We start from the raw sequence: 144,179 nt of genomic DNA on the forward strand, positions 1-144,179 counted from the left end.
TGGACGAACAAAGCATGTTCTTGCCTATAGCGACAGTGGTAATTGAGGGCCCTTTCGGTACGCTTACAACCGAAGCTGCAGTTTCAGGAAAGCTACCTAAATGCTATCCGTATTTGTTTTCCAACAAATCTGATATGTTACTAAGGGAGAAGGGGATCCTTTTTGGAGACCGAGTTGTGCAGGCATTAACACGTTCGAAGGCGCGAGAACTTGCAACACAGCTTACTCAGGAGAATTCCCCTACGGAGAAAACGGCAGTGAAACTAGTGGAGGAAACGGATGAACAGGGTTCAGGTAATCGCGCTAGTGAGGCCCCCGAGACCGGTCAACCTGGTGGTGAGCTTAACGAACCACAGAACGAGGAAATCATCGATAGTGCCCTTTTGCCGCCAGTGTCAAGTAATTTCACGACGCTCCTGAGCGGGAACCGAGAGGAGCTGGCTATGGAGCAAGCCAATGAACAGACAATACAGGAGATCAGAGAGCTCCACAGAACAAATAAGAGAGCAAAGGGGAATATTGCTTTCCGAATGAGAGGCGGTGTGCTTTATCGTTTATACACGGATAAGCGGGGAGAGGAGCGAGACCAATTAGTCGTTCCGCAGAAGTACCGACAAGACTTACTTCGAATTTCTCACGGCAATTCGTGGTCATGCCACCTGGGAATCAAGAAGACGAAGCAGAGGCTTTTGCAAGAGTACTACTGGCCTGGATGTTTTAAAGATATGGAGCGTTTTGTGGGGTCGTGCGACACGTGCCAGCGGGTCGGAAAGGCGCAAGATAAATGGAAAGCACCGATGGTGTTAGTCCCAATCATTACTGAGCCGTTTCACCGGTTGGTGATAGACGTAGTTGGGCCACTTCCCGTGACAGAGAGTGGGTGTCGTTATATCCTCACCATGTTATGCCCTGCCACGAAGTGTCCAGAGGCTGTCGCGCTGCGCGAGGTGACGTCAGAGAGCGTCGTGGATTCACTGTTATCAGTCTTTGCTCGAGTCGGATTTCCTTCCGAGATCCAAAGTGATCAGGGTAGTGTATTCACAAGTGCCCTCACTACCTCATTTCTAGAGCGGTGCGGCATTAAGATAGTGCATAGCTCAATCCATCATCCTCAGAGCAACAGCGTAGAAAGGTGGCATTCTGTTCTAAAGCGTGTGCTTAGGGGACTATGCTACGAAAACAAACGCGACTGGGACGCATGCCTACCTGCAGCGCTTTTCGCTTTGCGGTCAGTGCCGCATGAATCCACAGGATTTAGCCCCGCCGAGTTGGTGTACGGAAGGTCACTGCACTCACCTTTGCGAATGGTATGCGAAGCCTGGAAAGGGTGCGGGGAAGACCCGACAGTAGTAGAGTTCGTCTTGACTCTGCTGGATCGTCTACATAACTGTAAAGAACTCGTGGAGGCCAGCATGAAGTCAGCCCAGGCTCGTTCGAAGGTCTATTATGATCGGACAGCTCGTCAACGGATGTTTTGCATCGGTGACAAAGTAATGTTGCTGAGAGCTTCAAGGCAAAATAGGCTCGAAGTGCAGTGGGAAGGGCCTGCAGAAGTAGTTGCCAAGCTCTCTAACACCAGTTACGAGGTGAAAACCCCAGGAAAGCGCAAAGAAGTGCGCATTTACCATTGCAACCTAATGAAGCCTTACGTACAGAGAGAAGCAGCGGTAAATCTAACGCTTAACCTTCCTGAGGAGATGGAAGACAACCTTATCTGTCTAAGCGGAGAGGAAAGCAGCGCGCAGGGACTGCTCAAGAGGACTAAGCAGAGAGGTGAACTAAAAGAAAATCAGTTTTGGCGTACTTACATTCGCAGCACCAGCATTAGTGTGGAGACAAACGAAAGCATTTCGTTAATAAATTCAGCTTGTTCAGAGCGGAGATGGTAGCATCTACTTACATGCCTAACTTAATTAGCCTCATTGGTACTATTGGGAGCAAAACCCTCAAAGAGTGCAAATCGCTATCAAGGCGCATCAATGCAATGCCTGCCAATGACGACGTCCTTCGGATATGGCCATTTACTTTCACAAGGGGTTCATGAGCCACTGACTATTATAGCAGACCTGTCAGCTTTCGTTGGCACTCAAGTGTCCTGGAGACTTTTGTCCCTGATTATGCGTATTAACTACTTGAACTATTACTCGCACAGAAAGACAACGAGGGCAAACAGAGAGAAAGGCGTAGATAATGAGCTGCGTTGGAAAGAAGGTTTATTGGGAACGATCAAATGTTAATTGAAGGTTTCCGCAAATTCCATAAAATACCGAAGAACGAATACAATAGCGCAGAAATAAAAAAAATTATCACGATAGTCCAGGTCAGGTAAAAGTTGCTTCACGTGGTAAGCAGTCATCCAAAGACCCGGTACACGGCATCTACGGTCACCACAGTCCCTGCCTTCGAGAACAGATCCCGGAACTCAGGCCTGACCACGTGCGAAGAGCTTGCCTGGACGTAGCCCGGCAGTATCGCATCTTGCGGCGGCTTTACCGCACCCTACGGATGCTCGGTGGTTTGGCACCATTTTAGGGTACGAAAGGCGCCAGCGTGCCTGGCGTCGTCTCATCCATGATGGCCATAACCACTTCGCTGTTCGAGCAGGCCACGACGCCCATACGTTCCTGATGTTCCTCGGACTGTGTCACAAATAGCAGCGGCGATTGAACGTCGGAGCCCGCTCCGCCCAGGATGCCACTCGAAAGCATTACACAGTTGACCGTGGGTTCCCACGGCAAGGCACATCTCAGCTCCGGGACGATTACCGAGGACATCAGCGAGCGCCGAGAGCATCGTCGCGGAACACTAAAGAAGCAAGCCTTGTCAGAAGGTAACTCCCCGTTTTCCAGAAGATCTGGCGTGCGCAGTCTGTGGGGAGGCTGTCGATGCTGGCACTCACATGGAGATCCCCGAGCGTTGTCTTGCAACATGGCTACGGACAACTTGCTGGAATTGGTAGGGGCCATGGCGTCAAAATCCCTCCTTGCTAGCAGATAACTGACGGCGTACATCTCGATGGGACAGGTTTCAGTGAAACTGGAATACAGGCTGTGCAAGCCGCACTGGAATGGGCTCCAACTTCGCAGAACCGACGACGTTCCAGAAGCTTCCACGTCAACGGACCTCGATGGCAATTGCGCTACTGGAAACATTTCCGAGGACACCATGCCGTGACGACTTTCGTTGAATGTGACGTTCACCCTTCGAGAATTTTAAGTGTTAATTACACTTAATTATACATTTTTCTATCTAATCTGATGTAAATCCGACGTTTTTCCGACCATTCTGTGACAATTTTCACTATGCCGTGTCGACTTTCACTGGATGTGACGTCACACTGTCCTCATGGCTATATCGCCGTTGGCTCAATTTCGACGGAATTTCGATATTTTTGCCTATAATTAATTCATAAACTACAGTCATCAAACTTTGCTTCTAGGTTCATTTTTTCCTCCTCTATCTGCAGCAACCATTAGTTTTCTTCTTTTTTAGTTCCCAAGTTAACGTGTGTGACATGCTTTGTTAACGGACAGCAGCAATGAAAGGCTTTCGCCTTAAAAATTGTGGGTACCTAGGCATCCTCTCCAATGCCTTAAATGTCACAAAGTACATGAAAACTGATGGAGGCAATGTTAGTTTTAACAGCGACGCTGTTTAAGCCAGAGGCTGTTCCGTTAGTCGTGCGCAGCGGTCGCTGTGTTTGCAGTAATGAGAACACAAATTCGGACGACGTGTTCTTTTTAAGTCTTAGGGAACCCCATAACATTGCCGGCAAGCATAATTATGCTGGGTGTTTATCTGGACTGAAATGGTTTTGGTGTTCTTCGCACGCCATAGCATTTCAGGCACCCGATTTTAAGCAGCAAGGTTCAGAAACTCAAGGTGTGCAGGTCTCTCATTCGCACGTAATAGTGGTGATGACTGGAAACACAAAACTTTTCTCTTAAATTTTATAAGGCGGTTCACGTTAGCATATAGCGATGACAGCGCTGCTACCAGCAAAGAATCTTTTGGTACATTGACATCCTCCGGGATGCTAACAATAAGAATCAAATGTGTAGGATATGATGCAGAATAGTGCATTCCGCTGGTGTTTTATCAGTAACACATGACTTCAATGATATGTTATCATCCTGTCGACTTGCTGCAAAAAAACAAGACAAGATGACTTTCTAGTCACCATAGGCAGTTCTCTGCTTTGTGTCTCAATGTCTGCACCAGCTTTTTAGATTCAACTATCTGAAGAGTGTGGCGGGTCATTCATCACGCTAGAAGATGTCCTTTATGTGCCCGAGTTGAACGGTAACCTCCCAAGCAACCACCGATATCCTTCGGACGGCCGACAGAGGTCTGTTTCGGATGTTCTGTACGTCCGCTGAATATCCGCAAACAGCCGGTAGACGTCCGTCGGCCGTCCGAAAGGTGTCCAAAGGTATACGGTTCGCCCGCCGACGGACGTCCAGTTGAGTACGTCCATTGGCGGATCTTCCTCGAATATTCGCATATATGGTGCATGCGTGCTTTTTTCACTCCGCGCGATGCAATAAAACCAAAAACAATTTGATGCATAGCACGGATATTTTATTGTGGCTGATGATACATCAGCAAAGCAATGGGTTGTATTCGACAAATTTCTTAAATGTGACTCTTCAAATGTGGCAAGCTTGGGACACACATCCGTAATCTTCCCACCCACAGGATTTCTGAAATAAAAAGAACGCGGCAAACATCAGTCATGTGAAATAAATGGCACAATGCAGCAGCCGAAGTAAAAACATATTGGAACCAATTAATAGAAGTGTTTAATGCTGCAAGTATAAAAGACAATGCACTTTAACAAACACCTCAATAAGTATAAGGCAGTAACAGCTCTCACTTTTCCACACCATATTTGACAATGTATCTGTTCTTTATTTATTCTCATGGGCCTTAGGGCACTAACCTGCGCAGCACTGTACGCGACTGTGCACAGAAAGCCGCAAAGCTTCCGTTGCGAACCACTGCGAACTACACGTGCTTCCTATGGTCTGCCTTTCGCGCGTTGTCACTCTTTATATAGGCACAGTGAACCTAGCGATGCCCTAAAAATTAACAAGATGCTAAAATACTCCGTCCCGCAACTTTGAAAAGGAGTGGGAATTAGCCGCGCGAGTTGAGGGCTCCCGCAGCTGTGTGATGTAGGCTCCCGAAAGTGTGAGAACAGCACACACTTGTGGAAGCCATCTCCTCGCGCTTACTGCTCCCACTGTCCTGTGAACGAATGTTATATGAGCATGCATTGTCCTAGAAGCAAGTTCCAAGAAGTGTACTGGATACATACCTTGGTAGGCAATCCCATGTGCACTAAGCCTTCTTTAAACCAAGGTCGACGCAGTACGGGATTCCGGTGTTCCACAAAAGCTTCAGGCGCTTCCCGTATCTTTCGAATTGCTTAAGTTACATGCTACTTTCGTCCACAGACCGAACAAAGCCACACATTATAATAACAGAGCTATAAAGCTCTGCGCGACAGCACTACGCAGCAAATCAACAACAGCGCAGCATAGCGCAGCGCTACGGAGCCGTACTGATGGATTGGATTGGACTGACCGCGAACTGACATCTATGATGATGGTGATAGCAGAATGCACGGGAGTTTTGATACTTACGAATGGTTTCAATGGCAAGCTTAGCTAGCAAAACGGTGGACATGTCGCACAACTCCACTAATTTGGAGAAGTTTTATAAATTTAAAACTAGTCATTAGTTCTTGCAAAATTCTGCAGCACCTGCTTCTAATCTTAGATAAATTTAGCTCGTTGGCGGCTCTTGCACTGCAGGTAGGAGTGGAATCGTACCAATTTACAAACATCTTCGCGTCAAACCCTCCAACTGATGTAAATAAAACAGTATACATACACGAAGGACGCGAATTTTCTGTGAAATAAAAAACGTCCATACTCATGGCCTGGGAAAATACTCAGCCTTACATCCTTCGGACGTACACCTCGTCTCTCATGCGGATATACAAAAGTGGACACTGTCCGTACGTCCGGCTGATGTACGAATACGGATATCCGAAATCGGATTGCGTTCGTACGTCCGATGGACGTCCGATCTCGGCAAAGGACGTTCGGATCTAGCTCGCACGTCCGACGGACATCTGTGGTTGCTTGGGCTACTATCAGTCGGAAGAATTGAAGAGTGAGGTTTGCACGTGACGTTCACCGGGGGCAAAGCCGAAGTTACAAAGGACACCGGTGAGCCGATTCTTACTGCAACTCGAGAAGGAAGACTGTACTCTGTTAAAGAAGAAATAATGTCAACGAAGATGGCAAAGACAAAAGGCACAGCTTTGTGGCACAGATGACTCGGTCACCTTCACCAGGATACTGTTCAATGCCTCTGCGGAGCTAGTAAAGACCCTGTGAAGGACAAATGTGACACATGTTGTCTGGGAAAGCTAAGGCGAAGCAGTTTCCCAAAGGTCGAGGCAACACGGGCTAATGTTCCACTGGAGCTGGTGCATTCAGATGTGGTTGGAAAGATCAAACCAACGACCAAAGGGGGCTCCAGTTACTTTGTTACCCTCACAGACGACTACTCACAATATATTGTGGTGTACCCCATGAAGGCCAAAAGCAAAGTGCTTGAGAAGTTTGACCAGTATAGACGCATGGCGGAAAATCTGCACAACACGAAGATGAAGACCTTGGGCCGTGACAATAGAGGAGAGTACACAAGCAAAGAGTTCAATGAGTACCTGGCCAAGCATAGCATAAGGCAAAAACTGACCATTCCAGGCATGCCTGAGCAGAATAGAGTCACAGAGAAAAGGAACCAACCATTGCTTGACACGATGAGGTGTTTTGTCATCGAATCAGGTGTCACCAAAAGGCTCTGGGCTGATGCCGTTGTCACAGCATGTCACATCAGAAACAAGTGCCCATCGAAGGCGATTGGAGGAGAGTCACCAGAAGCTCTGTGGACAGGGGGAGAAGTTAAACTGGACCACCTATGAGTGTTTGGGTGTAGAGCATGGAGTGTGCGAAACAGACGGTGCAAAGGGAGCAAGTTGGACCCGAAAGCAGAAGAGTGCATATTGGTCGGCTACCCAGAAGGAGGGAAGGGGTACAAGCTGTGGAATGAGAAGGAAGATCGCTGCTTTGTAAGTCGGGATGTTACCTTTAAAGAAGAGTCCTTCCCATGCAAGCTTACCCATGTTGCAAGTAGCAAGACTGAAGCACATAGCGACACTGATTGCACTGTCATGTTACAAGCTGAAGACAGCTTGAGCAAGCCACATGATGATGGTAGTTCAGATCAAAATGATACTGATTACAACTATGCTGAAGAAGTTGGCTCATCAGGTGATGAAGACGAGGCAACTACACAGGACAAAGGAGCTACGCAGCGACTGTCCAGCGTGGCAGATTGTGGTACACAGGCACTAAGACGGTCGGAAAGACTTGCAAACAAGAAACCACGTCAAAATTAATGTCACGGCTGCTGTGTAGCCAGGCAAAACAGCCCAAGAGACCCAGAAACTCTACACGTAGCCTTATCTGCGCCAGACAAGGAGGAATGGAAAGCAGCTATACAGAGTGAACTGTACAGTCTTGAAGCTTCCAATACATGGGAGCTAGTGCCATGACCAAAAGACAGACTAGTCATAAAATGCAAGTGCGTCTTCCGCAAGAAGTACAATGAAAATGGTGACCTAAAGCGGTACAAAGCACGGTTGGTTGCATGCGGATACTCACAAGTGAAAGGTACCGATTACAAGGAAACCTTCTCTCCTGTTGTGAAGCTGAAGTCCATCAGGAAACTGCTGGCCATAGCAGTTGAGAGAAATTGGATCGACCAGATGGTCATCACGGCAGCATACTTAAATGGTATTCTGAAGGAGACCGTCTACATGGAACAACCGCAACCTTTGAATGACTGTAAGAAGGATGAAGTCTGCCTTCTGAAGAAGAGCCTTTATGGGCTATGGCAGTCTGGAATGGAATGGAACCTTGCTTTGGACAAAATGCTCAAGTCAGAAGGGATGACAAGGTCAAAAGCAGAACCCTGTCTTTATGTCAACAAGAAGAGCCTCATCGTAGGAGTCTACGTTGATGACTTGCTGATCATCGCAGAAGATGAGAAAGAGATTGCCGACTTCAAGAGCTGCTTGGGTCAACTATTTGATGCAAAAGACTTGGGTGAGGCTAGCCACATTCTTTCCATACGACTGAAGAAAGAAAGTGATGGAAAACAAACACTGGACCAGACGGCCTACGCTAACGACATACTGGAGACGTTTGGCATGTCAGACGCAAAGGCAGCATAGTCCCCTTTGGATCCTGGAAGCGAGTACAAAAAAGGAGACAACAATAATCCATCAAGTGGGGACCTACCTCGCAAGCACAGACAAGCAATTGGTGCATTGCTTTACCTCGTCGGAGGCTCAAGGCCGGAGCTGGCTTTTGCGACTACTTACATGAGCCAGTTCAATGAACATCCCACAGAAGAACATTGTAATGGCATAAAGCATATTCTTCGCTATGTGAAACACACAAAGAATAATGCACTAGTCTACCAGAGAACTGAGAATTGCATACAAGGCTTTTTGCGACGCAGACTGGGCTAGTGACAAGGCTGACAGGAAGTCATTCAGCGGGTACGTGCTCACGCTAGCTGGTGCTGCGATTTCCTGGAGTCACAAGAAGCAGCAAAGCACTGTATTGTCAGCAGTCGAAGCGGAATATGTTACAATGTGTCACGCTACAAAGGAAGTAATGTCGTTCCAAAATTTCATGAAGAAACTTAATGCGCACGAATTCATGCACGAACTACAGATTTTAATGGCTGACAACCAGGGTGCAATTGCGCTTGCGAAAAGCCATGTTACTTCAGACAGAAGCAGACACGTTGACCTCAACTATTATTTCCTGAGAGCAAAGGTCGAAGAGGGAAAGTTACGACTCCAGTACATCGAGTCGTCGAACTGTGCTGACCTCTTCACTAAGGCCTTAAATGGAAGGATGACCCTCAAGCACTGTGAATGTTTGGGCATCAAAAGTGTGGGCGCAATGACAGTCCATTAAGGGCTAGTGTTAGTAGTGTAATGGCCAGTCAAGAGATGGCGCCATGTATCCATTGGTGCACAGTCGCCGTTTCACCTTTTTTTTTGCTTTGCTCTCTGTTAATAAAAAATGGCAGCTTGACAGTGTGTGTCGTTTTGTTGGCTTCGTGCCAAATCCACTCAATCCACGACTCAAGATCTGGTCACCCTGCGTACTCAACAAAACAAACAGTTTTAGTATTGAGAGCGGTACAGAATATGGTCCCTGGAATGAAGTGGTTTTGGCGTACTTCGCACGTCAGAGCTTTTCAGTCGCCATATTTTAAGCAGCAAGGTTCAGAAACTCAAGGTCTGCAGGTCTCTGATTCGCACGTAATAGTGGTGATGATTGGAAACACAAAAGTTGTCTCTTAAATTCTATATGCCGGTTCATGTTAGTATATAGCGATGACAGTGCTGCTACAGGCAAAGAATCTTGTGGTACATTGACATCCTCTAGGATGCTAAAAATAAGCATCAAATATCTGGTATATGATGCAGAATAGTGCGTTTCGCTAGTGTGCCATCAGTAACACATGATTTTGATGATATGTTACATCTTCTCGACTTGCATCAAGAAACACGACAAGACGACTTTCTGATCACCATAAGCAGTTCTCCTCTCTGTGTCAAAATGTCTGCACCAGCTTGTTTTTGTCACTGCGCAGTAGCCCTCAAAGATGCGTAGACAAGTGACATCGACCATCTTGGCAAAGCCTGACCGCCCACAGATTTCTTAAATTGTGTCTGTAGGCACTCCCCGTTCCCGGTGTCTACGTGCGGCGACAAGTATAATAAAAAAATTTGAATAATTGTACATGAAAGAATGTTTGACTACTATCAACATTTATTAAAATGAGAAAATCTTCAGTCTTCAAGCCATGATAAGTCATGACAAATGCGATAGGCCGCTTGCAACAACACTCGGACGACCAGTTGGCACCATATACCATTGCCTCTTCATGCCTAACTTAATTAGACTCATTGGTACTATTGGGAGCAAAACTCTCAAAGAAACGCCACCGCTATCTAGGCACATCAATATGTGATGCCTGCCAATGACCACGTCCTTCGGCTATCATACATTAAAGCACGTTAGTTGGTCATTCACTTTCACAAGGGGTTCATGAGCCACTGACTATTATAGCAGACCTGTCGGCTTTCGTTGGCGCTCAAGAGTCCTGGAGACTTTTGTCCCTAATTATGTATATTAACTACCTGAATTATTACTCGCACACAAAGACAACGAGGGCAAACAGAGAGAAAGGCGTACAGGATGAGCTGCGTTGAAAATAGGATTTATTGGGAACGATCAAATGTGAATTCTCAATTTTCCCAAATTCCACAAAATACCGAACAACGAAACAATAGCGCAGAAATCAAAAAATTATCATGATAGTCCAGGGCAGGTGAAAGTTGCTTCACGTCGTAAGCAGTCATCCAAGGACCTCATACACGGCATCTGCGGTCACCACAGTCCCTGCCTTCGAGAAGAGATCCCGGAACTCAGGCCTGACCACGTGAGAAGAGCTTGCCTGGACGTAGCCCGGCAGTAACGCTTCTTGCGGCGGCTGTAGCAGACGCTACAGATGCTCGGTGGTTTGGCACCATTTTAGGGGACGAAATGCGCCAGCGTGCCCGGCGTCGTCTCATCCATGATGGCCATAACCACTTCGCTGTTCGAGCATACGTTCCAGATGTTCCTCGGTCTTCATCACAAATAGCAGCGGCGGTTGAACGTCGGAGCCCGCTCCGCCCAGGATGCCCGTCGAAAGCATTACACAGTTGACCGTGGGTTCCTACCGCAAGGCACATCTCAGCTCCGGACGATTACCGAGGACATGAGCGGGCGTAGAGATCATCGCCACGGAACACTAAAGAAGCAGGCCCCTGAGAAGATACCTCCCCGTTTTCCAGAATATCTGGCGTGCGCAGTCTATGGGGAGGCTGTCGATGCTGCCACTCACATGGAGTTCCCTCAGCGCTGTCTTGCACCATGGCTACGGCCAACGTGCTGGAAGTGGTATGGCCCTGGCGTCAAAGTCCCTTCTTGCCAGCAGATAACTGACGGCGTACACCTCGATGGCACTGGTTTCAGTGTAACTGGCACCCCAATGATTTTCGGTAGCAGGTCCCAAAGGCACACAGTTCATGAATACAGGCTGTGCGGAAGCATACGTATGTCGCACTGGAAAGGGCTCCTACTTCGCAGAATCGACGACGTGGTTTTTGTTGTTGCTAGTGGCTTGGCGCATACCCACGACGGGGGATGACCAAGGTTGAGTGAGGAGAGCCCAAAGAAGGTAAATTGGTGCCAAGCTAATGGATTGGACGCTCCAGAAGCTTCCACTTCAATGGACTTCGATGGCAATAGTGCTACTGGCAAAAAATTTACGAGGACACTACCGTGACGACTTTCGGAGGATGTGACGTCACATCGTTTTCATAGCTATATTGATACTCAAATCATTCATATTTCGGGAATTATAAGTGTTACTTACACTTAATTATGCATTTTTCTATCTGCTCTGGTACAAATCCGATGTTTTTCCGACCATTCTGGGACAATTTTCACTATGCCGTCACGACTTTCGGTGGATGGGCGTCACAGTGTTCCCGTGGCTATATCGACGTCAACGCTATTTCGACGCAATTTTGGTATTTTTTCCTATAATTAAGTAATTAATCTATAGTCATCAATCTTTACTCCTAGGTTCATTTTTTTCTCCTTTATCTGAAGCATCCATTAGTTTTCTTCTATCTTTTTTAGTTCCCGAGTTAAACGCGTGTGACATGCTTTGTTAACGGACAGCAGTATGAGCCATTAAAGGCTTTCGCCTTAAAAATTGTTTGCACCTAGGCATCCTCTCCAATGCCTTAAATGCGACAAAGTACATGAAAACTGATGCAGGCAATGTTAGTTTTAACAGCGACGCTGTTTAAGCCAGAGGCTGTTCCATTAGTCGTGCGCAGCGGTGGCTGTGTTCGCAGTAATGAGAGCACAAAATCGGACGACGTGTTCTTTTTAGTCTTAGGGAACCCCATAACATTGCCGTCAAGCATGATTATGCTGGGTGTTTATCTGGACTGAAATGGTTTTGGTGTTTCATATTTCATATAAATCCAACTTCACAAAGAAAACATAGCTGAACTCAACAAATTTACAGTAATTCTGGTGTGCTTCTGCTTACGAAATTACGCGGAAATTGTGTAGCAATAAAGAAATGCTTAAATGTCATAATTCCGGAAAAATATATTTGCGCTCATAAACATTTTTTTTTTACTTGAACCTGCATGACTATCGCAAAAATGAGTGTTTACGTCAAGGTGTTCAAGGTCATCTTCGCTCGCTTAGGAACTCAATAACCAGAAACGTAGCCACAGTTGCAGGTAGAAACTGCCGGTTGATTGCAATCCCCTTTTCTGTGCTGTACCATTGCCCTCTTTCGACGGCTCTCTTAGGGCCATCTTGAAGTAAACTGGAGACATTCCTGAGTTTGCCCAGAAGAGGGAACTGCTTTCACAAAGAATGCGAGAGTGTCTCCTGGGAACGAGACCTTTTGGTTGGAAAACAAGCTTACGGAGAAACTGGCTTACAGATTTCTGCAAATTGTCCATTGGTGGCTCGGCATGCGTCCACTAGTAGCTCTTTAGAGAGTTGTCTGTGTGAGTGGTTTGGGGATGCTGACTGCGTGTTCATGCTTTTTTTTTAGTTGATTGCGTCGTCACGGGCAGGTGTTTTTTGGCATGCATGCTAGCCACAACAAGGGTCGTCGAGAACACCGGTAGATTTTGGTTATTTCCAACATCATTTTTGGTGCTTTTTTTTTCAAAAAGAGGCAGAGGGGGACAATTGAAATAAAAAAGTAACTAGTAACGTAACACCTCACGTTACCGAAAAATGTTAACGTAAGTACGTTACCCGTTACAGTTCCGAAATGGTAACGAGTACGTTACTAAGTTACCAAAAAAAGTAACGCGTTACCGGTAACGCCGTTACTTGTAAAGCGTTACCGACAGCACTGATTATCAGCAGCAGCAGCAGCCGGAAAGAGAGAGAAGTAATTTAATGAAAGGAAAGGAGGAGAGGTCCGCCGGCTGTAAGGTGACCCTGGTCTGCAACTCCACACTGGGGAAAGGCGGCTTCCGATTATCCCTGTCTTGCTCTAGACGCGGCCCCCTTATCCCATCAAACTCCTCAATCTCGTCTCTCCTCCTGAATTTCGGTCGTCCCTGCAAAGGATTCGAATCCGCTTTGTTGCCGCAAAAGATATATCTGATCACCGCATTTCATGTCCCATCCAGGTCCATTTTTCTTTTTTGTTGCGATTTATATTTCATATATATTAGTTGCGTGAAGTGGACCGTCGTTGAAAGCACTTTACTCCATAGGAGAGATGCAATACAGGTCAGAAAGTAGACTACAAAAGCAAAGTGACAAGCAAAGAAACGTAAATTGACTCTGGTTCTGACAAAATGGCTTGTGGTCACTAAAAAGATGGTTCAGTGCGTACTATACGATTAGACAGGACACTGAGACCAAGTAATTGCTAGGTTAAATCACAATAAAGAACTCGGGGGATATATCCCAAATGACTGAGAATACCACTGGGAATATCAAAGTACGTTAACTCATACCACGCTGCCATCACTGAAAGTGAGCGCTGCGTATAAGATGGTAATTCTGATATGTGGATTCGAAGGAGGGCATTCATTGGTGCGTGCTCGCAGACGACGTGGGTGAATGGCCTCGTTCTCATTTTTGGGTTCACCCGTCTGGACACTTATTGAAAAGCTCTGCCTGTGCCAGCTTCTGGAAAACAGACTTTATGCCGTAATGAGTTTATTTTGGGCGGCGAGTATTTATGCAAAAAAGGTCAACTGGCTCCTGTACGCACATTAAGTGTCGCGGTCTTTCGACGCAGCACGTGACAGGAATTGCGGCTAGGTAGCAAGCATGTGGAAAAACGCTGCAACCAAAAGCAAAGGAAAGCTTTCAAAATAATTGCGCAAGGATGAATAAACCGCGCACCTCGCACAAGGCAATAAATCCACAGAGTAAAACGTGTCGCCGTCAATAAAACATACAATGTATGTACCGTTATTGCTCTGTCTGACTGCTGTTGAATAATCAGCCGCGCTTAGAAAAGTTCCCACTTTTGCTTTTGACGTCATTTTTTTGGCAGAAGAAATGCGAGTGCAAGCTCTCAAGAAACCAGGCGCACCCGCTCGCCACTTGGTTACTAAAACCCGGATGTTCTGACTGCTAAAGGACGGAGAAGCCTGCCAGTCACTGAACAATGCTGAGGAAATCTTCGTCATTCGATATTGGTAGAAAACCAAATATCGAACTTTTTTCCCCCCATTTTAGCCTATCGATAGCCTGCATATACTGCACAAGGGTAAGCACCGTACCTTCAAGTCGTAAGAATCAATCAAGGTGCGCTTTAACTGACAATCTAAAATAAATTTCACATGCGCAAGTACATCGACGGTGTTTTCTTTTTTTTTCCCCCGTCCTTGGCGCACAAGTTTCAGATTATCGACCGAGCTTCGCCTCTATTCGCAAGTAGTTTTGCGCCACACATTTCCTCTGTGCTTGCAGGTCTCACAGTCATTTTACGTAGGTGATATCGCGACGACATCAAAATCTCGCACTGCCATTCGTGGTCAGGTAAATGTTCGTTTCCTCAGCGTTCACATCAGTACGCTCTGAATTACATTCTAAATGAGTGTAAAGTGAATGTTACCGCTGGCTTAATTTATGGCTTTTTCGACTATTCGCGCTAAAATAGCATGTACAGCCTCCCTGATTTTTAATAATATAGCGCGAGCGTCGACCAAACTGCTGGTCAGCGCCTTATAACGGCGATAAGCGTGCAACAAGGCGAGAGTTCGCGCACGCGCACGAAGGCAGAGCGTCGTCTGCTACGCTGTTCCGAGCACGAGGACACACTCCCTGCCACAATATCGGTTCGCTAAATCCCTCCACGTCGTAGAGCGCATGCGCATGATTAATATGTGATACTTTCTTTCCTTTTATTTTTTCTTATCGTAACTTTGCATCGCCAGGCTGGCCTCCCGTAGTAGGCGAAAAAAAAAAAAGAGGGAAAGAAATCATGTCTCATGCAGACTCACATATTAATCATGCGCATGCGCTCCACGGCTTGGCGGGATCTAGCGAACTGATATTGTGGCAGGGCGTGTGCCCTCGTGCTCGGAACAGCGTAGCAGACGACACTCTGCCTTCGTGCGCGTGCGCGAACTCTCGCCTTGTTACACGCTTATCACCGTTATAAGGCGCTGACCAGCAGTTCGGTCGACGCTCGCGCTATATTATTAAAAATCAGGGAGGCTGTACACTGCGAACTTGCACTCCGGGACAACTTCCTGCGCCTAAGGAGCAGAAAGTGCGAGCGCTAGGAAAGGGCTCCTACAAGTGCTCTTTGTTCGCTTGTTCATGAGTCATGACCCATCTACACAGGTCTGGAATCTAACTGATAACGCTCCGCAGCTGCTTAGAGCCACAGAAAATTGCCTCCTATCATACCTTTGTGCGAATACGTGTCCGAGCACATTTTGCATCCCAGAAATTTGTTTCCGAGCACATATTTGCATCCCAGAAATTTGTTTCCGAGCACATATTTGCAAATTTTCTTCGCCGGTCAAGAACAATACAATTGCAAGGCCTAATCTCGCCTATTTCCTTGATGAAAATTCTAGCCTCCCAGAGTGCATGTATGGGTTCATAGCAGCTAGCCGTAATGCTTCCCCATGGGACAGGCACTTTTAGAAAATACGTTCCTCCTTGGAACACCTAAAATATTAAGGTAGGATGAATAAGGTTAGTATTGTGGATTCATTACGTCTGTGCCCGAAACTGTTTCGTTCAAGCTCTGACATTAAAAGTGTATGGGAAGGGCGAAACAACGCGTTGACCATACAGCTGTAGAGACGTGTCCTACCTGTAATACATTTCTCCAAACAAGTTAAGCTGCTGCTAATCGGTTTGATACTCAAGCAGGCAGAAGCCATACTAGGCGAACAGAAAACTACTGGGGGAACGAAAGGGATATAGAAAAATGGGTGTCGCAGGAAGTGTTTCGCTGGTGAATGTTATCCGTATCGTAAGAATATTACGTCCTTCTACGCATGATGGCATTGCTTCTTATTGTCTTGCCTATGGGCGGTCTTACGTCGTAAAGCCTTGTCACTGCAATCTTTCGCCATGCGGTCTTCAGATTCAGACCCTGATGTGGATAGCACAGAATTAGATACTGGCAACCGAGTCTTAGAAGTGGGGTGTACAGGCGCAGAAAGAAGGAAACGGAGCAAGCTTAGGCGTTCTAACTCTGCAGGCGGGTGTCCCAGCGTGCATTTACCGCAGTATCAATGATGGGAGTAGCCCATGAACGCATTTTACCGCATACTGCGGTAAATGTATACAAGGCACATGTTAAAACATTCAGAACAGTGTTATTGGCGCCGGTCACTTCTCCGTGAACCTGAACGTTCAGGCTAGATAGCACACTCTGTCTCATCGACTCTTCGTCACCAAAGAAGGGCAACGACGAGGGAACTGAAAATCGGAAACAAAGCTCTGACTTGGACATAAATCTTGTGGGGTTTAAAATAGGGGAGATAAATCCGTTCTCCCCGTTTAAGCGCGGCTGACATAGTTCAAAACCGCGCAGACCCCACCCCGTGGTCGCGTACGCTACCGAGCGCACGCCGACCACGGCGGGCCTCGCTCTGAGGGAACAAAGGAACGACACACTGGCTGACACAAACAAGGCATTTATTGCTATAACAACAATAACGCCAGCTAGCAACAAAATACACTGAGGAATCTAGGATGTCCGACTCACCAGCACGGCTACGAGCGAACGTTCGCCCACGCTAGGGCAAAGGGAATATCTCCGAGGCCGGACGGGACGAGCTGAGGGGAAGACGTTTCCACACGAGGACGCCCGCGGCCAAGAGCGGAGCTTTGCGCGTGAACGTCCAACACGCTTCCCTGTCCCAGGGAGAAGAGAGCTAGCCTTCCCCCGCGCGCGAGTGGCAAAACACGCCATCCGTGGCGCTGCTGTCGCTGCGACGCGAGCGCCCTCCCCTGTTAGCTAGAGTAACCAAACTAAAGGGAGTGCTTTTCGGGGGCAGCTAACAACAGTGGGGTGCAATGCGGGAAAGTGAACGCAGGGGACGAAGGCGTCCCCACAATCTTTAATGAGCGTAAGCACCTGTATGTCCACATTCTAACACAGTTTTGAAAAAAAAATAGCAAACATAAGAACGCGGTAAATCGTTATTTCACAGTCTTAAAAGGCTGTACAGGAGTCTTTTAGCCTTAGTAACGATGCGTTGCGCATGCTGTGCAACCCAAACTGCGCACACACCCGTAGATCATGATGGGGTGTTGTGGATGTCGTCGGGTGTCGAAAGGTGTATTAAAGGGGCTCTGAAACACCTTCCGAGGACAGCAAATCAACTCGCTCAATCACTTCACTCTGTTGTCATGAACGCCTGTGCCAAAAATAAACTTTTACGCGAAGCAGGAAGCCCACATTCACGCACGAAAGTTGGCGAGCCACCACGGCGGATTCGGGCTGGAGAGAAATACGAGTCGTCTGTTCAAAAGAGCGTTTCCTGCTCCCGAGCAAGTGCACACAGCAACAACAGAGCATTTTGCCACTGCCGTAAGGTAAACACAGTAACTACGGTAACTGCTACCGTACGGCAAATCTGGCTAGGCAAGCCTGGCAACGCTTTACCGTGTTTGCAGCACGTATGGCTGCCTAATACAAACTAAGCTGTCTAATACGAACAACCACCGTAGCGAGGGAGCGTTCCTCCCTCTTACGGGATGAAAAACTACAGAAAAGGGGAGGAACGCACGCGGAAGGGCAGAAGCGTTCAGGTCACCTCGCGTGGCTAAAGCGTGGCTCCGCGCTCACGGCCCGCGGCGGTCTGTCGAGCGAGCTGACTTGGGGCTATGGTGACTGCAGCGGTCGCGTTGGCAGATGTGCGATCTGTGCGCGTGCACGGCTCCCGGTCAAAAGACAAGCGAGCCTCGGTAACAGGCACTAAGCGAGGAAAGAGGGAAGGCCTTCCCAGCGGCGCCGCCGCGAGGGCGCGACAGGAAGCGGGGGTGGAGGGCGTGCCCTCCAGGGGATTCACGTGTATCCCCAAAATGTTTGTTATTGATTTGAATATTTCACCACTCTTTAGCAGTACGATTCCTATCCAAACGCCGGGAGCCAAAAGGTAGAATAAAATGGGCTGCTGCTGTATCTTTTCGGGATTTTCAAAATATTGCCTTGTGCATCAAGGCATTTCCGTTAAAACCACATTGGGGTCGGCAGCATTTCCTTCAGCAGGATTTTCATCACTGAACTATTGGGCGCACAAAAAAAAATGATAAGGCGAAAAGAGAAGAAGGGCACAGAAAGTGTCATGTTGCGGCAGTGTTTATTAGGCGAAACCTGATGTTACGTGCACAATTTAACCAAATTCTACAGAATTTGAATGTAGAAGCACGGAAATTATTATTGTAGTAAAAACTAGTGTAATAATGTCCAAGGAGCTTGCGGTCTTCCCAAGGGTTGGGACACAACCCGTGCAGTCCACACTGTCCACATCTTTTCGAATAAATCGCAGACCTCACACCTGATCACAAATGGAGATCCTTAATCGACCACCGCGGCATCACCGCTCCCTAAGACGTGCTCTGCTGACAGCTAAGCAGCTTAGCTTCGGGCTATAGCCGCAGAGGCCAGTCCAATACATGCTGGGTAGCTTAAAGTTCCTTTAGAAGGAGAAAGGCGCCAGCATGCTAGCCGCCGTCTCCTCCGTGATGGCCACGAACACGTTGGCTTCCTGATGCTTCAGACGCTCCTCGAACTGTGTCACATAAAACGGTGGCTGCAGCATGTCTGAGTCGGCTCCACCCAATATGTACATCAAAAGTATCACGTAGTTTGGCATGGACCCCCGAGGCAGCATAGTAATCACCTTCTAGACTTTTCCTGGAAACATCAGCGGACGTCGACTGCCTTGCAGAGGCGCAATCAGATGTAGTACCTGGTACCTCACGCTTAAATCGGGGGCCATGCCCAGCAGCGGATCGTCTTTGCCAAGAGCCGAGAAGCACGCTTCCTCAGACGATGCCTTCTTCTTTCCCACAAAGTCCTTTATCCGGGACGTGGTGTCCATGAGCATGTGCAATTCCCGACGAAGTTGCTGACGTTGGTTCTCGCGCGGAGTCCCAGGAGCGCTCTCTCTCGCCAGCCTCTGCAGAATCGTAAGCATTAACAAAGGTGACCTGCCGCGACTAGCCTGGGCACTAGAGACGAGATCCCATGCCGACAAGCATGATCTTCACGACATACTTCTTGACGGCAGACTTCTTGGCGTACTCTGCCGCACCGGATATTTTCGTGTAGCTGGTGCCAGAGGTGGAATTCATGGCGAGCGTAGACAGCCGAGTCGCTCTGAAAAGTTATAGTGCTTGGAAGTACTGAAGCTTGCAAAGGCGTTCGGGTGGTGTACACGTCAAAAGCCAGCGATGACAATTGTGCTGCTGGCGTAAAGTCCTTGAATACCTCGAAATTCTTCGGAATATCTCAAATGGGGATAAAGTCAGTTCAGGTTAAAGCAAATAACAGATTTTTTGCTGGCGTAGGGTGGATTAAATGTGCTTTTGATGGCCTTCGTATCATCTTGCCGCGTTAAATATCAGCATGCGTGGCTCTCCAGCCTTCATCTTCTTCTACCTTTCTCTCGTCTGTTGGTTGGTTGGTAACAACTTTATTCATAGTCCTGCAGAGCTTTCGCCGACGGGGCCTTAGGTCTCCCACGTGGGGACGTCGAGGCGCTGCCTCGCCGTCGCCTCGCGGGCCTGCTGGACGGCCCAGAGTTGGCTCTCGTCTGTCATTTCTTTAATTTCGCCAGTGCGTGCCCAACGTTCAGTGAATTTCATAGGCGCGCACATAGGGTCAGCACAGGCGCCAGCTAGTGCCTCCACCTGCTTCCTTCAATACATGAACAGAAAGCGAGCCTGCACTCGTCTTGTGCTCTAGAGCAATGCTTGCGTGAGCAACTTTGGGGAGCTCACAGGTGAACTTCGCGATAAAACGCGGTGCGGTTCCTGAACATTCAGAATATTCCGAGCACACAATGAGCTTCCAAGAAACTGAAAGCAACCACTGAAAGAGATTCCTCAGAGTGAAAGTTTGGTTTGGTTTATGGGGTTTGACGTCCCAAAGCGACTAAGGCTATGAGAGACGCCGTAGTGGAGGGCTCCGGAAATTGCGACCACCTGGGGTTCTTTAACGTGCACTGACATCGCACAGTACACGGGCCTCTAGAATTTCTCCTCCAAAGAAATTCCAGCCGCCGCGGCCGGGATCGAACCCGCGTCTTTTGGGTCAGCAGCCGAGCACCATAACCGCTGAGCCACCGCGGCGGCTCAGAGTGAAAGTAGCACATCCAAAGCGCACGACAGTGAGCTTTGGGTGTGCTACTTTCGCTTACTCTTGAAAAAAAAAATTCGCTGTGGCTTAGCTTGGTTAAGCCCGGTAATTGCGAAAGCAATATCCGTGCGTATGCCATGGTTCAGCTGGTAGTATAGCTGGTGGTGGTGCTTGTGGTTAGACTTGTGGCGATGCATCTGTTATACAATCCAATCCAATCCAATGCAATCCAATCCAATGTAATCTAATCTTATCTAATCTATTCTAATCCAATCCAATCCAGTCCAGTCAGGCCGCCGTTCATGTGCACCGCTGTCGCACACGGACGGCGCGAGATCGTGAAGCAATGCTAAGCCGCTGGTGGTTGGCACAGCTACTGCTTTCTAGCGACGTGAGTCGAGCCTAATCTCTTCAGCGTAACGCCACAATCGCGCTCCTAGCGGAGAGCGCAGGAGTTAGGCGCCGGTGGTGGCACCGCCGCGGCTTGCGACGGCGCGAGTCGGTCGCCCTTCTCTTCGGCGTGACGTCACAAAGCACCTGTTGCGCTCCTAGCGGAGAGCGCAGGAGTTAGGCGCCGTTGGTGGCACCGCCGCGGCTTGCGACGGCGCGAGTCGGTCGCCCTTCTCTTCGGCGTGATGTCACACATGACGTCACACAGAGGTCAACTAAAGGTCAATGGTGGCACCGCCGCGCCACGGCAAAGGCTGAAAGTGCAAGTAGTAAAGCTTTCGCTTTAAAAGTAAGCGCCCGCCAAACAGTAAGCGTGAACTTGACCACACATCATGTTTCAGCTTATGGCACGCAGTGGCTCGAGCGTCAAAGACACTCTCAGCGATCGGCGAATGGCCGATCACGGCTTCAAGGCTAAAAGAGCCTCAATGTCCTACTGGTTTGCTGGCTAGAACGTGAAAAAACTACTCCCGTAAGATTACACATCTACATGTCCAGAGCCTTTAATAATTCAACTATTTGCAACGTACCCAGGGCTTAAAGTCTGGCTCCATCGGAAGGGGGTCACTTGTGGTTCGAGCGCAGGTGGAGAGGGTAATATAGGTAGAGAGAGACAGCGGCTGGCAGCCTGTTTTATGCAGTTTTATACAAAGGGGAGAAATAAATTTAAGGGGTTTTTTTTTGCTCAGTTTGTAAGTTTCATACAAAGTGCAAGGAGAAATCATCAGTTTAAACAAGCGATCCCTACGCCCTGCCATTGTGCTCGATGGTATCTAAAGTAAAACATCTTGCACAAACGCCTGCAAAAAAAAAACGACCGCTATGTGCAGATTCCGATTCGCCAATACCCAAAGACAATGAAGGCGAGGGGGGTCTCGACCCTTCGTTAATATTGGAGGGTGGTTTGAGACCCCCTTGTCTTTAAAGGGGTTGCGAAATGTTTTCCTAAAATTTTGAACGACGTGTGCATTTGGAATTCTGACCCTTCATTCTATAGTATACTTTGGTTCGTTTCATCATCTGGGTTGATTGAATAGCGAAAAAAAAACTAAGTTTTGGTTTCTCAGCGCGCGTCCCCCTCAACTCACAGCAAACGTCATCTTAAGAAGCCAATCAGAGGCTTCGGTTGTCAACACAACATGGCGGCTTAGCGAGGCCTGTTGAGCCATAGTTGGCCGAGGTCACAGCACCATATTGACTCGAATGTGGCGTCAAAATGACGTCACGCCAGGTAATTGAAAAAATGACCGATCTTCGCGAGCTGCGTCGTCGTCTGCTCAGAACGGAGTCTGCTAGCTGTTATGCTGACACATGTGCGAAAACTTGGCCGGCGCGCAGCACCAGTCGCCGCTTGCGAACTGCCGCCTACTGCAAGCAGGGACACACGAAGCGGCAAGCATCTTTGCCAGCGCACACCAGCGCCTTAGCGCTGCTTGGCTACTGAAGCAGCGGAGCTAGCAGGTGTACGCGAAAAAGTAAGGGACGCGACGAGACGATGCGGCGACGACGGCTGGCTGTCGCTCCGTCGCCCACCGGCCAAGCTCCATGCGTTACGGCAACGCGAAACAGACGCGAACGCGAAATGGAGACGACGATCAGTGCTGCTGGCATAATACATCGCAACGCTGTTCGCGCCTATAACAAGAGTCACATTATTTGCAAGGATTCAAATTTTGGGCAGGAAAATGCGAAATGAAATGTGTGTACAGCTTTGTGATTGAATACAGACTCTATAACTGAACGCTTACGTAAACTTTAGGTACTTAATTGGTTGTGGAGTTTTGGTTTTGGCGGTTTTCCCCACGCGCTTTTCCCTGTCCCAAAGAACCCGCTCGCGCTCCACGGCGTCGATGAGCCTCTCATTGAAGCCTTAGGCTTGGGCGTGTGCCATGGTAGTGCAAGTGCAGTACCTACGGGCACTCGAAAAAACTTGCCAACGCAAAATGCGGCACTTTCGAGAAAGCGCGCGAAATTACCGGCAGTGACGTACGTTGCCAGGTTAGCTGCTATTGGCTAATCGCGTAAGCCACGGGCATTTCACTTCGCGCGACAGCGTCGCTCGTCGCTTGCCTCCGTCGCCTTCGCTTTCGCGTGAGTTTTTGCGTACGTGGAGTTTTTAAAGCGGCCATGGGATGAAATTTGCTTGTATCGCAGTACTCAATACTGCCAGCAACTCGGCATTGGCCAATGATCCTCGAAAATGATTCATTTTTGGCATTAGTCTATCCCAGGGCTTGACTAGCGTGTTTTTCTGACGCGTGCGGCCTGTCGCGCGCCCGGCAAGTAGCAGTCATGCCGAGAGCCCGTGACACTTCCGCCTGCGGAAGCCCCGACCGTGAACCTACCGAACCCGGTCGTGGACTCGAGTCCTCATCTCCATCGCAAGGGTTGGGTTGACTCGCAGCCCCCTCCGCAAATTATGTCTAATCCTCTTTCACGCTTGGGGAAAGCATTTTTCTGCAGCGACGAACAGAAGCGCGGAGCCGATGCGCGCCACGATAGCCGATTCGTTCGTATCGAGTTCATGTAAACAGAGAGTCGTCGAGATGGGCTGACCTTGCTCAGCTTGATTCTCTAACTCAAACCACCGCTGTCAAGAAACACCACCCAGGTAGCTTCACGTAAGCAAGTCTATATCGAGCCGCTGATACTGGATCCACGGAGGATGGAGAAGCAGAACCGAAACCGAATGCGGTCCCAAGTCAGTGATCGACCTAAACATCAACGGAAAAATCGTCTGCCAGCTACTTCCGGTTCCAAATTTCTCCCACGCAATGCCTTCTTCGCTAATCTGTTTGTGCCGCGACATTGTGTATTGCACAGTATCACTGTAAGATTAGCGCGTTCTGCGTATGAACGCGTCCTGAGCGCAGAAATTAACAATAACGAAAGGTATGTGTGTTTTCTCGCGGTTATAATATTGCCAGCGTAGGCTCAAAGCGTGTAAAAGCTGTCAGTGGGCTAGCAGACTATCCATACATGCAACCGCGCGCACAGCGCGTCTCAACACATCGCACTGCATACGCATAGAAAGCCTCCTATCGTTTGCACTATTTTTGTTGTACTTCATGCGAAGACACGCTACGAAGCAGAACAGAGTAGACGTCTAGTTGGCCTTGCGACGATGCAATACAATCAGCGGTGTTGCAGTGAACATAAATTAGTGCAAGAGCGAATTAACACAGCGACTGCCGTGAAGCAAGCGAGTAGGGGGAGAAATTTGGAACCGGAAGTAACGGTAGCAGACGACTTTCCTATGAGCCTCTGCGCTGAATCTGGAAACGCACTTCACCTATTGCGTGTGCAAATAATTAAAAAAACTTTGTTTCATTTTTTGAATTTTTATAAAGCTATTATATTAGGGCAAACGAAAGTTAAAGATATCTCTACGTTTCTATTAAGATGACGTAAACGAGTAATGCGTGTGCCGGCCGACAGTGTCGCATGGTCGTTTCTTGAGCGCAAAGAGGCAGTGATTTCGAACGGGCTTTATTAAAGGGTCCCTGAAACGGTGTCCATGCAGGCAAAGAGAAGTCGAAGTATTGATAGACATTGAACGATCCATCATCCTACCGCAAAAATTTTTGATCTACCTTGTGTGGAACCAGAGATAATGGCTATTAAAAATGACCACCAGCCTTTTCCCTCTCAACTCGTACACCGGCCGGGACCATGCTCCGCCCACAAATACGTCATCGACGAGATCGGTTTGTTTACTTCCGGTTGACGCGCTCTTTCGCTCGCTCGCTCGCTTTCCCGCTGTCTGCTGTGTTCACCTGTCTCGCAACCGTCGCTGCGGCTTCTCTCGTACTATGGACCCAGAGCTGAAGGAACGACTTTTGCGGATGAGTGCCGAAATGGGATTTCAGCCTTAAGGCGGGGACATATGTGCGAAAAGTGTGTGCGATTCGCTGCGGCGCGCCGTTGTGAACGACGTCGTAACGACCGATCGCAGCTCGTCTCCTGCGTCCAACCTGCTGGTCAACGACGAGCCGCGCGCTGAAAACGCAACGACGGGAAGCGGGAGCCAATACGAGCGCGGAGAGCGGTAGCGTCATGGTGCCGTACAGCGCGCTGCTCAGGGCGCTCGGGGCCGAGCCACGCCGGACCGGCCTGCAAGCCTTGATGCCGGCCGCCGGCGACTGAAAAACGCGCTAGTATTGTTTGTTCTCGTCCATAGCAAGCCCTTGGATAGATGCATGTCAAAAATGCATAATTTCTGACAATCGTTGGCCAATACCGAGTTGCTGGTAAAAGTGATGACTGCGATACAAGCAAATTTCATCCCACAGCCGCTTTGGTGCTGCTGCTACTTGGTGCGGTTCGCCTACCGTCTGCTAGCTCCGTTGCTGAAGGCATTGTGGAAATCGAACATATCTTTTATTATGGGACGAGTTCGCAGTAAAGCGATGTGAATAGTAGGCCTTTTATTATAGCGCAGGCGACTTCCGAAGCGCCGTCAGCTGCGGTTTCAATGCGAAACCAGATAGGCCTAGCGACGACTAGGGCAGCCTGGGACCAGCGCGCAGTTCGTCGCGCGGCGTTGCCGCAGGCGGTGTCGTTGCCGAAAGATCCACTTTTGCACAGACATATTTTCGTTGCTCGAATCTAGGAAGCATCCTCTCTGGTATCATGGCTGTTTTGCATTTTCTTGTGCGAACGTGATGTACGCCGAGCATGCCGGCCGGCCGGCCAGCCTGGATCCCGTCTGCCGGCGTCATAAAAACGAGCTAAAGTGTGTTTTTGACGTAAATAATAAACCCTGGGATAAGAAATGTGAAAAATGTGTCATTTTTGAGGATCGCTGACCAATACTGAGCTGCTGGTAAAGGTAACGACTGTGATACGAGCAAATTTCTTGCCACAACCGTCTCGCAGCTGCCGCTGGCCCGACGTGGGGTCCGGCTCGCCTGGCGCCCGCTCGCTTCGCTGCTGAAGGAGTCGCGGAAAGTGACCATACTATTATTTTATTGTGAGATGATGCTGTTGACTGCAAAGCGATGTGTAGAGTAAGCCTTTTATTATAGCTCAGGCGACTTCCGAAGCGCCGGCCGCTGCAGCTTCGATGCCAAAGAGGCAATAGGCCTAGCGACGACCACGGCAGCCAGGCAGCAGCAGAGCTCGTCCCCCGGAGCGCCCGCGAGCGGTGCCGTTGCCGAAAGCTCGCAACATAAGCAGGCATGCTTTGTCGCTGCTCGAGAAGTATTTCTGATAACAAGGCGATCTTGCCTTGTGATATTTGTACACCATCCCAAGCAGCGCTCAGGCATTGCTGCACGGCGGCGAAGTGCGACTGCGACACCGGTTGTGAGCGAAGCTTGGGTAGAGTGGCCCAGCGATGCTCACCGCTCCGTGTGTCCCTGCTTGTAGTGGGGCGGCAGTTCGCAAGCGACGATCGGTGCGGCGCGTTGGCCAAGTTTTTAAGGACACGCCGTTCAGAAATCGGGCGCTGAATCCTGACGACGACGACAGCTCGCTCACTTCCATCTTTCGGCAGACAGTGCCGAAGGGCAATATCTTGCCGGTCCCTGGCTTTGCAATCAATGACACAGCACGGCCGATTCATTTCGATTGAGCATGCGACGGAGGTCACGAAAGAAATCAGTAGCGCGGTGACAGAACCGCACCTCGATATTCGATTCGACGGCGACGCCGGCGGAGTGACACAAGCGGTACGAGCAGACGACAACAATGTAAACCGGAAGTGCAGTACTAATTTCTGACACCGAACACACAATAACTGCGTAAACATGCATATAAACGACAACTCTGCTTGCTGAAATGCGAAATGTTTCCGAAAAGAGTAAGAGTGTGAAGTGTCTAGAGCTTCTAGTTTGTTAAATGCGTGATTTCACGTTGGCACCGCGAACCAATCATAGCCCAGCACTTGTGACGTAAAGAGTACAAACTGACGTAATGAGTACGGATTCGGGCGGAAGTTCACCGCCGCTGGTCGCCGCGAGGCTCGGGAGAGGTAGTTTTTGAAAATGTATTATAAATTATCTACTCGCCTTTGATGTATTGTACGCGGCATGAACGTTCAGTGGCCTACGCTCTACATAATGCAAGTATTTGTTTGCAAACCTCAGACACCCCTTTCAGGGACCCTTTAAATGCAGACTCAATAATGAGCCGAAATATTTCGGAATCAGCATGTCTAATGTTTATGGAAGCAGTAGAAATTAAAACCGGGCAGCTTCATTTTCTTTTCACATGCCCTTTAAAAGCCTTGAACGTACCTGTGCCTTGAAGACCAAGAAAAAGGGCTAAATTTTGTTCTCTTTGTTCTGTTTCATACATTGATTTAAAATGCTGACATTGTTATTTGATAAGTCATATTCCTAATATCGCTTCTAATATATTTGGCTACAAATTTGACGCTAAGATTGAATGCTACTTTTGGCTACTTTCAGATCAAGTTTTGGCGCCTTTTAAATTGCTCCCAGCGGCAACCCTGGGCGCATCACGCTGGCTGTTTGCAGTTTTCCCGCGATGTCTTTTACTACCACTACCAGGACTACAGTGCTCTGTACCAGGACTGCGCTGAAATGTGAACCTCGTTTTCCGCAAAAGTCAACATCCTCAGTGAGCTGCTTTCTTACGAAGGCCGTCAATAAATTGAAACCCTGGAAAAAATCAAGTGTCATAGCTTGACATAGCTTCAAAGCGACCAGATTTCTTAAACACAGGTAGGAAAGGCGCAAATTTTTTCTACACATTGAAGTCTGCTCGATTGCATCCTGGCAGGATTTTATTCTTGCCAACTACTCTCTTCTGTCCTCGCGAGTGTTCCAATTCAACTTAATTTGATTACCTGCAGTAACGCTCGCGTTTAGAAGGGTTTGGTTATGCTTATAATGGTGGAATGGAATGTGCAATATCTGTTGTCATGAAATGATCGTGAAACCCGTCATGGTGGCTGCGGGGCTTTGCGTTCGGCTGCCGATACCAAAATCGCTGTTATTTGACGCTGGCCGCGGCGGCCGTAGGTCGATAGAGTTGATTAAGTCAGCGCACGTTAAAGAACCCCTAGTCGTCCAAATTAATCCGGAGACCTCCACTACGGCGTCCCTCGTTGCCCATGTGTCGCTTCTGGACGTTGAACCGCGCGATAATTATGTAGCGAAGTTGTATTGGTTTCTGAAATTCAGTGACTGCATGCATAAGCCAAGCAAACCAATGTCGGTGGCTTGTTTTGTTCCAGGTCTTGATGAAAATATGGAAGAATACTTTGTCAGTTAACTATGATTGCCTGATTTATGTTTATTTGAGCAGGGCTACCCTGAGCTATATGCCTAGTTGCTAAAGATTATGGAAGTGTTGTGTTTTGTCTTAGGTCTGCAGTTGCTTATGAACCCGACGAAAAAAATAAAGGAGCTGAGGGAACCGTGAAAATCCGAATCCATTACTGCATGGACTTGTTGGACTTGTCAAGCTTTTGTTTCATTACAATTGATAGCTACGACACAGGAAATCTACTTAGTGGCACTGCTCTGCATGTGTGCTGGCTGTTTGACAATTTGCCCCTTGGCAAGCAGGCCTCCTTGAATTTTTTGGTAATATATCGAAGTGTGCACAGCTGGTGTTGTCAGTGAATTGACCATTTGCAGAAAAGTTTCTGCGCATGCGCAGCGAAGGCGCAGCCAGCGCCCTCTGTAGGCGATTTGGTTTTGGTTGGAAAACATGAGCCGGCTGTGCATTCCCTCGCTGTAGTGCGGCGAATGATGTGAGCTCCTTGCCTCGCTTTTGCAGCGTGAATGAAAATGCCAGCTCATTGCTTGGCCTACGGCTGCACAAATTACTTCATTCACCAAGGAAGCACAAAGCTCATGTTCCCACCCAGCTCGTTTCAAAATGGATGTTCCTGCTATATTTCGCGCTTTCTGCCAAGTGCACGCAGCTTGGTCGTTCTAGAAGAGTTTTGCCATCGACGCACGTGCATATTTGGTGGAAACCGAATAATGTATACTAGTATGAACACTCACCATAAATGCAACAACGTCAAGCCGTGCTATCTGAACAGCGGGAGCACGACAGAGCGCAACCTCGCGTATATCCTGCGGTCCGTCAGCACGCAAAGCAACGCTCTGCCATATCAGCATGAGCCATTATTGAGATAGTACAACGGGTCGGTCACTAATCAGTTAAGTGTGCCCAGCAGCAAAATATGCTGTACGAAGTTAGCAGAAACTTGCCCTATCAAGAAAGCGTACCAATGACGAGAAACCAACGACAAGGAAGGCCGTTACTAACGACGAACCATGCTGTTGTCACATAAACACCGGTATTCACCAACCACGCGCACGCGCCACTCTCATGAAATCTAGTTCGTTAGTTGCTTGAAGATTCGTCATCAAGTTTTTGACGTAACCTTCCTCCTTGAAGGACCAGCCGCGATGAGCCTGGCCAACAGCTGAGGTGTTGGAGTGGAGGTTTTTGCCACACATTTCAGGCTGCCACGCGAAAAATCTTCGCTCCACCTCGTTTCTAAAAACGCAAATGGGAGGTTCTCCTCCTCTGTCATCCTTTTTCGTTAGGAAGCGCACATTTCCGGCAAATAAACAACACTAAAACAACACAACAAGTTCACGAGAACTGCTGATTGCTGCTTTGCACATGTCTGCTCGGGAACAACTTTCCAACCAAAAGTTCCGGTGGAGCTTCCCTCTTTGCACGACTGGTGGCGGTCGCTTTTTCGCAAATGGTCAATTCACTCTGTACATTTCTTTTTAGGTGCAGGCTGTTCAACAGTCGTTTTCAGATAACCTCCTAGCCTGCTCAACTACTAAAGTTTTTGTAAGCACTCGTCACTGCTGACACTGTTTTTCTTTCACTTCATGCTTTCTTGTATAGGGGCAAGCAGTTTGCTAAAATTTATTTCACAAATTCTGTTGTTTGCTTGACCTCACCTTTTGGTTTTGTTAGACGTGCTACAGTTGGCCAAAAGAGTAAGGGCTTTGGTTAGTTTCAAGGAAGCAATGAAAAAGAGAGGGTGCTAATTGCCTCCCCCCCCCCGCAGACAGATTGAAAACTCTTAATATGTGGACCTGTCTGAATGATCATTACTGCACGAGCACAGGTATGCATGCCACCAGATTACGAACACTGGAAACCTAACATCACATTGTTTGAATTTTGAAGGAAGTAATAACTGGAATACTGAAGGAAAAATAGCAGTGGCTTTACAATGGCTCAACATATAGAATGCAAATACGTAAGCCTTTCAGAAATAACAGTGGTTTATAAAGTGAGGTAAATTGGACTAATCTCATCCAGGTTTCAAAACTAAAGCAAGGTTTCCATTATTTTATTCTTTCACTCTGCTTACAGCAGCATGCATAAGAATCATGAATGGAACATGCTTTGCAGTTATTAGTTGCTGGCTGTCTTGTGTATTTTGTGTGTGTTGACATGCACACAGTCAGACATAAATATTGAGTACTGAAAATTGCCCACAAGCGCTTGCGCTTCTGGAGGCACACGCTATGTACTGCATATATATATCTTGCAATAAAATTACTGTATGTATGTATGTATGTATGTATGTATGCATGTTTGACTAATTTTCCTGTTCGCCCAGTAAGCATGGCCTATTCATGCCTGCTCTGGAGTGTGACTGTAAACATCTGCATTGGAGTCTTCATGGGAGGCATGGGCCTGGTGCCTGTCATATATATAGCAGACTGCTGTCAATGGCTGTCAGCTGTTCCTTCCAAGAGGCACTTTTTGTTCTCTTGAGGGTATTTGTCATATGTTTTGATTCAACATTTTACTTTTTTTAATCTTAAGCATCAGGTATGTTGTATTGAAGTAATAAAATGTTTCATTCTTTAATTGAAGCCATTTCTTGCTCTTTTTTTGCACTGAGAACCAACCACATTGGTTCTTTTTATTTCTTTAGTCTGAATTTTACTTGTAGTTCTACTATGATTGCATTTAATTAACACAGTTTGCCTTCCCAAAGCTTTCATCTTGTAGCAGACATTGCAAGAATATGTCACGTTTGCACAATTCACTTACAGTTACACAGCAGCCAAAGTGAAAGGTACTTTATGAAGAGCTCATCTTTCTGCTTTATGCCCAATAAGAGCTCAGTTTGGAGAAAATACGGATGTCTTGCACGCTTGAGAGAAAAAAAATGTGTCTATTGAGGGTGTGTGAGCAAACTTGTTGCTGTGCTCTCTTGTACGTCTTGCTTGGCATTTGGGCAGTTGTCTACAGATTAAAGCAGTGTTTGCACTTAGCAGAGGTCTAGGTACCAGGCAGTCAATACATAAAATGACACAGCAGTTTCTTTTGCACTCTTGATTATGCAAAATTTTGTTGCAAAAGAAACTACTGCATTATTTCATGAACTAATTACCTGGTACCTAGACTTCCACTGAAGCAAATACACCTTTAATCTGCAGACAACAGGCCAAGCGTCAGACAAGAGGGGCAAGAGACAGCACAGCAACAAGTTTTCTCTCACACCCTCAATGCACGCATTTGGTCTGCCATGCATTCAAGGCATTTGTATTTTCTTCACAGTTCTTATTGCTTGTGAGACATCAAGGATGGCTCATCGTAAATTGCCTTTCATTTAACAGCATTAAATTGCCACAGATACAAAACGGCTGAAATGCATCTATACAGCTAGGTAAGATCTTCAATAGCCAACTACTAGCATTGGATACCACAGCTAAAAATGTGCTAAAACGCTTCTTTACAGCTGAACAAGGTATCACCTGGAAGTCTACAAGATGTCAAGGACAACCTTTTGTAGCCAACAGATTGCATTGGATTAGCCTAGGCTGTCTTCAAGACTTTGAACGGCCATATGAAATCTTGGCGATACTTCTTTCTTTAAGACGTCTTAGTGTAGATGATTTATTGATATCTGAGAAAGGGGTGGGGAGGGTTGTGGGTGGGATGCTGCCGGGTGGTGTTGTGCAGGCCCAAACGGAATGATACAGTAGGTCGGTGTCCCTGGCAGCTCGGGCATTTGTCCAGGTAGAGGGTTGGGAAGAACAAGTGTTTGTGATATAGGTTAGGATACGTGTGAGTCTGAAGTTTACACCATGACACAGCTTTGGTCTTGGTCAATGTTGGGTGTAGTGGTGGCAGTGTAAGTGCAGATCTCTAGCAGTTACGATCGTGTCCACCATCTTAAGAGGCATATTTTGTTGGAAGTTCAGTAGTCCAGCATCCGGCAGCCATTGACACCTGACCAAATGCACGACTTGAGACTATGTGTCTGCTTTGTTGATGTTGAGGAGGGGTCCTGGATGTCGGCGACCTTCCTCTCCTATATGACGGCCACCAATCCGTTCCTATGCACTTCTCAGGATAAGCATAAACTTCCTGCGCTGCCCACCGAAAGTATCACTGAGTTTTTCATCAGTTTCATCGCCCCTATTCAAGTCGCCTGTGACAGGGGCCAAGAGCATCATTGGTAGCACAGCCATATTCAGATGCTGTGCCTGTTGTATGTTTCCTGGGGTGATGCCTTCCTTATTTCTGCAGACTCCTTGATGTAAGCCGGAGTGGCTGTTCAGATGTGCAATAACACATGTGGTTAAGTAAGTTGGCTATCATGAAGAACCCCAACAGCATTGTCTCTGAGCTCTGGTTGCAATATCAGCAGCGCAAAATCGGACGACGTGTTCTTCTTAGTCTTAGGGAACCACATAACATTGCTATTAAGCATGATTTTGCTGGTGTTTATTTGGACCGTAAATGGCTTTGGTGTACTTTGCACACCAGAGCTCTTCAGGCACCAGATTTTAAGCAGCAACGTTCAGAAACTCGAGGTGTGCAGGTCGCTCTTTCACACACAATACTGGTGATTATTGGCAATACAAAAGTTTTCTGTTAAATTCTATAGGACGGTCAAAGTTAGCATAAAGCGATGACAATGCTTCTACCGGCAAAGAATCTTGTCGTACATTGACATCCTCCAGGATGCTGAAACTAATCAAATATGTGGAATATGATCCAGAATAGTGCGTTTTGCTGGTGTCCCATCAGTAGCACATGATTTTGATAAATCATCTTGTCTATTTGCCGCAAAAAACACGACAAGACGACTTTCTAGTCACCATAACCAGTTCTTTTTGTGTCTCAATGTATGCTCCAGCTCTTCTTTTGTCACTGTGCAGTGGCGCTCAAAGATGGGTAGACAAGATGAAATCGACCACCCAGAGATTTCTTAAATTGTGTCTGTAGGCACACCCTGTTCCGGTGTCTACGTGCAGCGACGAGTGTAATAATAAATTTTGCATCGGTGCACATAAAAGAATGTTTGACTACTATCAGCATTTAATAAAATGAGCAAATCTTCTGTCTTCAAGCGAGATAAGTCATGACAAATGCGATAGGTCGCTTTCAACAACACTCAGACAACTGGTTGGCACCGTATAGCATTGCCTCTTCATGCGCCCCATGATCATTGCCTGTGCATGGGTCCCTGTAAGCAATCGTTAAAGTCACTGATGCTAATCTTGCTAATAACTAATAACTGATGCTAAAATAACAGTAGAGAGGTATTCATTAAAAGAACTGAGTTTACCGTCACTTTGCCATGCTACGCCAGGGATTCAGCATTGACACCCCAGTCGTAAAGGCAAGAGTTATGAACGTGGAACTCAACAAGAGAAGCAATCTTCAGCGTTCTGCTTCTAATCATGCACATTTCGGCGTACTTACATTCGCAGCACCAGTTCTAGTGTATAGGCGAACGAAAGCATTTCGTTAATAAATTCAGCTTATGCAAAGCCGGAGATGGTAGCATGTACATGCATGCACAACTTAATGGTTAGGCTCATTGGTACTATTGGGAGCAAAACTCTGAAAGAGACGCCAACCGCTATCTAGGTGCATCAATGCAATGCCTGCTAATGACCACATCCTTCGACTATCATGCTTTAGAGCATATTATTTGGTCATTCAGTTCCACAAGGGTTTCATGAGCCACTGATTACTATAGAAGACCTGTCGGCATTGGTTGGCACTCAAGCGTACTGGAGACTTTTGTCCCTCATTATGCATATTAACTACCTGAACTATTACTCGCACACAAAGACAACGAAGGCAAACAAAGAAAAAGGCATAGGGAATGAGCTGCGTTGGAAAGAAGATTTATTGGGAACGATCAAATGTTAACTGAAGGTTTCCGCAAATTCCATAAAATACCGAACAACGAATACAGTAGCGCAGAAATACAAAAATTATCTTAATCCAGGGCTGGTGAAATTTGCTTCTGGTGGTAAGCAGTCATCCAAGAACTTCATACACGACCACTGCAGTCACCTCAGTCCCTGCCTTCGAGAACAGACCCCGGCCCTCACGCCTGACCACGTGCGATGAGCTTGCCAGGACGTAGCCCAATAGTAACGCTAAAAGGCACATCTTGGCTCCGGGACCATTACCGAGGATATCAGCGGGCGCCGAGAGCATCACCGCGGAACACTCAAGAAACAGGCCTTCTCAGAAGATACCTCCCCGTTTTCCAGAAGATCTGGCGTGCGCAGTCTATGGGGAGGTTGTCGATGCTAGCACTCAAATGGAGTTCCCCTAGCTCTCCTTCCGGACCCTACGGATGCTCGGTGGTCTGACACCATTTTAGGGGACGAAAGGCGCCAGCGTACCCGGCGTCGTCTCATCCATGATGGCCATGACCACTTCGCTGTTCGAGCAGGCCACGACGCCCATACTTTCCAGATGTTCCTCGGACTGCGTCACAAATAGCAACGGTGGTTGAACGTCGGAGCCCCCTCCGCCCAGGATGCCCGTCGGAAGCATTACACAGTTGACCGTGGGTTCCCACGGCAAGGCACATCTCAGCTCCGGGACGATTACCGTGGACATCAGCGGGCGCCGAGAGCATCGCCGTGGAACACTAAAGAAGCAGGCCTTCTCAGAAGATACCTCCCCGTTTTCCAGAAGAGCTGGCGTGCGCAGTCTCTGGGGAGGCTGTCGATGCTGGCACTCCCGTGCAGTTCCCCGAGCGCTGTCTTGCACCATGGCTACGGACAACTTGCTGGAACTGGTATGAGGCCTTGCGTCAAAGTTCCTCCTTGCCAGCTCGATGGGACTGGTTTCGGTGTAACTGGCACACCAGTGATCTTCGGTAGCAGGTCCCAAAGGCACACAGTTCATGAATACAGGCTGTGCGGAAGCCTGTGTCGCTTAGTCGCACTGGAAAAGTCTACTTCGCAGAACGGACAACGTTCCAGAAGCTTCCACCAACGTTGCTTCCACGTCATGGAGGTTTCTCGCCAATGGACCTCGATGGCAATAGTGCTACTGGCAAAAAATTGGCGAGGACACTACGCTGTGACGACTTTCGGTGAATGTGACGTCACATCATTTTCGTGGCTATATTGACACTTAAATTATTCATCTTTCGGGTATTTTAAGTGTTGATTACACTTAATTATACATTTTTCCATCTAATCTGATACAAATCCGACGTTTTTCCGACCATTCTGTGATAATTTTCACTATGCCGTCACGACTTTCGATAGATGTGACGTCACACTGTTCCCGTGGCTATATCGACGTCCGCGCTATTTCGACGCAATTTCGGTATTTTTGCCTGTAATTAATTAATCTACAGTATCAAAATTTGCTTATAGATACATTTTTTCCTCCTCTGTCTGAAGCAACCATTAGTTGTCTTCTTTTTCAGTTCCCGAGTTAAACGCGTGTGACAAGCTTGGTTAACGGACGACAGTATGAGCCATTAAATGCTTTCGCCTTAGAAATTTTGGATACCTAGGCATCCTCTGAAATGCCTCAAATGCGACAAAGTACATTAAAAGTGATGCAGGCAATGCTAGTTTTTAACAGCGATGCTGTTTAAGACGGAGGTTGTTTCATTAGTCGTGCGCAGCGGTGACTGTGTTCGCAGTAATGAGAGCCCAAATTCGGACGACGTGTACTTTTTAGCCTTAGGGAACCCTATAACATTGCCGTCAAGCATGATTATGCTGGGTGTTTATCTGGACTGAAATGGTTTTGGCGCACTTCGCAGGCCAGAGCATTTCAGGCACCAGAGTTTAAGCAGCGAGGTTCAGAAACTCAAGGTGTGCAGGTCGCTTATTCGCACCTAGTACTGGTGATGATTGGAAATACAAAAGTTTTCTGTTAAGTTCTATAAGACGGTTCACGTTAGCATATAGCGATGACAGTGCTGCTACCGGCAAAGAATCTTGTGGTATGTACATTGACATCTTTCAGGATGCTAAAAATAAGAATCAAATTAGTGGAATATGATGCAGAATAGTGCGTTTCGCTGGTGTGCCATCAGTAACACATTATTTTATTATCTGTTATCATCTTGTCGGCTTGCGGCAAGAAACACGACAAGACGACTTTCTAGTCACCATTAGCAGTTCTCTTTGTGTCTCAATGTCTGCACCAGCTTTTTTCTTTCACTGCGTAGGCAAGTGAAATCGACCATCTTTGACAATGCTCGACCGCCCACAGATTTCTTAAATTGTGTCTGTAGGCACTCCCCGTTACCGGTGACTATACGTGCGGCGACGAGTGTAATAAATTTTGCATCACTGTACATAAAAGAATGTTTGACTACTATCAGCATATAATAAAATGAGCAAATCTTCAGTCTTCAAGCGAGATAAGTCATGACAAATGCGATAGGCCGCTTTCAACACTCGGACGACCGGTTCGCAACGTATAGCATTGGCTTTTCATGCGCCCCATGATCATTGCCTGTGCATGGGGCCCTGTAAGTAATTGTTAATTAAAGTCACTGCTGCTAGAATAACACTAAAGAGGTATTCATTAAAAGAACTGATTTTACCGTCACCTTGGCATGCTACGCCAGGGATTCAGCATTGGCACCCCAGTCGTAAAGGCAAGAGTTACGAACGCGGAATTCAACAAGAGAAGCAATCTTCGGCGTTCTGCTTCCAATCACGCACGTTTCGCCGTACTTACATTCGCAGCACCAGTTCAAGTGTACAGGCGAACGAAAGCATTTCGTTAATAAATTCAGCTTATGCAAAGCCGGAGATGGTAGCATGTACTTGCATGCCCAACTTAATGGTTAGGCTCATTGGTACTATTGGGAGCAAAACTCTGAAAGAGACGCCAACCGCTATCTAGGTGCATCAATGCAAAGCCTGCCAATGGCCACGTCCTTCGACTATCATACTTTAGGGCACATTATTTCGTCATTCACTTCCGCAAGGGTTTCATGAGCCACTGATTATTATAGCAGACCTCTCGGCTTTGGTTGTCACTCAGGCGTCCTTGGAGAGTTTTGTTCCTGATTATGCGTATTAACTACTTGAACTATTACTCGCACACAAAGACAACGAGGGCAAACAGAGAGAAAGGCGTAGAGAATGAGCTGCGTTGGAAAGAAGGTTTATTGGGAACGATCAAATGTTAATTGAAGGTTTCCGCAAATTCCATAAAATACCGATGAACGAATACAGTAGCGCAGAAATCAAAAAATTATTATCTTAATTCAGGACTGGTGAAATTTCCTTCAGGTGGTAAGCAGTCATCCAAGGACTTCATACACGGCCACTGAAATCGCCACAGACCCTGCCTTCGAGAACAGACCCCGGCCCTCACGCCTGACCACGTGCGATGAGCTTGCCTGGACGTGGCCCAATAGTAACGCTTCTTGCGGCGGCTGTACCGGACCCTACGGATGCTTGGTGGTCTGACACCATTCTAGGGGATGAAAGGCGCCAGCATACCCGGCGTCGTCTCATCCATGATGGCCATGACCACTTCGCTGTTCGAGCAGGCCACGACGCCCATACGTTCCTGATGTTCCTCGGACTGCGTCACAAATAGCAGCGGCGTTTGAACGTCGGAGCCCGCTCCGCCCAGGATGCCCGTTGAAAGCATTACACAGTTGACCGTGGGTTCCCACGGCAAGGCACATCTCAGCTCCGGGACGATTACCGAGGACATCAGCGGGCGCCGAGAGAATCGCCGCGGAACACTAAAGAAGCAGGCCTTCTCAGAAGATACCTCCCCGTATTCCAGGAGATCTGGCGTGCGCAGTCTATGGGGAGGCTGTCGATGCTGGCACACCCATGGAGCTCCCGGACCGCGGTATTGCACCATGGCTACGGCCAACTTGCTGGAACTGGTATAGGCCCTGGCATCAAAGTCCCTCCTTGCCAGCAGATAACTGACGGCGCACATCTTGATGGAACTGGTTTCAGTGTAACTGTCACCCCAGTGATCTTCGGTAGCAGGTCCCAAAGCACACAGTTCATGTATACAGACTGTGCGGAAGCCTGTGTCGCTTAGTCGCACTGGAAAGGGCTTCTAGTTCGCAGAACTGACGACGTTCCAGAAGCTTCCACGTCAATGGATCTCGATGGCAATAGTGCTACTGGCAAAAAAATTGGCGAGGACACTATGCCGTGACGACTTTCGGTGAATGTGACGTCACGTCATTTTCGTATCTTTATTGATACTCAAATTATTCATCTTTTGGGTATTTTAAGTGTTAATTACACTTAATTACATATCATCAACGCCGATGGTTGCAGTACAAGATCAAGCTCGGAAACAGGGTGCTATATTCCCCCCACCCCTCCCCTTCAACATGGCGCTGGTCTACCTATATCAAGCATCTGAGAAGGATATAAGGTATAACGGACGTAATATGCACAGACGACATAACAATTTGGGTAAAAGAAGTAGACTCTGAAGACACTGCACGAAGGCCCGAAGGAGACGGGGTCCAATTGGGCACACGGAAAGTTGTGAACTCAAATGTGCCCCTCAAGGATCGGAAGACGAAGGAGGCGAAGATAACGCTCCACGGTCAGGAGATAAAGTCTGTAGATGGCGTCAGAAGAATAGGCATCGACATACTGAGAAGTGAAGGGAAAAGAACCACGATCGAAAAGCTCAAGAAAGTCACTAAGCGAGTCACCGGAACGATCAGCAGAATTACCAACAAGAAGCACGGCATGAAAGAGGACGCGGCCAGACTCGCATAAGCCATCATCTCTAGGATCACATATGCAGCCCCATACCTGGCGCTCAACAAAAAAGATACTCTGGATACAATCATACGAAAAGCCTACAACTACAAGCGGGCGCTATGACTCCCTATGCACACCTCGATGGAGAAGCTACTTAAGCTTGGCGTACACAACCGGCCGACGAGTTAATCGATGCACACCACAAGACGCAGATGCTGAGATTGTCAGGCACTCGGGCTGACCGCAAATTGCTACACAGATTCGCAATCCCATACCCCCAGGCTACGCAGAGAAGCGAGGACCTCTCCCTCAAAATTCGAAAGATCCTCATCAGCCCCAACCGAAGGAATATGCACCCCGTGCATATCAATGGCAGAAGAGGATTGGTTTGGTTTATGGGGTTTTAACGTTCCAAAGCGACTAAGGCTATGAGAGACGCCGTAGTGGAGGGCTCCGGAAATTTCGACCACCTGGGGTTCTTTAACGTGCACTGACATCGCACAGTACACGGGCCTCGAATTTCTCCTCCAAAGAAATTCAGCCGCCGCGGCCGGGATCGAACCCGCGTCTTTCAGGCCAGCAGCCGAGCACCATAGCCACTGAGCCACCGCGGCGGCCCGGCAGAAGAGGAGCCAGGGCAAGAAGGATAAAAGAAGTCGGGGGTAAATCATCCCAGGCTCTCTACGTTGACGAAGAAAGCCCAGTCGACGACACCATGCTGGTAACAGCGGCGAACATTACAGGAGCCATGGTCAGCTGCGTGTCAGTAAAGACCAAAGACAGGTTCATCGTGGAAGAAGCAACGATCACACTCGCTATTCAAGCCAACCCGCAGGCTGCCATCATTTCAGACTCGCAAGCGACCTGTAGGAAGGCAGACTACGTAGGATCAGCTGCAGCTTGCACATACACAGAAACGCTTTTCCGGACACCATCCGGATATTAGTGGCACTTTCGCACCAAGGCATCGAGGGCAACGGATCTTTCCACCTCTAGCTCGCGATCTCCTTCCTCGAGCTCCGGCGCATATAGGGACCCACGCTATACGACATTACCACCAATCTATGCAGAAACCTGTCCCACTACAAGCTAGAAAGACTACAGCATCCAGCCCCTGACAGAAGCTTAGAGAAGGAGGAAGAAATCGCACTTTGGAGAGCGCAGACAGCTTTGTTATCCTCAAGAAACTGCAAGCTTAGTACACAGGGACACACAGTCCAGATCTTGCCAACACTTCGGTAAGGAGTCCGACCTCTACCACATGGTCTGGACCTGCCAACACAACCACGAGACACTCAGTATTACAGACCCAACCCCATTTAGTGGAAGTCCGCCCTACTCAGGCCCTCCCCACCAGAAATGGCTAACAGGCAGGATCAAGCGAGCAGCTGACGCCAGTGGGATCCTGAAATTGGGCTCCCAACCCCGAACCCTTCCCTTTTACTGGAAATAAAAGATTTAAACAGCAACAACCAGGTTTTTGCTCCTCCTCTTCATGCTCCTTCGCGTTGCAAGCTGATTCTGCTAAACAAAGGGAAGCAAGAATGGCAGCTGGATAGATTCCCGAAGAAAACGCTTTTTTCTGTGGAGAACTTGTCTCGCTTTTGGCGAATGTTCAGGCGGTGAGCTTAGGTTGTGAAACGGGGTGTAATACTACGTGCACGTATAACTACCCAGGTAGCACCGAACATTAGAATAGTGTTAGAAAAATGTTATGTAAGTTGGAGTAATGTTACATCTTGCATAGTTACTTTACATTAACATTAAAAATTGACATATAACGTTATAAGTTGCATAGGAAACGTTACTTTCACATTCTAAACAAACGTTGTTTTAATATAATCTTCTAAATTGTATTATAATGTTAGAGTCGCAACTATAAAACAACATTGCAAATATATTTCGAGCAAGGATTTCCAGACATTTTCTCACTGTTCTTAGAGTAAAGACGTTTTTTCAACTAACAGTACCTTGTAACCACATCTCTTAGATAGTATTCGCCATAGATTACATGAAGAGCCCCATTATTTTGTCACAAAACTTCAGTTATTACCCATTCCCCACTGTCACTCATGGGACATGCCGCAGTAGCGAGAAGAGGTGGGTGAATACGAGTTGCTGTGTTGTAGTGTAGTGGAGAAGGTGTCACTCTTGTTGTTGGTTCTTGCAAAGTGTTGTAAGTTGTGTGCCGTCACCACTGGCAGGCCTGCATGCTTGTGCGGGGCTGCTTCACCATTTTCGAGAATGTTGCATTTATGTTGTTTACATGTTTCATGAATGTTTGGGGAAGGTTATTCGAACATTTATATGTAACATTACAAAAACATTAGAAAAAAGGGACATGAAGGACATTGAAATAACATTTGAGCGTAACAAAAATGTAACATTATCGCAATGTTTCGGTGCTACCTGGGTACTGCTTTTGGTCTATTGCCCTGGAAAATGAAGGACGTCTACTACAAAAGGTAGCCACAGCTGTTGCTTTCCTGCATGCTTGAGGCCTCCGTTTTTCTAATCTTTGTGCAAAGGTGCTGGAGATTTAAGAAAATGATATTGTTGCCTCGCCATGCTTGTAGGTTCGTGTCGCTGTGTGTGTGTGTGTGTGTGTGTGTGTGTGTGTGTGTGTGTGTGTGTGTGTGTGTGTGTGTGTGTGTGTGTGTGTGTGTGTGTGTGTGTGTGCGTGCGTGCGTGCGTGCGTGCGTGTGCGTGCGTGTGTGTGTGTGGGGGGAGGGAGAGGATTGCTTTTGTTTTGATTGTCGCGGGAACCATCGCGACGGTTGTTCCTGTGACAACCACTCTCCGGTCGCACCTTCTTGGGCTGTCGACATACCCTCCATCTTCAGCGTCTACCACCCGAAGGGGGGTTCCCTTGGCAATCCCCCTTCGGTTGCCAACCTCCCTCCTCTTTCCACAGTAACCGGTGGTAACCATCCTCCAGTTACGCATTCCTCCGCCCTTGTCATGCCCTCCTCCTTCCACGATGGCCATCTCAAAGGTGGTTACGGTGGTCACCATCCTCTGGTTACGCATTCCTTCCCTATCGCCATATTATCCTCCTTCCTTCCATGGTAACCGTCTTCCGGAAGGTTCCGGTCGTAACAACCCTTTAGTTACGCATTCTTCCGCTCACGTCATGCCCTCTTCCTTCCACGGTAACCATCCTCTCGGTGGTCCCCGTGGCAACCACCCACCGGTTATGCCGACTACTACTATACTACTACTACTACAACTACTACTATACTACTACTACTACTGCAACAACTGCTACTACTACTACTACTACTGCTGCTGCTGCTGCTACTACTACTGCTACTACTACTACTACACTCATGCGCAACCCAGAAACGGCTACTTAGCAGCTGTCGCTGTAAAAGTAAATAAAGACGAAGACAGCAGAGCCGTTCATGTTGGCGCTCAACACGGAAAGATAGCAGGGTCGCCAAACGCACATTTTTTTCACCTATCTGCACAAAAAAAAACATTGTTAGCGTCAACCCTCAATTATGTTATTCCCATTTAAGGCATTCTGGCATCCTTGGAAATGTCAAGATACCCAACTCTGTCAGCGGCACTATTGCCATCGCTGCCTGTTGACGTGCGCAGCTTTATTACTGCCAAGCGCGATCCCTGTCCAGCACGACTTAGGACCCCAGATTTTCGCACACACCAATCTCGTGACCTTTCCACTTGTCCGACCTGCTACTGCAAAACTTCGAAGTGCCAAGTAAATCGGCATCCATATCTATATTGTCAGTAAGGTGCTGGCTAGCAGGAACTTCTTCACTCGCGCCCCGACTGATCTCGGCAAGTCGGCCATGTTCACGCACCCGATGCGGCAGGTGCTGACGCGAGGCAGCGTTCCTGGAATTCACCGCGAGCACCAGCATCAGCAATTGTGACAGGTATTGCACATGGAAAAGCTGAAGGTATCGTTTGATGAAGAGTGCTTTTTGGTGCTTGACAAAGACAAGCCGCTGCTGGACATCATTTCTGATTCAAGCCTGTCGTTCCAGGTGGGTCCGCTGGAAGGCTGTAGACGCATTGACGTTCTCAGGAACCGTTCATAAGGTGATACCTAAGCTGCCTCAGGTGATAATGCCTAATTCCATGATGCTTCTAGCGGGCATCCCGGGCGGAGCCGACTCCGACGGGCTGCCGCCTCTGTTAACGCAGTTTGAGGAGCGTCTGAACCGTCTAGACATTCTGGCCCATCGGGGCGGCGACGCGCTCGTGGCCACCATGGAGGAGACTGCGGGCGGCGAGCATGTTGTCTTCTTTGTTCTCCTGAATCTACTTCAAGGCACCCAGCATTCGCGGCGCCCGGTACCAGCGGTAGCCCGAAGCAATTAATGCTGCTGAACTCCAAGCAAAACGCGCCTTCAGAGATCGCTGATACCTCGAAGGATGATACGTCAAGGATCTCCCCTCATGGTCAGGCATGAGGTCCGCGGTCCAATCGCGTGCACTGCGTGGATCACACAAGTCGTGTCTGCTGACCATGCAATACAAGCAGCCTCCATCAATAAATGACACTAATTTTGTTGCGACAGCAACACTACGCGAGTCGCCGAGCCATTTCGCGGAGCCGAGGAAAGGCCATACTGCGCATGCGCGAGGAGCAGTGGCTGGCGCGCCGCCGTCGTCGCTGCGCGGGACTCAGTCGCCGCGCTCGCCAGTTGCGCATGCACAGTAGCGGCGCGTAGCTAACGTGCCGGGGCCGCCGCCGCCGCTGCCGCGCGCACTCCATCGCCTCTCTCTCTCCTCGTTGCTTTCGCAATCCCCCAGGTTTAACCAGAGCTAAACACTGCCAATTTTTTCGCTAAAATAAAGTTGTCACGTGTTATATTCGTAACTAGGTGTACTTGGTGGAGTTTCGTAAAATTATGCCCAAACTGCATGTTTCTCAAGGTAATGTATGTTTCGCTAAAGCATTTTCTTTGCGCTTTTCCATCTCTTCATTACCATCATTTTTTTTTTGCGAGCTTTAGTACACCAGGTGTTTCAGAGAGGACTAATTTTCAAAAATAGGATTTTTGGGGTAGAAATATGGCTTTTGCGGCATAGTATTGCCAGTGTTGGCGGACACTGCAAAGCCGGTGAATTTTCTTAAGTATTAATCTGGTTAACTAATTTCTGATAATTAACTTTTTAACTATCGCAGCTCGGCAACCAGTTGCATTTCGAGATTTGTTGCCGGTCGCTAGTAATAGCCATATCAACCTTTCCAGTGATCAAAAAAGCCAAATTTTGTCGAGCCATAAAGCCAAGGGTAATCGCATTTTAGAAATTCTGAAAACTTATATTGCTATTACTAACGACCGGCTGCAAATATATAATTGCAACTAGGCGCCTAACTCTACTAGTTAAAAACTTAATTATTAAAAATTAGTCAACCAGCTTACTGTTTAAGATGAATCACCGGTTTTCTGGTGCCCGCCAACACTGATAGTACTATGCTGAAAAAGCCACATTATTACCTCAAAATATCTATTTTTGAGAATTACTTAGACTTCCCAACAACACATGATATGTCCAGGCACACACAACGATGACGCCAACCGTTTAGTTTCGCATGAATAAATGGCGCAAACCCCGCCAATGCGAATTAGGTGCGCCAGCACTTCGGTTTCGGTTTTGAGGCTCCCTTTTCAAGGTCATATGGGCTTCAGACAAAGATAGGCGAAATCGGAATTAAGGGGGATTCACACTAGCGAGACGCAAACGTCGCGCGTCCGATTTCGGACAATTAGTTACGGTTTCCGAAGCACCAGGAAAGCAGGGGAACAAATCTATTTAAAACTGTCGCGCGGCCTCCGCGACTCGCCAGTGTGAATTCGCCTTTAAGCTCCGCCTTATGGGTATCAAATGATAGCGTGAATGGGTTAATGCCCATAGATGCGGAATTGGTCATTCTCTACTCTACATTCGTAGATCCCTGGCAGTCCTCATATCACTCCTGGCGCAGTTGTGCAGCGGTTAAGAGGTGCGCCACTGCCCTGCGCTGCCACGGGGGGAGCTGGTAAGACCCAGCTATTTGACCACAAATATACTATTTGATATTTTGAGACTCAGCTTGTGAGACCCACACAAGAGAAGCCATAAGTCACTGACACCGAGAAGAGTACACAATGTTGCATTTTTATTGTGATGTCGATTGAAGTATAAAAGTAGCCGTTTAATCACTTTACACAGGAGATAATTCTACAGCAAGTAACCGAAAAGACAGCCTCTTGCCGCCGGCGGGATCCGAGCCGATTACTTCCGCGTGTCCGTGCAATGCTCTACAAGTGAGCGACGGCGGCAGCTGCCTCGCCTTCCTATTTAGAATGTATTTGTGTTGCGTGTGTATATCCTGTCCTTGAGATTATTCGCTAGCGCCACACCTGGCGTAGCCGCGTGCATGCCACGTCCTGTCATAACGCAGATGGCGTGCAGAAAGTGATAGAAAGTGGAAGACGGCAGTCGTACGAACACTCTATCTTGCGGCGTCCACCGCATGGCACACAAACACACAAAAAAGTATCTTAACTACGCTCTCAGCCCACGAATAACCGCGCCAAGGGTATAAAATAAGGTGCAGTATGACCACGAGAAGAAGCCGGGAATATTTTGAAACTGCAGAAATAATTCAGCAGTAGCATATACCTTTTATTTCTTTACTGTTCATCATGTGGCATTCACAGTAATCGATTGTATTAGTGCTGCTAAAGATTGGTGAAATATTCAAAACGTACAGCGAAACTTAGACGGGTTTGGACTAAAATACTGACTGGGAGTTCTCTTCACCCAAGCTGGCGTAGGGGCACGACGTGTGGTTGTAAGAAGGGGGGGGGGGGGGGGGGGGCTAGGAAAAGAGCTCCTAGCCTGCAGCGCCGCGCTCGTGCCAAGTACCGGCTCTGACGTCACAGCTGCGGCTTTAGAAATGACACCAGGGGAGCGCTGTCTATGGAGCCTCCTGCTCACCTGGCGACACAATGGAAAGTGGGCCTGTGGCATGAGTGACAAAAGCCCAATGGCAGTGCCAAAGAAAAGCCGCTGCTGAATGCCGAAAAGAGCGCGAAAACTGATCTTAGTTTGCTGTCGTGTCAATAATTTGACTGCAAACAACTTCTATTACAGATTATTTAGAAATAATTTGACTCTTATCTCATCTACAACTTCCTTACGGTATACTCGACGTCAGCCGAACCACGACAACACGAATATATAGTCCACACCGAATACATCAAACCAGGATATATCGAATTATTGTTTATATCGGACAGTCAAAGCATCCTCAAGAAAATTCCATGCAAAAGTGTTCGTGCTTATCGAACTCCCGTTGAGCATAAAATTCGATATATCGAACGATGCGCCACGCCTCTGCAAGTGGCTCTTCTTCGATCACTCTTCGTCCACAGAGCCGGATCGGATGCGCAGCCACGTGCACCTGCTGGCAGCACTACTCACAGGAAGGCGCTATATAACCATGCAACGATGGAAACATGGGGTGTCGTTGAGGGAAACCTTCGGTCTGAGGTGTGCATCATTTTCCACAAGACACCGCTGTCATGTGGTGAAGCAAACGTAGCTGACCGAAGGCTAGTGGCAGCGATCTCCTGGCCTACTTCGCTCGCGACATTTGCTGTACTTTAATTTTAATGAGAGACTATTCGATTTATGGTGTACTGATAATTGGGTTAGACCTCTCATGATAGACGGTGGCTAGTTGCATAGCACCGTTCGCATTGGCTTAGATGCGGGGCAGGTGCGCTGGCAATCCACACTGCGGGCGGCGCGTCGTGTGTGCACAGTATTCTTGCTTCTACGCTAGAGATAAGCTTATTTATTGCCACCTATTATATTAAGATTATCGATACATCTATTTCGTGACCGCCTTATTTATTTCGGGATTTGACGACACGGGCGCTCGCCATTATGGAGAGCGGAGCATATATTTCACAATGCAGGCTGGAGTAGGTGGGGATAAGAAAAAAACTGACAGGTTTTCGCGGCACTTCTGGTCTCAAACATGGCTTATTTTACCCATTATTCGACGAGAGAACGACAGGACATACATGGTAGCCACTATTATGGCGTCGGTGCAGCCACAGGTGCATACAGCTAGGACGCCGACTGCAATTGACCCTACCATGATTCACCTATTGACTGCTCACCAACCCGTGAGTAATTTAGGACTTCTATGGCACGCACAGATATGAGTTCAAATGCCAGCGTGTCCTTGTTTCTGAGGAGGTCGGCATTCGCTGCAGACATATGCGCGCACACACGCGCAATAAGACACACACGATCGGCTACCCTACACTGAACACCGCAGATAAAACCTTTTTTCACGCCTGTCTTTCGACAGCGTCTGCTGTGTTTACCTCTCTCTCTCTCTGTGCCCACGCTGACGCCCGCCTGTAAGCATCATATTCGTCCTCTACGTCCCAGAGGACGCAGGGGACAATAGTTCGGAGCAAGCTGATCCACATGTCCGCGGCATCGCGTCAGGACTCCGGAGTGTGCTATGATATCCGCAGCGTGAATTCGCCGCCGCCGGAGTACGCTACTGATCCCCGCGCCGTTTATAGCAAGCGCTGCTCCGTGCCGGCGTTGTCCGTGCATGGACACCTTGGTGGAAAGGGCGAAACGTCCCGAAGCGCGGCGTAGGAGGTAGAGGTCAGAGCAAACGGCGCCACTGCGGCGTTGAGTTGCGGGGCAGGCATGCGCGTGATTCAACGCGCCGGATCCCATTGCAGTACGGCTCGTGAGAGCGCTCTGGAGCAATTCATCTGCACGTCACCGCGCGTGCTTCAATCCGCTTTTGGCACAGCTGTCAAATTTTCATTTTCCGGCCATCATCCACTGAAGCGACCCTGGGCAGCCGCTTACGGCACGCGCTGCAATACGCGGCTTATGTTTACCCGAGTTCGCTATAATACTGAACGTAATATATATATATATATATATATATATATATATATATATATATATATATATATATATATATATATATATATATATATATATAATGTAACCAAGCTTTTTTGGTTTCAGACGGCTAGACACCTCGTGTTTTTTAAAAGCTTGGTTACATTATATATATATATATATATATATATATATATATATATATATAATGTAACCAAGCTTTTAAAAAACACGAGGTGTCTAGCCGTCTGAAACCAAATGAGGGTTGTTTAGAGTCGCGTGAGCTAGTCTGCAGTATTTTTTTCGCTCTTCAAGGTTGACTAATTAGTCAAGCTTAATTAACAAACTTTTTAATTATTAACTTCAGGAACAAAGTGTCAATGGAAAAGCTGTAGATCGCTTTGAGAAACAGCTTACTGAGACATTTGCAGCAAAGTAATATTTATACGTAAAGTAGTTTTTTTACCGGCCTTTAACCATAACCCGCACAATAAGAAAAAGCTTCCACATGACAACTGTGCCACTTCAACGTCCGAAGACGCGCCTTAAAGAATAAAATCCGTTTTTTCTGAAGTCCTCTCCTCGATGAGACTTTGGGTGCACATTGGGGCAGAGAAGTGAGCGAGCAGCTGGTCACGTGACAACTTTCTTTTAAGGCCAATAAATGAAGCTACGTAACTCGACGGAAACAGCACTGTTACCGTTTTTTCGACGTGATCTAAAACTTTTGCATTGACACTTTCTTCCTGAAGTTAACTATTTAAACTTAACTAATTAATGAACTTTGAAGAGCGAAAAAAATACTCAAGATTAGGCCACACGTCTATGAACAACCCTGAGTTGGTTTCACTGGACTAGGACACTTCGCCTTTTTTAAAAGTTTGGTTACATTTAGCTGGGACACCCGGTATATACAGGGTGTTTCACCTAAGGCTTTCTGCAATTTTTAAAAATAAGCTATTTGAATTAGACGCGCGCTTTTTCTGGCATAGCATTGTCAGTGGTGTAGTACATCATAATGCAGCTAAGACGTGCTAACTAGCAGGCTTGTTAACCAATATTTAATAGTTAACTTTTAAACTATTACCGTAGGGCTCCTTAATTATTGAGAGGCATGTAGCCCACCGTAAGTAATGTCCATATCCGTTTTTAGAATTTCGAGAACGCGATTATCCTCGGCGCTGTGGCCCAACAAATTTTGGCTATTTCGACGAGTTAGGTTCACTGGAGAGGTTGCTTTGCCTGCAAGCTTCTCAAACTGCATGTATTTTGGCGCGATGTAGGCGAAATTTGTTGGGCCACAGCGCCGAGGATAATCGCGTTCTCGAAATTCTAAAAACGGATACGGACATTAATTTCGATGGGCTGCATGCCTCTCAATAATTAAGGAGCCCTACGGTAATAGTTTAAAAGTTAACTATTAAATATTGGTTAACAAGCCTGCTAGTTAGCACGTCTTAGCTGCATTATGATGTACTACCACTGACAATGCTATGCCAGAAAAAGTGCGCATCTAATTCAAATAGCTTATTTTTAAAAATTGCCGAAAGTCTTAGGTGAAACACCCGGTATATACGTCATCCAACCCGTGCAGGCTGTCCCGCACATTCTAAGCTTACTGTATCGATTTAATGGGAAGCTTAGCAGTTGGCTCGAGGGCAGATGTGCCCAGAGTGCCAAGAACAAGATCAGTGGTCACTGGTCAGCGCAGGCTAATTGATAACGTACAATTATAAATGAGGCTTAATAGTTGCAAGGGGCCATCTTCGTATTTGTCCGGCTTCAGTAATGAGAGTAAATTGCAGAGAACATGCCGTATTTCGGTTTAACTATGCACGTGGCCCATCAGCAGACAGCAATAAGCACTACGCGAAGAAGGGGCTCATCCCCACTTTCAAGACAGAAACTACCGAAGAGACAATGGTTTCTCTTTCATGCAGTCGATGGTTTGACGGCATACCGTATGATCAAGAATCATGGTTGCTCAAGTTGTCACCCTCGGTCGGTTAACCGAGGATGACATATCTGTTTTTCTTTAATAATAATAAAGATGAGAGGCCTTATTGATTTACAAGAATAAAAACATTCTTGCTTGCAGATACAATTTATATATTATCGTCGTTGCAGGTCAGGTGTTCTGTTTGGTTTATTGGGGTTTAACGTCCCAAAGCGACTCAGGCTATGAGGGACGCCGTAGTGGAGGGCTCCGGAGATTTCGACCACCTGGTGTTCTTTAACGGGCACTGACATCGCACAGTATATGGGCCTCTAGAATTTCGCCTCCACCGAAATTTGGCCGCCGCGGCCGCGATCGAACCCGCGTCTTTCGGGTCAGCAGCCGAGCACCATAACCACCGAGCCACCGCGGCGGGGCTCAGATGTTCTGTAATTAACCATTAGATAATAATGCATGTACACTGAACTAGAGCATAGCTGGTACCAAATCATGTTGTAAAGAAGCGCGAAAACAAACACGCAAGGATTTTCAGCGTCCATATCCGCGCGCGCCCCTTTCTCCTTTGGCACAGAATGTTGAATCTATTCAACATAGCCAGCGTACCTAGCCAGGGCAAACCTTTCATTATTATTATTATTATTATTATTATTATTATTATTATTATTATTATTATTATTATTATTATTATTATTATTATTATTATTAGTAGTAGTAGTAGTAGTAGTAAGGAAAGGCGCAGGGAGTGTCTCACTCAGGGTAAACGCCCGAACCGCGCCAACCGAGCGTTGAAAGACGGGATGAAAGAAGGAAGAGAGAAAGAAGGACGAGAGGGATAGTTGCTGTAAGGTTCTAAGATACATTTCGATCTCCTGAGGCCCTTTAATGTGCACTGACATCGCGCAGCGCTTCGGCTAGTTTTCTGCATTTCATTTATTTCATTTCCATCGAAATACGGCCGCCGAAAACGCAGTGTGGAGTCTTGGAGGTGTGAAGATGGGGAGTCTGTTATAGGTGGCGCTAGCTACTACACCGAGCCACTAAATAAAGTAAGTGTATTGCTCCACGTCTACGCATGCCTTTCTGTCACGTGATCACTGCTGCTACTCGAAATAAAATGGCGACTGTCGTTGGTCGTCATTGTTGTCCAAAGATGAGAACGAGATTGAAGGCTATGTTGTGGCTGCTACCTTGCGTTTCACTTGCCCTGCTGGTTGCAGAAGGTAAGTGAAGGTGTTCATGTATATTATGCTGCTTGATATTTATTGTATTCTCTCTAGTCAGGGCTTTTTGAAGTTAAGATTTGACTGTTTTGAGCGGCAGTATTTGTTTTTCTTTTGTGCTTCACTGTCCTGACCGCTGTTTGCTTCGCGTTACGTCTGTATTTTTGTAAATGGGCTGGGTGTTTCTATGTGGCATTACTGTTCATTTCCTGGGTGTTTTGATCTTGATCTTAGAGAGGTCATTTCACATGGTGGATACTTTAGCCTGGTAGCTGCGCGGTGGAGGAGGAGGTGCCTGTTTGTGTAGTAAACCGTTTTGGTCAGAGCGGAGGCACACTAGCTGCCCTGTCAAATGTAGGAGCATTTCTTAAACTGTTGTGCTTCAGAGTACTGTCTCTAAGGCTGCCACCGATTTGTGCGAAACAATTTGTGTGCCGCCATTGCGAAGTTCATCAATTATATCAAACAGGGTGTGGAACCACGTAGCGTGCTTCAAAGTTGTTAAGTGAGGTTGACAAAACGTTTTTGAGTCTTCTACTTATTTTTCTTCAGTCGAGTTTCACAAGTAGCGACAAAAATGCTGTGAACTCGTTCGTGATCGCGCTCACGGCACGTCTTGCTGCACAGCTGTATGACTTGCTTGTGACCAGTAGGGTGCTGGATGCGCGCGGTCTTGTTGTCTCAGTACTGTAAACTGTGCTGGTAACTTTATCTCTGACATTGTCACAGATAGAGTTACGACGCAGTGCAATTGCAGTAAGGCATCCGTTGCTGCAAACTGCGCCTATATTGAACGTAGTGAGGTCTGCTTTTGCTGGCCTGTGAAACGCAGCGGCCGCCGCAGCTCTAGCCAGGAAGGTATTAAACATTTTCGTGCATGTCGACCCCATTGAGTGCTGAGATATTTGAACATTTGAAAATTTACTAATTTGCACAACTTTAGGAGCTTTTGTGAAGATTGGTTGATTCTTGTTTTCCCTTTAGGTCAGCTCCTATGATGCAAAAACTGAAGTAGCCTGGTCCTTGGTTAAAGTAGGAATAAAATTTCCCTGGTAATATTGAGAAGACGAGGGAAGGGGAATGAGGGTCTCGTTATGACATATATATGAAGGAAGCTAACGGTCGCTGAAACCAAATAGCATAGGGGAATATTTTTAAAATATAATTTTTGGGTTTAATCAATGGGATATTAATAGTGTAATTGTTTTATCGCTGAAAGATGATTGGAAAGCAGAGGAAAAAACAGCCACCAGTGGGATCCGAACCCATGACCTCCAAATTTCACGCCTGGTGCTCTACCAACTGAGCTACAGCGGCAGCTGTCCAATTTTCTTCAGCTTTCAGTGGCATTTATGTTGCGTGTAGCCAGCACCACCCTCGTCCATCGTGGTGGACTTAGTATGTCCTGCAACACTGCATGTCACATGGAACCTAATCGAACGGAAAGGGTAGAAGCTGTGAAGAGCCCTCTTGTGCTACTTGTGGCGTCAAGACTGCCAGAACCAAGGCCCTCATTAAGTTATTTAGCAGACAAGGGAAGGGAATGAGAGGCTCGTTATTACATGTATGAAGGAAGCTAACAGTACTAGTGTGTACTAAGTGACTGGTTTGCAGTAACATCGCTCAGCAATAGTCTCATTGCCTATTGCCGGGAAACACACATCTCTCTCAATGTTGTTCATGGCAGGAAGCAAGCTTTTCTAAATTTTGGGGAGTCATGCAAAATTAAGGCAAGGGATTCCACGCTGGCGGCGGCCACCGGCGATTTTTCACAATGTTTGTGCAATCACTATGGCCCTCCCACTTACGATAGAGAAACAGGTTTTAGCTTAGACTTGAAGCTGTAGGGCCTCTAATATGTGTCATTAGCTGCCGCAGTGGCCCAGTGGTTATGACGCTCAGCTGCTGACCCAAAATATGCGGGCTCGATCCCGGCCACAGTGGTCGAATTTCGATGAAGGCGAAATTCTAGAGGCCCTTGTACTGTGTGATGTCAGTGCGCGTTAAAGAGCCCCAGGTGGTCTAAATTTCTGGAGACCTTCACTACAGCGTCCCTCATAGCCCAAGTCGCTTTGGGATGTTAGACCCCCGTAAACCATAAACCAATATGCGTCATTATTACTCATTTCCAGCCTTCTTTTAGGGTGCTAGTTCTAAATAACTGGCCACTGGAGCTGAAAACTCACCCGAGATCACAAGAGTAGCCTTTCTTCTAAATGCTGCACTAGCAGCTCTTTTCGCCCCAGTCATTTCTTGTTTTAAACTTGACAAATTCAGACAAATTAAACAGAAATACCATTTTAGGCACTCCGTATTCTTACACCGCACATACCAGCATTGTTATTAACAACACAACCATTAAAAAGTAAATACATTGCTTTTTCTTGGCAGACAAAACTTGTTTCTCGATTGCAAGTGGGTGGGCCACAGCGATCGTGCTAACATTGTGAAAAACAGCTAGTGGTGGCCACCAGCATAGGACCACAGTCTTAAAGGAGTATAGACACCAAATTTTGGTTATTTTTTTGCTTTGTAATGATGCATAAGACATTGGTATACATGGATCACCATGGGATATTCAGCTAAGACAACCTAGTAATTTATGATCGGATTTCTTCTCTTGCCTTTTTTCGGTTTCGATTTCAACAGCTGATCTGTGGCTGTGTCTGTGACGTCAAAGGTTGGTATAGGTCTCGTGAGGCATGAAGTAAACTGCGACGTAATCGCTGCTTCATCATTTTAATTTTTTGTTTCTCTACAATGCTAAAGCCAGCCTGCTTCAAGAGCTGGAATTGTAGTGAGTGAAGAAGCATCAATTATATATCAGTTAACAGGCAAGAAAAGTTAATGGAGGATTAAAATCTTCAGATGACCGCACTGCTTCAGATTAAGCCCAAGGTATCTGCTAGTTTCAGTGTGATAATTTCAGTTGTTTGCATTTTCAAGCTTTATTTTCTTGAGAAAGTGCTTTTTCGAGTAGAAATAAAATTTGTTCTTGACTTTTATGGAACCTATTTGAGGCAACAAAATTGGGTGCAGTTGTTTTTTTTTTTTTATCTGAAATTGAAGAGAGATATATTTAACACGTTAGCTACGAAGTGCTGGGGGTGAGGTATGGTGTAGTTCTCATGAATATCTCTGATGCTTGTGTCCGAACTAGATGTTGCTTCCTGCCCTAGATTGCAGCTCAGCCTTCAAAAGCACTTTCGCTGTAAGCAGCTGCACCCCTCAATGTTCCTAGATTATTTGGTTTTTCCAGTGTCGAGAATGCTGCAGAAACCAATGTTCTTTTAAAAGGTTGGTGGCTTACGTCCAAATTCAAGTTCTAATTAAGTCCATGATGCAGTGTTCAAGCATCTTTTTGAGCTGGGGCAGTGCCGCTTTAATGCTTTTTCAGTGGTGTCAAGTTGAGGCAGATCACAATAGGTAACCACCATTGGCACTAGTACAGTGGTCTGCCACTAGGCTGTGCCATGCAGATACCTGGCCACTAATGCGTACTTGCACATACCTTGCTTACATAGTAGTGGCTTGCAGCCCTGATAGTTTTAGGTGGCGCAGAATGTGAAGGCTTTGAGTGCCTTGACAGTGCCTGACAGTTGAAGGTAAACAAGCGCATCCATTGTCATGATTCTCATCACTCTCCTCAAACAAAGTCCAAGGAATCTTCATGCCTAATGATTGTAGGAACATAAAGTATTAAAAAAAGTGTCATGAAGCTTTTGAGCTGTACATATGTATAGGGTAGCGAGTGTACTATCGCACGCCATAGTACTTGCAACGCGCCACCTTCTTCGTAGCGCTCTAGCGGCTGATCTCGCAGCAAGGCAAAAAAGGCGAGGGTTTGCCATTCCAGAGATGTGTGTCGCCCCTGAGCCCTCCCTTATCCTCCTCCTCCTCTCGCAAACTAGCATTGAAGCGATAAACGGGTACGCCGATGAGTGCTCTTGGAATGCCCTAGCTCAGGGGCAACGCGCATCTTAGGAATGGCCAAACCCTCGCCTTTATTTTTTCACACACGTCACATGCTTCGCTGTGAGCTCGCCCCCCAGTGCTCTGCGGCATACTCGGGAGCGTTGCAAGTCATACTGCGTGCGATGGTACACTTGCCGTGAAAAGTAAATGTAATGCAACTTTGTCAAAAATTTTAATTTCTTTAAATTCGAAGCAAAATGGTCCATGTTGGTTGGTGCGCAGCGCAATTCGCACAGTCACAATTAGGCTGCACATATGTATTCAAGGATGCATGAATTTGGGGGGAGTGATTAAATTTTTTCGTTAATATTGCCTTCCATTTACTTTTGACGGCACCTGTACATGATCTCTGCTATCCACTTGTGTACTTCAGTCGCATGTGTTTTTCAGTGCAAAGAATTCGCGAACTTATGCAGTTCTGCCTGTGCAGTAATGTTTGCTATCGTGTCTATGTGGTGGTCTTCTTCCATTAGTGAGTGCATGCAGTGGTGGCAGTGCTTCAAGCGTGTAGATTGTGACTAGACTGCATATGACATAGGTCTGTCTGAAGCGCATGTTTGTTATGCTGTGTTTGCAGTGCTGGTGTTTTTTCTCAGTATTGGCTGCAGGTGCAATGGATAGTCTTAAAAGACTCTGTCCTTTTCCTTTCCCACAAATATTTCTTGAATACTCTTTCTATTTCATAACTTCGTGTAGCAGGACGTAGTGGTGGGTGTCCAGTTGTCATGAAGACTGATGTCAACAGGAATTTCGTAAAATGCCTACCTGTCCCACTAACTTCTTTTTTTGCCTGATTTGTGTTGGGGCTTATTAGAGTAAGATGTTCTAATGCGTGGTCACTAATTCATAAAACATACCAGTAGATGAACTCAAATAGCACATCAGGTATTTCTGTCTATTACTAAAGTAACAAAAGTCCATGATCTTTGAAGGGCACTGCAAACTTATCACTAGTGCAACATGGGGAAGCAGCTCTTGGTGACTTACCCTACATCAATTCTGGAGAGTATGCAAGCTGTGTGAAGGTTCTTCACCTTTGAAGAATGCCACCAATTTATTGCCAGTACAACTTAGGAAGTGGTTTTGGTTCAGGCTACACACATCATATCGATTTCTGAAGGCTACTGGATTCCACCCTTTTATTAATTTAAAAATTGGTTTGAGGAAAGGAAGAGTGCAGCTACTGTGGCAATCCTCGGTGGACACCTCAACTCGCCGTAAGGGAAGGGATGAAGGAGGAAGTGAAAAGCGGAAGAGGGAAAAGGGGAGCTCTATAGGGCGGCTCCTGAATAATTTCTACCACCTGGGAATCTTTAATGCACTGACATCGTACAACACAATGGCCCCTTATGCGTTTCACCTCCATGGAAACATGGCTGCCACAGCTGGGATTGAACCAACATCCTTAGGCTGAGCAACCAAGAGCCCTAACCACTGAGCCACCGTGGCAGGTCACACACTTTGTGCTAAGGAACAGCATGACTCGGCAGCCACAGCATACCAATAGGCTGTTATTTCCGAACCCACATCCTTAGGCTCAGCAACCAAGAGCCCTAACCACTGAGCCACCATGGCAGGTCGGGCACTTTGTACTAAGGAGCAGCATGACTCGGCAGCCACAGCATACCAGTAGACTTATTTCCTTGTGTTAACAAAGGATATGTGGGGACTTGGGTATTGTTAAGAATAGATGTTGAGCAAACAGACATGCACTTAGGGCCTTTCAATTTTGGATAAAATCTGGTTTGACCTAATTTTTGCACTTCGAACGGATTCCTTAAATATCGGGTAGGACCAGGTAGGACCAATATCGGGTAGGACCAAAGGTGCCCCTCCTAGCGAACCAGGTTTTTTAATGCATAAACCTAAAGGCCTCGCAAGATAGTTAGTGGATATCGTGTACTTATTCCAGTTGGGTGTTTTCAGTTAACTTATAATGTTAAACCTCTTTCAGCGCTTGTTATGACCTGGCTTAATTTGAGGATAAGTTGGAAGCGTGTGTTTTAGAAATGAGAGGCCAAAAATAGCTACCGACCAGATGTCTTATTGGCATCATTGTATCAAGCACTACTCGTGCATGTGTCGCTGCAGTGTTAAATGAAGGCAGGAGATGGTAACGTATGCGGCAATATAATTGAAATAAATGAGGAAAAAAATCTGCTTTTTTAGTCGCTTTTCTGAATACACCTTCCACTTATAGTCTTCATGAATATAATGAGGGCAAAGTTCAGAGTCTTCTGTCCCACGTTAAAACAGACGCTAATAGTACAATTTTTTTGCTGCAAAAGATGTCCAGAAAAACTTGAATTATAGAGCTTTTTGATGAATAACCTGAATTGTACCCATGTTAGAGCGGAAAATTTTTCACCCAGTTTTTACCTCCGAACTCTAGAAATAAATAAAACCCCTGAAATTCCTATGTGGGCTGCAGGTGTGTCATCATAGAGGTTTTGATGCAAGCTTTCAAACTGCCAAGGCACCCTAGCTTGGCTTATTGACAGGAAATTGGTGAGCGTATTTCATGTAGTGCATCAAAAAAAGCGTGGGCACAGAAAAACATGTGACGCTTGTATGATTGCTCTTCTTCCTCTGTGTCCCTTTCATATGTGTTTAGTTGTTGTATACTCATTATTTGGGTACAGCTCTCCGAGCAAGTGTTATTTAAAACGCACATCAATTAGTACATCGGTCTCCTCTTTGCCTGGCACCATTGCTGTGGACAGTGCAAGAGGGAAGTAGTGACGCTGTAGAGGCATGTTTTTGTTGGCACGTTTTTGTAGGAACTGGAAAGTATTGAAGGGGCAATGGCTGTGGTCAGCTGGTCATGTTACATGCTTGATATGTGGTTTTGCATTTTTCTCTTAGCATGTGAATACATGTGCGTTTAAATCATTGTGCTGAAACTACGCCCTGCGTATATCCCATGTGCATGGGATAAGCTCGTCAGAAATGGCACTAGTTTTACTTAGCTGAAACATTTTGTGAAACATTCTTGCAGACAATGATTGTCCCTGCAGGATTTGTGGGCATCCTTTAAACAGCTTATCATCTTGATGCTAGTGTAACATAAGGGCTACTGCCGGAGTGTTTTGGCTGCGTTTAGGCAAAAAAGGCTTCCTGCTCTGGCGTCTGGATTTTCGCTTATCACATAAGGGTTGCTTTTGAGTGCCGACATCATACTTAGACAAAAACTAGTTGGATTTTTTTTTTATTTTTTCAGCGGTGTTCTGCATAAAGTTGGTTAGATTTGACGGAGGAATCCTTGCTTCAGCTGCATCAGTTTTACAGAATGTATTACTGCGTTATCGGGTTTTGTTTAGCTCTTTTCAAGCATGAGAACCCTTCCATTTCATTTTAACGTGTATGTGTTTTCTCACTCCTGCTCATGCTGCACCAACTACTTATCATGCTCTTAGTTTGCACCTTACTGCGGTGATGCAAAGCTGCGTACACACTGTCATGGAAATATCTTTGGTGCCAGGGCAACTTTGTTGCTCACCTACAGGTTAGCCTCTTATAGTCATCACACCAGGAGCATATATTAGACAGGCTCGTCACAGACTACTACTCTATCAAGAACGTTCACTGACCCCTTCATTAATGGCATTTACTTGGCGTTGAACACGTGCAGTAAAAGTGCTCTTAATGCCAGCACATCTTAGACAAGTATGTAATTGCTTGGCGCCAACTTGATATGCCACTCACTTGAAGCACCATTAACTTCTGTGATTTCTTTGCAGGGAATGCTTTGGAATGCTACTGCCTCGGGAGCTGCCCTGATGGCTCCTACAATGGTACATGTGCTGCTCCACCAGACAGTGACTGTTTCAGTGCTGTTGAGGAGGTTCTCAATCCAGAAACTGGGCAACTAGAACCTGAACGAACATATGGCTGCTTACCATCTGAAGAAGGCAGCATTATGTGGGTATGTGGCTTGGCACTTAAGCCAGGAAGCTACCGCTGCTCCTCGTTTTTTTCGTTCACACCTTTTGCTCTTTTTTTTTTACTGCGTTGGCGGCGGCCATGTTTCAACGGAGGCAAAACGCAAAAGGTGCCCATGTGCTGTGCTGTGTGAGGTCAGCGCACATTAAAGATCCCCAGGTGGTCGAAATTATTCCGGAGCCCTCCACTAAGGCATCTCTTTCTTTCTTCTTTCACTTCCACCTTCCTCCCTTCCCTTACGGCGCAGTTCGGGTGTCCCCTGATATGCAAGACAATTACTGCGCCATTTCCTTTCCTCAAAATGCAAGTTTTTCACTAGGACGCCTATTATCGGGAAACAGGCCTGCCACCTTTGTTGGCAGAGTAAAAATGGAGAGGGGGATGTGATGGGTGGCAAGGGGACACCAGGGTTGCCAATCAGTCGAGGGTGGGGAGAAAGGAGGGGGTACAGCGTGTCGCACTGTAATTGCTAGATTGGATCAGTAGAGAAGAGTGGCGGTACGGCATATCACACAATTCTCACGGTGTGAACCCGTCAGCTGCAGTGGCTGCTCCGTCGGAGGAGAGCCCCAATGCTGATGCATGCTCTGCCATGTGCATCGAAAGGATCATCTAAGGTTTTTTGTTGTGTTATGAAAGAGAAAATGACAGTTTACATTACAGGCAAATGGTCCTGTTTGACTCTGTGGCACCAGTCTTGGGTTGTCTTCTGCAGAGTCCATTTCTGTGGTACTTTGGCATCGCACAGTGTCCACTGCAGGCTGCCATCTGCTCTTCTGCAAAGAACATTCCAGACATCACCACTTTCTGCTAGCACATTCCGTCATAGGCAGTGAAGCAGTTTGTGGAATTGAGCGCTCTCGGTTCAGATTTTGTCATCAATATTGACAATGGAATGCTCTTTATATTTGTCAGGCTAGCTGCACTAACAATGAGGTCATGGTTCTTGGGAACAGCTTCAATTTGAGAGCAGTTTCAGTGCACGGAAAAGTGGCTATTTAACTATTTGAAGACAAACTTGTGCGATTTGTGTCAAGTTCAGCCAGTGAGCACAGCATAAACTCATTAATATGTTCTGCCTCATGATGTTGCAGTCTAAACATAGGCCTGACGAATCCCTGACTGTGCCGTTGTTGATTATAAGGCAATTTTCACTGGTCTATTTGGAGTGGCGTGCTGAATCTGCACCAGAGCTTGTGAGATGCGCCGTGTTTTGCTATGGCCAGTGGGCAACGACAACTAGGGCTGAACACGAGGAATGAGCCTCCCTGCTTACGTGTGCATACTGCTTTTTCTGATTTGTTGCGCTCTGTGGCATAGATGTATCTGGTTATTTTAGAGCATTTGTGAGGAGATTCAGGAAACATTTTTTTAATAAAAACCTCTGAGGGGACATAATTTCGCCATAGTCGCTGGCTCTGATCTCTGAGCTCCTTCAACTTCTTTCGGAATTAATTGGGGAAAGAAGCGTAACTCCTCGATTTGACGACACCATCAGAAATGCTAACAGATACCAATAGTTAACCATACACGTCTCGAATTGCAATAAAAATGGGCAAACATGGCCTGGCCACTCCGGAAGTGATGGCACCGCACCCTCATAGTTCCAGATCAACTACAGCAGATTAGGAGAGAGAGCTTAGCTGTGTAGCTAGTTGCTCCGAATGACTAGTGAAACTCCTGAATCCTATCAAGATAGGCCAATGGAACATGCATTCGCCGCCATGGAGCAAAAAAGGCTGCTGCATATCTACCAGCGGAATTCAGCATAATGTGTTCATTCGCTGCATAATCCAAGATGGCTTACCACATACTTACTGGTTAGTGTGTACCATTTTTCATTCTTCACCATGTACAGGGTCAGAGCAACTACTTGATTTGCAGTGTCACTGGTGCTGTGCTGAAGCTACGAAATGTTTTTCAATTTTTCACAAAGTAGTCAGTGTAGCGGACGATGATTTCGCCACCACTTCTCACGGCACAAACGATATGACAAAAAAAATGCATGGAAGCCACTGCACTGGCCAGATTCTTCACTGTGAAGTAGCGGCCTCTTGCTGCAAAACCATTGACAGATTACATCCTGCAACCCTGCTCAGCGTGCAGCTCATGATTCACGGGACGTTTTCCTGCTGTCCAGTGTTATAGCTGTATTATAACTGTGAGTGAGGCATTGTCTGTAAGAAAGGCATATTGAGGTTGGCTTTTAGTGTGAAATGTGTTACTATCTCTTTCGCACTGCCTTATACTCACTTCAAACCTAAAGCATTCAGATGTAGGGCCAAATGCACCTGTGCTGCATGCTACTTAATGCAAAATGTATTTGTTGCATGATTTGGAAAAAACGCCTGCATTGAGCACAATTTCGTTTATTTTTAATTACTATTATCAGTTTTTTTTTGACAACTGCTAACAGCACTAACAAAGAGCCACTATTCCAAAGAGGCATCTTGGGATTTCTGGTACATCGTGTGGGGCACTTCTGACTGTTTGCAATGTGTTTCAAATGAATTGGAGAGCGCCAAAACTTGTTAGCGAGGCAGTGTGTAAATTCAAAGTTACAGTTGTTTTTGCTACTATAAATGCGAGCACACAAGTTCACTGCCTGGTAGAGAAGCTTTCTCCAAGCCTGACTGACCTATGCTTTATTTGGTTATTGCTACAAGGCTGTGGCAGCAGCTAATGAACAAAAGGTTTTCTGCCCCTCGGTCAGATCATACTCGCTCTTTTTTTTCTTTAATGATAACTGTCATGTAATTTTTTTATATATATACACGGTACTGTCGGGGACAAAATTCCCCAGGACACACAATTGGCGACCAATGTGTGTAGCTTTGTTATCAGCCGGTGGTTGCAGGCCTCACTTGCAGAGGTGAAAGTTGCTCCTGTGTTCTATAATGTGTGCTCGTGAAATCAGCGGAACATTGGCGTGCTTTGCACCTCTGCGCCAAGATAGGTGGTTGCACTTCCTGGAGACTTTTGTCCCCAGTAGTACATGGATGAGTGAAGCCGACAGCCAAGTGCATCCTTTTCACATGTTCCCAACAGCTACCAAGCAGCCTTATGCTGTGCACCTTTGTGTAACGAACAGCTCAGTAACAACACCTACATCCTTTTTAGTGCCCCCAACAGCTATATGACCTCAAAGGGTTCTTGAAAGAAAGTATGCGGAGCCACAAATTTATTCCTGTCATGTAGCTCTGCTGCTTCGGCTAAGTGGGGCTCTCTGAAAGTGATGTCTCCAAGTGTTCCCTAACCAGGCTCATTTTGGAAAAGGAAGAGCGGGCAAAAGTATTAGCCAGCTTTTCTGTTCTATTCTACTTTTTTTTTTCCTTTGTTTTCCATCAGTTCATTGCAGTTTTTTTATTACTGTAGTTATTTTTGCCGTTCTTTGTTTCGCATTCATTTCTGTCATTTGTGGCCTTGCCACTAGCACTGAAACTTGTGAAAAGGTAGCTTTAGCAGGCTTTTTTTTTTATCAAATTTCTTTTTCTGTTTTGCTTTCAAATAGCTTAATGCCTGAATCTTTTCGTCAACAAGTTTGTTTTTGCCACTATTAAGGTCACTCGAGAAGCATCCATACAAGGACAGTCTGTTTTAATGCTTGTTTGTCAGTTGCACACTAGATTTTTAAGCAGTTGAATGATGTAAAGGGGACTCTCATGTGCTGTATATTTATGTGACCTCAGTTTTGTGCTTTGAAGGTGCTGCTCCATGCGATACTGAATTCAGCTTGACTGCAGCATGACACAGGACATGATGGATTAGTGCCTGTGGCATTGTGCTGTTGCGCACCGAGGTTGTGGGGTCATTCCCAGTTGTGGGAGCTTCACTTCATAGCAAGCAAGGTGCAGCAGCATTTGTCTGCAGAGATTTTTATGCTTGTTGCCAGGTGCTTCATATTCATTCTCGGCCCGCCACTGAAGTGTGGGCCTTGTTGTTCTATTGGCTTTGGCATGAAGTTCTAATTGTTAACAGCACATGACAGAAGTTACGTTAAATATTTGTTGACTTCACTTGAAGAGGATTTCATGTGAACAGCACTGTTGATAAAAGAAATATATTGGATGTCTCCTGATGCATGATAGTTTATTCCAATTTTTATCATGGGATCCTCATAGAAAGCTTGTCATTATGACTTTCTCATTTTTTCTGCTTGTACTAAATTTATCGAGAGCATCTCATACCAGTTGGCATCATAGAAATACATGCAAGACTTTCGAGCAAGGTGTTTTCAAGACTAGTCTCTGTGAAGTTGCTCTGTGGTGATTCGTTTGTGAATTCTTTTCCTTTCAGTGCAAGGCTCACCTTGTGCCTCACAAGCTGCCAAAATCCATTGCGTGCTGCAGAGAGAGTGACCTATGCAACAAGTACCTGAAGCCCATGTACCATAAAAGAACTGATGACGGTCAGTGCATTTCTTACAGCCCCTTGTCTGTTGTGCGCACCAATGCCATGTTTTATCAATCCTGTGTTCTGTGTGACATCCAGGTTTATAGCTGCTTGCATGCATTCGTGCTACCTTTTTACAGTGATACTGTCTTTGCTTAGTTCCCTCAGTTTTTGCGTATTCATTGGCACCATCAGCATCAATGTCCCATTTCTAGGTGAGGAGTAGCAAGGAGGAGAGCACATGTGGCAGCATGTACACAGCTGGTACTGAGGGGCGGTGCTCACTGACATCCGGTGGTTTTATATGTGCAACACACATCTAGCGGCACCACACATGGACACCAGCTGTGCCACCGAGGTGATGGTGGCTGTGCACATGCCTGCCAGTTGTAGTAGTTAGCTGCCACTTCATAAATAGGGGTGTTGAATGGTGGGTGCAGAACTGCAAATGTCAGCATGGATATCAGTATCATTGCCAATGTGACTTTGGCAAAGCCACTCTGCACCAGATGTTCTCATTGGTACAGTAATACCTCGTTAATACATACCCGTCTACCAAGTAGTTGTGGCTAAAACGTAGTTGTGAGAATTCCCCCGCTTAGCCACCTTTGAAACTCATGTACTATTGGCTGACCACTTAAGGCGTGGTAGCTGGTGGCTCATGAAATGCCTGCCGCTTAATGCATACTTGCCGTCGCAGTTTGGCAGGCGCCATGCTGTGACGCAAAACGTTTTCTGCCTTTCCGAAAAGCATTATCAACATGCGAACCGCTGGCAATACAGCATTTTGGCCATGTTCCGCGAGTGCGGCGATGCCCATGTCAATGAGCCCACGAAGCGTCGGCCGCTTCTGTGTTCTTGCACATGAACGCATCGCCGAGTAATATTGCTGCGAGCCCATCACAGTAACCATCACCATCCACCCTACCCATGTCACCTCGCGACCTCACCGCCTCGCGCTAGCCTCGCACTGCGTGCCGTTGCATTGTGGATGTGTTGATAGTTGCCAACACGCCTTTTTGTGGTGGCGTCCTTTGTTCCGAGCTGGTACTGTGCAAAGTGTAAAACTGTTGTTGCGTCAGTGTGTGTGCAAACGGTCGGCACTGTGCCGAAACCTACTTGACCGAAGTATTGCGCACTGACAGTGAAAGAGAAGTTGGACGTTATTCGTTTCATTGAAAATGGAACACTAACGTGTGCGTCGGACTTTCCCTTGAAAAGAAAATGAAGCTGCCTGGTTTTAATTTTTGCTGCTTCCATAAATACTAGACATGCTGATTCCTAAATATTTCGGCTCAATATGTAGTCTGCATTGAATAAAGCCCGTTCGAAATGACTGCCTTTTTGCTCTCATGAAACGACCATGCGACGCTGTCGGCCGGCACACGCATTACTCGACTGCGTCATCTTAAGATCTTTAGAAATGTACAGATATTTTTAACTTTCATTTTCTCTAAAATAATATCTTTATGAAAAATTCAGAAAGTAAAACAAAGTTCTCCAATTATTTGCACATGTTATTGTACTCCATTAAGCTGCAGCACGTGGTCGTAGATCGGTCACGGACCTGGGACCGGTTTCGGTTCTGCTTCTCCATCCTCCGTGACTCCAGTATCAGTGGCTATATATATATAGCCTTGCTTACATGATCCTATCTAGGTGGTGTTTACAGCGGTGGTTTGAATCGGAGAATCTAGCTGAGCAAGGTCAGCCCATCTCCTCTCTGTTTACATGAACTCGTTACGAACAAGTCAGCTATCGTGGCGCACCTCGGCTCCGAGCTTCTCTTCTTCACGGCAGAAAAATGCTTTCCCCAAGCGTGAAAGAGGATTAGGCATAATTTACGGAGGGGGCCGCAAGTCAACCCACCCCTTGGAAATGATGACTCAAGTCCACAACCGGGTTCGGGAGGTTCACGGTCAGGGCTTCTGCAGGTAGAGTTGTTGCGGGCTCTCAGCATGACTGCTACTTGTCGGGCGCGCGACGCGCCGTTGCGAACGACATAACAACGACCGACAGAAGCTCGCCGCCTGCGTCCAACTAATACTAATATGTTACTAATATAGCTAACTCAGCCAATCGCGTCCTTGGCTACTTACGGCGTAACTTTTCCATAGCACCCCCTTCCGTCAAACTAATTGCCTATATATCACTTGTCCGACCTAAACTAGAGTACGCCAGTTCTATATTCGATCCTCACCAAACCAACCTGTCGAATTTACTGGAATCTATTCAAAATCGCGCTTCACGATTTATTCTTTCAGAGTACTCATATCGCACTAGTGTAACTGGACTAAAATCTCGACTTGAACTTCGTACCCTAGCATCCCGTCGTCAACTAGCTCGCCTTTCTCTTTATCATACATTTTTTCACAGCTTGCCACCGAACAACGCACTCATCCGCCCAGCCCATCGTTTATCCCGTCACAGCCATCTCAGAGCAGTCTACCCCCAGCGCGCCCATACCACAACGTTCCAAAAATCATTTTTCCTCCGTGCTGCCCTGGACTGGAACGACCTTCCCGGCCATATCGCTTCCCTTGAAGATCTTCAACAGTTCAAGACTGCCATCGAAAATCATTTTCTTTTGTCATAACTGCCGTACTCCCCGCCCACCCCTCATGTAATACCCCTTAAATGGGGCCTTTGAGGACTTAATAAATGAATGAATGAATGAATAAATGAATTGTTGCCTTCCTGCAGAATATGGACCAACAGTGTACCTCTACAAGGATCCTTATCTGCAGATTGTCATCTTCATCGTTGTACTGGGTGTGGCACTGTGCCTCGTTTTGATTGGCTACATATTTTACACAAGGTAAGATGTAGATGGATACAGGGGGTGGTGCTCAGGCCAGTCACACATTGTTTCTTATTGTTTTCCTTTTTTTGTTTCTCTTTTCTTTTGCTTTGATCTTTTGGGAGTTTGGGGGGGTGACATTTTTTACTGACTTGCAGGTTGAAATGTTTTGGGTAAACCATGCAGCCTGAGTGAAATGCTGCTGGAACTGAGGACATTTTTATGTGCTGTTCTCTTCCCTTTTTTTTTTGTGCATAGGAGAATGCCTTGGTTCTGAAACCAAGCTGTTGCATTCTATGAACGTGGATTTTTTTTGCCAGTGGTTTGCTTCAACACCTGTAGCTTCTTTGTTGTTATTGAGAAGTGAAGTTTTATGTTTGCAATTCACCACAACTTCGCTATCAATAGTCAGCAACAAATTTTCGGGGCTCTCCGTGAACTGCGGAAGTGTTTGAAAACTTTAGTTTGAAAGAAACCTCTTTACTTCTGCTTCTAAATGCAAAGTGGCTAGAGGAAGGGTTATTATTTCCTGCACATTTTGATGTTTTGCACCACCCTGAATCTTGGTGCAATTCATGTACTCGGAAGCAGATAATGACTGCGTTCGTGACATCAGTGTTCACTTGCTGGACTGCCATTGGCTTGTCATCGGTGAGCACATTTAATGAAGCAAATTCTAGGAGCAACAGTGAATGCACCACAGCAGAAACTGTGCTGTGATTGCAGAAGTAGAATGCAGAGCCACCAAATGCCTGAGGCAGGTTATTCTTCAATGTTGGCTTGTGGTGTTTGGAATGAAACAGCAACCTCGAAACTGGTGATATGTTAATGTTTACACTCTTCAATGACTTGCAGGGAAATTTCCAGTTATGTGTTTTTTGGTGTATGTGGTCGCGAACCACTTCAAAGTGCCCCGCCTTATTGTTCTACTCATGGTTGTGGCATAGCTGTAAGGCTGCCACGTGCAGCACTGCTTTGGGGTGAAAGGACGTGGCAACGAAAAGTTCCACAAACAGTGACTTCTTATCAAGTATGCGCTAAAAGATATCCAACAATGACACGAGCTCTCAGTAGCACATGTGCAGTGCATTTGGCATGTCAGCTCGTGGAAGGTGCTGCTTCCGCCATTTAACGGGCCTTATTTCAACTGATTTTCTTTCCCCCTAAAGTTCAGATTAACAAGGTTCTACTGTACAAATTAAATGGCAGCTAAGCTATTGGTTGCAGTGCTCCAGTGAGTGCAAATGCACTGTGAAAAAATGAGTGATCGGTCGCAACACATTCAAAATTTCAGTCACCCTTTTAAGGTGGCCTGTGGGTGGTCCTATGAAGTCAGAATAATCAAGTACATCTGAAAAAGAACGAGTCAAAATTTTTGGTTGGCAACTGGGTCTGGATGTTGTTATGCGGCATGAAAAATGCGGGCAGGGTGGGGGGATCTTGCTGTGAACTCTTTTTGTGGTGGTTGAATTCTCAGATAAGCTGAACATTTGGGCCCTTGTTCAGCTTCCCATAGATGTAGTGCAAAGGGAAAAAAAAAATAGTCTGGTTTAAAGCAACCATTAAACTCTTCACACTGTAAACACATACACTTTAACTCAAAAGAATTATGCTAAGCTCAGTAGCACGACTTTCAACATGCAAGCGGTGGCACCTTTGCGAACATCATAGAGAGTCCTTTTGACCTTCTTCTCCCTCTACAGGCACAAGAAGGCACTGGAGAGCCGCAGCTTTTTTGCTTCTGGATGCCATGAGCCATTCCTCCCCATTGATGAAGGAGGACCATGTCTCAAAGATCTTATTGAGCACTCTATCACTTCTGGTAGCGGATCGGGCCTGCCTCAGCTGGTGAGTGCAATGCAAGCAGAGGGTAGCTACTCCTGCATGACTCATTTCGCAGTCGCTAGTTCGTGCCTGATTGGATTCTGAGAAATTTGTCCTTATTTTTAGAACATAGGCACACATGTAAGTAGTCTCAATTTTCATTTACAGCAGAACCCCGCTGTAGAAAACTCTCGTATGGTAAAAACACTGGTATGGTCCAAGGATGTCTGCTAATTTGGCTACTTACTAAACACATAGTGTTGGTTTAGAAAAATGCATAGAAATACACCTTCCATGGTGCTGTAATCATTCTATTATGTACCTGTGATTTATTTGCAGTTGTCACAGTATGTTGCAGCAGAATCTCGATGATACGAATTCCTCGGCAGCACACAAACTATTGCTATCATCCTAAATTCGTATGATCCAAAACAAGCCAACTTTAACAACAAAAACTTTATTAGGCTTAACTACTTACTGCTGTAAATGTCTCTAATGCACTTCTGCACTTTCCTGCCCTCGATGTCGCTCACCAGCCCCATTTGAAACGCGTAAAACCATGCAGCGTTTTCGTCGCTCACTTTGCCGGCACCGATGGTGCGGCGCAGGACATCAAGAGCGGGAAAGGTTTCTGCCAGTGATGGCGGTTGGTTCAGGCTTCTCGAGTTCATCTTCGTCTGCTTCATTGAATAACTCTTCCATGGTTCTTAACCCGCATGTAGCAACGTCATCATCCGCAGTTAAGAAGTCGCGAGCCGAAGCTTGAATTGCGAGACTGTCTCGGCCTTCAATCGTGAAATCCTTACTGGGCTCTTGATTAATCATCTCCCGTAGGAGCCACATCAGGTACCATGTTAAATCCACATTTTTAAAACAATTCGAGATTGCGCCTGTAGTCGCATTGTCCCAAGACATGGCTAGGAAGTGCATTGTGTCTAACAGACTTATTCGCAAATTCACATCTTTGCTCTCAATTTTCGCTAGAAGATGTGTCACTAAGAGTCCTTTGAAGTCATGCTTAACATTGCGAATGATTCCCGTGTCTAGTGGCTGCAGATGGCTGGCGTTTTTGATCGCATAGTGTTCGCTGGCAGGAACCTGACTGTGATGTTATTGAAGGTCATTTGCTTTGGGTGGGAAGAACACTGGTCGACAAAAAGTAAAATCCTTCGGTTTTTGGATGCCATTTTACGGTCCAGGTTTGTGAGGAACTCGCGAAATAAATCTGCAGTCATCCAGGCCTTTCGGTTCCCTCTGTGCAGAGCAGGCAGACGTCCTGTCGGGCATTGAGTTCGTTTGAAGACAAAGGGTTTGCATGGACACGTTGTCATCTTCCATGGCCTCATCTCATTTGTGCATTCTCATTCTTATGAACTGAAATTTGCCACCAAACCCGATTTTACACATCTTTTCTTCCCCCCCCCCCCCCCCCCCACACACACACACACACACACAAAAAAAAAAGTGGGAAAACAGGGTACAAGATTTGAGAGAAAGCCTGATGTGCATTTCGGGGAAGGCTCATTGTGAGCCCACTATAAACTAAAGGTGTAATTGGCATCTGCTTGAGCACAGCCTTATTGCTACATATTAAAGGGACAGTGAGGAGAGCTCTATTAATATTTTTTTAAAGCAAAATCCGATAGTTTGGCATTTCATGGCTTTGTTGCCACTTGGCCGGCAGCAAAAGATGCATTTATTTCTAAGAAATTTGGATTCGAAGTTGAAAAAGTTTTTCCCGCCGCTCTGATTCAAACTTGGGATTCTCCTATGACGACACAGGACTAAGTGACGTGAAACATGACATGAAACATGATGTAACGCAGACTCCGTGATTTCTGGCGGCCAGCAATGCGGCCTAGCAGCAGCCGAAAAGAAAGCTACCGCCGGCCGCACGTTGAAGGCATCTATTGGCCGTCGCTAGCGTTGCTTCGTTTACGTTTGCACCGGTGTTTTGCCAGCGTTACGATGGATCCCGCTCTCGAAGTCGTCAACGAAGTTCTCGCAAATAGACGCCTTTAGCATACCGTGTACCTTGTTACCGTTAGCGGAATACCAGGAGCCCGCCTACCGCCGGTGAGCAGGCGCTGACTGGTCCCGATGCTGCAGGCGCGCGTAGCTGCTGGGTACGTGGCGCCATCTGGCGACGTCAAGGAGATTTGCGCATGCATTGGCTGCGCCTCAGTGATTCGTGGCTTCTCATGTCCCAGTGTTACTAGAAGCATTGGTTCTAGCAACACTGTTTTGTCCTATGACGTCATCACGCTTGTACTTGCGAGCTTGGCCTGTGGCAGCGATACATGTATTTTGGTTCTTGCTCTTGTCTACGTTACAAGAGCTTTGTTGTCAGTATTAGTGGCGTTTTTGTAATCAGGAGCTGGTATTCTATCGATACAAGCCAACTTGAATTTCTTCTCAGTGTCCCTTTAAAGGTGCAGTGAAGAGGATTTTGAGCTCGTTTTTTTGCCACGGGAACTCGATCTACACGTTCCGAGCATTCTTAGAAACTTCGACTTATTTCCCTGTGTGGCCAATTTCCCTAATTAAATCGAATTAACGTCCTGCTCCCGCCTTTATTTTTTTTAATTCTCCCTGTACGGTGGGCGTAGTCGACCAACGCGTGGAGTGCCTTTCAGCCAGCTCCGTGGAGGCTTTGCTTTCGCTTTATTTTGTTTTTTAGGTTTCCGTGATTAAATAGTTTCATTCGCAGATAATATAGCCGCAAAATAAGCCCGCAGAAATAAAAATACGCACGGACTATTTGCTACTTCGGATTACTGCGTATTACTCTGCCGATGGCAGAGGGGCAAGCCGCCACTGGACTGGGTGAAAGGCACTCCACGCGTTGGTCGACTCCGCCCACCGTACGGGGAGAATTAAAAAAAAAAGGCGGGAGCCGGACGTTAATTCGATTTAATTAGGGAAATCGGCCACACAGGGCAATAAGTCGCAGTTTCTAAGAATGCTCGGGTTGTGTAGATCGAGTTCTCGCGGCAAAAAGATGAGTTCCGATTCCTCTTCACTGCACCTTTAAAGCTGGAGGGGCAACACAACTCAGGGGCAACACAACAAAGGCAGGTCATTCTATCATCTCCTCTCCTGGGCAGTTGCCCTGCCAACTGAGCTAACCAGGACAGCTAGTAGCACTGTGCTAAGGTGCGCACGATGGGTTAGAATCTGTTGGAATCTTCTCTACTGTGGGAAATTCCCCTAAATACATTGGGTGCGCCCATGTTGTTGGTAACCTGAAAAGAGATGGAGACAGCTTTTGATAGTTAGAATTTGAAGAGAAAATTAGTTTGAATTGCCCAAAGTCTGAATTAAGGGAAGGGCCTTTAATTCACTTGATATGTGGAAGACCATAGCATTATCGTTCAAATAAACCACAGTTCAGATTAATCTGGCTTGAATTAACAAGAGTCCGCTGTATATGTGCCATGCAGGTCTCTGATTTAACACTTACCCACACGGACCTCAGGCTATTGTGGCTACCTTGATCAGGGCTGAAACATGCCAAGAAACAAAGCAACTGGTTATCATGAATATGCTGAGACCATGCCTAGTTCAAAACATTCTGCAAAGAAGGCTTGTTCCATAGCTGCTTTCTTGCTTTTATGCTTACAGGTCTCAGGAACAGCTTTGCTAACTTGAAGCAGCCATTTTGGGCATGAACGTTGCGTCCAGAACGTTGCGAAACTTGTTGACATAGAGGGAGGAAACATGCTTCAGTTCACAAGACTTGCTGTTATCAGCAGTGCCTTACCATTTTTTCCAATTCCGTGTGGTCACACTTATTCTTTATGTAATGCTCTTTCCCAGTCACCAACACAACGCAGTATGTTTTTTTTTTTTCCCTCATCTTGTGTTAAGTTTTGACTACTGTTCACTGTTTGAATTGTTCATGAAACTGAGTGCAAGCTATCATTTGGACAAAATTGTTTGTAGCAGAGTTTTCTGGCTGGCTAGTTGGTGGAATCGTTAATTTTCAAAAACTGCACGAGGAAACGGATGGAAAAATGAGAAGACATACACACTGCTCTGGGTGTGTCTTTTGCTGTGTGCCTTTTTTTTTTTCTCTTTCCATCCTTGTATTTTTGTGCAGTTTTGGAAAGTTATTTTAATGGCTATTCATTTGAAGATTTGGTCTTGAATATTCACACACCCTTTAATATACCTATACACTGCAGCTCTACTTCAGTGCGCATGTCCCTTGAGAAAAGTTTTATTTTTCGCTGTGATAATGCAGGTTCAACGCACAATTGCAAGGCAGATACAGATGATTGAAAGCATTGGAAAAGGGCGCTACGGAGAAGTCTGGAAAGCTCATTGGCGGGGAGAATATGTTGCCGTCAAGGTTTTCTTTACCACGGACGAGGCAAGCTGGTTGAGAGAAACTGACATTTATCAGACCATGCTTTTGCGTCATGACAATATCCTGGGTAAGCCCTTTTGCTTCTGTCTGTATGCATATTTTGCTACAACAGATCTCAAAAAGAGCTCTGTTCCCTCGCTCTGAAAAGTCATTGGCATCTTCTTGGTACTAAATGTGCCATGATAGTTGCCAACATGAAAACTGCTACAATGAAGTATTTTTTATTCCCGTTCAGCACCCTACTAGAGTTAATGCTTCAAAATTCTCATTATAGTGAATACCTTTTCATACATTAACGCGTGACGTGAAGCAACAGTAGCCAACTGTTTTGGCAAGGCAGGCCTTGAAGTGGCCGGAGATGAATGTCCGGAAGATTAAGATGACGATGAGTGCTTGGACGACGCGTTTCGCGACTTGTCCAATTTTCCCGGTGCTGTTCCGTCCGAAGTGACTGACAGCTAAGTTCAAGCGGTAGCTGACCTCGCTGATGAGGACATTGTGGCCGGAAGAGCTGGCGTTCAAGACGCCGATTCTAGCGACGATGAGGGCAGCTATGTTGTCGAAGAAACGCGTCCGTGCACAGCCACTGAACTGGCGTCAGCGTTCAGCCTGATTCGGCGCTGTTGCGGCGAAATGGAAGGCACTGGGCTGTCGCACCTGGACAGTCTCGAGAAGATCAAGACCAGTGTTTTGAACTTCGTTTCCCAGAGAAAAAAACAGCCCAAAATTAGTGATATTTTTTCCGCGAAATAAAGCGTTTTCACATTGCGTGCCCATACTGTGTGATTCGCGGCTGTTCCAAACGGTAAGCCACAATTTGTTATGATCGGGAGTGCAGTTTTAGCCTGTATCTGTATATAGAATTTTCGCTCTATTGAACTATTTTCTGATCCCCTTCGAATTCAATATATCCGGGTTCGACTGTATGTGAACCCTTCATGAAACACAGAGTCGCCTGTGGGGTGCTCGCATTTCATCCCTGAGGTTAGAACACTTCAAGGCTGAAGTTAAGTGCCGTTGGCATGCCATCTGTTGCATATAAGTGCCTGTGTGCAGGCTTTGTTGCTTCGGACATCCGAGGCACGGGCTCTTGGACCCAGATGCTGCTCATTACAAACTTCCACGAGCGTGGCTCTCTCCATGATTACCTGTCTACACATGCATTGGATCCGGATGATGCTGTCCGGCTGGCCCATTCAGCTGCATGCGGCCTGTCTCACCTGCACATTGAGATCATTGGCAAGCAAGGTAGGTAGCACCAGATGCCAGCGTGTGTTCTGCATGTGAGGTTGGATTGTTGGAGGAAAGTTGGCAGTCTCATTTTCAAACCAATGTTGAGAGCCACCTTGATTTCTATGGAAGCTTTTCAAAGGGTCATAAACACTGTCGTTTCACGGTGCATAATTGATTTGACTAACTGCATAGTTATGTGCCTGAAACATCTGTGCTTGTATATTGTGCACTGTGCTAACATACAGGGTGTTTCACCCATGACTTTACACAATTTTTAAAAATCGGCTTTTTGAGTTAGAGTAGCACTTTTTTCGGCACAGCATTGTCAGTGGTGTAGTGCATCAGATTACAACCAAGACATGCTAACTAGTGGGCTGGAAAATATTTACTAGAAAACAGTTTTTATAGATATAGCAATGAAATTTTGTCAGAGTACTCATGAGATTAATTCTGTTATGCTTTAAAAATATATAAATGCATTAAGAAATACCCAGACACATTGGTATGGTGCAGAATAAAGGGGCAGGTTGCAGCAGTAACTTTACAAAGTGCCATTTATATTTTTTTGAAAAGTGCTGTTTTGGCAGTATTTTACAGGAAACGGGAATGGAATACATGCTTGTTTGGTTTCTTGAGGCACTGCTGCATGTGTAGCTGCTGTTCTCCTGTAAGATGTGAAGTAGTGCTTTGCCCCATCCTGTGCAGGCAAGCCTGCGATTGCTCACCGGGATATCAAGAGCAAGAACATCTTGGTCAAAAAGGACGGCACATGTGCCATAGCAGACTTCGGCTTGGCAGTGCGGTTCAGCAGGTCCGTAAGAAAGAAAAACATTTTTTTGATTATTGAGGTCTGTGATGGTGCGCTTGTATGGGCAGGCCATCACCTTCTGTTTAAGGAGACCGTCCTATTTTATGTAGGCTCAACATAGCACGTACACACATACCATATAAACCCGCATATAATACGAACCCAAATATAATACGGGGCTAAGTTTTAGAGACGCGAAATGGGAAAAAAAGTTTCACCCGCATATAATACGAGTAACACAAGCTCATAGAAGACATCTATTCAAATCGCATCTTGCACTTCAGTTCAATTACTTTGTTCTTCAGTAGCGCTTTCTTCGGACATTTCTTTGTCCGACAAATCATCCCAAATGTACTCATCTTCCGTGCCATCGAGGGCGTTCGAGATGCCGCACTTCTTAAGCCCGCTTCAGCCGCCCGGTTGGCGTCACTGCAGGCTCACCTGAGCGCATCCACTCTGCGTAGCACCACCTGACTGCGTCCTTGAACGGTTTGTTTACACAACCATCAAACGGCCGCGAAAGCTTTGTCGCGTTCCGCTGCACGCGAAAAGGGCTTCTTTCTGTTGTGGCCATCCACGAATGCTTCCTTCGACGACACCAAACTGCCTCCCGGCCGCACCGTTGCCGATGTTCTCCGCCGCCAAAATCGCTTGAAAGTAGCCGAGTACTGTTTTCGAGACCGTGACATCGTGCTCTCTAAAACAATATCCACTTCACGAAGCGTGCCTTACATGTGAGCACGTGCGTTGTCAACAGGCGCACGGCACACCGCGACCCCCTGACGCACCCAGCGGATCAACAAAGAAACGACGTCGTGACGTCGTTTGTCGAGAGTAACGAAGCCAAGCCGTAGCCATGCGCCAGTAGCAAAGTCAAGCCGTAGCCACGCCGCAAAAACGAAACTGAAACTTCGAGCAACTTCGAAAATTTTTGTTCGGATCCGCAAATAGTACGAGGCGAAAGTTTAGGACGCTAATTATGGGAAAAAAAACCTCGTATTATACGCGGGTTTTTACGGTACTTAGGTGTATAATGTACCCGTGCCTTATCATGCTGTATAATAACATTCCTTCAGTATCTGCTCACCTCTGCATCCGCTAGTCTTGACTTATCATGTGGCAGCACTGTGCAGATTGACTCTGCTTGTTTCCAAAAGGAGAAAATGTTTGCCTTTTGCGAGTATTTGCTATATTACGGTGCTACTATTAGCACTGGTATTGTGTTCAGGAGCAGTATATCAGTGTCATATGTATGATGCCTTCCACTGCCTGTGAATCCCACTGTGCATATTCAGTTCTGAAAGTTAAATATTTTTCACAAGAACCTCTCTGACAAAGTAAAATTCAAAATGTGGCAGAAGTAACTTTATCAAACATCTGAAGGGGAGTCGTGATGTTTCAGGACCGGTTAGTCTCCTTTTTAAGGACTACTACTTAGACAGCTTAAAAGGCGGCAACTTTTATGTTTGGCAGTCAGAAGTTGCTGCTTTAGGCCATCTCAACAATTCAGATGCAATTTACTGCGAGCTCATGGGCTTGGGTGTGTTTTGTGTTTTCTGGTGCGTGCTGGGAGGGTTTCTGCTGAAGGGAAGCTTTCGAATAGAAGCAGTGAAAGAACTTGTGTGCTGCTTGAATGTTTTCGAGCATCTTCGAAAGCACACACGCTTCACTGTGCAAAATTTGCTTAACATACACACTCGCATTATAGCAGTTAATTTATTGACAACTATACTTTAGGAATACAGTAAAACCTCAGTAATTTGAAAGTGGTTCATTCGAATCCCAGATAATTCGAAGAATTTTTGCGGTCCCATAATTTCTAATGTAAATTTGACCAGATAATTCAAAGTGGTGCCCTGCAACAGCCCGGTTAATTCGAAGATCTGGGTTGCTGTGCGGAAATGTCCAGTCCAAAGTTTGCCACAAACCGGTGAAGTGGTGACCCCTTCGCGCCACATGGCGGCTCCACAGAGTGATGCTGGTGCTCAATATGTGATGCACCCCAGCCCCAGTGTTTCCAGCACAAAGACGAGTCCATGGTGCAGCTTTTAGATCGCCGAAGCATGCGCCTGCAGATGTGAAGGCAGGCTTCACTGCAACGCAGGTGTGGATACCAATTTCAAAGTAACGTGCTCTCTGCACTTGTCAGGGTACACTCAAGGGACGGCCAGACTGGAGGCCGCAGTACGTGTGCTTATCGCTCCCCTGCAGCCCGGCCGTCGTCAAGGCAGCACCTAGCGGAGGCGCTGGCATCGAACCCCTAGCATTTCCCGCAACTACTAATTGACTGCGTGCAGTGCCGCCTTGCGCTGTCTCTTTGAGTGGTGTGCTGTTGTTAGTGGGTTGGATTACTGGCATCTCCGATTACTACAGTCGCCAACTGATTTCGGACCCCTGATTTTTCGGACATACCTGATTATTTGGACTTTTTTGTGGCACCATTACCCGGGCCATACGGCCAGTGTATAAGAGCGCCTGAAATTTCGGACGCACTGCAACTGACTGCTCGATTTTTCTGACCTCATTCACACTTGCTGCCAATACCCAAGCCAGATGGAACGTTGTTAAAGGTGCACTGAAGAGTAATCTGAACTCGTCTTTTTGCTGCGGGAACTCAATCTACACGTTCCGAGCATTCTTAGAAACTTCGATTTATTGCCTTGTGTGGCAGATTTCCCAAATTAAATCGAATTAACGTCCGGCTCTCGCCTTTTTTTTTTTTTTAATTCTCCCCGTACGGTGGGCGGAGTCGACCAACGTGTGGAGTGCCTTTCACCCAGTCCTGTGGCGGCTTGTCACTCTGCCATCGGCGGTGTAATACGTAGTAATCCGTAGCAGCAAATAATCCATGCATATTTTTATTTCTGCGGGCTCATTTTGTGGCTACCATATTTATTCGCATAATAGGCGCACTTTTTTTCCAGAAAATCCGGCTCAAAGTTCGGGGTGCGCCTATTACGCGGGGTAAAATTTCCGGAAATTTTTCGACTCTCAAAATTGAACACACCGCGTAAACGCACTCGTGTACGGGCCGCACCCCGTTTTCCCGAAGAAAATATAAAAAAAAAGAGATCCGTGTAAGGGCCGCACCGAAACTTTCCACGACCCACGCGGGAATAGCCTTCGGAATGCACGCGCCGAGGCCTCTGCGATCGGCTCTGGCTGCGCGCAACGGGCGCTTGATCGCGGAGGCCACACACGCGCACAGGAGCTTCCAGACGCCACCCACGGAGGGCGCCCAAGGTAGAGCTTATCATCATCATCGTTTTCCTCCGCCGCGCCGCGAGCTTTCGCTATCCATATCACCATCAGCATCTCCAGCTCGGTTTTTTTTTTTTTTTTTTTTTTTCTGTCAAGTGCCGGGATCTGCGGTAGCGCGATAGTTCATCGTGGTTTATGGCTTTGCCGCGGAGTGTTGCTGTTTTAGCTCGACGGCCAAGCACCTTAACAGCTACACGGCTGGGAGTTTGCTCTCGAACACGGCTAGCATGCGGCAGGTCGGAAAATACGACGTGGCCGAGAAGTGGGGCAGTTGCGACTGCGGCGTCCCTAAATTTTCGTACGCGACTCCAAGCGCCGAGGTTTTCGCGGGCCTAAGTCGGGAACGTTTCCGGCTGGAGATGAAGCTTTCCAAACAGACTCTTAAAGTGAGCATCCCTGAAAACTGTGTGCGGCTGTTCTACGCGATGTCGTTGTACGTGCTGTGGGTCCGCAGCAGCACTAGTGAGGACTAGTAGTCAGTTCAGCAAAAGCTTTGTTAAAATAAAGATTGGGGAGCGGGGGGTGGCGAGGCGTCGGCTTGCAATCGTGTAAATACAGTATTGATCACAGTGCCAAGTTCGGGGTGCGCCTTTTATGCGCGGAAATAAAAAAAAATGATTTTTCGCGCCCAAACTAGGGGTGCGCCTATTATGCGAGTGCGCCTATTATGCGAGTAAATACGGTATATTATCTGCGAATGAAACTCCTGATCAGGTGTTGAGGGCCCTTACTGCTTAGCCATCGTGACGAGGCAAGATGGGCATAAGTTATATCAAACATTGTTCACAAGCGAGAAACCTTTGTTGTGCGAGCTTTCCACAAGGCAACCCACTTCATGGTGCGGTCATGAAATCTGTTATTTTTGCCTGAGGTTTGCTCGAGAGCATCTGCATAATGTGGCTGCTTGTTCGTTGGTAGCAGTAGCAAGCTCCAAATTTTTACAGGTAAAAATTTTTTAACTTTACAAAGTGGTGGAATTTGCCCGAATTTTTTTTTTTTTTTTTTGTGCTCTCGAAAACTTTGTTGGACCGAAAGTGCGGCGCAAAACTGCTTCGTTAAATTGAGGGAAAAAATGCATTCATTTCAGTGGAGTAAGAAACAAACAAAAAAAGTTTGTTGCATCGTGAACTTCGTTTTATCGAGGTTCGTTATATCGAGGTTCAACTGTAGCAGAAAAGCTATTGTTACCAGTGGGGATGACACCGAGACCCTTTGCATGTAAAATGCAGTGTTTTACTATTCAGGCAAGAAAAAAGAAGGAACAAGCGCAGTCCTTCATCTTGCCGAAGCAACTCTATTCATTAGTGCTTTTGTGGATATAAATAGCCTTTTTTCGTTTTGGCTAGAGGTATTGTTTTTTTATTATTGTGCCGGCCATTTTCCATGCAGTGAAGCCAACGAACTTGACATTGCTGTGAACCCTCGCGTGGGCACCAAACGCTACATGGCTCCTGAGGTGCTAGATGAGACACTTGTCCCCAGCCACTTTGACTCGTACCGCATGGCTGACATGTACTCATTTGGCCTCGTGCTTTGGGAGATCACGCTGCGGTGCATTGTGGATGGTGAGTGCACTGTTGGGGGGCCTAACTGTGCCTGGCACATGCTGAGCCTACTGCAGGAACAAAAAAAAAATGCAGTTTTACAACAGGTATTGGTTACAAAAAATAATGCACACGCATCAAATACCTGTGTGCGAGTTTCTTGTCTCTCGTATGCACGTAGTGAGACTGTTGTGATCTTATGGATCTTACCTTCATCAAGAAAATGCACATGTTGGATGAAGTGGTGGGGTCAGAGGGATTTGTTTCCAAGAGTTTTTGCTGGATTAGATCATTGATGAATTGTTTTTGTCTGAATTGAAATTGTCCAGCAGAACAACCATTCTGATTACGATTGGACTTGCTGATAGAGAAGCGGGGAAGCTAATGATAGAGTATTGGGACACGTTAGGGGATATGTGCATTGAAGTGATGATCATGCCACCTTGCTCGGCCAGCATGGCTGGCTCCAATGTTGTCATGCACGGCTCATAGTTCAGCAGCCCTAAAACCCCTGAATGGAGAGGGAAAAAAAACTTGCTTGACATCTGACAGGAGAAGATAGGGTAGAAGGGATGAGAAGTGCTCTTTCTTATGCCAATAATCAGCACCTCTAACAGCAGAAGAGTGCAGGTGCTATTTTTTTTTATTTGTGGTTTCATGCGTCAACCCTGTGTTGTCAGAAGCAGTGCAAATGCTGAATGACACAAATCTTGTCTACTTTCCCTTGTACAGTTAGCGCTGTAATACAGGTTCGCAAGGTGTGGCATGCCAGCTGTAACGAGTTGTTAAGCATTCATGGAAGGTGTGTTGTGCTGGCAGAAGGTTAATGGGTCCGAACAGGTCACAGTATCCATGAGAGGCTGCTCCCTCACAGCTACGGTGAATGCAGTGGTAGAGTTGAATTTGTGTTTTTTTTTTTCTTTTGAACAGAGGCCCACTGTGCTTGCACATGGCCTTTAATATACTCAGTATAATTGCCAAGTGTTCAGAAAGAGCCTGGCCGCTGGTTGTTTGCAGCAGTTATTAAGTTGCAGCATTTTTTTGGTGAGGCCATGCATAATTTTTATTCACACTCTTGGTGTGCAAACTCTGCAAGTACTCGTACAAAGGTTTTTGACTATTATATAGTGCACATGCAGAAGCATGCAGCATTATTTTTTCATGTTAATATGCGGGACATTTGTTAGTGTTGTGAGGCAGCCATTAAACTTATTTAAATAATGCCCATTGTATTCAAAAGATAACTTGTTTCATGGGCGGAGGACACAAATTTGAGCTTTCTAGTTCAATTTCTGTTGCAAAGTTTGCAAAAGGCTACAGAGATGTCAGTTATTAAATGTGACAACCCTAACAATCAATGTATGTTGGCAAAGTTATAACAGCCCTACAACAAACTCCGCTGAATATAGCATAGTTATGTGAAAGAGAACACCTTGTTTTCTATCCATTGATTTGATGCAGTTGCAAGCTGTCTCTCAAATTTAGCATTTTGCAGGTACTACTTATACAGCAGAGCCCCTGGGTTATATTTTTCACGGGTCTTCAGGAAAAAAACTTAGTAGCCACGAAGCACGGGAGAAAAAAAATGTACATCGTTGATTGCCATTTTTTTTTTTACTTCTTCTTCAATAAGGGCAGCATGCTTCTTTCAAATTTGCAAGGTTTTGTGGTTATTGCGATCATTTGCATCCACAGAATGTCCTAAACATCCTGCAGCTGCTCCCCATCTGCCTGAGCAGCTGTTAATGGAAAGGAGGCAGCAGCGAAGTGGCAGGGCTTATGCACCGTTCCTGCATAATCCTTGTCTATTGGAACCAAGAAATAATTGCATTTTCAAGCTGCAGGCGATAAGGCAAATGTGAATGGCAGAAACTTGCCTTGGAAGCAGCCCGTGCGACTTATACTCGTACAGTGCTACCCGTGCGGTGTCTGTGCGGCATAGCTTCGTTTTCGTGTCTTCGGTCATTTGTGCTCGTGCCACGGTAGAGATGGAGCTTCTTTAACAGCCGAAACAAGATTCACGCCAACCGTAAGTGTGCAAGACATCGGCTTGGGTGGAACACACTGAAAGCTGCCGAGCATGTTGGCGGCCAAGCGCCAATGGAGCCTTGTGTCTCGCTTTGGCTGGCCCCCTGTTGCCATTCCTAGCACAAACTCATGCTAAACGTAGGCTGTCAAAATGCCGGCACAGGGTAAAGCACTATCGCGATATGACATTCACGACATGGCAAGCGGGAACACAGCCACAGTTATGTTGTAACAGCCGAGTCTGTATTGCCCGAGTTTCAATAGGAGCTTGGACGGGTCTGGCTCACGATAATATAGTAGCCAGGAAAACGCGGTACCTGGGAGCCCAACAGCGGGGTTCTTCTGTACTAAGAGATTATCACTAGTTTAGTTTAAGGGGGGATGAGGGGATCGAAGGCAACTTTTCCATTTTTCGACTTAGAGTGATGAAATTTGATAGACTGGCTTAAAACAGCATCAAAGAATCAAATATAAAGTTTCACTATGACAGCTTCAGTAGGCTCCTTTTTATCATTGCTTATATGCTGGCCTCATGTTGCTTGCTTGTGGAAAGCCTGGCATGACAAAAAAACAGTCTACAGGCCTGTAAATGCTTTTAATATTTACTAAGAACTGTGCTGTCAGTCAAGACTCTCTTAATTTTTTTTTAAATTTCTCTGTTCTTTTTTTTAAGGGACACAATATGCACCTTCTTTTATGTCTCGAATGTATCATGCTCTAATTGCCGTGTAATAAAAACATGTGAGCCTAAATGGTAAATCTGAGATTGTCTTGACACAGACCACATTTCAGGGATCATAACAAAACAAACGGGGTAAAAATCCATGCACCCATTGCTGTGCTACGCTTTCCACGAGCAAGGTATTAAGCTCAAAACAAACCTTCGAGAAAACAAGCCTGAAAGTTCTAAGCTAACACACACTGTCTATGTGTAGATGCCGACAAATATATTTATGTGGAGCGCTTAAAGTTTATCCTTGGGTGAAATATTTGAGTACAGCATAGAAACAGTGTTGGAGATGCCAAAAAGTGTACTTTTGAAAAATCAACTTTTTTTGCGATTTTTGTGATCTGATCCCCACATCCCCCCTTAACAAGTGAGTTTGCAGTTTGCATTGAATTAATCTAAGGGGGACAAGTCTCTGAAGCTGAAAAATCGTGAGAAAAATCATTTTTTCAGCTTTGTCATATTAGGATTTGCGAGGGTCCTTCCCACCTGCAGGTGAAGTTTGGTGGCTGAAAATTGCGTAGTTTTTGAAAAATTGTCAAATAAAGACATTGTCTTGACGCAGCAACTCGTAAAAATGCGTCAAACATGCCCATTTTATATTCCTTTACATTTCAAAACCAAACGGCCATAATGCAGTCTGTGAGGTCTTTGTTGAAAGTGCAGCTCTCCAGTTGTCTTTCCCATCAGAGCGGATCTGTTTGTCCCGCTTCATTGATGAGAAAAACACAAAAAACAAACGTGGTGACATTGTCTTGCATGGCTGGCTGCCTTGTACCACATGGCAAACTGGCACTTTTTCTTTTTACTGGCTAGCTTGAATTTCCTGCCAATTTTAGCCACTTGTGCCCAGTGCAGAGTAGCAGGCCGAATATTCCTCTTTCCAGCCGACCTCGTTGCCCTTGTAATCATTAAACTTATCTCACTTGAAAAGTTTGTCATAATAAACTGTTAAAAAGTCAAAGCGAAGGGCCCGTAACATCGATAAATGTGCAGAAAATAAATGTTATTCTTTACGCCAAAGAAACGGAACAACTCTGCTCCATTCTGCAAGTTCCACAACTTGGAACGGGTGATACAGGTGTGGTGGCTGCAGCGAGGCAAAATTTTAAGCTGTTCCTCGCAGTGTCGCGGTGCGGTTGTTTGCAAAGTGGGGGATTTTGCTGGACGAGGATGTTAGAATGATGTTAGATGACGACTGCAGTGCTAGTGAGGACGATGCTGCAAGTGTGGACAAGTAGTCCAGTGACTAATACATTTTAGTTTTGGAATGTGCCCACGGGCATGCCCCCCTTTTTTTTTGTGCGACATGTGATATTGGGGGGCGGTCGACTTGCAATCGTGTAAATACGGTCTGTGGAACAACGACACTGTCAAAATCTCAGCTGTGGCTACCTTGTCGAGGTAGTCACAGCCACAAGGTAGAGGCACTGTTCTGATTGGTAATGCCCAATCCCAACACTTGGCTAGTGAAACGTAATTTCTGATCTTTTTAGTTTGAATTTCCTAACTGGAATAACTTTTTTTCTGCATGCTCCGATTGCAGAAATTTTTCTTTCACAGTAATATTTGGAAAACAGGATATATCCCTTTACCCCGAATAATCTGCAGTAAAAGAAAACTGGCAAGCTCTAGTTTTCCTTTTTTTTTTTTCTGGGGACCTTATGTGTTCTCTCCGCGTTTACGTTTCTGCAGGTGCGGTGGAAGAGTACCGTATTCCGTACCACGATGTCGTTCCATCAGACCCCAGCTTTGAGGATATGCGCAAAGTGGTGTGTGTCGACAATGCAAGACCACAGCTGCCTAAGCGCTGGAGTTCTTCCCAGGTGAGTTAACTTTTGGCCTTTCCCTGTATGAACTTTCACACCCAGTCAGCAATGTTAGTGTTCTTTTTTTTTTTTAAGTAACACTTAACGTGTGACTGGCCTTTGTGAGGACATTGCATTAGAAGGGTAGTTTTACTTGCAAGTTGCCTGCACTTCTGTTTTATGCAGTGGTTTAAACTTTTCAGCTTTATTACTACTTCCTCCTCGGCTGCTTTTAACACGGTTCATTTCAATTTCAGTGGATTGAAAAGTTTGGGTTGCCAGTTGTCTTCAAAAGCCATTTTGTTGATAAATTTTTTATTCACTGGTGGTTCCAAGGCACTTTGTATGGAATGTTCTCCCATCAAAAATTTTTTGAAGCTGAAGTAAATGTTTTGTTATGCAAACCTGAAAGGGTGAAAAAGATTTCATTTTGGGAGCTTTGTGCAGTTGATATTTAACTGCGGACGTTAAGTCTCTGAGCCGACATAGAAAGTAATGGTACTGCAAAGGCATCTGAATAACTTGGACTACATGAATTTTTTGCAATTAGGGAACCATTCTACAGCTGTAGTGTGTACGGTGTGTTTCTTTCTTGCAGGTGACCCAGTGCTTGTCAAAGCTCATGCAGGAGTGCTGGCACCAGAGGCCTGGTGTGAGACTAACAGCCCTGCGTGTTAAAAAGTCACTGGCTAGGCTGCTAGTGGAAAACAACTCTGTCGGAGGGAAGATGGTGTGACACCTCTGTCCACCTCGAAAGGCAACAGTAGACCAGAGTGCTGACCCAGGAGCACCACAGAATGACAGCGAGGCCGCAGATCATGTTGATGTCTGCTGCAGTTGCAAGGTGGTGAGCGCGCTCAGCTGCCCAGTCGTTGCAGGGCACAGTTTCTGCAGGCTGGCTCAGCTGAAGGGTCGGTCTTGATAGCTGCAGCCAGCAGGTCATGCCTTTGTAATGGGAAGGGACCTGGTAAAAAGCAGTTATCTTAAGCATCAGTCGGATAACGTGATCTGCCGTACTTGTGTGTGGGAAGTAATGCAGCCACTAGGCAACTCTTTGTTGTTTCTGTGGCTACACAGTGGCCTGCAAAGACATAGAAGGTAGTAGCACCCTGGTTGCAGGTCCTCGGTTGTGACCACACTTCTGTCGCCTAGCATCGTCTATTCATGTGTTATTGTTTGGTTAATGCAGTGCTTTCTTTTTTTTTTAGTGTGCGTGTGTATGCATGCCTGTCCAAGCGAGCCGGAGCTAGCTTGGGTATGTTTATCTCGCTGTGAGTATGCACTAGAGAGGTGCATATTGCGAAGGACTGACGTCGAAGATGTACCCTGTTTTTAGACGGACCTTGTTGGGGCTCTGTTCATTTTAGTGCCATTTTTATACATTCTTTGCTTGGTTGCCTAGCCTAGTTTTGTGTGGCTTTTTTTTTGTTATTATTATTATTGACAACCATTTTGCATAGCACTCATGCTTCAGATTTCATTACTTTATTTTGCCATCGCCATTCCTCTGCTGCGCGTGCATTTAAGGGACTCTTTTGTCTGCAGCTTTACAAAGGCCACAAAAGTTGTTATATTGGCTTGCAGCGTGTGTTTCCCTCAAGTTCCATTTAAGGGGAGCCCATTCTATAGCTCTTTGCTACCATATTTCACTGCTTTTCTACTGTGCACATGTTCAGAGTTGCCTTGTCTCTATTTTAAATAGCGTAGACTGTTCAAAACGGTGCGCCAGCATTTTTGAGGGGCATTTTTGCCTGGTGAAAATGTGGTGGAAGAGTGTTGCATACTTTATTGAACATCATCTGTGTTTTCTTTGTACATCTTCTGAAGAGCTTTAGAATATTCTATGCAGCTGGTAAAAGCATTCACTTACCAAGATTCATAGCTAAGCACACAGCAGCAGCACTGAGCGAATAATCTGTTCATGTATGTCTTTTGGTTTATTTTTCCGTTCTTGAAATAATTGTGAACAAATATCAGCCACTGTATAGCTTCCTGTATTGTGTAAAGTGGAAGCGTTTTGTGCCCACTGTACAACTCATTGCTGCGGAGTGTGGCTAAGTTTTCAAGGCGAAAATCTGTAATCGTCAGGGGAGTTCTTAGATCTCACCAGCTAGGAAAAATTTTTTCATAAAATGAACCTAGTCTGAGGAAGCAACCAAATGAAATTGATATACAGTGGTGCCGAGTGATTGGATGGCCCACATAACGTTGTGCATTGAGTATGCACTCAGCAGCACAACATTTTTTGTTCTGTTTCTCTTTCCCTCTCCTTTTTTCTTGATAACGCACAAAAATGTTATTGTATGTTGCCGTGTTTACTTGTTGGCGATTTTCTTTAGGGGCAGTGAAACAGTGCCACACATATGCTGCCAAGGGCCATTGCATTCAGAGCGCATATTTTACCCAGGCACACATTACAGAAAATAAGCTGACGCCAGTGGAGTCCAGAACTACGAAAGGTGATTTAATGCTGTTTCATGGTTTCACCTAAAGTTATCTCACTCATAATGCCCGTTCAGTCGGACTTTTGATATATTGGTGGCAAACATGGGATTTTTTATAGTTCAATTTAATCCTATGTGTGTGCGTCTGTTAGTTTTACTGCAGCAGGCACAAGCTTTGTAAAATCCACAAAGTGTCGAGGGTTGTTGCACAGCAGACCTCCAGCTACTGCTGATTACTGCAGAACAAACGAGGGTATGCCAACAAAAGCGATGTAGCATAGACTTGAATGGAGTGTATGCTGGGCCTATGAATATCACCCCCTAAGTTAGCCAGGGCAGAGTGTGTGTCTTTGTATCCACATTAACACTTGCCAGGGCTGGGGCAATATAACAGTTACATTCAGAGTCCATTCTATTTTTATTGTTTCTTTTTTTTTTTTGTTTTTTTTTTTCTTTCACACATCATTATTGGCACTAGCCTAGCAACATGGGGGACGTGGTGTTGCTTGAGCAGGAAAAATTGAATTGGAGTTAAGTTGGAATAGAATTGTCACGTTATACCAGCCAAGTGCTAAGATTCACATTGATGTTGGGAAGCGCACCTCATGGAGGCCCTCTATATCATTCAGTACACCTAGTGTGCGTATGTCGAGAAAGCTGGGGCCGGCATTTCTGCACTCATGTACTTTTACTTGATATCCTAATGACAACACTTTTTCAGTTCGATGTGGAGGATTCTAAATTAAACTGCCGTGGTGGCTCAGTGGCTTTGGCATTCGGCTGCTAATCCCAAGGTCACGTGTTCAATCCTGGTTCAGAGTGGCTGTACAGTAAAAGCTCGTTAATTCGAACTTCAAGGGACGGGGAAAAATGTTCGAATTATCCGATGTTCGAATTATCGAATGGCCTCGAAAAAACTGACAAGAACCATTTGCATTATGGTATATGTACCGTATTTACTCGCGTAACGAACCCACTCGCATAATGAACCCACCCACCCCCGATTTTTGCCTAATGCTGAATTCCAATGGCAGATCAAGACCGCTCCGTCGGATCGCGTAGCTTCGCCACCTCCCGTTTTGCGATTGGAATGCGAGTGCTCCCTCGGGAGCGCGACGCCAGTGCCGCAGCGGCGAGCTGCGGAAACTAGGCGCTCCGCCGGAGCGGACGCCCTGCTAGCTTCGTGTTCAAGTGCGACAGGAGTTGCGCGAGGCGCAATCTCAGACGCCGTCTCGGCGAAACAAAAAGGAGGTAGTACGAAGGCCGTAATGTAAGACCAAAACCAAAGCGTATGTACAGGATGGTCCACTCTCCACGAACATGCGAGTATGCGGCCGCGGTCTTCGGAGAGCCAGTGAGCCTGTCCCTACCGTTCACGAAAGAAGTGGCGGCCGACGCGCAGGCAAGTCGCTCGCTGCTCGATTTTCCAGCCTTGCGACTGCGAGACGCAAGCCGCTGAACCAATCAGCGAGACAGTCGAGCTTTCGGCAACGACGCCGCCCTGGGACACGCCGAGTGACGAACTGCGGTGCCCCCTGGCCGTTTCTCCCTGGCTGCCGTAGTCGTCGCTAAGCCTAACTGTTTTTCATCGATGCCGCAGCTGAGGGCACTTCGGAACTGGCCAGCGCTGTAGTAAAGGTGCTACTCGCGTCACCGTTTTACTGTGTTCCTCGTCTCATAATAAAATAAAGACATGATCGATTTCTGCGACGCCTCCAACAGCGGAGCTAGCAGACAGCAGGCCAGCCGCACTGGGCATCAGGAAGAAATTTGCTTGTATCGCAGTTATCACTTCTACCAGCAACTCGGTATTGGCCAACGATCCTCAAAAATGATTCATTTTTTACATTCCTCTACTCCAGGGCTTGTTATTAACGCGAACAAAGAATATTAGTGCATTTTTCTGACGTCGGTGGCAGGCATACAGGCTGGCAGCTCCACACTCGCTGTCTGTTTGAGACGAATCTTCACTGCTGGACTCTGAGCTTTCAGTGCCCGAGTCGGAACTGTCACTTCCATGAAGCAAAATTAGTGCCGCACGGCTCGAAGCAAGATCATTGCCGTCCACTGTTAACTGGAAAGTGCCCGGCTGTCCCGGCTCGCCCGGCTCACCACGTAGCGACGACAGAAACGAAGCGGCTGCTGCCGGTCGCGACAGGAAGCAGACGCGGCAGAAAAGAAAACGTCACGCGAGGTTCCGGTCAAATCCGCCGATTTCGGCGGATCAAGTATCGCTGCTCCACGGAGCGATCCGGGATTTACGCCTGATCCCGATCTGCCATTGGAACATACAACTCGCGCTCCCATTTTACCATTGGAGTACGACTGATCCAAACCGAGCAGAAAAAAATGATCCCGATCTGCCATTGGAATTCAACATAAGAATCTGAAAAAAAAAAAAAAAAAACGCGTCGGCCGTTAACGCGTCCCTCCGTTTCGCACCGTCACGGTCCATGACGCATTTCTTAGCAGTGCGCCAAGATGCTGCGCAGCGATAACACCACCGTTTGATGTTAGCTCTATACTCTGTTTCATACATAGCAGTCAACGCTGCCAAAGGTACGAAAGTAGTCCGCTGCAAAAAAACAAGCGAAATGTATCCATCCGCCTCACGTGGTGGCTGAGTGGTACGAAGCGCGCGCCTGTCTGTTCATTTTATAAGGGGCCAAGGTTCGACTCCCGGCTTGGCTGGTTTTTTTTGTATTTTTTTTATTTTTCTTAAAAGATTCATTAGGTAGAAACTCGAAACTGTCAAACTCTAATACCTACTTTGAAAAGCACGGCGCTGTTTACTTGTTTCGAAGGGAAAAGGCAGGCATACATACGATTTAACTTGAGTCGGATGGCGTTGATTGCAAAGCTGTCATATTTACCACTGCGAGAGCTAGATATTGTCACCTTGCTAGGCCGTTTTTGCGGTGATCTTATTCCAGTAGAGATACCTTCTTTCTTGAACCCCGCAACTGTCTGAGGGCTCACCCCGGTCATCTCGCCCACAGTTTCGAGAACTTCACGGAAAGTCTTCTCCGGGAAGCGATTCCTTACGCTAGAGCAAACGTTGATAGTCACCTGCTTGTAGTCTTTCGAAATTTTCGGAGACTTCAGCTTGGAGAATAGGCGAGCAGGAGATGTTTTTGAAGCCGCAGTGGGCGAAGAAAACAAGCAAGTAGGAGATAGCAGTGCCATTTTCGCAGACTCGGAAACCAAAAGACGAAAGCAGACGACATCACCGGCCGGCCTAGCTGCGAAAACCTGATACAGGAGGAGCCGGAAAAAAAACAGAAAACTAAGGCACTCTGTTTTGAGGAACATAAAAGAAAAAGCAATCTTTTTGCAAAATAATACACTTTTGTTATTATACTACAATATCGACCAACATTTACTTTAATTTTAAGTTCATTACTCTTTTCGCTTTCGACGCACTACATTACGATGCGGACGAGGAGCGCGAACAGGCACCGCAGCCTTCGCTGCGTTGACTGCTATGTATGAAACTGAGTATAGTGCAAGGGGGGAAGCGAACTTGGCAGAGTGCCAGCGCTTGTACGCCTGTGCAAGCCTTGTTTTCAGTATGTTCGCCTTATCGGGCCATGGGCGATTGGGGCGTCTACTGCCACTCAATCATTGGAACGCGCGATAGCAGCAAACGCCTTTTGCAGCGAACAATGCTAAAAGCCGGCGTCATGATCACGGCTGACCGCGTGCTTCCGTTGGGGGAAGGATGGACGACACTTGCTAAGAAAAGAAAAAAATTTTTCGCTCGTAATTGGTAGCGCCCTTCCGAAGTCATAGCCTTTCATGGGCGTTGGCTGGGACCGCGCCGACAGATACAGAACTTATCCGTATTTCCGAATTAACAGTTTTCGGAGGTTGTGCGGAAAAGAGGGCAGGCAGCCGCCACCGCGGCCGCCAACCCCTCCCTACCCTCCGGCGCCACCGGCCGCCGCGCCGGTGATGCCGCCATTTAAGCTTTAACCAATCTTCCATGGTTTTATCTGGTTCCATCTTCTTTCCCCATTTAGGACACAGCCTCTAACTACGCGGGGGTGCTTTTTTTTTTTGGCCACGTGCTGTGTGCCTAGCCGCCCAGACGCGGCGGCGCATAGTTCGAATTATCCGTAGCGGAACCGACTCACTTTCGAATTAACGGGCTTTTTTATACACAGATCTCTATGAAGCTTGGCCGGACCAAGTAGTGTAGTTCGAATTATCCGGAACCTCGAATTATCGAGGTTCAAATTAACGAGCTTTCACTTATTTTGATGGAGATAAAATATAGAAACGCCCGTGGGCTGTGCAATGTCAGCGCCCGTTATAGAGCCCCAGGAGGTCTAAATTAATCTGGAGCCCTCCACTACAATGCCCCTCGTAGCCTGAGTCACTTCAGAATGTTAAACCCCACAATCCAAAAATCTAAATTCTGAATTGGGGGGGGGGGGGGTTAACTTCCCGAAGCGACTCATGGGCTGTGAGGGACGCTGCAGTGAAGGGCTCCTGGTTAATTCTTGTGGTTCTTTAATGTGTGCTGATATCAGCACACAGCCGTTCATTTTTTCCCTCCATCGAAATATGGCTGTCGCAGCCGGGATCAAACCTGCAACCCTAGGATCAACAGCCGAACACCAAAGTCGTTGAGCCATCACAGCAGGTCGTTATGGAGAGTAATGCCGAATGCAGGGTTCAACACGATTGGGTCCAGCTTAATTGGCTACACTGTGTAGTTACCAAGATAGTTACTGGTCGGGCATTCAGCTGCGCACTAGTATTAGGTATGGCGTCCTGGAATTTTTATTTAGTGTAAATGGGTTTAAAATTTATATCTTGAGTCAGGAAAGGGTGCCTTGAAGAAACGGAAGGAAGTGAAAAATGAGGTTCTCTCAAGGCTACGCCCCAGGTACATGTGAGCAACATGAAAGCGTGCACCTTTGCTTCAGCTGGGGCAGCACAAATGTGGCATTTGGGTCTGCATTTGTCCGATGGCAGCACATGCACTGGTAGCAGCTTGCTTTTAGTGAGCAACGAGAGGCTGAAAATGCGGAATCTACTTACAGTTGTAACAGCTGTTCTCGCACATTTTCTAACAGCTCAGATGCAGGGAAATGTGGTCTTTGAGCTAATTGGCAGGAATGGGCCACAGTGCGTGTATGCCATGCTGGAAGTGAAAACCATATTTTTACTTTACATTCTGCACCTTTTAAGCGTTACTCCTTCCGTTGAAGGCACTTCCTGTGCCCGTGTCAGTGTCTAGGCAATATGTTTGTTCCTTTTGTGCATGCCTTTAAAAATATGAATCATTCTGTCTCTGGAACAAAATTTTAAGGGTCTGGAGGACAGTTTCATCCATTGTCGGTTTAGCAGCATTACAGTGCCGGCGGATGTCTGCCTCTTCAGAGTAGAGATGGGCAAAACGGCTCACTTCAGTGAGCGGCTCAGAACGGCTCATCTCACTGAAGTGAGCCGGCTCATTTGAGCGGCTCACCGGCTCACTTAAATCTGCAACAGTGAGCCGGATGTTTTGAGTGAGCCGTGCTTCTTTAGGAGAGAGGAAGTCGGCCCTCTCTCTCGTTCACACTGAGCCGTGCCCATGGACGTCCCGAACCGTTCCATCGGAGCCGGGTCTTCTGATGGTAGTGGTTTATTTTTAAAAATAAAAATAAATAAAAAAGTGAAGCAAATGAGTGTTGCCGGCCGCGGCAATTGCTATCTATTATCTTAAGCACCCGAGCAGCTGCAGCCGGCGGAAATGAAAGGGAAAAGGAGAGGATAGTGAGGAGAGGGGAGTGACAGCAAGAAAGGACAGGGGCATAGAGTTAATATAACGACAGGGGAGCGCTTTGTACACTATTTGCGATTCCGCGCCATGGTGCGAGAAGGCAACTGCTGTCCTGCCCTTCCTGGCAAGAGTCGCAACCAGCCCCTCACCTTCGGCTGTCTTCAGTTAAAGTGAGCGGCGGTTCTTCTGAAGAGCCGGGCCGGCTCTACGAGAGAGAGCCAGCTCAGCTCTCGTTCAGTGAGCCGTAGCCAAAAGAGGTTTTCGCCTTAAAAACGCGGGTGCCAGCGGCAGTGCACACGTGGAAACAGCTGAAGGCGAGGGGTTGGTTGCGAAGGAAGGGAATGCAGTTGCTTTCTCGCACTGCTCAATAGATGGCGCGCAAATCGCACCCTGGAGCAGACCCGGCTCTGACGGAACGGTTAGGCACTGTCAGCATGGCTCACTGAACGAGAGAGAACCGGTTCTCCAGAATAACCGCCGCTCACTTTACTGAGCCACGGCTCACTCGCTCTCTAAAAAAGAGCGGCTCAAAAGATCCGGCTCGCTCCTGAGCGACCCATCTCTACTTCAGAGCCCCTTTCTCAGCCCTTACACTTTTCTTGTGTCAGGCAAGGGAAATTTTCAGTGGTCACCCTGTGGTGGACATCTGAAGGTAATTGGGAAATATGCATCTCACTTTCAGAAAGATGTACCTCTTATTTTGTTGAAAGTCTCTGGACTCCAGTCACTGCTGCACTGCATTTCTGGAAAGGTTTTTTAAAGCATCACCAAGAGTACAAATTCCTAATGCCAGGCTTATATCAGGTTTGGGTTTAAAGTAAAAAGCATGCATCACATTGTTTCAGTTCGCTTGAAACATTAAGGAACATAAAATAGAAATACATGGAGATGTGGATGAAAAGTGGGGGGTAATGAGCTGTGGTTCAAGCCCCACTTGCTTCTTGCAGTTAAAGGGTCAGTCTACTCACTGAGATGAGTGTATAAATAATGGCATATTCTGGTAGTTGGCACCCTATAACATCAATAACGAGGGATCTGCTCCCGGTTTAGGCAGGAATTTATATTTTATTTCGGTGTTAAAAGTCGCGTAAAAATGCATGGTGGCGACCCCAAACATTCATTTTGTTGGTGCAGGTGGTAGTCTTTTTTTGTAGAAGCATAAGTGGATATACTACGTACTGTTAGTATGCCCCAATGTCACAGAAACGTACGTTTTGTTCTAGTAAACTGTAGAAGGCGTACTGCTCGCTTTTTTTGTAAATCACATGAATATTTATAGTCATACGTACGCTAAACGCAGGCACATTCCCACTTTTAGTTCAGCGTATGCTAGCAGAGACGCAAAAATAAACTCAGCCTATAGTAGCGCCATCTGGTTGCCAGGATGGGAACCATTGCTGTAAACAAACCAACTCTCCACTTAAGCCTAAAAGCGGCAGAATCGTCACTCTAAGTATTAAAATAAAGCAAATTTATCCCTTATACGTTTTCTTATTGGCGAGATGAGATGAAGCGAAAGACCGGCGCCCCATTTATGGCCAGTGAATGCACTGAAAAAGGCAGCAATAACGAGAATTCAGTCCGAAGCGAGAGGTCCGGCTTCGACGGGCGCCGCCATGTTTGTCGCCGTGCGGCAGAAATCCAGATGGTTGCCAGATGAGACTACCACCTCATACAGATGTGTTCCCACATCAGTAAATTCTGTTTTAAAATGTTCTACCGCGGTTCTTGGCACCACACCTGGCTAAACGGTGATTTGAGTAATGAGCTATCGGTTGCCGCAAAGAAAACATAGCCGATAAAATTCAGTAGACTGACCCTTTAATATACACTTCTAAATCCCCTGGGCAACCTCCATTTTTTTTTTTTTTTTTTACCAAACTCAGTGTTATGCAGGGGATAGGCGAGTGCTTGTTAGCTCTCAGGAAGATGCAGACGCTCTTGGCTACTGGGTTGCATATTTTGTTGTTGGTTTACATATTAAGTGGCATCTGTACATTGTACATTTCACGTATTATCAGTTATACTCTGTTTTGCTGCCTCTGTATTGAAAGAAGTGACATAGTTTAGGGGGATAAAACAAAATACTTATATGATTGGAGATTCCCTCCAAATGAAAATGATTAATTTGCCTGATACACTGGGGTGCATTAATTACAAATATTCAAGTTCAAAATCTTTTTTATAACCTTATTTTTTTGCACTATTTGATGAATTGCTTTTTTTATTGGCATGTGCTCTGAGATCTCTCATGCGAAAATTGTGCTGTTGTGCAGTCTTTTCCTACACCTACTTCTCCAGAATTTGTGATTCAAGGACTTGATCCAAATGCACAGCTAAAGTATTGCCAATTAGGCTCCTCAATTAGGAATTGGGAAAAAACAGGCAGAAGAAACTGCTTACCCTGCAAAATTGTAAATACAGGGTGTTTTTAATGTTTCGGTATATATACCATGGTAATGAATGTGTAGACAGTGGAATGCTACATCCTCATTATGCACACTCGTATGTGGCAACTTGACCCTTTCACCGCCACTCCCGAGATAACTCGGGCTACCACATATGCACACCCCTGCCTCTCCCGAGTTAACTCGTTTTGGCTTTTTAACTCACCCTCTGCCGCTCCCGATGATACTCGTGTAAAAAAAAAAACGATGCAAACATGTAGCGCCATCTGTGGAGAGACGCTATAAACTCATAGATCTTGTAGGGTAAATTTTACACAACAGATAGCGCGCATGTTTCCACATCCGAGTCGCTTCGTTTTGGTCTCAGCACAACAGCCTCGTGCACACTCGTCCGCGCTTTGACGGACGAAGAAATTCAAAACTGCTTGTGAATTCGGAGTCCAATGATAATGAGAACGAGGAAGGAGCCCACCTAAGTGCCTTGTCAAGTGATAACAGCAATGAAGTCCCCCTGCCACCGAAAAATCCGTGTAAGAAGAGGAAATCCAACAGGCACGATTGGTGCTGGAAGATTTGATTCAGTACAACTAATATCTATAAGATTATCCTGAATAAACATGTCTACATGCCCTGCAGAGCATTTTATGCGTTACTAGCAAAAAATTTCCAGGAAACTAACATGCAAAAAAATCCCGGCAGGGTGTGTGCAGCTGTGAGTAAACAAACCTGGCAGTGAAAGGGTTAAGGGCACTGATTCTCTGAAGAATTACAGTTATCCAAGTGTTTTGATGCATTTAACGCTTAACTGGCTAAGAAGGTTACAAAATGTGAAGCTGTAGTTGCTGGCCTAGTGGAAGGGTTAACTGAAAATTAGATGTTTGGGGACCCATTCATGTTTTTTTTTATTAATCCCAGCAGTGAAATAAAGAGGTGCATGTATGGCCTTGAACCATGTGGTTTCTAACTTGTTCAGGGACTACGCCTTAGCTTTTTGTAATCTTGATGCCCAACGATGAATTCTTTACTTTTCTTTGACTTCCTGAGGCTTTTGGCAATTCTTGTACTACTTGGTAACCTTGGCCTTGGTACTTGGTACTACTTGGCCTTCCACATTTTGGCAGGAATTGTGAAAGAAAATTGCTTTTGCTTACCGAGTGCATGGGCAACTTCCCAAACCAGCACAGACATTTATTTTGTATCTCTATGCTCTGGTCTTCAATTTTCTTGCAAGTTTTTACATGGTGCTAAGGCTTTTTTTTTTTTTTTTTAACTGGAAGCTTGCAGCAATTCTTTCTTTTTGTCTTGCTTCTTATGCTTTGTGACACACAACTGGTCATCATACATTTTCTTCACATGAACTGTTACAGAGTACAACCCCTTTTTTTTGTGAATATGTAAAAAGTGATGCGTAACATTTCGCATGTTGACGTCCAACTAATTAACTGGAATGTTGCCATTCCAGTACTTGTACATACATTCACTTGTCTGAGTATTGTGCCAAAATGTATGTACATAAATATATATAATGTGTATTGAGCTGAAGATAGTTCTGAGTAGCTTTTTTTTTTTGCTAATTGCTATGGTGTTAGCGAGAAAAACAAGCCATGAAACAAGCCATTTCTGAATCAGCAGGCTGTCCTTTTTTTTTTGTAATTGTAGCAGTTGGGTTAGGTGGGGGGGAGGGCAGTAGTCTGTTATGGGATCTCTTTTTTTTTAGAGGTGTCATGCTGTTTGGAGAGAGAGGGGGAAAAAAAAAAGAGCACTTGCTGCAGATGCTGTCTTCTTTAGGGATGCGGTTTCTGTGATGGCCATGCACAGACAACTTGCTTATGTGTGGGTTTGCCAGTGGTGTAGACATTCGCAAACAACCGCAGTTGTCATGAACGTGACTCTCGAGACATGTTCTCAGCTGCAGTGTGGCTTCTTGTTTCCACCACTGTAGTTTGCCTTTTTTTTTTTATCTATATAAGGGGCTGTTTTCTTCTATAGGAAGACATGCAGTGCACTTGTTTTTTTGCCATGCTTTGACTTGTAGCACTTCAGTAGTAGGCCTCCTTACTTGTACCAAGTGTACATACCTACCACCCGTGTGTGGGAAAAGGACAAGGGAAAAAGTGGACGCTGCACTGCCTTTCCCTTTTGTTGCCAGATTTTTTACTTATGGGTGGAACTTGCAGCCCCAGCTATTGTTGCAGTTGCTGTGGATGAAGTGTAGTGCACAAGCACAAGAGACTTGCATGGAGGTTCGGTTATTGCTCTGTAAGCTCCCTGAACAGCAGAGTTGTCGGGTAAATTTTCATCTGACATATGTAAAAGACTGTGCTTGCAGATGGAATGCCCTCATACTGAGTGGTAGAAGCGCTTCGCAAAGTATGCTGTATCTAATGGTTAACCATTTCTGGATTGCCTGACTTCCACATCACTGTTGGTATGGTGATTGGCAGTTTGATCTGATAGCTTTCAGTGCTTTAAGCAGTACCTGTATAAGATCACTCAGACACTTTTTTTTTTTTCTCAATAGCATAATATAGAAACCAATGTGCACTTTTTGGGAATTCAGAAGTGTTTGATCAGTGCCATGCTCGGATTCATGTTCGAATTTTATACTTCCTTTTTGAAGGCAAGTCTTATTGTCATACTATGCCTTACATGCTTGATAAAGCTTCTGGGCAGTTTGATTTTTTCATGTTTGAGCTTGGAGAACTTATGTATGAATTCCATGTAGCTGTTGTTGCACGTGTCTGGTGCACATGTGTTGTTCATTTTGATTTAAACCTGCATTAAGCTTTCGTCTTATGTAACTTTAGTTATTCACTTAGTGTCATATGTCTATGTGTTGCATTCAGGTTTTAATTCATTGCAGTACAGTGACTGCATTTATTATCTCATAGTATATAGGAATTGTCGTTTAATTGACAGAATGAATTATGTGCCACAGGGCAGGTTTTTCACCTTCATTCTTTCTGTTCACAGGAAGTTCTTTGCAGTTGCACTTTTTGATCTGGTCTTGATTGATTTTAGGCTTCAGCAGATTCATGAAACAGAAGGCAGTGCTGAAGCACTGTGCAATGTGTTCCTGCCGTCAGAGTTTTCTCACCACTGCAGTTAGTGAATCGCATGTTCTTTCAGCTTGTGCAATGTTTTATGGGTGCCTCAGAACTGTCAGCACAGTGCCTATGGCAGCACGCCACTTTCTCTGGTGCATTTCATTGCTACTTGCCTTCTTTAACATGCCTTTGCATTGCTCTTTTGCTGATAAGTGGAAAGCCGACAATCTCATTCATAGGCGATTGAGGTGTGCTTCTTGTGCCTTGCTGTGCCGCTTTTTGTATGCAAGTGCATCAGAGGATTGCAGGATCAGTCCTCAGCCTAGACTGCCTTGATTATACACATGTAGCCAGAAAACTAACTTTATCCATGTCAACACACCTAGCAACTTCTCTTCGGCTTCCTGCCTTGGGCTGAAGCAGTTAAGTGTTTATTGAATCGCCAGTAAGGAGAGGGGGATATTGTTTGACTTGTCATAATGATATTTATGTTGTATATCTATTTCTTTAGTTGTTTTCTTGTGTGCCATTAAGTATTTTTATTCAGCAGCTTACGTGATGCAGTTTCAAAGCCTTCAGATTTTCTGGCACAGCTTTGCGAAAGGGAGAAGCTGAATCTTATACCCCTGTCAAGCGTGCAAGTTAAATGCACTTAAGGAGAGTGTACTTCGCTGTAAGTACACTTTCTCGCATCTAAACGACACAAGTGAGTGTCACTCGCGGAAGAGTGCACTCTGCTAGGAGTGCGTTCACGGACCACACTTTGCTGGCCGAGTGCGTAGCCTCGACGCCAGCGGTTCCAATGGTACAAAATTTATAGTGCATAAAAAGTACTTACAACTTTATTTTACGTGATATAACACTGTTTTCAGAAAAAAGTTCGTTGGTTACAGCAACAAAACAAGTAAACGTGATCAGATGCAACATCGCTGCCCGCCGCCATATTGTTTGTTGTCGAAATTCTGGATAGTCATGGCTGGACTTGGCTTTTCTTCTATTTTCATTTTTTTTTCATCATTAAAAACTGTTGAACCTCGTTTTATTTGCGCTATCACGTTAAGCAATCAAATATTATGAGTCTTTTTTTCTTTTCCATCGTCCTGTTCAGAAATTCCGCTCATTTTCTGTCGACATTTTTTTTGACTACGAGTGCACTTTGCTTTCCTGTTTAGCACTGCGTAGCCCAAAGTGTCACTCGGGATGCCGAAGCGCACTCCCCGTAAGTGCACTTAACTTGCCCGCTTGACAGGGGTATTATTTTGTCTTGCTTGCCAATGGCAGGACTAATCACTTTGAAGAATGGTGTAATACAAAAGCACCCTTTTTGCTCATGCTTGGTGTTCTGAGGCTGCGATATGCTTCACATGGTGTTATCCAATGCTTTAGTTTCTATTTAATGTGATCGGTTTATGGTGCTGAGTTGTACAGTTTCTTCTCCTCAGTGGTAAGGAACCTGAAATCCCTTTGTGTGCATAACACTATCTTGTGGTGCTTCTAAAATTCTGGTTCACCACACCGAAAAGACAGCTGATCCTTTGTGGCACAGATCACTGGGATGCTGCTATGGATCTGTGCTATACACTCGCTGTCCAACCAGTGTTTGTGATGCATTTTATGTTATCCACGTTAGTGTGCCCACTTTCTGCTGATTGTAATTGAAATTTCAGTTGCGTATCATGTTACTGGAGTTGATGTGCACTTAGCTGAACTAACGCTCCTGATGTAACTGGTGGCAAAATGACTGCACTACAACACTAGGAAACTTCTCGTTCGGTACCATTGAGGATGTGGAAATATACTCAGTCATATGTCTGTGCAACTTGTGTGTACAACATGTATGTACAACATGTACGAACCGTAAATACATTTATGCTCATGTATACTGTCTGGAGCATTCATTCAAGTACAAAACGTGGACTGCAAGAATTTGCTTTATTGGCTTTCGACAACAATAGTATACTAGTTAGTGCAACACATTTCAAACATTGGAACACTCTATTTACAGCATACATTTGAGACCTATTTACAAAATAAACCAGCTCGACGAAATGAGCACAATCAGTACTCATGGAATAGCCATGAGCCCCATGGCTGCAGTTCATTGGCTGGCAAGCGGTGAAAAGCACGTCGCAAATTTTCATCACCAACCATATTAACAAACAGTTGAATCTTGTATGGAAACCAATTCAAAACCACAACTTTCCTCTGTGATGGGGAGTAAAGTGTGTGGGTGTTAAGTGTGACCCAAACAGTATACTACATGACTTGCAGTACTGCTATCAGTAGTCTCTAAAGGCACATATGGTTATATTTTCCTGTTGCACATGAACAGTGCAAGCACTTTTATATAGGTCACAGGACTTTTCTACTACTGTATGTTAGGAAGATAATGGCATCAAAACAGGTTAGCTTCTTATTGCCGATATGTGGTTCTTCAATTTCAATCCTGCACACATTGATGGGAAAGGCTGAAGCTGCAGCTACCTGAATATGCTTACATTAGTAAAAGTAGCTCATGTGGGTAGTGTTCAGTTAAAGGGGACAGTAAACAATGTTCCTGTGCAATGGGTGAAAAGTACTGCAGATGTGACTGGCTTTGTAATGGACACTTGATTTCAGACAGATACAAAGGCTACTGCTTTGCTTTCAGCTATACCGCCCTCATATTACGTGCATACTCTGTGTTGGGGAGGAAGAAGACTGGTGGATGAGTGTGATGCGTGGAAATAAGGTGAAGTCAGTGCACCATATCTGTTGGATGCCATTCTCTGGACACGCCAAGAACACAACTTCGTGCTCGGCAACCTGAACGACACAGTAACTTTTGATATTACCTGAAAACATTAAATGTTGCAAAGTTGGCAGTGGATTCATGGATTAAAATAAAGTGGGCTGCTTGTGAGTGTCACCATTATTGGTTATCGCTTCAAGATTGGCTGTAGCGCAACAGAGAAAGGACAGATAAATAAGGAACCAAAAGCTTGACCTCGTCTCCTCACTTGCTTTGTCGTCCTTTTTCTGTTGCACTACAGTTGGTCTTAATCGTGGATAGGACCACTAATTTTCTGCAAGGAAAAATTTTCATTCTGTGAATTAAGAACAAACAATGCACAATAAATATTCTGCGGGAAACATAACACACATGAAATGTATATTTTTGAAGCATGCCTCACATGCTTCAAATGTGCCTTCATTGATATTGAAAGCGGCTGTTGCAATTCAACATCAGGCCCTTGCTATTGTCAGTTTGAAGAATTGTTGCTTGTCTGTCACAATGCCCCAAAGTGACTGAAAGATCTCTCCAGTGATGCCCCTTTGCATGAGAACCCTTACCTGCTGTGGTAACCATGCCTGCAAGCGGGACGCAGCCCTACAAAAGTTTGATGCCCGCCTACCGCTCACTTGCATATGTGGGCAGCCCGATACCACAAGGAGAGGAGACCCCGAAGGGATGCTGGGCATTACTCGAAACTAAAAATATTTTTTGCAGCTACTACTATGTTGCTTTTGAAAGGCACCAGTATATCTTGACTCTTCTCATAGGAGGGTGTGAACGCGTTGTCGTCAAAACCGCCACGCTTGTTGCGCTATCTTGCTCGAGCGGACAAGGAAGCTAACATGTCAAGGCATCAGAATAACTTCATTCAATAGCAAATTCTAGTTTTCAAGAGAACTAGATGGTTGGATTAATAATATTGTTATCATTCTGTTGTTCCTGCTGAAAGAGATTGTGGCTGCTGGCCCACTTTTCCGAGAAAAATGCTCAAATCTGGCCATTTTTCTTGGTACTGCGATACCGCGAGAAACCAGGGGCCCGAAACATGAAACTCCAACCTGTCCAAACGTGCTTATTTGCTGTCCCATTCCACGCACTGAGAAGTGTCTGGCATATTATTATTACATTAGCATTTTAACAGAGCAGCTGGGCCATAACAACCTTGGGGGCTCTTGTTATCGAGTTGACATGAAAGCCAAGGACAAGAAGACACGTCACTGCCACCAACTTCGTTTATATGAAACTTATGACTTCTGTTAGCACACTCAAACCATAGCCTGTACTTGGTGCACCCTCCCTTTGGCACTGTGCAGTGAGTGGACGAAAGCAGCCTTGGTAAAGGCTTACATCTGCTATGCAAACTCGCTGCCACTGGCTTTATCCGGGATGGATGTGTGCATGTCGTCTTGCTCGTGCTGTGCGACTGGTCACATGAGGGTGTACCACCTAACCATCTCTTGTATGCAGCAAGAGCAACCATACCTGAATGCGCAGTACACAATACAAGCAGCAGGGGACTTCACGTGGCTGTTGTCTGGCAATTTCAGTGTTTGCCTCATAGCGAGCACCAGAGAAGCTTTCGTAGCCAAGACCTGCAGCAGTATGGGATAATTATTTGAGGCGGGCACGTCGGTGTTATGCGAAGATGAATGATCCCTGAATGCTCGGTGTAGGTTAACTAAAAACGACGTTTATGGCTTACGGAAGAAAACTGTCGGACCAGGTTATGAGACGCGCTGACAAAGCGAATTCGCTAATTTTACCTAGACCAGCAGGAGTACTACGCGATAACATACAATGAAGAGCCGAATACGCAGTGTCAGCATGTCAAAAATGGCCGCCTGCAAAAATTTAACCAGTCAGCCTCATGGCAATGGAGATAGAAATCGTGCTGCGGAAGTTCGCACTCTAAACTCTCGCTGCCCGATTCCACCATCTCGCATGAAAAGACCGAATGGCCAAATTTTTCTCATTACAAACAACTGCTCTATGTTCTCGTCATTAGTTGAGCCTATCGGCGACACCTGATTAGAGCTTTCCCTTTTTGAGCACTGGAAGATCGTAGGGGAGGCTTTTGGGAAGGTGCGAGGCAGTCTTTTGTTTGATCCACAAGAAGGCAGACAGCAGACAGGCAATAACAAGGAGGGACAAGAGCACGACAAGCACAGACGCGAACCCCGGCGCAGACATGCATATAATGGAGCTTTCGTGCTCCTCTTTAACCAATGGAGCCGGGTGGCTCTCGTTGGAGCCTAGGCTGAATGCCAGGTCGCCAGCTGATACAACGCGAATCACTCTGTTCACACCGATCTCTGCCATTTCTTCCTCATCCTCGTGGTAGGATACATCTCGCTCCTCCCTGGGCCGACCGGCTGACTGGGACACGTGGTTCGAGTACAGCGTCTGCTTGTCCGACGCCGACGAGTCGACGGACGCCTGCGCAGAACACTGGTCGGGGCACTGGTACCGGCAGATTTGTATGGTGCACTGAAAGTGGACTTCCATCGTATCTGGAAACTTGAATGCTTGGAAGTGCGCATATGATAGCACTGTTGCACTAGACCCGAAGTTCCTGATCTTCGTGAAGCGGCTCATCAGCTTTGGCCGCACGACGCATCCTTGGCTGTCAACGAGCTCAATGGGCGCCCGCTGACCATCGTGCGCAATGCAGTTGCGCACCAGCATGTCGAATTTATTCTCGTCGTCCTTAATGGCTAGTACCATGGTCATAGTTTGGCCAATCTTAACAATTCCAGCCACCTCGCTGGCCCAAGGTCCTTTGCCAGCCTGTATCTGCATCCAGCAGCCCACATTGTCACCCGCAAAGTCAGCACGCACAACGTCCAGCATGTCGACGGGGAACGGACGGAAAGTAACGGCCTTCTCGTAGTTGTTGTGCCAGGTGCATCGCAGCTTGCGCGCCTGGTCCCACACTTCCTGCACTTGCGGGTCGTACTGGACAATGATGGTATTCTCAAAAAAGCTGCCGGTGCCCGAGTTGCCTCCGTCGTAACCGTAGAGGCCGTTCTGCGTGTTCCCAATGGTGCCGCAGCTGTTAATAGACACGTCGAAGTAGACACTCTTGCGGCCAGAGCCAGCCGGCAAGTGAACGCAGCTGCCATAACTGTAATGACCTTTGCTGAAAATTATGCCATGAAAGGGTTTGTCGAATTCCACCACTACCTTCATGAGGTTCTTCTCGCACTTCACGTCCAGATGAACAATTTTCGGCATCTCTGGCTGAGGCAGGGGCCATGGCTCCTGGCCTTGAGCTTGCGTGGACAAGTCCGTCGACTGCTGCGGGTGCACGTTATGGTTCTCAATGTACTGATGGTGCTGCTCTTCGGATGCCCCGCCGCCGCCATGGTGGACAACTTGCGTTGGTTGGTGGTGCACATCGGGGTAAGCATGGTGATGATGGTGGCCCTGTTGTGGCTGCTGCTGCTGCTGCTGCTGCTGCTGATGCTGGTACTGCGGTTCATGTTGCTGCTGCTGTGGCTGCTGCTGCTGCTGGTACTGCGATTCGTGCTGCTGCTGCGCTGACTGATGTTGGTGGTCAAAAACTGGCTGAGGCGGCTTTTGCAGCTTGTTTGACTCCCACTGTGGCAAATGTATGGCCCCCTGCTGTAGACCGTTGTTGAAAAGCTGTGGCAGAAGGATGTGGCCGCTCTGTATTGGGATCTGGTGCACCGGTATCGGAATGGCATCTAGTGGGTACCCCTGCTGCTGTGCGTGGTAATGCTGTGACGGAAACACCTTGTTCTCTCCACCACCATTGTCCTTGGTCTCCATGTCGGAAGATTGCTCGCTCAACTCTTCTTGCCCACCGCCCTGCTGTTGCTGCTGGTCGGCCGCGCCCTGTTCAGCGTCTCCTGCCAGCACAGCCTGCAAGCAAAAAAAAAAATGATTTTTTTTAGCTGCTACAGAAAACATCACGGCTTTTTCTGCTCATGTACAGTATTCTCAGCCCCTGGTAGCTATGTCCTGAAACATGGTGACATTCTCGGGCATCAATTGCTTATAAACAGCTCAACAGACTAGTTCGTCTAGTCTGCACCGTCTAATTAGCTGCATTAGCGTGTACTTTATGGCAAGACAACGTGTTGTCGACAGAGGTACAAACATTAAAGACGAGTTTCGTGTCAAGTTCAATGGAGGCGAAATTCTAGAGGTCAGTGCACGTTGAAAAACCCCAAGTGATCGAAATTTCCGGAAACTGTCACTAAGGCGTCCCTCACAGCCTGAGTCGCTTTGGGACATTAAACCCCCATAAACCATAAACCATTTTCCTGCACGATCGAAATCCCTGTACAGTGAGAGGACAAGCGTTTCTCGTGTGCTCTCGTGCGTTATCTCCATTGAGCCAAACCCTCAGAGAAACCAGTATCCGTGTGCTGTGGTCGGTAATAATTGGGTAAAGAAGTGATAGCCAGGGTGCCTTCCGATCGCCCGCCGTCCCATATCGGTATCATAGCCGTTCTTTCGTCTCCTACATGCTGTAGGCGCAGTGGCTTGCGCCGTGCAACCGCCTATCGCCAGATACTTGTGCCAAACGATGGCTGGAATCTTTTGTGTCAGTTGTGTCCACCTGCGACCGCCACGCGAACGAGCCCCGTGCGGCGGCGGCGAGCGCGCTCTCACCGTCGCATACAAAGTCGGACGCTTGCAAAGGGACCTCTCGCATCTCCATGGGCGCTCGCCTCGCGACGGGCAGGCCAGCAAATTGGCTTGAAGCTGGCGAGACAGCGGTCACCGGCGGCTTCTCTGGGGCGCATCCGCGTCGGCGAGCGGCGTTTGCGCAAGCCGCGGTGGCCGCGGGGCTCGACCCGCCCGACAAGTCGCTGCGGCCGGCGCCGAGTGCGCTGCCGCGGGGCCGCCCATCAATACAGCGGCCGGAGGAGGAGCTCTTGACCCAGTGCTGCCGCACCGCAGCCGCGGGCTACTACGCAGCGAGGCACCCCGCGGAGCGCGGAATTCCTACGCTGTCCTTCCTGGTGAACGCCGCAGCTGTCCCCGCTTCGCTGTTCCGCTTTATTTTTGTATTCAACATACGCATTATTAAAAGCCCAAGCCGCTCTACCAGATCCGGCACCACCGGGTTTCTTCCTTCTCCACCGGGTTGATATGGTGTATCTCGCTCCTTATCCGCATGCTTCTTTCTTTCATGAACGGCGGATAAGTACGGCCAGGGGATTCCATCTTTATTAGGTCCCTTCGCGCCCGGCCATTCCCGCAGGTACTTTTATCAAGTTGTCGTATTTGTTCCTCTGATTCTTTTTAGACCTACAATGCTTGTCGCGAGCCGCCCTTTTCTGGTGCTGATCGTGAGAAGACGTCTGCCCAACACTGCACTCGACGAAAATTGGGCACCTTCGCGAGAAACTTTTCTCATGCGAAGTGCGCACTTACAAGTATATAGTTTCAGTTTATGAAACGGATACGGAGGGGCTGCTAGCGGGTTTCGCGAAGGAGATCGAGGACCATATTCACACGAAAGACCGTCTCTAATGTGCGAGCACGAAGGAAAAAGAGGTGAAATGAAAGAAGCGAGAAATGAAGGGAGGGGAAGTAAGGGGCGGGGGTGTTAGGAAATTTCTAGCACCCCTCCCACTCACTGCGTCCACTTTCAGCACTGTTCAGCCGCATGGGTCTTTTTAAGCTTCACCCAGGAGTTCTCAGTACCTAGGAATGGTCGCAAGAAATAACAAAGGACCTGCGTACCGATCCCTAGCTTGAGCCTGGCCAGTCTGATACTTCTCACTGCAGCTTCTAAAATAAGCTGTGCCAAATTTAGAATCTGGGCCGTGAAAAGCGCGGAATACTTATCATGCTGCCGCAAGTAGCCAGTCATAAGTGAGTACTGGGAACATTTAAGCCTGAAAATTCTCCTGCCAGTAGAAGAGACACTGCCGTAATTAATCGGGCCAACCTGCCCATCGATGCACACTCCATAAGTTTTCTTGTGAAACAGCGCAACGGCACAAGGCCAGAGGACAAGAAAGGACGATACACAAGAAATCGTCCTATGGCCTTGTGCCGTTGCGCTGTTTCACAAGAAATCATGTCTGACCAACGTGCCCATTAGTTATTGTTGTCCATAAGTTTGGCGTGTGCACTAAAAAAGACAAAACAACGAACAAAAGCACCGGCCGAAACCCCACACGAGTTGCACTTCTTTTCAAAGGCCGGTCGCGAAAAAATGTCCCTGATCAAGCACCCTTCGAGAAACATCGAAGGCGCGAAGAACGAAAAACAGGTTACCGCGGAGTGAGGCCGCCCGAACAGAGCGCAATGAGCGTCGGGAAGCAGAGATGCGGGGGAGGTGCAAAAGCCGAGAAAAAACCGGGGCTAAGGTAGTACCCGGGATATGGGGGGTGATGAAGCGGAAAAAAATGTGAAAACTGGAATTATAGGGAGGGGAAATAAGTACCCCCAAAGAGCTCAACCCTGGAAGAGCAAGAACGTCGACGACTGAGGTCGTCGGAAAAAAGAGAAAAGGGAAGACGGGGAAACAAAGAAAAACGCATGTTCATTGTTTGATGTCCATCCCCGTTAGCGAAAACGCATTTTCTCTGAGTGAAGTTGATTGAAGGACGATTCACGCAGTGATCTTTGGCGCTGTTAATTCTGAAGGCTTTTATAATTTCCCTCATCAATCGATTGCCGCTTTTTCTTATTATGGAGCTGCTTCCGAAGGGTGGCAGGCAGTCAGAATCCATGCAGTGGATACCGAGGTACCCAGAAAGTGATTTCTGGGCACCTCGCCATAGCCTAGGGGATTGGAGTCGACTCCTTCAGCGCACGACACGAACTGCAATGTGTGGTTCATGGTGCATGCACTCTCCTCTCTGTTAGGCAGATTGACGACTTGCAAAGCATATGTAAAGAATTGTTAGGGGCGGTGAACATCGCGTCCACGTTCTTTTTAGGTGGCGGGAGGAAATGGTGCAATAAGGAATGGTAGTGCACATTCTTGGGAGCAGTCCTGCGGCATGAGGAGGACCGTCCACGGGGTGGGTCGTCCAAAAAAAGCGTTTGTACCCATGCCGCTAAACTACAGTTCTTGTTTTAATTTAGTCGTCCTCCCTGCGTCCATGCGTGTTCTGGAATCGGCTGCAGCCGGAAACTTAAGTCGTCGGGATAAGCACAAACTTTGTGACTCACCCTCAACCCGTCCACCTTTTCTTCCCTCACCCTCAGCTCACCACCTCTGTCTTCCCTCATCCTCACATTTTTTTTTTTTTGCACTATGCTAATCCTCCCTCGTCCTCACTTCACCGATTGGAGCCTTCATGAGGTGATGGTGAGGACGCCCTTATGAGGTCTCGCCATCGTCTGGGTACCCATGTTTGCCCGTAGGTACACACACAAAAAAGTGCGTTAGAGCGCTTGTGCGAGCCAAATAATTAGTCGTTCGTATGCTAGCGAGGCGGAGACGCGCCAACGGTGCACGCCTCGGTCAAGCAGGAGCGGATTTTAAGCGAAAAACCTTACATTGCAAAACCATGCTGAACTGCATTTTTTTAAAACCAAAAAAGTCATAGAAATGGTTCAAATGGGACCGCCCCCACCAAGCGCGACCCCTAAATCCGCCCCTGCGGTCAAGAACCCTTCGTTTCATTTCTTGAGTGCCCTCCTTTTGAATAGTTTCATTGTGCACCCACGATATACGCATCTTCGATCCGTATACAACGGGCGACAAATCTCGGTGGACAGCGACAGTTTCCTTTTTTTTTTACGCTTGGGCTGTTGAATTGCGGTTCCGGTTTGCGTGTCTACATTCATCTTAGACTCTCTCTCTCTCTCTCTCTCTATATATATATATATATATATATATATATATATATATATATATATGGAGCATGGAGTACTTTACTGCTTACAGGAGTATAGTATAGCGAAGTATACGCTTCGTTAAAGGAAACATATTTATGTGACTCGACGTTTCGATCGGAAGACCGACCTTCTTCAAGACTCTTGAAGAAGACGGTCTTCCTAAAAAGGCTGGTCCTCCAGCCGAAACGTCGTGATTTAAATCCTGTTATGTTTTTCAATTTCTGGTTAATTTATCTTATATATATATATATATATATATATATATATATATGACAGAAGCCAACAGCCACAGAAACCAAGGGGCACAGGGGATTTTTTTTTTTAATTATTTATTTTGTGGTGTTGATCAATTTAGAATATTACTGAATATGTTATCGCTGAAAGAAAATTGATTAGAAAAGCAGAAGAAAAAACAACCATATATATATATATATATATATATATATATATATATATATATATATATATATATATATATATCTTTCGTTTTTTTTCTCGCTCTTTCCGTCCTGCTCGCCAGGCTTGCAGAACAGTGGCTGTGCGCCCTGGCCTGGCCCGCTATGGCAACTTTGGCAACTTTTTTTTTTTTGTGGCCCGAAGTTTTTGAGACAGACCAAGCTGCCGTCTGAAGCCCTGGTTTTAATATCCGAGCGGACCCTGACTGAAGTACGGCATACCGTGCAAGCTTTCCTGTTCCCGATTTGCCAGAGTATATGCATTTTTGGCGGAGCTGCGCGCCCTTGGTTAGCAACTGCTGTTTTACAGAGTACGTGTCGGCCACGGCATATGTCTTAACCATTTAGACTGCCCAGGCTCCGGTAATTTTTCGTCTGTGCGTGCGTATGAGAGAGACAGTTGAAGGACTGTTTCTTTTTCACTGCTACGCACGGAGAAAAGGCGTTTTCGCAGTGGCCTTGATTCAAGCATGGCTAGCGGAAGAGAGCGGTGAGAACTCTTCTCCGCTACTGCCGTTGCAAGAGGCAAAACTTTTCGCGCTATTCTTACCACGCAGTTTAGCTTTAAAAAAAAAGTACAGAACGCGCGCGCTGTGCTAGTGCAGAAACTAACGCGGCATAACTGGTTGTCGTCAGAGGTGAGGTGGATTTAAGAAGGTGGACTGCCCTTCACCCCTACCAAGCGAAAAAAAATTGGTTGTGGTTTAGCTCTGGTTAGACCTGGAGGATTGCGAAAGCAACATCTGCGCGTAGCCATATATTGTTGCGTGAGCTACACTGCCCACAGTCTCGCCGTTTCGCGTGCCCTTGCACGACCGTACTGCGCATGCGCGAGGAGCTAGTGACGTCGCTTGCGTGCCTCGCCGCGCGCGCTCGCCTTCCTTTCCTTACAATGATCGGAGTGCAAAACGTTGACAACGCCAACGCCAATGAACATAATGAACGCCGATGGCCTATGGCTTCAGCGCCGCGTTTCTGGCACAACCTTGTCAATGCCTGCAGCTCACATCTCTCTTTCATCACCCCACGTACCTTTAAGCTCGATTCAGGCGTCCATTGACCCATGGAGCTATTATGCGCACTTTCTTTGTTTAAAATGTTCGGAGTGTAAAACGTGGTCAACGCCAATGAACACAACGAACGCCGACGGCCTATGGCTTCAGCGCCGCGTTTCTGGCACAACGTTGTCCATGTCAACGCATGCAGCGCACGCCTGTCACTACCGCCAGTTAGCTTAAAGCATGGTTGAGGGGTCCACTGTTCCATGAGGGCAGTTTTGCGCCTTAACTCTGGTTCAGGTGTCCACCGAGATGTGGACACCTCGCCCTCACCTCACGCTACGTATATCCTGGCATAGCAGAGCTAAGCCACTGCCAATTTTATATACACTGCAAACCACGCAGATGGCGATGCGCAATCGCTACTGCGCATCAAAGAGGGAGAGAGGGAGAGAGACTGTCGGTGAGGCGATGGAGAGCACGCGGCGGCGGCTCCGGCGGCGGCCCTGGCGCGCCAGCTGTGCGACGTGTGACGTCACCCGCTCCTCGCGCATGCGCAGCTTGGCCTTTCCAGAGCTTGCGTTTCATCTCCTTCGAAACGCGGCCTACAGCGGCCCGGGATTTGACCCCGCGGCCTTGGACTCAGCAGCCCAGCACTAAAGCCACAGAGCCAGCTCGGTGGGTGGGCGAAAAAAAAAAGAAAAATAAAAGTGCCAGTGTTTACGCTAAACGCAGCTTAAGCTGTCGCCGTGCTGGTGTATTTTGTAAATGCCTAAGACCTCCGGACTTTATGGCGACCTGGGCTTCCACGACGATCGCGAAGTCTGCGCGTAGACTGGCAACGTGCGCCGGGGAGGGCTCCGTATAACGGCTTGGCGGACTACGCGATGGAGCCTCTGTTGCGCTTCTTACGCACTATACGGCTCCGGCCTGGTAACTGTTGGACAGCGTCGGCACGCGAGCGCTCTTGGGTGTACACTTACACCAATCAGGAGCAGCAAACATCCCAGCCGAAGGAAGATCATGACCGTCCGCACGCTGGCGCTTGCCGACCGCGTTGCGGATGGAAACGTCGTCGCTGCCGGGAACGCCGTCGTCGCTTGTGGGTGACGCCGCCGCTTGCGCTGCAACACAAGCAAAAGAACACCAATGAGGAGCGCACTAACAGCGCTGCATCGCGGAGCTGCGGACGCGCTCAGCTGCTTCGAGAGAGCCTGGGACTATGCGCGCATAGCCGGAGACCAGAGGCCCGTGTGCTGTGCGATGTCAGTGCACGTTAAAGAACCCCAGGTGGTCGAAATTTCCGGAGCCCTTCACTACGGCGTCTCTCACACCCTGAGTCGCTTTGGGACGTTAAAACCCCATAAACCAAACCAAACCGAAGGAAAACAATGTCAGCACCTGCTATTCTACCGGGTATTTTTGTTTGTTTGTTTTAATCTGTACAGATTGCTCTTTAAAAACCCATAAAAGATATGGCAAGGCTGTCTGTGCTGGTGGATTGTACGGCATGGCGGCATGGGCATAACATCCGTGTTAGTGGGTAGTTAAATACCATTAATTAAATGGCATTGACTAATTACCTTTTTTATTTTTCGTTTTAGGACACAGTACTATATGGCTGATTTGGAGACCTTCAGGAGTGTCGGCGAAACCAGTTTTTACATTTTCTACATCGGTATTATGGTTCGAGGTATCGAACGTGTATTGTTACGCGCGCATCAGAGGGAAGGGAGAAATAAATTAAAAAAAGGAAATAAAAATTAAAACAATGCTTTCGTATTCAAAGCAGCTAAGTAGTGTTAAGTGTCCTCCGTATAGTCTTGTTTTCGAGAAGTGCGCCATATGGGTTGAGAACGGAGGAAACGAATGTAGAAGGAGTGCAGACAGATTTCGAGTCTGCTATGCACTGCCAACTCTTGGCCTCTTGCCGGCCCCTGCGGATTTAAGCGGCTGCGCGGCAAATAAAATTACCAATCTTATCAAAATTTTCATTTCTAAAATTTTTTCCCGTGATCCTCGGTGTTCATCTGGCTTATGACGAAAAATTATAACGAAATATGTGGTAGAAATTTAGAAAATGACGCTTTCTTTACGTGGGGCCGTCGAAAATTCTGCGCGAATCGCGGAGCGCCGCCATATTGGTATTGCCGTGAAGAGGCTACATCAGAGTTTACAAATACCGCAGTGTAGCATTTCTAGCCGCTGCGGTTGGCTCAGTGGTTATGGTGCTCGGCTGCTGAACCGAAAGACGCGGGTTCGATCCTGGCCGCGGTGGTCGAATTTCGATGTAGGTGAAATGTTAGAGGCCGGCGTAATGTGCGATGTAGTACAGGTTAAAATCCTTGGTGGTCGAAATTATCCGGAGCCCTTCACTACGGCGTCCCTCATGGTCTGAGTCGCTTTGGGACCTTAAGCCCTATATAAAAAGAAAAAAACGTAGCATTTCTCTGACCAAACTTAAAGCAAAAGTAAACGAGGCGATTTAAAGACAGCAAAACTAGCTCTGAGCTCGACTCAGATCGGTTGCTTGAGTCACACGGTGGCCATAGATACTGACACGTGCGCATCAGGTTGCGGCGGGATGCACGTGTGTCCGCCATGTTCTCTAGAAATGTGCAGTGGAGCCTGGATATATCCAACCAGGAAATGTCGAGATATTGGATATAGACATTGGATATAGATATTGGATATAGGACGTAGATTATCTCCTTGAAAATTCAGTGTAAATGTATAGGAAAGTCGTGCACTATACCGAACTCAAATTTCGCCGGTCATTCGGTATACCGAACAAAGCACCGATTCCCTGCAAATGACGCTTCTCCTTACGCGGCTTTCCGTCATATTCCGCCCGCGAACACGGGCCAGGTGGGCGGCCTTGGGCATCTGCTGGCAGCCCTAGCGCTGTGAAACCGCGTGACGAGGTCAACGTGGGGTGGGCTTGAGCGTGGCCATCGGTCTCTCGTACTCAATTTCCACGGCACATTCGGTTATGCGATGAAGCCAACCTAATTAAAGCCTTGTGTCGCGGCCCTCTCATGGCCTGCCTCGCTGTCGTAGGCGCCAGGAAATAAATTCTGCATTGTTTTAAAGGAGCATTTATTATATTTATAGTATACTGGTTACAGGATTAGACATGATATGCAGTAGCTAATTCTAAAGCATCGTCCGCTGTGGCTTCGATGCGAAGGAGGGTGGGCCTAGAAACACCTATAGCAAGCGGTGTCAGCACGCCGGCGGGCGGCACGTCGCTGCAAGAGGTGCAATGTATTCTTTCTTCCAGGTTATAGATAAGCTTATGTATTGCCATTTTTTATATATCGAATTATCGATATATCTCACTATTTCGCAATCCCCTTCGAGTCCGATATATATCCTGGTTGGACTCTATCCTCCTGATTAATTTGTCGATGACGCAAGCTCAAGACGTCAAAGAAAAGTCTTCAGTGGGTTTTGAACATTTGAGACCGTTCTTGCGAGAGATGTGGCGAAATAAACTTTAAGGTTTGGTTTCTTTCGGCTTTTACTTTTTGTGCACTTCCTACCACTCATTCCTTTGGCATTTCGTAACGAATGACTGTAGAATGATTTTGTCTTTTGCGCACGAGTCCTGAGACGTTGAAGAGTGCGATAAAGCTCCAAGTTTTTATACAAACGCGCAGTAGGTTTCGAAAGTTTTTTTTTTTTTGTAGAAAATGTTTTCGTGTATATATGGGAACTAAAAGCATCTGAAAAAAAAAAGAACTAAAAGCTTTATTGCACATAATAGTACTTTGGGAACATGCTGATATCAAAAACTTGTGCACTTTCTCCTTAATTACTTAATAACGCTCGGTTGACTTAACGAGGATAGCTAGTTTTAAATTTTTAAAAATGTTCTGAAATTGCACAAAAAGTTACATATCTGTGTTCAGAAAAGAAAAAACAGCGCTAAATTCTACACAAACCACACAGAAAGACGGACAGGACGGGCGCTGTTTTTCCGCCTTTCCGTCTTTCTGTGTGGTTTGTGTAGAATTTAGCGCTGTTTTTTCTTTTCTGAACACAATGTCACACCAACTAGCCCAGCAAAAGGTACTGTTAAGTTACATATCTGTACCATGTTTGGTTGAATTGCATGCGTATACATAACGAGAATAGTTCTGACTGCCGCATCCCCCTCGTTTCGTGCTTTGCGGTCACCCAGAATTACGTAACTTCGGCACTGTGGATCGCTGGTACGCGACCTTATGCCATGTGGTTATTACGGGGTAACTCCTAGTGTAAACGGTTCTCAAGCACTCTTAAATATCCTTGCTATCTTTTTGTTCTGTTTCGAAGTGAAGAAGGGGAAAGGCGTGCTGACCTTTTCGACCGACAAAGCCAGTTTCGTTTCAAAAGAAAATACCCTTGACAAGTAGTTAAAACCATTGCGTAAGGCCTGCAGACAAGAGGAGGTACAGGACCCGTACGTCCGTTCTACAGTTACAAAACCCCCACCCGCTCTGCTTTGCATAACTGCATGCTTTCTCTCCTAAGTGTACGCAGCTGCTCGCTCTCACGCCGGGAGGGGGGTCAGACAAGCGGATGCATACCTGAGTGCATCATGCTCTTTTTTTTTTCTTTCTTTCCATCTGAGCCGTTCTTCCACGCGCGAGTGAGGCGCCCGCGCGGTCTCTGCACTTCACGTCACTCCCGCTGGAAGACAGGAGGCTGACCCGACGAGCGGTGCACGTAATACGATACAAAGCAAACTGTGTTATTGGTACGCATTTTTCTCGCGTGAACGACGCGCCTCAGTGCGTGAGAGACTGGTACTCCTGTTTCCCCGCCTTTTTCTTTATTCTTGTCCCGCGCACTCCGCAGCGTGTGCGACGTCGCCGCTTGGGTGGGTGTGTGCGTGCGTGCAGTCTACTTTCTTGGCTTCTTCATTTTTTCTGCTGCTTTCCTTTTTTTTTTTCTCTCTCTCTCTCTCTTGTCTCTTGTTTTTATCGCCCTGTTTCCTTCCTTCTGGGCTGCTTCGGAGGCCCTCGTCTGCAGGCAGTTGATCGGCGCTCGCACGCTCAACTTGGAGCCAGAAAACGAAGCGGGACGGATGCGACGGGGGAGGGCGGCCATTACACATCCCGCGTCGAAAACTTGACCCAGTTTTTCGCAAGCTGAGGAGCGAGCGCGGCCAGTTGCAGGTTAGGTTTGCGCAAATATAGTTTCATCGCTCGCTTCTTTCTTTCCTATCGTTTCGCCCACCCCTCCGATCTTGTTCTTCTCTTATTTCTTTCGGGGGAGGGGGGAGGGGGGAACGTCTGGCTCGGCGGCCGCCTCGCGCGAGATCCGGGAGGCCAGCGCAGCTAATGACAGCCCGAACGCCGACATGACCGGCGCTCGCATCGTCGTCCCTCTTCATGCGAAGAGCGGCGCGTGCCTCTCGGACCTCGCCTCGGCCACGGCGGCCCTGCGGCGGAAGACGACGCCGTCCTCTCTCCCTCTATTCCTCCGAGGAAGGAGGGGAACATCAGTAAGAAGCCGCCTGGATCGTTCTAGAAGACTGTACCTATGGCGCTGGAAGATCGACGAGACTACGAGCTGGCTGTTCCGGAATCGCATCGTGACGCGCAGATTCGCTTTTCCACCCGCACGCGTAGAGACGTGCAGTGGGAAGGAGACATGTGCCGCCCACATGAGCGCACGGGGCCTCCCGGCGAAGGTGTACGGGGGAAGAAACGGACGGGGACGAGACTCGATAAGTGGCAGACGCCAGCTCTTTGTCACACCCGAATGACAGTTGCCGCCCGCTCAGTGCACAGGATGCGCCTAGAGGTTTGGCATCCCGTAGCGTCACATGGACTGCCGTGAATATGGCGTCACGTGGCATGTCTTCTGCGATCTCTTGGTTTGTCGAGGTGTCCATCCAACCTCTTCCGAAACATACCATATACTCAGGACATATGGCCGACATCTTGTCCTCCATGGTGCATATTATAAGCCTCGAACACTCCCCTCCCCTCAACCACCACCTGCCCCGTTACCAAGTGCGCACTGTATAGTTGCTCTACTTCTCGTAGTTCCTGTATCTTTATGGAATAAACAGCGCTTGCAGATGAGGACAGTGAAGGAAACGACACACACAAGGAGCTACACACTCAACTACATATCCCACGATGTCTGAAAACCAGCTAGCCCAGCAACTTACCCTTCCCGTAACTTTGGCTTGCATGCCGCTACAGCCTTTGTATTAATGAACGTTTAGTAGTGCTTGTTGCGGGGCTAGTCGGCCCATGGCTTTGATCAAGAACAATTAATGGACCGGCAAATGTAAATGGAAACAAGATTAATGGACATTCTAAGTCACAACTATAGCACAACTAAAGTGATTGCTTTCGGTGCCGCTGCCGGGATGTGCTTGTCATGAAATTCTCACCATAGTGTACATAGGGGCGGATTTATGGTCAAAACTTGTAGGGGATGGGTAGGGGGAGGTAATATGCACAATGCTTCTTTTGAGCTGTATTAGCATAAAAAAAGGGGAGGGGGGTCATTATGGTTCTTCAAAATAAAATATCTTGCATGTCACAGTATAGGCAACGGTGTTCTATGCCGTAGCCGAAAATTTCCTCAAGTATGCCCAAGAATTCCTATTTGAGGCCCTTTTTTTCCTGCAGCGACTTGAGAGTCAATCTGAAAAAAAAAGTGAGACCATTTCTGCACTTACAATTCCCTGGAACTCCGTATAAATTTCTGTTTCGCCAAACTGTGCCTCTCATATTCGCGGAAAAATGAAAAATAATTCCACTGGAACATCACTGAGCACAGACACCCTCAGTACAGCGTCATCACTGCCACGATGACGACCGAAAGTAGTCTCGCCTGCTTCGCCAGGCGCTCTCCGGCGATCTCTCTTTGCCGCTATGGTTTTGAGCACTCACGCTGCAGGATTTCCCGTCGGTGCTACGTAACGCGCGTGACCGTAACAAATGTTGATGGTAAGTATAGCGAAGCCCACCGCAGACATAAGCCACTGCGAGAATCGCGAGACCAAGACGAGTAATGCTTGCCCTAATTAGCAGGGCCGGGAAATGGTTGCTCCATAAATATGTCACGCAATGCCCGCGTTTCGAATCCCTTCCCTGCGACAGGTGGGTTGCCGCCCGCACGTTTACGGAGCACTGACTTAAGTGCTTATTGTTCACCGAGTCGCAGCCTCGACGGCGCGCAAGCGCATTAAGGGTCATCTTTCGTGCAGAGTGGCAAGACCCACCGACGAGCTGATGGAGCGAGCACCTCTCCCTACATCTTCAGACGACTCGGCCTTAGCTGGAGTTGATTCGCGTGACTAACGATCGGCTAAATCATTGCGTCGTAGTTGCGCCAAGCAGCGCCACGCGTTCCGCGCTACTTGTTCTGCAAGTGGCCGCGTGCGTCTGTTTTTTGCTTCCCGCTCCAGCGAAGTGCCAATGCAGCCTGATTTCTTCGTAAACACACACACACACACATAAGGAAGCATGAGAACCGGCAGGGAAAAGGAGCAGAAGGAAGCTCCTTGCTTCCTTTCCTCTGCTGCTCCCGTTGGGAAGGCTGTTTCTTTTTTTTTTGTTTTTTTTTTGTAACGCCGGTCATGTGCTACGAAAGGAACTTTTTCACTCGTGCTCTTTTATATGCATGTTTATCCACAAAGAGCTCGAAGCGCGACCCGATCGACTGAGGACTATAATATACAGTCGCTTTGTTCATGGACAGAATGAAACTCGGGAACTTGCTTCCAAGTTTTTTGTATGGCACGGTACGGTACGGTTCGGTAAGGCGGCAGTAGTGCTGCAGCCGGGCAATGAATCTGGATGATGCAAGAGATAGAAAGTCTCGCCTGTGTCGCCGATGGAAGCTTCATGTCGTCGCCCACGAAGTTGAGAAGGCGGCCAAGGCAGCCGAACGCATCGCTAATTAAGGGCGAACGTGGACGCTGCGGCGCGTTAAGCAGCGAAATCAGCGAGGGACCCTGAGCGCTGTGCCCAGTACGAGAAAGAGAAGCGGCTTAACGTGGCGTCACAAGCACAACACCATCTTTGCATCGTTATAGAATGTGCTACACGCCGGTCGTGTCATGCATTTCATGTTTTTACATACTCTCGACGACGATACAGACCCCCTTTTTTTCTCCTCTTTTTTTTTTCTTGCAAATAATGAATGGCAAAGACCGGGCGAGTCGCTACACGGCGAGTTTCCGTACACATGGTGAGCGTCCGTGTACAACCCACAGAGTTCTACATAAACATGCGCTGATCGTGGACGGACACGGAGAGCGCTGGTCCCGTCTGCAGCTTTCCTTCGTTGGTGTCTGTCCACCGCGCTTTTGTTACACCATGAATTTATTTCCCTTTGCGCTTGTCCCCGACCGCCCAGGGGCCTTGGCTTGCGAGAGATTTTCCGCAGTGGGTATCCGCTCCCACAGCTCGCAGCGTAACGCCAGCCTCGCTCGGCTCCCTGATACTAGCCTGTTCGCGGGCGCTAGCTGCAGCTTCGGGAGCGTCGTCCCCGCCCTTCCTACGAAGTAGCTAATTATTTTGTTATCATTTACAAATATTGCTGGTCGTGTGGACATTCAAGTGGTGGGAAGCAGCACGAAAAGAGTAACACGTTCACTTGCAAATATTATACAAAAAATACTAAATTCACCAAAATCTAGACAACATTTCTTGCAGCGTGATTAAGGACAACATTGTTGGTATGTTTATTTCAGGGATGCATTGTTAATGAATTGATCACTTTGCAGCGCAAGTGCAGCTAAATACTACAAAAAAGAAAACGGAAAACAAAGGTGTTAACCTTGTTGGGCGGCGCTTCGTTTTAGAAATAATTGGCTCGACGACCTGAGAAAGGCCATTTAAAATGAAAAGCGGAAAGGAAAACGAAGTAAGCGAGCAAGCAAAAGTACTCTGCTGCACGATACGATGGCAGCCACCTCAGAAGCGAATGCCGCCAGCGGTTGGCACAGTAGCTTGAAGCAGTAAATGAAAGCGCGCTTCAAAAGCCATACCGTTTCGCCAGCTGCAAGTATTCCTCCCGCGGGACGAGCAAAACCACGCCCTTCCTAGGCAACAGGGGGGCCACGTGATAATACGTGCCCTGAGGCGCCGGGCAAGGCACTGATGCGAGCGACTCATGCTGCAGCGCGCCATTCCCACATAGAGGGTGTCCTTAGAGGCATTTGGCATAGCGTATACGGTATACCGCCACCACTACCGCTTACCTCGTATACGCGCACCTCCGATAAGGAAGGACCTCAGGCAGGGAGACACGATCTCGCTAATGCTATTCATCGCCTGTTTTCAGGAAGTATTCAGGCCTGGGTTGGGAACAGTTGGGAATAAGAGTTGATGGATAATAGGTTAGTAACTTGCGGTTCGCTGATGACATTGAATTGCTAAGTCTCTCAGGGCATGAACTGCAAAGCATGATCAATAGCAGAACGCTTGGTTTAAAAATCCATATGCAGAAAACCAAAGTAATGTTCAGTAGTCTCGGAGGGAACAGCTGTTTACAGTTGGTAGCGAAGCGCTGGAAGTGGTAAGAGAATACGTGTACTTAGGGCAGGTAGTGACCGCAGATCCGGACCACGAGAGAGTACTAACTCGAAGGATAAGAATGAGGTGGAGCACATTTCGCAGGTTCTCTCCGATCATGAATGGCAGTTTACCAATATCCCTCAAGAGAAAAGCATATAAGCGGTACACAAGTAAAGAATGTGTTCTCTGCGTGGTTTCATCTCTGAACAGATGAGAGCGACGGAGATCTGCCCATCCCGTAAGAGGAAAATTAACGTAAAACGTAACGTAAGTTAACGCAAATAATAAAATGCGCGCACCCAGACGCCGAGAACCGGTGTAGATTCTTTTTTGCCGGTGCTGCCAGGTGTCTGCGCATTGGTGAAAAACCTCCCGCGCGCGGCCGTGAATAAAGGGGTGAAGTTAGCTATACAGAACAGAAATTTGTGTTCTCTCACAACAGGTGTGTTTTTTTTTGTCGTATTTCGGGACATGAACTTGTGTAACAATGGCAATGTTTGTAGTAACATAATTTCTGTAGCATTGCGCTGTCTATTGTGGTAGCAATCAAACTACATGAAGATCCTAGAGAAAGTTGGTACAGTACTACAGAAAAATGTACCGTTACGACAGGACGACAGAACATTTTATCGTATTTTGGGCACGATTCAGTCGGCTTTTTCAAGTGGACGTAAGAAAAAAGAAAGAGGGGGGGGGGGGGGGGGGTCTTCTCCCACAGGAAACTGCATCATTATTCCCACACACATCGGTCAAATGACAGTGATCCAAAATATGCACCAGCATTGCGCTGTCAGTGGAGATTTTTTCTTTTCCTTTGTTTTTTCCTTCTTTCTTTCTGCCCAAAGATATCTGTGCCACGAAGACGCACCACGACACAGAGACTTAGAATAGGGGAACCCTATTAATTATGGGGACAGGAGAAAAGCGGGGCGCCAGTTGCGCATGCGCAGAACAATAACGCCCCTCGGGTTGTTGTCCTGCGCCTGGCACTGTCGCCCCGCTTTTCCGCTATCCCCCCCAGCCCATTCGGTCCCCCTATTCTAAAGCTTCCTAATACTTAGAGTACATAACGAATGTGCCAGAACGACCTACGACGTTCCTGACACAGAAAAAAGCACCAGTTAGCTACGAATGTCTGCATTTCGAAGTTTTATTCGAGAACGAAAAGCGCACTTCATGCATTGCAAAGTAAGCCATATCCCGCGCAAAACTGTTAATCTGATTAACTGACCAAAATAATAAAACTAAATACAGTCGTTACCCTCCAGCGTTGATGTCGATTTATGGACACTCGGTTGCACAGGATGTGTGCATTCGCTTTCCACGTACGATCGCTCCTGTATAGGTGGAACGCAATCACGTAAAAGCATCCACGCATCACCGCGACAAGGTGTACGTGTCCATGTGCATTCTCCAGTAGAGTTAATATACTGGCTCCAAAGTGAAAGTGGCAAACGCTCTCTGGTGTGTACACATTCCACTTTTTTTTTTGTATGTGAAGTGGAGCCCACCTTTCCTCTGACCCTTGGCGCGAAGACGAGTTTGAAGGCTGTGCTGCAGCAATTTTTTTTTTCATTCATTTGCATCCAAAGGAAGAAAAGGCTTGTATGCTGTACACCAAGATCCGAGAAGCCGTCACCGATACGAAAACTGATTCATCCGAAGCTTCTGTTCGCATTCTGCACGTTTGTCGTCAATGCTCTCGCAACCTCACCGGAATGGCTGCACATAGCGGGGACGCCTGAGCGCGCGCGGGGTCTTGCTAATAGATAGCGGGACCAGACATCTGATATAGTGAGGCATACCAAAAAGAATTTAAAATAAAATTCCTCCTCCCACACCAGTAACGTATAACGGGTATGAGGAACGCCGTAGTGAAGGGCTCCGGAAATTTCGACCACCCTGGGTTCTTTAACGTGCACTGACATCGTACAGTGCACGGGCCCACGCGCTCAAGTGTTCCCGCTAAGTGCGGTCCACTCTGTACATGGGAAGTTTCTAAAATTCTGCTTTTAATTTGTTATTTTGGCTAGCCGTCAACTCATTTTACAATGCACACTGCTGAGTATGGCTGATCAAGCGTCAACAAAATCTTATTCGTGCGTAAGCACTAATCCGATGGGTACTAATCCTGAGCAAAATCGTCCATTGTCTGCAGCGTTGTCTGTTCGCAGCTGGCCTATTGCACGAACGCTCCGTACCGCGGCATTGCCTGCTCCTCGTCGTCTTCTACGTAGCACAAATCCATGCTGTCGCACTGAATCGAATGTAGTAAAAATCTGTGTACTTTTTTTTTTCAGTCGCTTATTGCGAGTAGCTTTTACCAGTAGACTATTCCCCGTCAACGCGAAACGTGTTAACTCGGAGGACCCTCTGCGCGGCGCATGCTTTCTAGCACGTATGCATACGAATTCATGTCATTCCTTCGTGCGCTGCTGTCGCGCGTCGTGGGACGCGGTCGACACGGTGACCTCTTATCAGCGCACTTTTCTTCTCTTATCAGCGGTGGCCTCTTATCAGCGCACTTACTTTGATTTCGCGGCAATTCTATCCGTGCATATCCCAGATTGCAATTCAAGAGCCCGACCATTTCCTATCGTCTTTAATTGTGGATACATGCATACCGTATCCTGCAATGCCAAGTTTCCAGCGCTTTTCCAATGCCTTTTCCTTTCTGAAGCCGTAGAATTTAGCCTTCATATTGCCGCAACCTTTTTTAATGTTTATTTGTTCATGCTGGAGGCCGTCGGCGCCCGCGGTTTCAGTTTGTGACGCGAGATACGACTAGATCTGTCTCGATCGATCGGAGCCACGCACAACTGCTTCTGCATTATTCGAGGTGGTCGTAGTTAATTTTGGCGTCTTATCTCGAAGGTTTTTTGCCACCTTTAAATTGGGTGCTGCCGAGAGCAGCGCTGATTTCATTCTTCAACGACCACCGAGCACGCTTGTTGGTACTTAGTTTTCCGTGGGCACAAGTCAGCCCCAATAAATAGTTTCTTCTGGAAGCATTTTCACTGTCTGACTGCTGGACTGCCGTCACCACTACATGCTAATATGAAAGCACAGCGCAACAGTTGAGCATGCAAACATGCGCAAAAGAACGTAGCGGAATAGGAGCATTAGAAATGCGTCGGGTCGAGGATGGCGAGAAATATCCGAAAGTGGTCACCGATGGCTATTATTTATGCACGATGTATGCCCGGTAGCCGATATGCGCCGTCTGCCAACGATGTTTCTGTTGGCATCGCCTTCGTCGTGGTGAAAGAGTTACCAGGACAAGATACATAAGTGTTGCTGTGCCTTGCGTTGGGGCTAATATTGTAAGTCACAGGAGAGCGCAAGAACTCTTGTCATACAACCATTCAGGCCTTTGGAAAGGCAGGGGTCCGACGGAAGCTCCCACTGATATCAGCAACAAAATCTAATGACCTGAGGACTTTTGACCGAGGGTGTACTCAAGTCGTTAACAACTTGGAAAGGCACCGGCGCATGGCAATTCATCCAAAAGAAGAAAAAAGAAATCAGAAACGAAGGAGCTCTCATTTTCTCATATCTGAGTCCCACTCTGCATATGCGTGCTGTGTTGACGCGCATCGCTGGTTTTACACGACATCGAAAATGCAGCGCTCTGGAATCGGTATACGCCCTTTACAAACCGAGATGCCAGCATTAGCAGCCTTGCTCGCTGCCGGTGATGAAAGGTGGGTTACCAGCCGAACCGTTAACGCTTGCTTCGTGCGTATTACGTTTTGAATGTAAATTTGGATCGATTTTTTTTTTTTGCTAATAGAAAAAGCGCGGCTGTCCCTTCACTTATGTGATCCTAGCCTTACTGCTGGCCTACTCAAGCTTATCCGAATTAACAGGTGGCGATACGCTGCAGAATAGAGCACATAATAATGGGTGTGGAAGAAATAGTACTGCTGTCCTGTTATACAGGATTTTAAAAATTCCTACATCGTAAAAAGCGAACAAAATAATTCAAGGAAGCGCTACACATGTGAGATTGTGCGTGAATTACATTCGTGCGAACGTTTCGCCATCAGCTCGGGGGTTATTCCAAGTGCGACGCCAGCTCATAGCACTGTAAAGTTTCGCACTTCGCCTCCATGCAGATTTTACTAAGCAAGCAGGCGAGACGCCCGAAAGGTGGCTGCCTATAACCGGCCGCCGGTTCCATCTGGAACTCTAGCTTGGAGGCTTCCCAGCAATACATATCTTCTAAGTTTCGTTCACAGTGTAATGTGGGTTCTCGAAGAATTATTCCTTCCGATTTCAATTTTCCCTCGCTTTTATTTTCGAAGCCTCATGACCGCACAAATACTACACCTGTCAGCGACAATTCTGCTTCAAACGGCTTCCCGAGCTAGAACACAGTTGGCTGTGGCTCCTTCAAACATATGCTTTAGGGCGGGCGAAGAAAAAGGAATAAAAACAAAGTAGCCCTGCTGGCAGGCTCCTTCAAATAGCTGACAGTGAGAAAACCCTCACATGGGAAACGTTTTCAAAGGTTTATGCCTGCACTGAGGATTTGTCTGTCTCGCTGATGTCGGCCAAAGGCACCTCAAATGAATGGCGCTTCCGGAAGCAGGAAACTGACGGATCGGCATGAAGGGACGCGAGAGAAGTATTTGGCGCCTCCTCCTCGCCACTGACCGAGCTTTGAGCAACAAAGTAGCGTAGCCTGAGGTGCAGCCACTGCGAGGAAACAGCGCGCGCGCGTGCTTTCACCTCCTGTTCCAGCGACAGTCGAAAGGCGACGCGTCCGGCTCGTAACCAGCAGCACCTTGGTTCGGTTTCCCTGCAACACAACCGAGCACTGATCCTCGGAAGGCACCGAAGAGGGCTTTAAGGGCGAATTTCCCTGAATTGTACCGTGCTGGATCGCGTAAAGCAACGCTTCTTCAAATTTGGCCAAACATGGCCGCCTCGTTACAGACGGAAGAAGCTCCGCAGGTGCGTCGCAGACCTAGTAGCTTCGCGTTCCCTTTGAATTTCGACGAACGCATCAAGCGATCGTCACATAGTCCAAGGAGTGTACTCCGGTGCCAATAACTGCTCCGGTGGAGCCATACATCCAATCATAGTTTGATTAGTGTATTTTGCAGCTAATGACAACACAGTCGTTAATAGCAGCGGTTCCATGCTTACGCCAGAAAACGCATTCGTCGTGCGTTTTGCTGAGGGAGTACAACATATAATGGAATACGCACACACGAAACAAGATGCAAGTTCCACTACTGATAGGGACATCTCTATCGATGCTATATCCGTCTTGAAGATGACATGTGTATTGGCATTACAAACGTTAAGCGTTTAAATATAGCCGGTCTGCTTCGCCAAGAACCGAGTGCAGACACCAACTGTCTATTCTTCTACACGGTCAACGATTGTGACTTTGGCCTTTAAAAACGGCTCAAATAGGGGCTACGACGCTTGTAAGAAAACCAATGCGGGCTTGGCTAAAGGAGGCGGGATAAGGGGGAGAGGGACGCGCGCGCGCACACACTCGCGCACATATACATTAGGGTGGATGCGCCTGCACTCCTGGGTCACGGTGTCGTGATCCTCGACCGAGAAGAAAGAAAAAAGAGAGGGAATTGAGTAGCCGCCGGGACTGCCCTGTGCGCCGACAAGGAGCGGCGCCGGAGTGTATTCCTCGGCATTCCCTCCTATACTGGGCACCGAGGCCTGGAGCAGGGCCGTCGTCGCCGCCGGCGCTGCAGGCGGAGCAGTGCCGCGTACACGCACGCACTCTCGGCGTGGCTGCTGCGTGCCATTTCCCATGAGTGGCCATTGTCGCGGCAACAGCGCGCGCGCCAGCCACGCACGCTCGTCTTTTGTCTCGCAGCCGGCAGGAACAACACCGAGGCCTCATTGTTTCTTCGCCGAGGCGGATGAAGCGGCGCCAAAGGACGGAGACACGACACGGGCGATCCATCGCCCAAGCCTAACGAATGCCGCTGCGCTAGTCTCTCGCTGGCGTCTTCCGCGCGTGTATATAAGGGCGGTGTCGTCTCTCTCTTCTGTTTTCGTCTCTCTCCCTCTCGCGAGCGTGTGTGTGTCGCGCGTTGCGTGCCCAGTGGACTGGATAAACTGTTTTCTTCCCCCCCGCATTCTCCTATTCCTTTCTTTTCTTTTTTGCCATTTGTTGCCTAGAGATGGCCGTGGTACCTGTTTTCTTGCTTGCCCTCTCGGACGTTGTCGTCGTTCCAGTCTTTCAAAGACACTGCGGGACTGCCCAACGCGTTCGTATCGCGCCGCTCATCTCGGTGTAGTGGCGGGAAGACCCCGAGGCGAAGCTGTTATCCTTGTTTTAGCATGTCGGTATGCGGCGCCTTTCAGGCAGCGGATAAGTCTCCTGGAGGAAGACGGACCTTTTCTTTCTTTCTTTTTAAGTTCGGTAGGTCATTTATTTGGCGTGAATGTGGTGCGTCGCTGCACCTAAGGAAAAAAGTTTTGTCATGTGTGGACACTTGTTCACTGCGTTACTGTCTTTCTTTTTTTTCTCTCTTGCCTTTATTGATAAGTCGCTGATCTTGAGTTTTTTGCTAAAGCGCCGCACACTGTACAATCATTGTTCTGTTCTTTTAGTTTTGTCCTCCACAAATTTGTATCCGTGTTTCGGGCATGCATTGTTTTGCTTTGTGCTCATTCGTTGTTTCTCATGTTGAAAAAAAAAAAAAAATGGTACGGTTTTAACGTAGTTAAGCCGAGTAGACGTGCGATTTCTTTACAAAAGCATGAGTTTACAAAAGCATGAGTTTAGCCTTATTGGCTCATAGTTTTTTTGCTTTGCTGGATCGTCGGCACGTCTGCCGACAATATTAGACTCAGGTTGAGCTGTGATCGAGGGTAAGCTGATCTGACCTGCTCGCGCCGCAGATTAAAGTTGACGAAAATGACAATGGGAAATGCACAGCGCGAGACTGCGTTGCAGTTTAACCCGAGGCGTGATGGGCTGCGGCGATAGCATATATTGCTGTCGTGCAAAGCTGCTCTGTTCGCGCCGCCGCGGGTTCGAATCCCAGTTGCGGCCATGTTTATTTTATTTATTCAAGGTCAAGGAAAAGGCTTCAGCGATGGCCCGGCTTTTACAGCTTTCGTTCTACGACATACGAGGTCTGTTAGAAAAGTATCCGACCTTTTGCTGAAGAAAAAAAACTGGCATAACTGGAGCGTTGGAAACCTAGTCACCTTCAAAGTAGTCTCCTTGGGACTCCACATACTTCTCCCAGTGGTGCTGCCATTGTTGGAAGTATTCCGAAAAGGCCCCTTTCGGAATGGAGTTTAGCTCAGCTGTCGTTGCAGCCATAATGTCCTCTCTTGTCTGAAATCGCGCTCCTTTCAATGGCCTCTTGATTTTGGGAAACAGCCAGAAGTCACAGGAGGACATATCAGGAGAGTAAGGAGTCTGTTGAACTACAGCAGTCTGATTTTCCGCGAACGAAGTGTGAATTTAGTGCGAAGAATGTGCAGGAGCATTGTCATGATGGATGCGCCAATTTCCTGTTGACCTCAACTTCGGCCTCTTGCGCCGCACAGCACCCCGCAGGCGACGGAGGACATTCCTGTAGTATTCTTTTGGTCAATGTTCACTTTGTGGGGGGCGTACGCGTGGTGTGCCACACAGAGGGAGTCAAATAAAGCAGTCAGCATCACTCTGACATTGCTGCGCACTTGGCGGGCCTTCCTTGGTCTTGGTGACGTGGAATGCTGCCATTGTGACGACTGGGATTTGGTTTCCGGGTCGTACCTGTACACCCAAGACTCGTCACCAGCGATCATGGTGTTGATGAAGTCGGGGTCACTGTTTGTGGAATCCAGCATATCCTGTGAGACTTCGACACGAAGCCGCTTTTGCTCCACCGTGAGCAGCTTCAGCGCGAATTTCGCCGCATCTTTCTCCATGGCCAAATTTTCGGTGATAATGGAATGTGCAGAAAATTTGGTGATGTCCACCTCTTCCACAATTTCTCGGATAGTCACACGATGGTCCCGCGTCGCCACAGCGTTCACTTCGGCAATGACCTGGTCATTTCGGCATGTTGATGGCCGACCGGAGCGGCTCTCTCTGCACCGATGTGCGGCCGTCTTTAAACCAATTGTACCACTGCTTAATGTGTGTGCTGCTCATAGCATCGTCGCCGAAAGCCGTCTGAATATTCCGAATAGTTTCCACTTGGCTGTCGCCTAGTTTCTGGCAAAATTTGATGCAGTAGCGCTGCTCCTGTCGCTCCGCCATTTTCCTTGCAATAAAAAACCGACGAGAGCACTGCGCACTGCCTCACTCAAACGCTGCGTGCCAGTGACTGACGCTATCGGCAGGCGAGAAAAAATTTGTGCATGCGCACGAAGGTTCAAGGTAGGCTGGTGCAAGCGTGCTTGTTTCAAATCCATCAGTTGTTTGTAAAAAAAAATAAAGTCGGATACTTTTCTAACAGACCTCGTATTGTTAGGTGTTGCAACTGCTTTGTAGAACCCACTTCTTCCTGATGCCTCGCACTGAGGCTGTCAGTATCTGATAAATAAACAGTTATTTGACGCCGTCATATGCTGCCTTTGAAGCGGAAGTATTAAATAGAAAACTTGCAGATTCTCCTTTTGGATATTAGAGAAAGAAAATTAAAGATATTAAAGAAAATGGTCTAGCTGGAATACCGTTGTTATAGTATATGGGACCGCCCACGTAAGAAAAAAAAATGAAGGAAAGGTCCTGCCTTTATTCGAATAAATTTACTGATGCGAAAGCATCTCTTGTCTCATAAGTGGCGTGTGCAGGATCTGTCGGCAGAGTGTGTCCGCACGAAAAGGACCATTCGAAAAAAGAAATTCGCCAGGAACGCCACGAAGGGTCGTTGGTTCAAGCGTGTTAGTGGGGCACAAAGTGAAAGCGTTGTAGTGTGTACGCTGGTAATGCATGTTCGAGATGTTAGAGAACGATGAATTGCAAAAAAAAAGTTGCCGCGTCATCCAAGGGTCACGTGATAAGTGTCACGTGACAACGATGACTTGCAAGAAGAAAGTTGCTGAAGTTCAAACCCAAATGCTTTCGCATTTCTCCAGTGCAGCAGCCCGCAATTTGAAATTTATGGGGCTTACTCTTCCCATATCAGTGGCATGGACCAACATTAGGCTGCTAGCTGTGCCGTGCTTTCTTCTATCGCGTTGTATGCGATAAACTTCTGGGCTTCAGTAGATGAGATACATTCCCTGTCAGTTGCAGTATGCGACTGAAACAAGGCTGTACTGAGCTGAAATTCGCCTTGTAACTGCGTTTTCAATGCCCTGAATCCTCGCCACCCCCTGCACGTGGGTGTCCCTGAGGAATGTAGTAATGCTCGTTGTTGGGCTAGTTGGTGCATGACTTAAAAGGTGGGAAAGAGCGTTAAAAAAAAAAAGGACGGGAAGAAGGTGACAGGGGCGCGCGCTAACAACTGATCACTTTTTTTTTTCTAGCGCTTTGAAATATATAACAGGAACGAAAGAAAGATAGCATGACAGATACATGAGCGGCACTGAAACATATCATGCAGTCACCGCGTCTTGAATGGATAACAGAGTGTAAAATAGTGACGGGCCAAAGGAACAAAAACTAGACAAAGCACAGCACAAAGCACTGCTAGCCTCCAGTATACCTGATTTCTTCTTTTTTTATTATCGAAGGTGGGCTAACGCAAGTGTCTCCTTCTTTATGTATCCGGAACGCTTCAAATATCTCCCTTGTGCGCGCGTCTCTGTACGTTCCTGTCGTTTTAGTCTTGTTAAGGAATGGCCTGCAGCCATCGCATTTGCGACGAGGAATTACCAGAATGCTTCCTTTTAAGGTGCGTGCGTGCTCACTCAGTCGTTCGCTTAGAGAGCGCCCGGTCTCACCTATGCAGCAATGTCCACATGATAACGGTATCATGTATATCACGTTGCTTCGCCAATCCACATGGCGGATAGCATGCTTTATGGCGCAGCTTGCCCTGGCTCTCTCGCGTGCATTCACGACTACAACTGCACCCAAAACACGGAAGCCTTCCAATGCTATCGTGCGAAACGCGCATTGATGCACAAGCTGCTGTTTACACGAGGTGCGAAAATCCTATTCTATTTTTTTTTTCACAACTGTAAAAGCACAAGATCCCTGAGGCTTGTTGCATCAAATATACTAGTCTGTTCAGTTTAACGGGGCAGTGTAACTGCGATGCGAACATAGTAGAGCGATGGTACTTGTCCGAGTGAGTATTAGCTGGCGGCAGCCACATCTCTTCCATAAATGGCAGTGTGGGGAGGAAGACCGCGATATTGCGCAAAAAATTCTAGTGGCTCCATGGCAGGCAAGCAGCAAGCACACATGAGACGCTCGCGAGGCCGCCGGGCCGCTGTGTGGAGGGAAAGTGCCAAAGGAGGGAGCCTAGGCTTGTCTAGCACATGGTACAGCCTTTGTCAAAAGTTTGGAGCCCAGGGGGTTTGCTTCCGAAGCACACTGTCTGGTTCGTAATGCATCTCCAGCGCTCCAGATTTGCTGAAGGTAAGAAGATTTCTGGTCCTGCCTCCTCCAATGGTTAGGGCTGCCACGAATGCTTCAGGAGTCCCACTGCGAGGCCTAGAAGCAAACCCTCTGGGCTCTAAACTTTTGACAAAGACTGTACATATGTTGCGCCTTTTGCTTTCTCTCAAGGGAGGTTCCTCGGCAGTTATACCGAATCGGGCTCACGGAAGTTCCCACAGCTACCTCTGTAGAACATCCTACATAAAACTTAAGGGGTTCCTATTTTATTGTTTTTTTTTTCCGGTTTATTCGGATTGCTTGCAGTTCTTCCTGAGATAATCCGGTTATTTTTTTTCTCTCTCTCTTTTTAGTTGTGTTAGCGTCCTTGGCGGTAATGTGTCCTCCATTCCTGTTGATGAGGTCGTAGTTTGCTGTTGCAAACTACGTTTGCTGTGCTCGATGGCCTTCAACACTCGTGAGCTTTCTGCCTATTTCCCCTGCTTTTTCTTTCTTTGCTTCTTTCTTTTGGCAGTTTCGTTCTGTAACCCTGTGCTGTGCCTGTGACAAAATCCCCCCTTAACGAGCTCCGGTCGCGGCGACCGCATTTCGATGGAAGCGAAATGCGCCTGTGTGCTGTGCGATATGAGTGCGCGTTAAAGAGACGCAAGTGGTCGACATTATTTCGGAGCTCCTCCACTAAGGCGCACCTCATAGCATAATGTAGTACACTTTAGGGACGATAAACCCCACATGCCGCTCCATACCATACGCTTAACCAGGTTACTGAGCTTGCCTGTAAAACAGTCTTTCTGAAAAGCTCCCACGCATTGCACCTCAGCACAGGGAGCCCCGCAGGCGACGCAGCGGAGTCTTGCGCATGTGGGGCAAAGTTCCTAGGGAACGTCATTCTTCTCTGGGCTGAACCCGCTTACTAACTATGGGGCCTGTCACAAAGGTCTGGCTGATCACCTCTGCCTTTTAATACCTGTGTAACGTAGATATTTGAAAGCTACTTGAACGCACAGTTTGTCGACTAAAAAATTCGAGCATTGCTGCACTTGCGGCTGCAACGACCATCAGCTCAGCAGCCTATCCAGTCGACAAAGCTGCCAGGAACATTAACAACACTTCAAGGGCCTTCCAGCGGCAGTAGCGCGAACTCTCTAATGCGGTGGGCTCATAGTTATGCTCTGAAAAGTAGCATTCGAAGCAATATACAGCCACCAATCAGTCAATCAATCAACTAACAATAGTAACTTTATATAGAAGCGAAAAATAGCTAGGTAACAGAAACGCTGTACTAAGCACAAACTCATTGTTTCTAGAGCGACACAAAGAGCCTACTCCTGCCTACTCAAAAGTTCACGAGCGCATTAAGTCACATGTGTAAAAAAAAAAAAAAAAAACGCTGGTTTAAAACGCAACAGAAACTAATTGAAAAAGAATTCTATCTTCACGACTTAAAGTACCGGGCAGGTTGTCTTCGTTCGTACAAAACCATTAGTGGTGTGGGTGTCAACATAATATTTTCGTCTAAAGTTATTTAAATTTTCAATGCAGAGCTACTTTGTTGAGCAGCAGCGTAAATACTCCTGGGATTTCGATATAGTTCGAGAATCTAGAAGGCCCGCAATTCGACTGCCATTTGAAATTGCCCGTGTGTCACGAACGGGTATAAGGCATGCGCGGGGTGAGAAAGGCTGGTTCTGCTCTGTAAAGAACCGCACGTCTAGCATTCCAATAAAAGTGCTTGGCGAATTGGTCGGATTACGCGCAAGATAGGTAACGCACACGTCACCTAGTTGTGAGCTCATGAAGTAGACCTCAAGTAAACAGAGAGTATTTCTTAAACAGGAGAGAGGGCAGTACCAGTATGAACGGATTATGGTCTCGCGGGGTGAACACATTTACTGGGCAGTGCGGAGTCACACTGAAGAAAATTTTTCTGTTGATCCTGAATATATATGGTCCAGCAGCTGCGCAAATATAATTTCGTTTTCCCGCTATGAACGTCCTGTGAAGCTAGCGCGATAAAATGTTTGGCTGGCTGCTTCATTCTTGCTGAAAAGAGAAAATGGAAAGAGTGGACAAACAGAACGGAAGAAAAAGAGCAGCGCCGTGCAGGTAAGCCTCCTGTTGTTCTCCTCACATCCTGCTTTCGCTCATATGCTGTCTTATTTTGATACGCTAAAGAATTTTGCTTGAGTCCTTCCATTATCTCGGATTCGGAAAACCAAATTTTCCCGTTGTTCATTGTCCAGGGGCTACTCTTATGGATAACATTCCACCGCGTGACAGTATCTCACTCTATCTCTTCTATCCTTCGCGCGGCTTTCGAAGCCCGCGGCTGAACCGAAACACCCCAACGGCCGCCGCGTCAAATCAGACGCGATTGATGGCCATCATTTGCTGCATCTTTATTGGATGAGTGTGACGTGCCGCGCCGAGGGCGTCGCTTTGTTTCTGCGGTTCCAGAACTGGTCCTCAGCAGATTGCTATCATCTCGCGGGTACAGCCCATGGACGGGAAAGAAGGGTAGAACGAGGAGTGAGCAGGACGCCGTGCAAATGAATTCAGAGGCGGCGCTTCGAGAGCGGTATGCGTGTGCGCACCCAGCCAGCCGGCCGGCCGCGATAAGATGCGCAGTCACGCTAACTTAATTGCCAACGCTGTCGACCCCTCGCCGAGCGGCGCGTCACGCCGCGGGCGAAGCGGAAACCGGCGCGGTCCGCAGCTGCCGGTGGCGTATCGTGATTTGGTTTTCGGAGCCGCTGCTGCCAGTCTCCCTCGCCCTGCTCTCGGGGTTCAGGGGTCGTGGAAAGGTTGCCTCTCTGTCGGGGTCCCGGAGATAAGAGACGAGCCACGCAGCACGCGGTGTCGGGTTAGTACGTTCGTTGGTCAAAATGGGTGCTATTATGCGGCGCGAGCTTCTCTCCCGAGCGAGCGAAATGAACGCACCTAACAAAGCGGTTCTGCCCAGCCGATGAGCTCGAGATATTACCTAAGCGGCGCTTTTTTTTTTAAAGGAAATTTCTTACCGCTTCGCAAGTATTTCGTGCAGTGTGCTCGAGGCCAAAGATAGCCACGGGGCTTGAGCGAAATATCATTTATAATATCTTATAATCTCTAATGGCGTATTACAGTTGGCGACCCGGAGCAGCTCTCCGAGTCCGCGAAGGATCATGATGTGTAGGGAGTCTAGAGACCATACCGTCACGGTCCAATCAGACCTCAGGATGTGAATCCAAATCGCCAGTTGAAACACGCTCTTCGGTTTTGCGCAGCACGAAAACTTGCTCCGTATTGCCTAACGGAATACGCAATAACCGCAAGCCTCGAGCGACACCTTGGCGGAAGGGCTCCGGTTTTACTTGTGCAACGTTCAGAGAAGTATTCAGCGCACGACAGAGCGTCAGTGCAGCAGCAGAGCGTCATAAACTCCTTTCACGAGCAATTTACTGTAAGGGAAAATTTAGGCAAAGGGCAAATTTTTAGCGCAACTGATACCGCGAATGCCCTATATGCAACCTCCTCGGCTGTTTTGTGTGATGCGCGTCTCCATTCGCTCTTCGTGGTGCCGTGGAGCATACTGTCCATGCGGGAGTGCCGGAGCTGGTTGCTGGCAGAAGTGTTGTCATGAAACTGAAGACAAAACAACGAAATGTAGCCTAACGCTTGGTGCAAACGACAAGGTGCAGTTCCACTGAGCAGGGAGCCGTTCTCATAACTGTTTCTCGCGGCATCGAGCGGCTTGTTCAGAGATGTGTAACCAGGGCCAGTGACAGCGGTAGCACACTTACATGCTCGCATCGGTAAGTCTTAAACAGATGCATGAATAGAAGAACGTGTAGGCTGCAGCATATAACAGACCCAAAATAGCGTTCTTCTCAGCTCTTCTGTTCCACAGACAACCGCAAGATTTGCTTTTATTTTCTATGAAGTGGTAAAAAAACCTTGCAGTGTACTAGTGTTGTTTGAAGCTTCTTGATCGTTCACGCTAAACGATTGTTCGAAAGGTCCTTTAACACTTCTGAACGCATTGAATAATGCACTACCGCTTACGTGCATACAACGTAAGCTGCCGTGATCATTTCGGCCCTATAGTGCGTTCTGAGGAGGACCCCGACGACCTTGTGTGCCGCAAGCAACCGCGAGGCGACCTGAAAATCGCACTTATCATTGATTAGCCAATCTTCGCGTCATCGCGCCAAATCTTCCCAGCCAGTTGTGCGCACTGTCTGCTGGATAACCAGCTGGGGAAAAAAAAATAAAATTAGAACTCCGCGAGCCCCTGCGTATAGTAGTGCTCCGCATGTAGGACGAGCTTTTCATCGAGCCAGTTCTCGGCGGCACCTCGGCATAAGTGGCACGCGTTATACGAATACGCACTGCACACTTGTGCCCTGCCTCGAGGCGGGCGGCATTTTGTGCCTCGCGCTGTTGGCGTAATAAAACTGGCCATTTCCAGGGAAGCGATCAGACGGGTCTTCTTTCTCGTTCTGCGCGGCCCGCTCGACTGGCCCCTCTCGCCTGTTAATTTTTTTCTTCTCTCCCTCTCTCCCCACGGCTCCCCGCGTTTTCCTGTTCATCCGCAGAGATATTGCCGGTAACTACGGGGTCGGCCGCGAGCTGCGCGTTCCTCTCGCCCCCGAGACTTCCTGATTGCGCGAAGGAGCCGCCGCTTCGGTTCGAGTGCGACGGCGCTCGGTCCGGCAGCGGCCCGACCGTTGTTGCCCGAGGCTCTGGGTCACGGCGTGCTTCCCGTTTATGCCGAAACGCTCCTTCTTCCCCTGGGCTGCACCCCCCCCCCCCTCCTCCGGCACCTGTCTTCTTCCGCGCACGAGGCTGGGCAACGCCGGACACACCTTGCACCGAGCGCAGCTTGGGGGTTGTATACACGTAAACGAAGAACCCACAGGAGAAGGGAGGGGGGGGGGTAGGGGGGGGCACCGATGGGAACGCGGAATGCAATTCTCTATGCGCTCGCGCCATTCCGCCCATGCTCTATAGAGGCGCGAGAACTTTGCTGTAGGGGATACCCGGCATATGTTTGTTTTTGCGAGAGCGCATTCTTTTGCGGACTAATTCTGACGCCACGTGTGAGTAGGGGGGGGCTCGGTGACGAAATTATGGCGGACACGCGGGCATTGGCCACGTACGTGTGACGCAACTCTGTCGGTAGGAGGTTGCGTAACTCGTGCCCGTTGGCAGAGCGCGCGAATGCTTCCGCTTTCTCGCGGGCCGGATGAAGGGAGCGTTACAGTAGTGCGCGTTGTCTGTCAGAGAGCGCGGTTTTAGAACAGAAGTGTTTTCGAGCGTCGTAAACACCCCGTACGGCGGGCACGCAGAAACCCTTTGCACGTATCTTCTTGTACCGCGATTGTGTTTGATGCTATCGCGACACAGTTAATGTAGCAGATAAATCAAGTTAAACGCCGCTCCCGGCAAATCCCCGAGCCAATTCCCCGGGGGAGCGGCAAGCCGCTCCCGGCTTCACTGAACGAGCTATAGCGGATAGCGGCAAAAGCTTCATGTGGTGCTTTCTGTGCGTCGCATGATTTTTTACAACTATATCGCGATCTAAGTATGCGAAATCCCAACGTTGAAATCTATTTTTTAGTGATTATTTACAAAAAGATTGTATATATATATATATATATATATATATATATATATATATATATATATATATATATATATATATATATATATATATATATATATATATATATATATATATATATTAGTCCTGATGTTACTCGTACAGAGAAAGAATCGATTAAGTACTTAGGTTTAATGAGCACCAGTGAAAGGAATTCGTCAAAGTCCAGACGAATATTGCTGCTTCGACCGAAAATCGGAAATGCAAGCTCGTTGATATATGGCCAATCCAAACGAATAAAACAAGGTCACTTCTGTTAAATCACGTTATTCGCGCCGCGAGGGGCACGCCGGCGCAAAGGTCCATGCTGACGCCGCCTTAGTGCCATGTAGCACAGGCCTGAAAGGCAAGCAGTCGCTCTAAATGTTGTTGCACTGAACGGTATGCCGTTTCTGAAGATGCCTATAATATTCTGAAAAGGGCATAGTCAAACAAAGCCGAAAATTTTGCTGATGCCGAGTGTAACGCGAGTAAATAAGCTTCCTTAACGTAAAGAGCGGGGAAATACATAATCAGAGAATGTAAGCGAATGCATAATAGAGGAATAATGCTGGTAGGGAAACAACATTGGAATTTTTCCAGGGAGAAAAAGACAGAAAGGTTTCACAGAAGAACAGAGATTTTAGTACGTTTAAAATCGCTCACATGGTGCTCAGCATGCGGAGGGTGGATCAGGGAGAGGAGGGGCTTAGGTAGAGGAGGGTGGGGAACAAAGAAAAGCGAAAGGTGCGCAAAGAAAATAATAATAATGCGGCGCTCACTAAATTTGGGTGTGAGTCAAACCGTGTCATTAAACAAAGTATCAAGCCTCTCAGAGAGGCTTCTGCCATGAAGGCATGAAAGCAAAGTGAAAACCTGTCGTTGCTTCATGCGCTGTGCGCTTTCCTGCGGGGTTTAAGCAAGTGTCTCTATTTTAACCAGGTATCAGTTGCCCGCATCTATATCCGCTGGGTATACCAGCAACGTATACTGCATCGTCTCTATCGAGCTGCGGTTGTCTGATGAGCAATTATTTACTTGCCTTACATGGCACGAATAATTGTTAGGAAATGCGGCATTTATACGGAGTTAATGAGAGGACGTTTTTAGCAGGCAAGGGAGTAGATGCGGAATGTCGATGGAATATAGTCATTTGTAACGAAAAAGTCGTAAACTCAAGATGAGACCCCCCCTCCCAAGCGTCAAATGTTGTGAATATTTTACCCCAGTAATTTCTTCAAAGGCGTTCGTAGGCTGAATGATCCGTTTTACGCTTCCGAAAAAGCTGCACTGCCGTGGTATATCCACTGGAGTACAATACAGTGGCCAACAACTATCAATTACGGAATCCAATATTTGAAGCAACGGGTCGGGGAGATGATTACTTGCATTCATATTAAAGAGGTTTTGCGGTACTACTTAAGGATCCGTGCATGCGGTCTATCCCTTCGATGTCTGCTGGAGGGCGTAAAGAATGGTTTCTTCGACTGCGCGCAGCTCTGCCGACGTTACCAGGTCACGCGGATAACGCAAGAGGGGGACTGGTTCTAAGAAGAGCCGTCAGTAAAGAATGCGCATTGGTTGTATGGCTCTGGGCAATTTGGAGAGTCGCAGCAAAGGGCACGTTCTTTGTTCTGCATGCCAAATATACACAGCTGGAGGGAAATATAGGCTCGAGAGTCTCCGGAGAGGAGAAAACGACGGCTTAACGCCGCTACTGTATTGTGTGAGCGCTTGAGCGGGAGGTGACAGCCAGCGGCCCACCTCCGTCACGAAACCATGCTGTCGCGAAAGTACCGCGGGACTCTGCAAAGAACACGAATAAACGCGCTCGCGCAGCCGTTGCTGCAGAACAGAGTTCGGCTAAAGAACCAACTGCCCTCATGCCGCGTACCCGCTTTGTTGATGCGTGCTTGGGGTTGCCGCATGGCTTGCTCTTCGGTAATCTCCAGTCGATGTATACGTACAAGCGTGCACGTCGGCTTGTACCGCGGCCCATACACGCGACCCGTGGGCCGCGGTTGCCTCTTCTCAACCGAGTCTTCGCCGCGCGGCCTCTACAAGAGATTCCGGGGGACCGGTTCGAGCGATGATGTAGAGCTTCCAAGGTATCCTGTCCTGTCACCCCCCTGCGGAGCGGCGTGGGAGCTTGCCTGACGCGCGCGCTGCCTGCTAACGAAATATGGGCCGCAGGGTGCCGGCCGTAGCATGTTGGAAACGCCAGCGCATCGAAGGATATACCCAACGTTGATATACCGACCCGCTCCCGGGGTGCTGTCTTCAGTGGCCGTAGTACGCAGCGAGCTACATTTCCGTCATTTTATGAGCCGGCATTCTGCCTTGCGGTGATTTCCGATACATTTATAAGTGATCGCACGGGTATACACAGCGTGGCATCGACCTTTGCGCTCTTCTTGGACTGCATGAGACGTGGCTGAGCATCCATTTCATTGTTTACATTCGTGGTGTGCATGCGCGTGAGTGTGTAGGGAAGATGGGGGGGGGGGGGGGGGGGGGGGTGCGATAGCTGAATCTAAATAAAAACCGCTACGAGTCTATATTACACGATACTCTGCGTTGCCCTCGGACAAAGCGCACGCGACCGCGGATTAAGAAGTTCGTAGTGGAAGCCAAGAATACGAATTAAACCGATTGCTGAAACATTTTCGAATGCGTGCTCTTAAACTTTGCGACACGCGGTGGCTCGCATGGCTCTAATAAACGTGTTTTCCCTCACGCAGTAAAGCCGTCCCTCAGCGGCAGTTGAGAGGAAGAAAATGCTGCCCAGCGAAAGCACCTGTACCTGCTGCGCTGTTCACGTTTTCGCTTTGTTCTTTAGCCACTTTTTATTCCCTCTCACGCAACGCTTTCAACTGCCGTTTTCTATTCTTGCGCAGACCGTCGCGTATTACTTCTGACTGAAGGAGTGAAGAGAATCGCGATACTTCCGCTTTGCGCGGAACCTTTATTTCTTCACCCTCGTCTTATATCTTTTTTTTTCTTTCATTCAAAAGCAACGCATCGTGCACGACTTCAGTTGGCACATAGCGCCCAGTCGGTTTCATGCGCATGCACCGCGCTGCCTTTTTCTATCCAGCCGTTCATGACCTTCGGCCTGCCGCCTAACTGTTCTCCCCACTGCGCGTGTCTTTCTTTTTTTTCTGCTTCTTCGCCTACCCTCGCGTGAGCTTTTCGAACTCGCTATACGAGGCGCGAGGTCATAGCTATTACGCACACACAAACAGCGTCGTTTCCGCGTATCCTGACCTTGCCCGGCGGAAAAACGTATACTCCAACCAGGGGTAAAAAAAAGAAGGAGAGCGCGGCGTCTCGAGGCGGCGGCAGACGGCGTGGCAACAGCCGCCGCCGCCGATTCCGCGCGCGGCCCGGCGCGTAGCTGGCGTTGCGAGCGCGGCGCAGCCGAATACGGCACGCCGGAACGTGAGCTACGAGAGCGCGCGCACGCCGCGTGCGCGTATGCAAATGAACTCGGGAATCGGCGTCGTGCCCGTCTTCTCTTCTCCTCGATACGCGTTATTTCCGCGGAGATGCGTACTCGTCTCTGGAGTCCCGGAGAAGCCGACGCGACTGCGACCAACGTTTGACAGTAGTGGCTACCTGTCTCCTAAGCGCGGTTGGATGCAAGTGTGTACGGAAGCATAAGCGGCGAGAGGACGAACGCCGACCCCGCGTGCGCTTCCGCTTCCTTTGGTTTATATTCGTGCTACTTTGGCGCTGGTTATCCGTCGCCCAAAGTGACCCGTTTCGTTGGGAACCGTGGCTTCACGACGCTGAGGGCCTCTTGGTGGAAATCGTAGAATGTTTTATTTTTCTTAGTTATCTCCCTTTTCCTCTTTTCAGTTATGCAATCACCACCGCACTACTGCACAAACGAGCCGCTTCGCTTTTGGCAACTGAGGGGCGTATAGTTTTCGCACTCGTGTTAACGGCAAAAAGAAGGTACAGAGCACCCGCTGGTCCTCGCTGCGCCGCAAACTGATAAGCGAACTCGCAGCATTGATTGCGTTGCCTCCATCCGCTGCGTTTCGGAAACGACTGTCGCTAACCCTAAGGAGAGCTCGAATCGCAGCGTTCTGCGACGCGTGTGCATAGCTTTGCGAAGGCGATGCGTTATGGAGAACAATGATCACTTCTACGCCATTCTCATGACGTAGGGGAGCGATAAGAATATATGCTACTGCCGTTCCCTGTCGCAGCGTCATCGATAAATTATGCTATCAAGCGTGTCAGTCCAGGAACTCCAGGATAAGAACACGCAATCAGAAATTACGCCCAATGTTTTCGTTTGTGTAGTCTGAATACTCACTTCGTATAGACATACAAGAGCAAGGAAGCAGGGGGTTGACATTAGAGGCGACGACTTCACAACAGCGCCTGGGGGGCTCCGCGCAAGCTGGCGTCGCACCCCGCCCCCTCCTCTCTCGCCCTTCCCCTCGTTGCCCAGTAGAGGTGCCCATCATCGCCAAAAGCTATAGACAGCGCAGCACCATTCCAATGAGGAAAAATGCGAGCAGGCAACTTAACCTTGCGCCTGTTACAGTCACGCCCGAAGCGTTCCTCTTTTTTTTTTTTTCTTCCTTTTCGGCAAGCTGTTGGCTCGCCGTTTGCGACGGTCACCTCCATACGTAATCGTGTCGCCGTGCGCAGAAGCCGTGTCAACCAGCCCTAGCTTCAACCGGTTTCTGCCGAACGGCACAAAAACAAATCAAAACACCAGCAGCAGCAGCAGCCGCGGCGCCTGCCAGTGCCGGGAGCTAACTGGTTCTCGCTCATCTCGGCGTCCGCCCGCGTGCCTCGCGTAGCGCAGCTGCGGCGTGACAGCGCCGCGCGAGGCTGGCACCGCGCGGACGGAGCTGGAGCACTTTGGGGATCAAAGGGAGCCGGCGCCCCGTCTCGCCGCGGGCGCCCGCTTCTTCCACGAACGAGCGCACGTGCACGCGGTCTCGCCATCGGTTGCTCGCGATCGCTGCGCAAGCAGAGCAGTGTGGGAGGGGCGTCAGTTAATTAGCCTTGGGCGGCCTTGGCTGTTCGTCTTATCGCGACGCGGTATCGAAAGGAAGAAAAAATAATACTAGCGGCACGGTGGGAAGATTACGATCATAACAAATCCAGATCATCGAAACGTCCCGGATCACGCAGCACTCAGTGTACATACGGTGAAGGGGAGTTTGTGTAGACAGTGTATATAATGTTTAATTATGCGCATAGTTGAGCTCGCATAGAACCTTAGTCGGATACGATACAACTGAACATTGAAGCGGCAGATGCCCTTCAAAGTGGGCTCTCCAACCAATGGCGTCGACCGATTTTCTTGGCGTAGTTCTTAATCTGTCGTTAATCCTCTGTCAAGTGTGACAGGGGATTAACCAAGGAATGACCGCCGCGTCATGAAAATCGCTCGAGGCCATTGGGGGGAGGGCCCCGTTTGAAGGGCATCTGCCGCTTCAATGTTCAGTTGTCCCACTATGGAGGCAAGGTTTTTTTTTTTTTTTAAGATTAAGTTTTCGAATGCGCCACATACAAGTTTGTCTGATGGCTTGGAAACAGTCTATGGACTGCTTTAAATATCTAATACATTTTCGTGCGAAAATCTCAGCAGCTATAAGGCTTCCTGCTGCACTTCGGCTTTTTTCCCCAAAAACATGTCGTGGTATTTAAAAACGTTGTGGTGGTGTCGTGCTTTTGCTGATTTCTAACTGTGAGGGCTGGCGTCGAGCGCTAATTGTCCTTGTTGGTAAATCGCTGGACTGCGTGGTTTGAAAATGCTAAAGCACTGCCTTTTTTTTTTTTTTGGCTGTGTGAATGCGCGTGTGTTTTCTCTTTGACGAAGTGTTTGCACAGTATTAGGCTCTCATTTGTATAGAGGCGCCAGGCTGTAACAAATACATTCACATTCCTGAAAAGAGAAAACTTCAGCCTGAATGTGCTTGCTTGACAACGCTCGCCTCCAACCAAAAGAATCTCTGTCTGCGTCCGCGTCAGATTTGGTGATGTTCACACATTTGTTGGTAGACAAAAAAAAAAAAAAAATCGGGCATGCAGTAAATGCCTGACGTGGAATCAATAGTAATTATTCTCCCGTTAGTTATTCTCACACAGGTGTACTATTTAGAGACTTCTCTGCACACACTGGCAATACTACGTGTACTGAACGCGGTCGCTGCGTCCTGCATTTATGGACAGTATTTTAAGCGGCAAAATCGGTAAAAATAAACGCTTCTTCGACCAATTTTCTTTTTTCTCTGACTTTGTTTTTCCTACCACCCATGAATTTAACAGCCACCGCAGCTGCTCAGTGGCTATGGCGTTCTCGGCCCTAAATCCGGCAGCCGTGCATTTCGATGGAGGTGAAATGCAAAAGCGGCCGATGTAATGTGCGATGCCAGTGTAGGTTACAGAACCCCAGGCGATCGAATCTGACCCGTAGCCCTCCACTGCGGCTCCACGCACAGCACACGTGCTCTTTCGGGCCGTTAAATCCCACGTTCCGTGAACTTCACATCATGGAAGCGTACAATGCCGCAGTATCCGTGATCACATCACGAAAATACAGAAATGGTGCGCGTTCACCCTTTGCCCCTCACAAGAAGGAGCCGAGGGTTTCGAAAAGCGCTAAGCACTTATACTATTCGCCGCTGAGGTCGCGACTCTGAAACGTTTCCTCCTTTCCGCATTTCCTCCAGATACATTTCCGGAAATCGGCATCGTGGATGTCACGTTTGCCTTTTTTGAAGAAAACGATCAACCTCAACAGCAAGAAGACAAAAAAAAAAGGGGGGGGGGGGGGGACCCCAAACGACTCTCGAATTGAGGAAGCGCCGAGAGACAAGGCGGTAGTGTCGCGCCGGCGGCGAGCGCGCCTTGTGGGTCACTGGGGATTGCCGGCGAGGGATCCGGTCTGTGCTTTATCGCCGTCTGGTTGCACCGTAGCCCGATTCTCGTCACGTCGGAGGAATCGTTGGCGGAAGCCGCCAGTCTGGCTTTTTCTTGCTGCCTCCATCTTTCTTTATTTTTCTCGCGCACGCGGTCTGCGGCAGGAGGTTGATGCCGCCGGTCGCGTGACCTTGACCAGCCGGTGTCATCCGCTGGCTCTGCGTGCCTCGTGCCGCCCCCTGACGGGGAATGACACAGAGCCGCACCGCGCCGTCTTTACTGACAAGCTTAAAACAGCCTCGCCGCACGTTCCACGTTATGTGGAGCACGATAGCATGCAACGCTCGCGCCCGGTTTCTAGAGGTGATCTTGAGATTGCATAAATATGTTCGGAATCTCATAAGCCTCCTCACCACATTACCGCGGAACACCCGAGGGGATTTTACGCTCTCTGTGATAAGATTTGCAGGGAAGGCAGCAGGTATCGCGCTATGTGGTGCCTTCGGTCCTGCGGCGGTTGCTTCTTAGCTGAGAATCATCTGCCTGATGTGCTACGTGCGACATGCTTTGCATCGGTAGCAGGCGTCTTCATCATTTGTTTTGCAGACGAGAATACGAAAGTTTTTCTTGCTTGCGCTGAGGCGGCGCGACACAATAAACTGTCTTCCTTTTGTTTTCGCCTCATGTATGTTTTCGCCTCATGTTTGTTTTCGCCTCTGTTCAGATGACATTTGCGGCAGTTTTTTTTTTTATAGGGGCTTGCGACACAGGTAAGCACTGAAGCACTGCAAAGGTCAACAAGTTGATTCCGGCACCTCAATGAATCGTGTCTTCAGGGTCCTGCGCACATGTAATGACTGACAAAACGAAATAGGGTACTATTTGGTTTCCTACAGGGGTGGGAATTGTGTCGCGTTTTTATGCTCTCTTGTATCGTATGCTCGAAGAGGCTTGTTCATTCTTGAGTATATTTGGATTTTTTTCTTCATTTTCCCTCCCTGTAATAACCCTCAAATGAGGGTTGACAGTATTCATAAATAAAAATAAAATAAAAAGATACCGCTAACTTTTCCTTCTAAATTTTCCTGCAGTGCGCACGTCCGTACATGATGTTCGCTCGGAGGTGATCTTCCTTTTAACGTTCCACTACGGGGCTTTCCACCAACGTTCGCACTTGCTCATACAGTTTGTCGAGAGCGCTGCAGTTTCGAATAATCTTCCTTTACACGCTACTTAACGCACGGCTTCGTGAAGTGACGCTGATATTCGCTTTCTCGCTCGTATCTGGCCAAGGCGCACTGTTGGCCTATTGCAGTTGGCGCTTTGACACCGTGGTATAAACTGCGCTCAGTAGGGACAAACGACGAGAACGAAGGAAGTGTTGTGCGCGGTGTCGTCGTCTCGTCCTTCGTCTTCGAGTGCAGTTTAAACCTCGTTTCCCGTCCGTCCCGGCGCGCCGTTTAATGGGACGCGGTACAAAACCTGCGGACTTCAGACGCGTGGGCCGCCGGTTTTGCCGCGACTCTTTCTGCTCGGCGCAGAGCACCAGCGAGAGCAATAACACAAAAAGAAAAATGTACCTCGCGAACCTCCACCTTCACAGCACGACACGAACTGGGCGCATCTTTCCTTTCGCCAGTTTCCGTCGCACTTCCGTTCTTTTCCCACGCTTTTTCCGCGCGCAGCTCTCCCAAGGGCGCGTGCGTAACAAGGGCGTCCACGAAGCGCACTCGCTCGCCTTCCCCCCCCCCCCCCCCCCCCCCCCCCCGCAGCTCGCGTATAGCCCGGCACGCGTCAACAACGCCGGCGGATTCGGCCTCGAAGCCGGAGAATGGCGCGCATCAAAACGCATCAACTCGGGCGTCGTCAAGCGCGTGTGCGCAGGTCACGAGGTGCGTGCATTGCCGATCCAAGCTTTACTCCTGTCCTCTCCTCTTTTCCGAGACGCGCGCTTCTGCCGCGCGTTGCTAGCGAAAACTATAGCTGGGTCGGCGTTCGGCCGCAGCGAGCGCCGGCTTTACGTAAAATAAAAAAAGGTAATAGATAAAACAGCGGGCTGGTCTGTAGCCGCGATGAAAGGGCTCGCGTGCCCTTCCTTTATGCGCG

General features: G+C 47.3%; 2 protein-coding genes and 1 non-coding gene across 4 annotated transcripts; 1 reads left to right on the forward strand and 2 right to left on the reverse strand.

Moving 5' to 3' along the window:
- The first annotated feature begins 50,962 nt into the window (after nt 1-50,962).
- Nucleotides 50,963-91,880, forward strand: LOC149352154 (bone morphogenetic protein receptor type-1B-like). Its single transcript, XM_089581310.1, has 11 exons — nt 50,963-51,068; nt 58,784-58,968; nt 63,282-63,393; nt 66,081-66,195; nt 67,881-68,025; nt 72,248-72,440; nt 73,430-73,621; nt 74,312-74,417; nt 79,065-79,240; nt 83,670-83,800; nt 84,381-91,880. Exons 1-11 carry the CDS (start codon nt 50,963-50,965, stop codon nt 84,516-84,518), a joined length of 1,599 nt encoding a protein of 532 aa, XP_089437436.1. The 3' UTR covers nt 84,519-91,880.
- TRNAS-UGA (transfer RNA serine (anticodon UGA)) lies at nt 52,313-52,385 on the reverse strand. Its single transcript has one exon. It is a non-coding gene; the product is annotated as a tRNA-Ser (tRNA).
- Nucleotides 91,881-99,380: 7,500 nt separating the features above from the next.
- On the reverse strand, nt 99,381-110,638 carry LOC149352156 (uncharacterized). 2 transcript variants are annotated; one of them, XM_089581311.1, is made up of 2 exons: nt 110,503-110,638; nt 99,381-104,115 (listed from the first exon to the last, which is right to left on the reverse strand). In XM_089581311.1, the coding sequence occupies exons 1-2, from the start codon at nt 110,542-110,544 to the stop codon at nt 102,259-102,261; spliced, it is 1,899 nt and encodes a 632-aa protein (XP_089437437.1). In that variant the 5' UTR covers nt 110,545-110,638; the 3' UTR covers nt 99,381-102,258. The 2 variants fall into 2 exon arrangements, with proteins under 2 accessions (XP_089437437.1, XP_089437438.1); XM_089581312.1 differs by lacking the exon at nt 110,503-110,638 and adding an exon at nt 104,872-105,109.
- Between the last annotated feature and the right edge of the window lie 33,541 nt (nt 110,639-144,179).

Source organism: Amblyomma mixtum, chromosome 3 (genome assembly GCF_055824585.1).
Source record: "Amblyomma mixtum isolate Tamu chromosome 3, ASM5582458v1, whole genome shotgun sequence".
In the NCBI taxonomy this organism is placed as follows: Eukaryota; Metazoa; Arthropoda; class Arachnida; order Ixodida; family Ixodidae; genus Amblyomma; species Amblyomma mixtum.

What these genes read in the sequence shown, in the direction of transcription:
- LOC149352156 (XM_089581311.1), bottom strand. Translation starts at nt 110,544, where the DNA reads ATGATCTTCCTTCGGCTGGGATGTTTGCTGCTCCTGATTGGT. An exon ending in GTTTGCTGCTCCTGATTGGT is followed by an intron (nt 104,116 to 110,502) that starts GTAAGTGTACAC and finishes TTTTGCTTGCAG; the next exon opens with GCTGTGCTGGCAGGAGACGC.
- LOC149352154 (XM_089581310.1), top strand. Translation starts at nt 50,963, where the DNA reads ATGGCGACTGTCGTTGGTCGTCATTGTTGTCCAAAGATGAGAACGAGA. An exon ending in GGCTACATATTTTACACAAG is followed by an intron (nt 66,196 to 67,880) that starts GTAAGATGTAGA and finishes CTCCCTCTACAG; the next exon opens with GCACAAGAAGGCACTGGAGA. An exon ending in GCTGCGGTGCATTGTGGATG is followed by an intron (nt 79,241 to 83,669) that starts GTGAGTGCACTG and finishes ACGTTTCTGCAG; the next exon opens with GTGCGGTGGAAGAGTACCGT.